The following is a 122,085-nucleotide window of genomic DNA, read 5'->3' on the forward strand; positions in this document are numbered from 1 at the left end:
AACTGGATTACAGAAGAAAATGTTCACTAATTTTGCTATTCGGTTCCTTGTAATCGGAGATCATAGATCACATCTTCGATCAAGCTATATGTATAATCGAGTCAGTTAATCAACATAGCTTAAAAGGAAAAGCTCTTAGAAATAAACTGGCAATATACTTTAAATTGTATGTATAGTTGTTTTGAGTGAGAGAACCATTAAACTTACAGTAAATAACATGGTCTTAAATGCTAACATTTTATTTACAACAAGGATTTGTTATGACTGCATCCAAGAGTGCTAAAGGAATTGGCGGATGTGATTGCAGAGCCATTGACCATTATCTTTGAAAACTCGTGGCGAACGGGGGAAGTCCCAGATGACTGGAAAAAGGCTAATGTAGTGCCAATCTTTAAAAAAGGGAAGGAGGAGGATCCTGGGAACTACAGGCCAGTCAGCCTCACCTCAGTCCCCGGAAAAATCATGGAGCAGGTCCTCAAGGAATCAATCCTGAAGCACTTACACGAGAGAAAAGTGATCAGGAACAGTCAGCATGGATTCACCAAGGGTAGGTCATGCCTGACTAATCTAATAGCCTTCTATGATGAGATTACTGATTCTGTGGATGAAGGGAAAGCAGTGGATGTATTGTTTCTTGACTTTAGCAAAGCTTTTGACACGGTCTCCCACAGTATTCTTGTCAGCAAGTTAAAGAAGTATGGGCTGGATGAATGCAGTATAAGGTGGGTAGAAAGCTGGCTAGATTGTCGGGCTCAACGGGTAGTGATCAATGGCTCCATGTCTAGTTGGCAGCCGGTGTCAAGTGGAGTGCCCCAGGGGTCGGTCCTGGGGCCGGTTTTGTTCAATATCTTCATAAATGATCTGGAGGATGGTGTGGATTGCACTCTCAGCAAATTTGCGGATGATACTAAACTGGGAGGAGTGGTAGATATGCTGGAGGGCAGGGATAGGATACAGAGGGACCTAGACAAATTGGAGGATTGGGCCAAAAGAAACCTGATGAGTTTCAATAAGGATAAGTGCAGGGTCCTGCACTTAGGACTGAAGAACCCAATGCACAGCTACAGACTAGGGACCGAATGGCTAGGCAGCAGTTCTGCGGAAAAGGACCTAGGGGTTACAGTGGACGAGAAGCTGGATATGAGTCAGCAGTGTGCCCTTGTTGCCAAGAAGGCCAATGGCATTTTGGGATGTATAAGTAGGGGCATAGCGAGCAGATCGAGGGACGTGATCGTTCCCCTCTATTCGACATTGGTGAGGCCTCATCTGGAGTACTGTGTCCAGTTTTGGGCCCCACACTACAAGAAGGACGTGGATAAATTGGAGAGAGTCCAGCGAAGGGCAACAAAAATGATTAGGGGTCTGGAACACATGACTTATGAGGAGAGGCTGAGGGACTGGGATTGTTTAGTCTGCAGAAGAGAAGAATGAGGGGGGATTTGATAGCTGCTTTCAACTACCTGAGAGGTGGTTCCAGAGAGGATGGTTCTAGACTATTCTCAGTGGTAGAAGAGGACAGGACAAGGAGTAATGGTCTCAAGTTGCAGTGGGGGAGGTTTAGGCTGGATATTAGGAAAAACTTTTTCACTAGGAGGGTGGTGAAACACTGGAATGCGTTACCTAGGGAGGTGGTAGAATCTCCTTCCTTGGAAGTTTTTAAGGTCAGGCTTGACAAAGCCCTGGCTGGGATGATTTGATTGGGGATTGGTCCTGCTTTGAGCAGGGGGTTGGACTCGATGACCTCCTGAGGTCCCTTCCAACCCTGATATTCTATGATTCCATGATTTAAAAAGCAATCCCCTAAAATGCCAATATTAGAATACACCGCCACAGTTAGTTCTTTAGCAATAATAGGGTTTTTTTCCCCCTCCAATAGTGCCTATGATACTTTCTGAAAAATTTCCATTCATTCTTTAGATAAGGCTTCCATGTTACATATAAAAATCATAATTATTACTGGTACATTAAATGCCTTGATATACAGTAATCAGAAAACAACAGTAGCACAATAAGATAGCACACATCCAAAACACAGAGACTAGTATCCTTTTTTACTTTTAGATTTTGTCCAAGTTCTGTTAACATACTATCGTCATTCGTCTGATGCAATTGTATGAATCACTCAGGGGTGGCCAACCTGTGGCTCTGGAGCCACATGCTGCTCTTCAGAAGTTAATATGTGGCTGATTGGCGGGGCAGCCGGTGGGTGGGAGACGCTGGGAGCCAGGGTGGGGGAAGCTGATGGGGGGCTGCTGAGGTATGACTGTGGCTCTTTGGCAATGTACATTGGTAAATTCTGGCTCCTTCTCAGGCTGGCCACCCCTGCACTAGATATACATCATTCTGCATCAAATGTCAACAACAGATTTTCATATTAAAATGTTGTGAATATGATTGCCAGGTCATATTCTGAAGTCATATTTTAGGTAAGGTATACATATAAACAAAAGAATTTATTGGGGAACTAACCACTGGAAAATTTATCAAGGGCTGTGGTAAATTCTCCATCACTGGCAATTTTTAAATCAAGGTCCGGTGTTGTGTTTTTTTTTTTCTTTCCTAAAAGAGATGCTCTAGTTCAAGCAGGAAGTACTTTGGAGAAGTCTTCCGTTATGCAGAAGGTCAGACTAGAACACCACCATACTCCCATCTGGCCTTGGGATCTGTGAATTGAGAATATTAAGGTTAGGTTTTTAATCCTAATGCTAAACTGTTGACTATATAATATCATATTTTGTTATTAGAGAATTTTCTCTTGGTGGTAGTCCGTTTGCCAGCAGTAACGGAAGTGCAACTGGATTACTGACTGGGTTTTACCAAAACACTAAGGAATCCTGAGGTTTGAATACCAAACAGTAATCTTAGTATGGTTCTATGAATTTTTGACTGCCAGACAGAAATGGTTGGTAATAACTTTAATATGTGGAACTTTGGGAACACAGTGCACACTAAAGACTTGTGCACATGGGTGGTTTAAACTAGAATGAGTGGCGTGAATCTGGTTTGAAAATGCTTGTGTATACATGACAATTCAATATAGCACAGACCCTGTGCTTGGACATAGCAGAACTTGATGAATGGTGCATTTGGTCTGTCTTCTGTGGGTTATTTGACTGTTTGTTCTCTAAGTACAGGCACTGATTAGAGTGATCTGGATTTCTCGGCAATCTGGACACAAGTGAACTATATGCTTTTGAATACAACTAAAAGTAAAAGTGTACATCTAGGAACAAAGAATGTCAGCCATACTTACAGGATGGGGGACTCTATCCTGGGAAGCAGTGACTCTGAAAAAGATTTGGGGATTGGGGTGTTTAATCAGCTGAACATGAGCTCCCAGTGTGGTGCTGAGTCCAAAAGAGCTAATGTGATCCTAGAATGCATAAACAGGGGAATCTCACGGAGGAGTAGAGATTATTTTATCTCTGTATTTTGCATTGGTGCAATTGCTGCTGGAATATTTGTGTTCATTTCTGGTGCCCACAATTCAAAAAGGATGTTGATAAATTGGAGAAGGTTCAGAGAAGAACCATGAAATTGAGTAAAGCATTAGAAAAACAGACCTTATAGTGATAAACTAAATAGACTCAAAGAGCTCAATCAAAAAGATTAAGGGGTGAGTTGATCACAGTCTATAAATACATACATGGGAAATAAGTATTTAATAATGGGCTCTTCAATCTAGCAGAGAAAGCCTGCTATCTGCTCTCTCTCTGTACCTCCATGAGCAGCAAGATTCATCAGAGGCTGAGCAGAAGGAGGCCAGTGAGGAGATCCCCCTGGAAAGCCAGGATCTCTTCAGGACTCAGGACCCTGTGGCCAGGCAGGTAGAAGACAAGCCCAATCCTTGCCCCACAGCAACCGAAGTTGGGATTGAGGCAGCACCTCCTATGGAGGGAACCTTGACATGTAAGTATCTGTCTCTATCTTTTATTAGTGTGCTATGCTGCCATGTTAGCTTCTGTTCTGGGTGCCCCATGTCTGCAACCATTTTAGGTGGATGTGAGCTAGGAGCCTTTCAGACTCCTAGGCCCCCCACTTTCCCTCCCTGCCTTGTCCCACACTGTCCATTTGGCACCACCACACAGGTTTCTAAAATGGCAGTTGCTCTGGCTGGGCAATTGGCCTCTGTCTCATGGTAAACCCCCCACATCTGACCATTTTTAGGCCTATGATATGTAAGGTATGTGCCCATTTATCCATTTTCCTTCCTCTGCCCTCTTCTGTCCCGCCCAGCAGATGCATGGCCTCTTCCCCGCCAACCCTGTTCGTCAGTTCAAAATGACAGCTGGAAACATGGCACAGCTGCAGCCTCTACTTCATCCCCTTAATTGGGATAACAATTTTAAAACCAATAGGACAAAGGTTTAGAGATATGGTGAGATATATTCAAGTCAATTCTGTCTAGCACTTATAGCAGACTTATCCCACCTTTCAAGACAAGTAGGGGTAAAAAATTTTTTTTTAAAAGATGGCCATATTTTATCAGCCAGATTATTAGCAATGTTAAGATTTTAGAGCAAAGGAATGAGGTTTGAGGCCCCAACATTGTATCACAACTTAATGCAGTTTAAACCCTTAAATCTGAATACTACTTGATGTCACGATGTGGTGTCACCACATTGCAACTCCATGACAACACCACTCATTGTTAACCCTACATTGCTGATGTATTGTATTGTCATAGAATCACAGGACTGGAAGGGACCTCGAGAGGTCATCTAGTCCAGTTGCCTAAACTCATGTCTGGATTAAGTATTATCTAGACCATCCCTGACAGATGTTTGTCTAACCTGCTTTTAAAAATCTCCAGGGATGGAGATTTCATAACCTCCCTAGGCAATTTATTCTAGTGCTTAACTATCCTCATTTAAGTTTTTCCTAATGTCCAACCTAACCCTCTCTTGCTGCAATTTAAGCCTATTGCTTCTTGTCCTATCCTCAGAGGTTAAGGAGAACAATTTTTCTCCCTCCTCCTTGTAACAACTTTTCATGTACTTGAAAATTGTCATGTCCCCTCTGTCTTCTCCAGACTAAACGAACCCAATTTTTTCAATCACTCATAGGTCATGTTTTCTAGACCTTTAATCATTTTTGTTGCTCTTCTCTGGACTTTCTCCAGTTTGTCCACATCTTTCATGAAATGTGGCATCCAGAACTGGACACAATACTCTAGTTGAAGGCTAATCAGCATGGAGTAGAGCAGAATTACTTCTTGTGTGTTGCTTACAACACTCCTGCTAATACATCCCAGAAGGATGTTTGCTATTTTTGCAATCGTGTTACACTGTTGACTCATATATAGCTTATGACCCCCAGATCCCTTCTGCAGTACTCCTTCCTAGGCAGTCATTTCCCATTTTGTATGTGTGCAACTGATTGTTCCTTCCCAAGTGGAGTGCTTTGCATTTCTCCTTATTGAATTTCATCCTATTTACTTCAGACCATTTCTCCAGTTCATTTTAAATTTTAATCCTATCCTCCAAAGGACTTGCAACCCCTCCCAACTTGGTGTCATGCACAAACTTTAAGTGCACACTCTATGCCATTATCTAAATCATTGATGAAGACATTGAACAGAAATGGACCCATATCTGATCCCTGCAGGACCCCATTTGATATGCCCTTCCAGCTTGACTGCGAACCACTGATAACTACTCTGGGAACAGTTTTTGAATGAGTAATGCACCCACCTTGTAGTAGCTCTATCTAGGCTGTATTTCCCTAGTTTGTTTATGAGATGGTCACGAGACAATATCAAAAGCCTTACTTAAGTCAAGATGTAACATATCTATCACTTCTCCCCTATCATGTATCTCAGCTGGGTACCTCCATGGCTGAGAGTTTTGCGGTAGAGGTTGGACCACCCACAATAATAGAAAAGAAACATCTTCATAAAAATGGAAGCACAAGAGGAAGGAAGAAAGATGGTAATGTGAGAACAGTCAAAGCGAAAATGCAAGAGGAGGGCATGGTGGCTGAGATATTAGGAAGAATAACTATTTTCTGCATAAAAAAGGATCAGAGAAGGAGGTTGAATGTTATCGCAAGACCATTCATTAAGATTTGAGTCAAGGAAATGATGAAATTGTCCCTATGACTAACTTCAGGACAGGAACATTTATTTATTTTGAACACACACTTGTTTCAGGGAAAAAAAAATCTGATAATCTATAGAAGTAGTGCAGGTCACATTAAGGACCTGAGCAACTATTTAAACAATATTCTTTTATTGGGTCATTACTTTAGTAAAACTACTGACAACAGTAGGGCTGGACTACTTTTGGTAAACAACTTTTGTTATTTATTATTTGTATTACCATGGTGCCTAGGAACCCTAGTAATGGACCAGGACTAGCCTATTGTGCTAGGCACTATACAAATAGGGAACAGAAGATGGTCCCTGCCCCGAGGAGCTTACAGTTCAAGACAAGAGATTACAGAAACAATGCAACATTACTGGTGATAGGCAGTGGCCAAAACATACCAGCAGCCTAATCATTGTCAAGATTTTGTAAGCAACATGGCAAAGAAGAGTTTGAGGAGGGATTAGAAGCTGCATAATGAAGTAGCTTTGCAGACATTTACTGGGAGCTTGTCCTAAGTGTGAGGGGCAGCATGGGAGAAAGCATGAAGGAGCTAGTTTGAAAACGTAACAAGCGGTTGGTGGAAGCTGGCATTATGGGCCGATCGGAGGGAGGGGTCCAACAGTTTGAGAGCGAATGAGAGAGGATAGGTTGAGTGGGGATAGGTTGTGGAGGTCCTTGAAAGTGAAACAGTTTGTTTGGAGGTGTCTGTGGAGGTATGCAAAGAGGGCATGCCTTTCCTTAGTACATTGGCTAGTTTTGAATTTAAGACAGTAGGAGTTGAGGGTTCTCAAACTAAAGCACTTATTCAGGTAACCGATAAAACAGAACTCTTTCTCCCCAAGCTCTTCCCTCCTTTCTTGGTCACCGTGGACAACACCACCATTCTGCCTGTGATTCAGGCCTGTAACTTTGGTGTCATCTTTGACTCAGACCTCTCTCGGTGCTCGCATCCAGGCTGCATCTAAATATTTTAGATTTTTTCTGCATAACATCTCTAAGACATGGCCTTTCCTATCCATTCACGCAGCTCAACCTGTCATCCACTCAGTCTGAGTCCCTCCATGGGCTCCCTCTCCTCTATCACACCAAACATAAGCTACTTATCTTCAGTTTTGAGGCCCTTCAAAACTAACTCCACTCTACCTATTTGCTCCCCTGCCACTGACTGGCCCACAATACCAGCCTCCATCACCCACTTGTTAAATTTCCAAACAAGTACCTTTGTGCTTCCTCCAATGTTACCCCTCACATTTGGAAGGAGCTCCCAGGAAATTTTTGCAAAATTAACTCATTTTCTATCTTCAAATCCTTCCTGAAAATGCTCGTTTTTTTGCCATGATACCTACAGAATACTTGACCACAATTAGGCTATTACTGTGCTAAGACCACTGCCTATCATGTTGACTAGTATTGTCTCACTGATGGGGGAATACAAGGAGACAACCTGTCTGTATCCAGCTGTCTCTTTATGCTTGGATTGTAAGCTCCTTAGGGCAGTGACTGTCTTTTTGTTTTGTTTGTCCAGAGTATAGCACAATGGGATCTTGGTCCATGACTAGGGCTCCTAGGTACTAGAGTAATACAAATAATTGATAATACTAATAAACCTTTAACCAACAGACCATTTCTCTCTTAAGGTACGTTCAGGGTGGCATTTGAGCTGGCCTTTGCTCCTAGCAGGCTAGAAGGAGTTAACCTACTCTGTAGCTTATATGGTATAGCTAGCTGCCTGGATCCAAGCTTGGGCAGCTAGCCCCATCCACCACCAGTGCTGTAACATCCATACTAAGGCCTGGCCTACACAGAGGGGGCAGGGGGAAAAAAAAAAAGTCGATCTAAGTTACCCAACTTCAGCTACATGAATAACGTAGCTTAAGTCGACATACTTAGATCGACTTACCATAGTGTCCTCACTGTGGTAAGTAGACTGCTGATGCTCCCCCGTCGACTACGCCTGCGCTTCTCGCTCTGGTGGAGTACCGGATTCGACAGGAGAGCGCTCGATTTATCGCGAGACTAGAAGTGATGCATCGACCCCTGCTGAATCTATTGCTGCCCGTCAATCCAGAGGGTAATGTAGATAAGCCCTAAGACTTTTAGCACTCTAGTTTGAGTTTAATTAGCACAAGTCTGTCTATCTGTGCTGGGAATCGCACCTCCCAGTTGCAATGTAGACACACCCAATCCCTATGCTTTCTTCCTCCTTTTAAACAGCAGAGGGAGCAAGTAAGTCTTCTATGTTTGTATAAGTTTATTGGAATATGGAATGTCATCTTTTATCCATGAAAGGGAAGATGAAAGCACTTTTCTATTTTTGTGACTTCTGTAGGATGAAACCAGTTAAATACAATCTGCACTTTTTTTTTTGCAATCACCATTGCCATCATAGTAAAATAATTCTTGGGGTACTAAACTCTTCATGTTTCTTTTGAAACAGACATTTTTGGTCAGAAAACATTAATTTTATTAGCAAGGGTAGAAGGAACAGTGATTGTAAGTATTGCCAGTCCACCCACACATCACAGCCCTAGCCCCTTTTAATAGGTTTCCTTTCCATTAGATGATTGTGATGTGCACAATGTACATTCCCAAGGTTATTTGAGTGTCCTGTCTCTGTGCATGCATTACACAGTCTTGTGCACCCAACCATTGTATATCTGACAGCAACCATGATAAATACTAATTTTAGCATTGTTGTTTTCCCTGCTGTTTCAAGTAAAAATAAAGCTGCCTTCCATAAAGGATTCAGGCTGAAATGAGTAACTGAGGCACTTTTGAGTCTAAGAGGAACTTAGAGTAGGAATGAAAAGACATAATTTCATAAATCCAAAGGGGAGAATGCATTATCAGAACTTTCTGATGAAAGGAGAATGATGGTTGTGTGCAAAATCGCACACATTAGAACATTAAAAATGAGACTAAGCTAAACTTTTTGAAAAAAGGAGGTTAGGAGGTAAGTTTTAGATGCTAAATCAGGGTCCAGGTGGTCTGCTGAGGATAGATAGGGACTCAGCCTATTTACACGTATTAAAATGTGAGCAATCATGTGGATTATAGTCAGGCAGGAGACAGGCTCTCGTATCTCCAAACTGACATTTTGTTAATTAATGTGTTAAATGTCATTATTGCTCGGATACCATCAAAATGCATCTATCACCAGTCATAGATTATTTCTCAATGAACTGAGCCTTGGAGCATAATTTTATACCTTAGGCAAGCACATAGGAATAATCAAATGTAGTCCATAAATGCTATAAACCCTTTATACCTTTTATTTTTATTGACACAAAGGATTTGGGAGGACAGTAACCACCCATCAGCTGGCAGTATCCTGGATCTCTCTGTCAGACTTTTGGAGAGGGCATCAGACAGACAAAGCACTTGTTACTCTGGTGGATTACCTCCTCCTGTCCAAGAGCTGTGCTGCTATTGGCCACTCAGTAGCAGCACCAGAAGGAACACTAAGAATTAATGCTGTTTTCGCTCCTGCACAGTTTGAGGTCCACATGACTATTGCTTTCCCCTTCTACACAGCTCCTATGCGGGGGCGGCGGATCTCTGTTCTCATGCAGTTTAGGTTCTGGGAAGGAATAGAAATCACTGCAATCATGTGAAGCTCCTACACTGCTCACACTGCACTGGAATAGTACTTCCCTCCTGGGAGTCTTAACTCTGCATAGTGGTTTTTTTTCTACATGCTAAGCCTCCCCTTCTCCATCCCGGTTCACTAATGCTCTTGCTTCTTTAGGATCCCTTCCTGTTCTTTGCTCACATATCCGCTTAGGAGCTTTGAGCACCTCTTCCTTCCTTGGCACAAACATTGCTCATAACACAGCAGATTCCTCCTGCTCACTATCTGTCCTTCCAACTTAAAGGAGTGTCAGCCCCAGTCTCATGATCCCTCAGCCAACCTCCCATAGTTTCCCACTGGCTAGGCATACACCAGGAAGAGTATCTCTACTACACTGTAAATGTGCACTGTTAATTTTCATATTGTGGAGTATTTTCAGAATTCTAGAAAAGTGTTGTTGTAGCTGTGATGGTCCCAGGATATTAGAAAGACAAGGTGAGCGAGGTAATATCTTTTATTGGACCAACTTCTGTGGGTGAAAGATGAACTTTCGAGCTTACACAGAGCTCTTCTTCAGGTCTGGGAAAGGTACTCAGAGTACCTGTGAAAGCTCCAAAACTGGTCTCTGAATGCAAATTCAGAAACATTTAAATTTTCTGTAGTTGTTACATTATTACAGCACTAATATTGGTTGGTGTAAAAAGAACCAGGGTGAAATCCTGGCCCCACTGAAGTAAATGGCAAAACTCTCATTGACTTGAGTGGGGCCAGGATTTCACTCCCAGTTTTAAAAGAGAGCAAATAGAACTGGACTAGTTTGTAAATATGTCAGACTACTTTTCAAACAAAAACAGGCTATAAACACAGAGGATAAAGAAAGTAAACAGGAATAGAGCAATGAAGCTGAACAGGGAATTACTGAATTATTTAATATATTTAATAAATAAAAAGGAATTGAATGGTGTGGACTTGACTACTAGAGAGTTTTTTTTCGCCACTACACTTAAACAATAACCAGACTGCAAATATAATCACCTAATAGTTGCTTTTCTCACTAAAGCTAGTTTTTCTAAATCTAGGACATCTCAATTGGTTTTACACCAAAATGGTCATATTGGAGTAGAGTAAGTCTCTACGCTGGGTTTCCAGAAGTGGCTTGGTTTCAGGGACATTGTCGTGAGGCAACGACTCACTGGTGCAGCACCTCCTGTTGGTCATCCTGGGAATTAGCTCTTCCAGCCAGGAGTGCCCTCTGCAGGCCCGTGTCTCACCTGCCCCCTGTGTCCCTCCCAGACCCTGGTGCCCTCCTCATCAGGGTTCCACCCCAGCAGTAACCCATAATCCAAGTCTCCCCACCCAGGGTGTCCCCAAACCCTCTAGCCCGACCTTGTCTCAGTGGCCACTGCCAGTCACCATCTAGCCTCCGCTCCCTGGGGCAGACTGTAGACTATGAACCACTCATCGGCAAGGGGGGGTTGGACCAGCTGCCCTCTGCCTATCTCTGGTCTGCCCCTCTGCAGCCCCAGTACCCTTTCATAGGCCTTTCACTAGGCCTTCAGCCTGGGGCTTTGCTAGGCTGGAGCTCCCTAGTTCCCTCTACCCTTCCCCAGCAGTACTCTACTTCAGGTACCCTGCTAGTACCTTTTGTGTGTCCTTAACTAGGCCTGCAGGTTTGCTCAGCTGGAGCTCCCCAGCACTTCTCCACCTTAAGTGCCCTTCTTAGCTTCCTAGGCAACCAGGTCCTTCTCTCTAGGAAACTAAAGAGAGAGTCTGTCCTTGCTTCTAGCCCACAGCCCTCTTATAAGGGCCAGCTGGACCCTGATTAAGCTGGCCACAGCTGTGGCTGCTTTCCCAATCAGCCTGCTTTTCCTATTCACAGCCTTCTCCCAGGCTGCTTTAATCCCTTCAGGGCAGGAGTGGGGTAGTCATCCTACTGCAGACAGGTTTTAGCTCCAAGGCAGAATTTTACAAAAATCTAATGTTTTGTCTCAGTTGCTATCTTGCATCTTTTTGGCTTCTAAATTTCAATGCAAGTCAGGCAGTGTGGGCAGTACATGTTCTGTCTCTTTGATGATTGTGACAGTGGCTGATATTTAGCACATGAATACATATCTGCCCACATGGAACTACAATTTCCAGCAGGGTGAGAGGCTATGTAAGAGCAGGACACAGAATATGGGGTCATTATGAGGTTGTAGGGTGCAGCACAGACTGTGATCTTCATGACCTTAAGTTTATGAGTATAATGGGAGGCAAGATGGAAGGAGAGACTCGAAAATCTGTGTTGCAACCGACAGAGCTCCCGTCTAGTCTTAGATATCAACTTGGAGCCTGGAGCAGGAGACTTCCTGAAGTCTATGAAGTCTTGACTGGGCCTGCACTTGGAAAAGAAAGGAAGAGAATTTGAAAACTCATAAAAACAGGAAGACACAGTATAAAGGTCAGAACTCAAGAATAAAAAAACTAATAGGGATTTAAGACCAGTAATAGAGCAGGAGTAGGACCTATAGGGAAGGTAGGGAGGAAAATATCTCCTAATGGAATTGGGACTAGGGGAAGGAGGGAGAGACTCCATTAAGGAGTTTTGAGAGATGGAAGAAGACTGAGGAAAATGTGTTGCACCTTGTGATTTGATTTTTGAAAATATGGTCTCCCTATATTGTTGATTCTTTTTTTCCCCCTCAATGGTTTGTGATGGAGCACGTAAGAGTTAAGAAAAGAAATTAATTCTTTATCAGAGATGGTCCTGTGCCACAAAATGCAGATTTAGAGCTAGTTCTGGCCCATCTCTACTATTATCTTTTTACATAATAATGGCTTTTAACACTAGGACAATAAGAGAGGATCCACTAGTGGAGAACAATGAGTTACAGCTTTAATTTGCTTACCAATTTTCATAAGTCATCTCACAGAATTACTTGTCTTAAGAGTAAAAGTATTTCAATATCTTGCAACAAGAGCATTATCATGTAAAATACAAACTTTTTGAGGAAATACTCTGCATAGGAAGGAAAGCGATACTAATTTAGGGCCAACTTCTGATCTCAGTTAGACTGGTTTAAAATTTGAGTAACTCCACTGAAGTCAGTGGAGGTATTTCAAATTACAGTGGTGTAACTGAGATCAGAAGTTGGCCCTTAAATAACAATATTTCCACCAACCTGGCCTTCCACAGGATCAACTTACAAAGCTCTACACAGTACTCTGATGTATTCACAGGGCCCAACCTTAGCAACCAGGTTGCCATGGAAACACAATGAAACTCTAGGAGGGGTGGGGGGAGTTTGCAGGAATTTTTCATTGAAGCAATTGAGTTTGAATTTGTGAAAGAGAAAATGCAAAAGGATATTTTTTGCTCTCATTTCCTTTTGGCATAGGGTAATATAAACATGATACTGTATTAGCTCTGCAACCACCAAATGCTCAGTATGGAAAATCTAAATGATGTGAACCCATACCATGTTTGTTTCCTGCAAAAAGAATTGAAATCGAGTACAGTCACCAGTTATTGCTTACAACACTGCTGCGGACTGTGATTCCTCTGAATATTTACATCAGCTATCTGATTCGCCTTTAAAATTTCATAGGGTCGTGTGTTTCTGCGTGAGAAAGAATATGCTATATCAGAGATATACCCTTAGAATAGATACATTGAAGTTGTTGTGGGGTTTTTACTTTATTAAAAAAGCTACTTCTCTTCCCAAGAAGATGAGATCATAACATTCTTTTTCTTGGCTATAGCCCATGCTACCTGAAGTTGTGATCTCATAAATTAAGTAGGACTGTACCTGGTTTGTACTTGGATAAGAGATAGCTGATCAACTCTAGGTAGGGTAGAAAATGGATTCAGTAGGTGGCATTTTTCCTTCTTGTTGTGAACCAATGTCCCCATAGGGTGCCAGAGGGCTCGGTAGCATTGGAAGTGCTGCCTTTTATTTGAGAAGTGAAACCGAGGCATTGACCAATCATTTGTGGTCATTAAAAGTCCCATGAGACATTTTCCAAGAGTAGCGTGTTAACCTTAATGTCCTTGTCGGATTACAATTTGAAAATAACATTCTGTCTACTTAAATACTCTGCAGTCATACCTGGCATTCTTCTGGCATTTCAGGAAACTATCAGCAAAAACTGCTCCCTACAAGAATGAAGCTATGGAAAAATAGGTAGTTTAACTAATGGTAAAAATATTTTGCAACAGTTTCTTATAAGAGCTCTAGCACTCCATTGTTTGGAGCAGGGACTTGAAATTTAGCAGGAATGGTACTGGGGTCAGAGAAGTATCTTTTACTGACCCAGGATAATAACTCAGATTTGGCTAAGTTGTAAGTCCCTGAAAATCACCTCTTTCACATGCTCAGTAGAGCCTCTGAGGGTATTTCTACACAGCATTTTAGAGTGAGCCTCCCAACCTGGGTCAACACACTTGGGCTAGTTGGGCTTATGCTAGTGCTCTAAAAATAGCTGTACAAGACAGTGCTTTGAAGTTGTGGTTTAGGCTGGAGCTCCGGCTCTGAAGCCTAGTTATCTGGATGTTGCAACTTCAAAGCACTGTTTGTACATCTATTTTTAGAGCACTAGTTAAGCCCCACTACCCCAAGTTGACCTGGTCTGAGAGGTTCACTCCCACCCTCAAAGGTTTGCTGATAATCTCTCTGAATATTCCACCTGCACTGAGCATGCCCGTGGCCTCTCTTACTTTCTATCTGCATTGAACATACTCCCAGGCCTCACTGATCCATCATTTGCACTGAACATGCCTCGTGGAGCTTTAGCTCCAGAATGAACAGGGAAACAACAGCAGCTACCACTCTTTTGGCCTAGGGGATCGAGTGCTGTGCTGGGCGGCAGAAGGAGACCAGCTCTTCCACTGTCTGATATTAATAATTCTGTGCACTTCACATCCCTTATTGAGCAAGACCTCATATCCTTCATTTATGAGAAAGTTAAGTATTATTCCCCAAGGTGTACAAAGTCACATTTGATTGAGATGGGAATAGAACACTCTTTCTAATATAGCAGATGGAAGTTTCATCTACAGCCACAGTGCCTTTCAGAATGAATGTGCCAAGTCTCTATGTACTTGGCTTCTCTTTGTAACCACTAGACCAGGTTCCCTTAGAGAACCCAGAATAGAAATCAAGAATCCTTTTTGATTCTCAGCATACTACTGCTGTGTAGCAAATACTGGTGAAATGTGTTTCACCTCCATCTCTAGTTCCATAGTTTCATATTATAGAATTTGTTTGATCAGTTTTCTTTTAAAAATACATAGGAAATTACTAGAAAAACGTTATTCATAAAAGAATGTTAAGTTGCAAAGTCAGGCACTCAGAAGTTATGAAATGTTAGAATTAAAGTTGTCCATGCAACATTAATTTGATTTCTCTTGTGGAGATGTATTATGATAGTCTCTAATTACATGATCACATCCTATTGGTTCTACAGGGACCCCTGTCTTTCAGTGCACAGGATGGACAGCAAATGAAGTAGAGAGCACTAAGAAGAGAACAGATGTTCCTTAGGGCACTGGACTGGGCCCCAGGAAAGGTAAGTTCTATTCCTGACTGTACCACAGACTTCCTATGTGAGGTGCAACTAAGGCCAGTCTTAATTCTGAAATTTTTTGACAAAAGTACCATTTTTTGACATTTCACTATGCAATATTTTTACTCGTTTTAATGTAGATTTTTGTTTGTAATAGTGTCTATATGCATAATGGTAGAATTATCTTTAATCAGGCGGAAGTGTTCAATAAATATTTCTGGTGTGTGTGTATGTGTAACAGATGATTTCATCATATCACATCACTGCAGTAAATTGACAGCTGACCTTCTCCAGTCGACTCCGCTTGTGCTTCTCGTTCTGGTGGAGTACTGGAGTCAATGGGAGAGTGCTCAGCGGTCGATTTATCGTGTCTATACTAGACTAGATGTGATAAATCGACCCCTGCTGGATCAATCGCTGCCTGCCGATCCAGCGGGTAATGTAGACAAGCCCTAACTAAACTTAGTACCAAAGTTTGATTAACTTTTGAAGTGCCTTGCGCTGTCACTTGGACTTTCAGGTTGTTCTTGAAATATTGGTATTACTGTTGTCAGGAGCTCATAAGTCCATTTGTTCTGGTGCTGTCATGTCCTAAGGCTTGGTTGTTTTGAACTGTTGTGGTTGTTGCCTAACTGAGACCTTCTCAGGCAAAGGGGCAAACTCAGTGCCCCTTATTTTTCTCCCTTCAGGAAGCTGGAGAAGGCATTGCCTATTCTTCCTCAGTACATGTCTATCTGGAATGACAATCTTGTAAGACACTGGGGCAACCTCATATGAAACCACTGCTGTTTGTGACCACTGATTTCCATGCGAGATGCACACTGCATTCTGATCATGAAGTGCCAGCTTCCGGGATTCTAAATCATGTTGTTTTTTTGTTTAGCTGTATCTGTCTCTAAAACTTCTGCACATCCCCAGTTCTTCTGATGTCAGTTTCTATCTTAACAGTTATTCTCATTCTCAGTTTTCTGTTAAACAAAATGTCTGTAGGTGACCAACCACGTTTCATTGGTGCTATCCTGTAATTTCACAATGCTAAGTATTGATCAGAGTTTGACTCTGCAGCCATTTTTAGTAGCACTTTGTTATTTTAATATCATTTTCCACCAATCCATTGAACTGGGGATAATGGGGTCTTATGGTTACATGTCTAAACAAAATCTTAACTGTAAACTGCTTAAAATCATGCTCACTAAACTGCATCCCATTGTCACACATTACTATGTCAGGAATATGTCTTGCAAAAACAGATATGATATGCTTGATCACCTATTTAGCCATAATATCTTCTAGTAAAACTATCCCAGGAAAGTAAGAATATTAGTCTAGAATGAGTACATATTTTTTTCCAAACAACATAAACAAATCTACACCTACTTTGCTCCACAGGGCCAATTTTTCCTATGTCACCAACATGGGCTCTTTTGCTTCACTTGGCCTGTATTTTTGGTATATGTGACAAGCTTTAATAATTTCCTCAATGGTGCTGTTCATTTGAGGCCAGTATAAAACATCACTTGTCCTTCTTGTAGATTTTCTATCTTAAGTGCCATCTATTTATGCTCTTTAACATATTTTGTCTTAACCTTTAGGGCTCACCATCTGATGTCTCTAAACAAAATCCCATCTAAGACTGAGAGCTCCCCCTTGAGTTGGTGGTAGGGGCTGAGAACATGCTGTTCCACCTACTCTGCGCTAATGACCTTACTCCCTTTCTGAATGGTCTCATCCTGAGCTGTTGCAATCACAGTCAACTTTTTTTCTGAGTGAATAGGTTTTTTAAATCAAATTCATACATTCACTGTCTAACTCTGAACATTGCTCCACTGCTCTTTTGTCAAATGCTTTACAGTGTGTGTCTGCAGCCACCAAATCTCTACCATGTTTGCATTCAATTTGCAAATCATAAATTTGTAACCGAAAGAATATCTATATTCTCAGAGAGATGTTTGTTAGGCCCCTTTTGGCAATGATAATAAGTGGTTTATGCAGTGGCCTATGGGCTGGATCTGGCCCACAGGATGATTCTGGCTGACTCCCATGCAAGGTGCCATTCTGTAGAAAAAAATGGTGTCCTCTATGCAGCATGATCATGATGCCTGGAGGACGCCATTTTGGACCACCTAAGACATGCAAGTGAATTGTTGCATGCCTTACTAAAATTGTCCTGGCATGCCACTGGGTTTATGGTCAGAGCACTGTCCACCCTCAGTAAATTTCATTCTGGACTGGGTGACTTGCATTGGTTGGCAAATTCTAATTGCCTTGTCAAGGTTTAATTCTGGGTCTCTCAGTAGCCTCTCTGAGGTTTTGAGGATTCCAATCAGAATCCAGTCTCTTATCATTAGGCTCTTATCAAAAGGGTTAGATTTTCATTGGTAAACGTTGATAAATGTTGATTTCACCATCCACACACAAACTGATGAAAAAATTATTTTTGTAGATAATAATTGAATTTTACAGATAGGCAAAGTAAGAAAAAAAATCTGCTTCAGGAGTTATTAGAGGGTGATTTAAGCCTGTTTTTTTTGAATATTTTGACATATGAGGTTGATCATTTGTTTTCAACTGTTACAAAGCTTTAATTTTTTGAATCCTAATGTCTAGTGTCATTAAATAATTATTATCTGACCCCAATTCCAAATGAAATTGGAATTCTGCCAGACTACTTATCATGCACTCAGGTAGCCCCTTCCCCCTATAAAAAATTCAAGATTGGTTCTTAATCCTTAAATCAGTAAGAAAGACTTCTATCGTTTCACATTTCTTTTTGTACCCTCAGATTAAAAAAAAACTCCATTTTTTTTTTTTTACATGTCGAGGAGTACTCCTCAAATTTTTGTAATACAGTTTCATGGTTAGCCTCCTCTGCCTGAGTTACATGAAAATTGTTAAATCTGCTATTGTCAGCAATAAGGCTACCTTCTGTCTTTGTGCTGGCACCTTTTATTTTCATTATTTGCAGTGTAGCGTTGTTTTAAATCTCTTCCAGTTATTTTTCATATTGCCAGAGAGTTTCAGCCCTGGAGCTTTTAGCTGCTCCTTTCTTCCACTGAAGTTTTTTTCTTTAATTTCTGTTCACCCCCAATAGCATGTGGTGTTTAGTAATCACATTGGGACTAAGGTGCTTGAAAGAGAATCTCTTTATTCTGTGATGCAGTTTCCCAACTGCCTCTGCATTGTAGAATGCGGGTTTCTGTATCGCACTCCCACAGACTTCCTGTCTGGGAAGCTAAACCACTTTAAGGTACAGTTCCCAACACCATGAGAGGTTGAGGAGAAAAGTAAGAGATTCGGTGATAGCAGGGGTAAGGGAGGTTAGAAGATGAGAGGGGATGGGGCCACCTGGGCAGAAACAGGGGATGGAGGAAAATAGTGGATAGGAATTCTTAGTCATTGAAAGGACAGAAGGAAGGGCATGTACTGGGGGAAAGGATAGAAGGGGAAAAGTGGAGGGGGAGGTCATGCTGGATCATATTAATTTTTTCTTTAAGAAATCAGCAGGATCCTTTGCAGAAAGGGAGGAGGGAATAAAATGTGGGTAGGACACGAAGGGAGAGTCAAACATGTGAAGAGTTGGTTGGGGTTGTAGGTGTGTGATTCTAAAAAGGAGAAGTAGAATATTTTGCCTAAGAAGATGGCAGAATTAAAGGGGGAATATGTGTAATTTAGTGGAGAAAGTTAGTCTTCCAGTTTGATTTTTGGGGTGAAATGAGCATATCAATATTTACTTGCAGAGTTCTTTTGATTCTATATATTGTCATCTTTCCATAAGACCCTCTCCTTCTGGGTGACTTTTGCACAAATATTCGCCCTTTGTGAAGAGTGTTTTTTGAATATTACAGGTTTCAGAGTAGCAGCCGTGTTAGTCTGTATTCGCAAAAAGAAAAGGAGTACTTGTGGCACCTTAGAGACTAACCAATTTATTTGAGCATAAGCTTTCGTGAGCTACAGCTCACTTCATCGGATGCGTTCAGTGAATGCATTTAAAAACATAAATTTGTTAGTCTCTAAGGTGCACAAGTACTCCTTTTCTTTTTGAATATTAATTATGTTCTCACCCCAAGTGGTCCCTATGTTTATTCAGTCAGAAATCTCAGGCATCCTGATTTTTATACACACATGAATTAAATTATTCATTGCTGTTTGTTTATCAGACAGAGATGACCTGTGCCTGCTGATGGGGGGGACGGAAGCGGGGGCAGAGGGAGGGCATCTGGCTTCAGCAGTGTTACTGAGCATGCTCAGTACAAGCCAAGTAGCAAATGGGGGGGGGGGGATGTGACAGCCCCCCAGGTTCCTCCCCATGTGTCGCCTCTGATATCAGGTATGATTCACATTAGAGGGTAGCTCACTGTCACAAGTGAGTTGGAGCAAATCTATGGAGAATTCTGGAAACTAGGACGGCAATTTAGAAATGAATTCAAAGACGAATAAGAAACCAATTAAAATGTCAGAGTGTGCAGACATACCAAGTGTCATGCATCTTGTGTGACACGCACTTATACATTTAAAGTCACCATTCAGTGGTGCTGTGAGTATGCGGAAGGGCCATGGCTGTAATTTATCCTGGTTGAAGCAAGGAGTCACTGTGGTGCCTGAAGAGCAGGCAGCCAGATGTATCTCTCTTGTCTGTTCCCCACTTTTTCGGCTGGTTCTCAACCAGGTGGAGCCTCGCCCGTGCCCCAGCAGGGGAGGTGAGGAGTTACAGGGGAGAAAGGAGGGACAAGGGTTATTGAGAGGAAGGAAGGTGGGGCAGGAGCTACTGCCACTGGTGGGAGGTAAGTGAGGAGCAGGAGCCATTATGTGGAACAGAGGTAAATGAGGAATAGCAGGGGAGACAGGAGAGGGATAGTAGCTAATAGAGAGGACCAGAGCTAAAGGGCCTAATGCCATCCCTTAGCAGCCACCTCTCAGGTTCCCTCCTGTCCAACATCTACACCCCCTCACTCTCCATAGGTTACCCCGAGCTTCCCCCAAGTTGCTTCTGCTTCCTGCCAAGTCCTTGCCTCCTCCTTTTGAGGGGTGCATGGAATAAGGTCCTGCCACCCACTGTCAGGGAGCCCTATAAATGGAAATGTACTCTCAATACAACGCCTTTCACTGGCACTAAAGCCACACAGTGTTTCCCAAACTGATGTTTGTGGGCATAGGTAAATTATCACATATGGAACACCATAAAATGTGGCAGGTTATGAAGATGAGGGTAACAGATTACTGCTTCCTGGAGAGAGAATAGTTTAAACCAGTTAAACCATTAAACAGTTATTAAGACTTGAGTCTCATTTACAATAAAACTCCATTACACTGCTCTGTAAAGTGGTCTTACTTTAATTGTAATTGTAATTTATGCCCACTTGAAGGCCTCTTTATAGCACTGCCAGGGCAGTATACAGTATTCTTAATGTAAATGAGAATCAGACCATCCTTCAGGAGTGACTTTAGATCACTATTCACCTGAACTGGATTAGAATCAATTGTGTGGTTGAAAGATTTATACAATTATCAGTCCCAGGAGCTAAGTGGGGACAGATTTTCAAAGTGCTCACTACTCATAATTGAGGCCAGATTTTCAAAAGGGCTCAGTTCCCATTCAACACTGAAATAAGGGCCAGACTTCCAAGTATTCAGCACTCAGCCGCTCTCAATGCAGCACCCAGGACCAGATTTTCAAAAGAGCTAGGCCTCCATTAGTTGCTTTGGTAGCATTTCTATACGTTCTAGGTCAGTTTCAGAAAAGGATCTTTGGTCACTGCATTAAAAGTCCATAAACTCTCCCTCTCTACCCCTTCCCCTGCCTCTCTCTTTCACTGGACTACAGATGACACTATTTTAAAATACCCAGTTTGCAAAAGGGTTAAATATTTAGCTACATTTTTTCAAAGGGCTAATAAGAACCAGAGAATCTCTGAAGGCAAACCTGTAAAAATTGGAATCTGCCAATGTACATTTGTAGCAATCAAAAAAATCAAACAAAATGTGCGCATTCATGTTGCTGTCCTAGATGTAAAAGAAACAGCTGAATGAATGTCTTGGGGTGAAATACACATTCAAGAAAACAGTTTTGCTCACACCCCCTTCCTAATAAAAATCCCTTACATTTAATTGTGAAATATCTTTACTGCAAAACAATTGTGCTAGTCATCTTTAGATCACTGTAAGCAGGCTTTTTTTCTCAGGTTGTTGTATGAAAGATCCCGCCTGTGTTTGAAATGGAATCTTCCACTATTTAGCAAGTCTTTGTTGAATGAGTCATCCAAGCTGTTTCTTATTGGCTGGGATGGTTAGCACCCAAGGGATTGCCTGGCAGAGGCTGCAAGGCCTTGCTTCATTCACAGAAATGTTGGTATGCTAGCCAGTCCTTTCATTCACATACACAGAATTTCATTCACATTTTGCAGGTTTTTTTTTATCTGCTTCTAATGAAGAGAGCCATTTGGAAATGACAGGGTTTTCTGTGTATTAGAGAACAGTAGAAATAATCTATGATGTGTATATTTGCTGTTGCTATGCTAGCAGGATGGAGAGAAAAATGAATGCTGTGTGGATACTGTAGCAGGTTTGCAGTGGGTGATGAAAGGCTATTCCGCAGATCACTAGAAATCTGTTTTTACACTGAATAGGACATTTCCATTATTCATCACTGCTGGGATAAGAGGTGCTGACTTAACTTAATGTGTCATAAATTATACTAATTAAATACCTGTATTTAAAGCTGTTTTAGTGTATTTGTACTTCATGCACTGCAGCCTTAGTCATGGGGGAAGGGAGGGAATCCCTCAAGATAATTCCTTCAAAGATATGCTGCAGCTATACTGATTCTTTTAAGAGAACTTGCACCGTTAAACTTCTTTTGTCTGAATTCCTTTTTTACAGTGCAGTATAATGTCCAAAATCCATAATTTGCAAAGCAGACCGACTGACTAAAAAAAGCCATATGGTTTATAATCTGCATTGTATTTTCATTATACTGTACATTTTGGATTTTTACAATAAAAGGGAAAAGAGATTCAAATTTTCAGTATTTATACCTATTTTCTTATTCCTCCTAGGTGTTTTTGACTGGCATTTATGCTTCACAGGAGCTAGTGCATTTTATATTCTTTACTGCAGGGCATCAGTATGCTGATATAAGGACTACTGAATATTTCTCTGGTATTTAATTTTTCAGAGTTAAGCCAAATATTCAGCTGTACTGAAGATCCATTTTACAGTTTTTGCTTTAGAGTGAAGATCAGTGGTGAACGAAGGCATATTTCGTAAGCCTGCTGCCGTACATCAGAATTTTTTTTTCTTCAGACACAGGTATTTCATGTAACTGCATTAAAAAACAGAAAAAGCTTGCTCTTGAATAATATAGGGCAGAAGGATTTGTTTCTGTACAAAAACTGTGATGTAACAGTTTTTGTGAGAAACGGCATTGGCACAAAGGCATTTGTTAAGGCTGTTAGGCTGCTTTTGTGAAAGAAAATGAGTATAGTCTTTAGTGTAGTATGTCCACCCAATTTTTTGAATGCTGTTGTATGTCAAGATTTTCTGAAAGCCTTCAAGATATATGAATCCTGTTTTGTTTGTGTATGTTGAAGCATTGTTATAATATCTGATCCCTAACTGTGACCTTTTTTTTTTTTTTTTAACAGATTGACGAATATGTGATATGGAAGAATGTTTTAACAGAAGAATAGAGTGGAGTGGTTTTCTTTTAAAGTTAGTCCAGATATTTAGAGGTATTTGTTTTTGGTAACAAAAAGGGGAAAAATTAAAGATTGGAAGGAAATATCTGTTTGAGAAGACAGGAAAAGGAAATTTGAGAATTGATTGGTGCTAGTGTGCTGTAAGTGGGTGGATTTTTTTTTTTTTTTTTTTTTGCTACAGGAAGTGATTTGCAGTGTTCACTGAGCCTTTTGTTGAAAAGGGTCCTTCTCATTTGTGTGAGTCATGCTTTTGCTGTGAGCGACTTGGCAGCTCTAAGCAGGACTGGGATCTCTGTCATAGAAAACTGTTACTTCACCCAACCTTAACGTGGAACCATACATTTATTTAAAAATTATTTTGCACTTCCTTATACTCTTCATTCTTTTTAAGCCAAAATTTACTCTCTGTCCTCATTATTATGAATCGCCTGCTATGTTAGCACAGGCATCTCCTGCATTGGCATCAGATTTGCCAGAACATATGCAGGAAACCAGATAGAAGGGCATGCTTCAGCGTACCAAGTATAACCGCTTCAGGAATGATTCCGTGACATCAGTTGATGATCTTATTCACAATTTGTCCATGAACAGCAAAGTCTCAGCAGTTGCTACGACCTCAACAGCACCTTCATACCTGGTCTCGCCTGAAGTTCTCCGCAAAGACCAAGAAGATGGACCCACCACCTTTTGTACCCTCATCCATAAGGTGTCCCACTTGAAACTCTCCAACACAGGCAGCCTTTTGGGTATCAAAAATCTCTCCTCTGCAGTGAAGGAGCTTGCTGTCTCCAAATTGCAGGGAAGCTCGAGTGCTTCTAGCTCAGCAGCAGGGGCTTCAGACAACACATGTAACCTTGTCTCTGCCACTCCGTGTTCTCAGCAGGACATGAGCAAGATGAGTACAGGAAAAAAAACACGGTCAGAGGAAATGCACCTGGGAGGTGAAGACTGGAATCAAAGTAGCAGCTTTGTCAATAAACCCTCCCGAGGGTGGCTGCACTCGAATGAGAAGATCCTGGGACCTGGTGTGACGTACATTGTGAAGGTTGGTCTGCTTTCCTTCCATTCTCTTTTTTTAATCAATGAAAATTTCTCTGCAGGTTTTGATGACAGACTAGTGAAGCTGAAAGGATCTCTATGTGTATGTTCTTTTTTCTGTGGAATGCATGGAATGTAAATGTAGAAAGGCAGGATTAGAAAGCAGTGTTAATTTGTTATATTAGAGAAGAGGAAACAGGCACGTTGGCTCTATCAGTTAGCATGTTTTACAGCTATGTAGAAGATTTTTTTTCTCAAGATAAAAAGCTGTTTTTCTTACATTTGGTATTTTTCTTAATTCAGATTTTTGATTTTATCTGCCATATTGTGTATGTCTCCGATACATAGATTTTCAATATGTCTGGTGCAATCTGTAATACAGGAGGAATGAGAAACACCTTTACGTGAGACCTGTTTATCATGCACCATATTTCAAACTAAAAATTACTTCAAAGAAAAGTGCATTTTTGAGTGAAGTTGTATTTGCAATCTCATGGTGAGAAAACCACAGATTACCGTTTTGTCTCATTCCAGAAATAGGAATATTGTTTATCTCAGTAGTGCAGACAAAATGCAGACTCGTTTTACGTAACTGGGATTTGGCTGTCTTAAACATTATTTCTCTTTTCAGTTCATTGATGCTTTATGTCGAGAGCAGTGAACCATAGATGTCCAGGCTAATACTGTTGTATTTTTGAAAGCATTTAAAATGTACAGTAAAAAGGATGGTACCTTTGGTAAGAAGGGGGTGCATGCAGTTTCTCTGTCGTGGAAGATTCCAGTTGATGTTTTCAAATATAGCATACAGTAGGTATAAAAATAATTATACTGTTCAAAATTCCCTCTTAAATCACAAAGTCTTACATATGTAACAGCTCTGATGCTTAAGAGTTAAATTACTATGTAACAGTGTTAAGCAGAAGGTAGATCTATTTTTATCTCAGTTTTTTCAGTGTGTAAAAAATTACAGCATAAAATTTAATCCACAGTGTTTTAAATGAGTTAAAGCAACACTAAATTTAGAGTAATGTGAGGTAAACAATATTAAAAACAGAGCACGTTTTTAACAATTGGAGTTTTGAGAAGTAGGTTTTTGATTGATGATAGATTTAACAAGAGATTTAACAGTTCAAAACCCTTTTTTAAAAGTACTGTCATTCTTTGTCAGTCTCAAACTTATCATGAGACATAAAGGAAAATGAATTAGTATCAGCTTTTTGAATGCACACTGCTTTTCTGTTACTATACAAGAAGTCTCTTGGTAAAATTGACACCTGGATGTTGAGTGTTAAAGTAGCGGGCCTCTGTTGTTCTCTTGTATTACAATATTCTGGTTAACAAAAGGTCATATACTGTCCTCACTTTTGCTCATGAAACTTATTCCATTTTTTTCTGCTTAAGACATCATCAGAAGCATGCAGTTACTGGCTTTTGGAATTCACTGTTACAAGTGCAATCAAAAGTAACAATTATGAAGCAGAACAAACACAGTACTTATTTTCTTGAGCTAATATGTTGATTGATTGACCACAAACATGCTAGAAGAACCTGAAAAGTTTGAGTTTGATTGAAAAGGGATGAAAAAAATGATTTTTTAAAATAAAAGTGAACTCTAAAAAAACTAATCAATATTTAATGTTGGAACTATGCAAAGATTTCTCTCTATGCAATGAGTATCACATGCTTTAACCAGTCTATTGGGATATTTAAAAAAAATAGCTTTAGCATTAAACAGCCTATATTTCAATTGGGTTTTACATGTAATCAGAATGTATAACATTATAATGTTTAGCATTTATTTTAAAAATAGGATGATGAGATCTTTAACTTTTTGCTGTCTGGAATACTCACTTATAGATACAAATGTATTGTAAATGTCAAAACGAAGTTTAAAAATGGTATAAATAACAAAGAGTAATGTATGAATGAAATTAAAACCCATCATAGTTAGTTAATAATTTGCCTGTTCATTAAGTCTCTCTGAATTTTTTCCTCAGCAACTGCAGTATTCACATAAATAAGAACAGAAGTGCAGTTCCCACATCATTAAACACTGTTAGTTCCCCAGGCTTTTGTGCATTCAAAACATCAAATCAATACATAGATAATGTACATTGAAGGGAAACAGTCTTTGGATACCTCATGGCTATATTGAATGTCTGGGGGACTTGTACAGTGTTTAATTAGTACCATATGCCTTGCTGAGCATTCCATATGTCATTTGTTAAATGAAACAAAAATTTGATTTGCTGTTAACCAGAAAAGCTTTTATCATTGTATGTGTGTATTGGCATAGGGCTAGTATTTTTCATTAACTCACATCAGAAATGTGGAAATTATTCACGGAGGAGGGCAAAATGTCACCAGTGGACAGTTTGATGTAAACCATGTTGGAACATCTCCAAGTAGACTGAGCAATATTCCTATGTTGACTTGAACTGTACATGTGTATTATATACAATATAAAATATATGCCCTTTCCTCAATTTCCTTTTTTTCAAGTCCACAATTATAAACAACATATAATTTGCAAAAGAAAAATGGGCAAATATTTTCCTCAGTTATGACAGTGGTCATTTTTTTGCCAGACTTTATTGCTATCTCAGTTTTTTAAGCTTGAGCACATTGTCCATTTTGAGATGGACGACGTAAATGCAATATTTAAAAGTGGGTAGGATATATATTGCACAGGAGCTGTGATACAATCTTCTATTGCGGTGGAATTTTTTTGGACCTAAAACTATAGGTGCTATCTATAATCTGTTTTTCCTGTGAATTTCATGTGGATTATGGATTTTTTTATGGTAAAATTTCATCACAAACACAGTGAAAAGGTTGTGTAACAAATTATAGTTGTTCAAACTATATTTGACTTTTTAGTTCATTTGCTTGACATCAGACATGTATGGAGACAGAATACTGAAGGGTGCTGGTATTCTACTTACACCATTGGTGAACAATTTGACAACTTGTGGATTAATGAAAACAATGAAAGAGAAAATGGCTTGTAGTAATAGATGTCCTTGAAGATCTCAATTGTTTCTGTTACAGAGCCTACATTTAATATAGAGTGATTATAAATGTTCGTGTTGCTAGAAAAATAAATCCATGCAATAAAACAGTGTAAAACTGCATAATCTAACAACTAACAGCAGTTAAGTGTTTCAATGAAACTCATTTGTTTCAAATTATAGAAGTCTACTGGTTATCTTAACTGTGATAATGGCATCGGTGTTTTGTTTATTTGTAGATTTAACTGACAACACAGTCAACAATCATGATAGGAAGTAAATAGACGTTAGCCTTTAATTAACCTGTGGTTCAGTCTTGTAATAAGTACCGATGAGATTAAAATAGTGGCCTTCAGCAGTTTTAAAGTAAAACAAAACAAAAAATGCTATTATATTGCAATATAATCTATTCTTATATTCAAAACATTTCATGCAGTGCACGCAAAAGTGCTTTACTAGGCATAAAAACAAGCCAGTTAATGTGGATAAACCATAGAAAAAGTAGTACGTAAACTAGGTCTTTAAAAAAAACAAATATACAATCAGTCTTTCAGATCAAGGGACAAGAATTCCAGATATAAAGAGCATGACCCCACAAACAAAAATTTGAATGATAAAACATTGTAAAGTACATTAAAATCATATTGCAAAAATACGTACGTGCAATACCTAATTGGCAAGGATATCTAATAAATTTGGTCATCACACTCACACTGCAGTCTTGAGTGGGAGAAAATTTTTAAATCTGATATGGAAACTGGTGGATACTTTTTTGTGTAGCAATTTGAGAGTGAAACCAAATTTAGGTCCCAATCCTACGCACACTGTTACACACATGCTTAACTTTACTTACAGGAGTGGGTCCCAGTGAAATCAACGTGACTACTCTCATACGTAAAATTAAAGCTATGTGTATGTGTTTAGAGGAGGGGTAATGCTTATACATCATCGTCCATTTAGATGTTATTGGAGCATCCATGTCAGACCACAGGCAGGTTATATGAGATTTTAACAGCATTCTGCAGGCAGTTGTTGAATTTAGGGAATTATTTCCGTCTTTTGGGACTAAATCATAGCTTTAAGCACAGCTCTGAAAAGGGATTGACATGTAAACTGCACCACCCATTGCATTTCCATAGGAGGCGTTGTACTTAAGGGCTACACTTCTGAGGCACAATTCCCTCTCTTCTTCCCCTATGCTATAGTGGGCAATAATTTGCTACTGGCCTACACCAGCAGCAGATTATAACAGCTTCTGTAGCCATTTAGTTGTTCTGGTGAGTCTTTGCCCATTAGGAAGCTCACGCAGCAAGGGAAGGGGTATTCTTACTCTCCCTTGCTGGGGCATATAATCAAAGTTACAATCTAGCCCTTAGTTTTATTTGTAGAGTAGTAAAATTAAAACATGACTTTTTGGTTTGCTTTTGTTTGTTGCAGCCTGCTATATTTGGCTGATGATAAATTTGTTTCCCTCCTTTATAATAGTATTGTTTGGGGTGTTTTTTTTTTGTCAGCTTTTCATTGCTCCTTACATCCATCATGATGCACCTGTACTAACTACAGAATAACTAGTACTAAGCATGTTAACTATAGATCCAGTTTTCAGTGGCGGCCTCTAAATTATTACAAGCCAGATTTCTTTATTTGTGTATTCAATAGGCATTTGTAAATGTAATTCAAGTAATTAGGCACACAATTCCCAAATATCCAATTTGCAAATCCAAATGTGGGGTTTGTGTGCATGTTTACAGGCCAAGTTTTAAATGTGTCCTTATGATAATAACAGGGATGAAAGTGAATTCCTTATATTTAAATTCCACTATTGCCACCCCCTAAGCTTTGAAAAATCGTGAATCAGGACTCAAAAAAAAAATCGTGAGTTTGACTTTAAAATCATGACATTAAAATATGTTTTGGGTGCTTTTTGTCTTCTGGTTTTTGAGTCTTTAGGGTTCATGTTTTCAAGTTTTTCTCAGCAACCATGAGAACTAGAAACTTACGTGAGAATCTCAGCTTTCACTTAAAGAAAAACTTTATCACATGACTCCAGGTGCTGGAGCTTTATGAAAAACATCAGAATGGTGGCAACTCAGTTTGTTTTCTGAATTCAAAAACTTGGGTAGGGGATAAGGCAGAATTAAAAAAGAACTACTTTGATCTCAGAGATTAATTTTTCTAATGTTCTACAACCCTTTTGTGGTCAGTCTGTAGCCTTCACTTTTGCTGGAATGGCAAGACTGTCTACAGTTAAGTAAACCCTGTGTTTCTTGCTCAGTCCAAATTCCCATTGAGTTTATTGGTTCTGATCTAGTGTCTATGGACCTGATATGAAGATTATTGAAGTCAATGGAAAGATGACCACTGAGTTTGGATCAGGCCCTATGGGCAGAAGTCATAGATGATAGCCCATAATGGTAGGGTTGTTTTTATTCCATCAATCAGATATTATTACACAGTAGGGACCTTTGCTAGCAGCCATTTAGGTCAAAAGCAAAGCACGCATAGACTTCATTAGTGCAGGATCAGGCCTCCGGTGAGAACTTTTGATTCACAAAATGCTGTAGAAGTTTCAGCATGTTTCTTCATATTTATGATTCTTTTTACAGGTGGTGTTAATATTTATTTGATTAGTGAAGTCTCAATTATATATGTTTAAAGAAAGGTCAGTAGAAAATCCTGCTGATTATTTACAATATAAACTACCCAAATTTACTAACTAGTTTAGGTGGCAAATCGGCACTCAGCTGCCCTTTTTCCCCCCCTTTGGAAATTAGACTTTTGATTACTTTCACTACATTCAGATAACATCACAATCACAAGAGTAATTCTGTGCAGGTTATTTAAATATCTGTTGCTAAAAATTAAAAGAGGCACAGCCCTCCACTTACATGAATGAACCAAGATCTTTACGGATATGGACCATGGGGCTTTCATGCAGAATCCCTTCCTTTCCTCAGTACCACTGAAGGACCCATGCCCTTGTCCCCTGGCAACATACCCCATTGAGGAGCCCACTTAGATTGTCAGACTACCTATACCTTATTCTCACTCCATTTTAAGGCATAGAGTGGAAGCTAATGCTGAAAATGTCAGTGTTAAATCCTTCTGACGTTTCCACTGGAAACGCTGCAGGTTTGCCAGAAGATGTTATCACACAGTGCAGATATCTTACCAACTCTTACGTGTTTTCAAAACTGACACAGCTGACCCTGTCCATGGAAAATCAACTGCATGATGCTACCAGGGAATGAATTTCAGAGGTCTGAAGGAGAGTAGGTTGGCACTGCTCCTACCTCCACCTATTCCAGCCCGATCTAGTGTAGATTCCGTTCATTCTGTGCGATTGAAGATCTGATCTGTCCCAGTATAACCACATGGCATGTGTCATTTTGCTATGGCTTAATATCTGACTAACTATTTGGAAAGTGTGCTTTAAAAGGGGCCTAAAGAAATTAGGCCCCCCAAATCCCACTGAAAGTCAATAGGAGTTAGGTGCCTAACAGCCTGCTTTAAGAATCCCAGCCAGCACTGAAATGAATATAGTGAAATCAGCGTAAAGATTTAAAGATCGCTACCTGGCAGCAAACAAGATACATTAAGATAAAGGGCAGACAAAGACAAGGAGCAGATCTAAAGATGATAATGTAAGAGATAAGAAAATCATTAAAAATCTCTTCCCCTTGACATCATCACATTTATATTTGCACAGAAGTTAGGGGTTTTTGTTTGTTTGTTTTTATTTTAAATCAAATCTAGGAAATACATTAAATTATACAAATCCAGGAAGTAAGAAAAACAAGAACAAAAAAGAAAATAAATCCTATCTGTTCTCTGAAGAAAAGGAGTACTTGTGGCACCTTAGAGACTAACCAATTTATTTGAGCATAAGCTTTCGTGAGCTACAGCTCACTTCATCGGATGCATCTGATGAAGTGAGCTGTAGCTCACGAAAGCTTATGCTCAAATAAATTGGTTAGTCTCTAAGGTGCCACAAGTCCTCCTTTTCTTTTTGCGAATACAGACTAACACGGCTGTTACTCTGAGACCTGTTCTCTGAAGGACTTCTAAATGCCAGACACTGTATAGTATGCATGCTGCATGTATCTTGATGCTAATCTGCTTTTATTACCCTTTTATTTGTTAGTACAGAATTATATTCCAAGAAATGCCTTTATTGTTTGTAAAGTTTAACATCTTCACTATCTCCAACACCGTATCACCACAATAAGGTAATTGTAAAAAGTAAAACTCTTTTTGTTGACTTGCACGGGAACCTTGTAAGCAGCACAGGTACTGTAGTCCAAGCATTTTGAATAGATCCTTTTCTCTTCACCGCCTCAGAAACCTCAATGATTCATACTGAGCGCAGATGCCATGTTTTATAGTAAAATAAGACACCCGCCATTTTAACTTAATACTATCTAAAATCTAAGCAGCAGTCAGGAGAAAAAGATCAAACAATTAAACTGCACGTCTGTGAGTCTCCTTCTAAAAAAAGTTATTAAATGAAGAATTGTGTTGCAAGCACTATACAATGTAGTTAAAACAGTGGCAGCCTGATGTTGTGTTGAGTAGCAGAACCCAGTCTTCTGAGACTTAATTCACAGTGCTCTATCCACTAGGCCTCCGTGCTCTCTAAGTTTTCTTATACTGCCAGAACAGAGAAGAGTGGTTTTATTGTAAATGAGAATCAGGTTCAAAGATATTCTCATGGCAGAGAAGGAAAAGCTAAATACTTCTAGTGTTTCACTGAAATCTGAATTAGATTTCGGCCCAGGATAGATAACTTCTCCTAAATGTTATTTATTTTAATTTATTTAATTCATGTTAAGATCAGTTTTATTTGCACATCTGTGTGTGTGTGTGTGTGTGCGCGTGTGCGCTTACGTGTACTGAAAGCACTTGATTGTTAGCATATCAGACTGACGTTGGTGTAAGAACTGGTGACTGGTTCTAACACATCGAAAAAGACAAAAAGGCAAGTTCACCCCAGCCAGGGTGGATTTGATTTAAATCATGATTTAAATCACTAGTCAGGAAGACTCAATTTAATCATGGATTTCTACATAAAAGTGCATTCCCGGTGGTTGTTATAACCTTAAGACACATTCTTCACAACTCAGAGATGGATGTAGGTTTCATTTTTAGAAGGTACACGCTATACATTTTTAAAGTGATGTATTTTGAAAATTTTTCAGATTAGTTTTACAGCTATATCAGAAAATGAATGATTGTTTGGTTATTTCATTTACGAAAGGTAATTGAAGCAGATATCTATGAAGTCATTGGGAGGTGAACTATCTCCAATTCAACAGGTTAATCATTAATATTTGGAGGATTTTCTTGCCATGCTGTATTAGGAGGAGAACATCACCAGACAGACATTTAAATTGTTTTATTTAACTAAAACAATGTTATGTATTTTGGATTTTTTTCTTCAACAGCAAACATAATATTTTAACAAAACAAGCATATGAATTTTTGAATGTAGTTAAACATTCAAGTTTTTTTAAATCAGGTTTGTTTTTGTTAGAATTGTTTTTAACTAAAATAGTTAAATAAAATATTAAAAAAATCAAAAATTAAATCGACTATGTCAGCCAGGTCAACATGAGAAATTTAAAATATTGGCTTCTGCCGCTAACTCAGTCGTCTTCACCTTCATTTTCCTGTTTGTTCATAATCTGGAACATTTAAGACATTTACATTTTTTTTTCCACAGTTTGCTATATCTTTTACTGCTACTTCTTGTAAGTATTCTGCTGGGTGTGCATTTCCTGTTGTACCAACTGTTTCTGTAAGGAAGACATTCCCTTCTTCTGTTGTCACACAAGCACATAAAACAGGATCATTGTGGACATTGCTCCACCCATCAAGACTCAGGTTAACAATTTCACCCTCTAGATCTTTTGCACACTGCTCAATTTCTCTTTCATACACTTTATCCAACAATTTGCCTGTGACATCTGCTCTGTTGGGTGGACTGTATCGTGGTCTTAATGACTGAACCATGTTAATGAAGTGTGGGTTCTCAATCATATGGAAAGGAGAGTTTGTTTCATAAACAAACCAGGCAATTTTTTCATCAATTACCTCTTTTTGTAATCTGCTGGTTCTTATCACAAATTTATCTGTGGTTGTTCCTGGATGATGGAGATGTTTTTTTCTTTTTGCTACAGGTGATATACTGTGGCTATGTGACATACATGATGTAGCAGATAACTCTGAAACTGTAGAAAATGATGGTGATCTTGAAGGTGGATAGTCTTCAGAATCCTGTATGTTGAGGATGGATTCTCCTAAACAAAATAAGTCAATGCAGTTATTTAATTATTATTACCATACTGCTCATTTAGTATTACTCACTGCATTCACTGACACTCAGTACTACTTTAAAGGTGAAATTGTAAAAGGAAGACCTGCCTCTTTCAGCTGTTTATTTTTTTATCAGAACTGCATCTAAAATGATAGTAACATAGCATAACAACTATATTTTTTGCTTAAACATGAGAATTCAAGAATAGTCCAGAAGGAAGACAGGCAGTCCTTAAGAAAAAAGTATGAAATAAAAAAGTTTACCAACCTGAAGATCCTGCATGTTCAGACATGTTCCTTTCACCATCTTCAACACAGCTTCCTCCTGAGAAGGAACACTTTTCATGATGTTATTTCATTCGGGCAACCAGGCCTTGCATTTCTTTGTTGCGCTGTTTGCATTTTGCGCACATGCCTGTCTTACCCACAGGCAGAGGAACTTCATTAAAATATTCCCAAACTGAGTCTCTTTTACGACCTGCTGCCATTATAGGTTTTGCCTTCTAGTGAGAGAATTGTATGGTAGATCACAAATCAATGAAGGCTACACTCAGAAAGACCTCCAGACTTCTGGAATATGCTGCTCAAACAGTTTCACTTTTGTTTCTACTGCCTGTCCCTCCCTTCTCACATTTATCTCCAGACCAGATCTATTCTGCCCCCAACAATCTACTTTTTGAAACTTTGCACTTTTAGAGAGAGGTAAGGGATTGACTCTGCGTACACAAATTTGCAGAGGGACAATAGAGTTGAGGTCCATTATTTCTCACATCTATATATTAATTTATTTAAAAACAAGTTTGCTGTTAACAAGCATGTGATCTCTGGAGAACTGTAAAACTAAGCATCTCTGATGGTATCTTCTAGACTGAGCACTGAGTCCCATTGGGTAGATAGAAAGATTAACCTAAATAATCTATACAGAAGCCTTTGGAGCCCCATAAGATTGGGTCCCTAATCCATGAACTATTGGCACTCATTTACAAGACTTTTCTTAAATATTTACATGAATATATTGTCTCATACTATAGAATTAGAATTTATAATCCCTATTCCATAATGAGATATCTTTGAGCTATAAAGTATCTTAATTAAAACTATCTTTAGATAGATTTTTTTCCTCAAAAAGCATTTTAAAAAAAATCCATTTTTAACTTTTTTTTTTAAAAACCATTGATTTTTATGCAACCATGACCCCAGCGTAAATTGGTTTAATGCCATTGAATTTAATAGGGTTTCAACAGCTTACACTAGAGCAGTTAATTTGGCCGAAGGTATACAGCCAAGTTGTTGTGATGTGGAACTAAAATTTTTGACAGCCCTACATGCGTAACACATTAAAAAGGTGTGCTCTCTAACAATTTTTGTTTTTGCCAAATGAAGAAAACTGACAAGAATTTTGCAAACCATCTGAAGTATGAGTACAGGCTGGATTTACATATCTACATTTGAGCTGCATCTATGCTGGCCCTTTCAGGATTCAAAATTAATGATGACCTTTGAAGCTACATTGAAAGTAAAAGTGGGAGAGATTGTAGCACAGATAGGACTCAGACACTTTTGCCACTGTATTGTCTGATGATGTTCAGAATAACAAGTTTATATTAGAGCAAATACCAACTTTTTGTTTTGTCTTTGTACATCGCCTAGCACAATAGGGTCCAGGTCCATGAATAGGGCTGCCCGGTACTACGGCAATACTAATACTAAATACATCTAGATATACTGTACACTATTTGTGGTTTAACATATGTCATTAGGATCTTCTATTGTTGCAAAATGTTTTGGTTGCAGAAGCTTTTGCATGTTCATATTAAAGGATTTCTGATGCGTGACAAGCTGCTAGAACTAATCTACACAGTGCTTTTAAGAAAATGTATCTTGTCAGAGATGGTTGGTGGGCAACAAAATACTCTGACAACTGTGGCAGAGTAGTTCATCTTATTTAAGTATGCATTAATGAAGAATAAACAATGCACTGCTGATACAGTATTGCATAGTGCATATATTTTCATTCACACTCATTGATAATCAGAGTGACGTGAAAATTGCATCAGTAACTTGGTACATTAAAGTTTTTTGCATGTGCAGTTTTCCACAGGTGATATTTGTGCAGAAAAACTTGGATGCATGATGCAAAATGCATTTGCTTACATAAAATAAAATAGGAAGATCTATAGCTGTCCAATACATGCATGTCAAACTCTACACTAAGTTTTTTCCATGCAAAAACGGGTGAAAAAAATGCACAAACAAAAGTTTGCACATGCAAAATTGTGAGTGCAGTTATATAGAAGCAGCTAGTGAAATTGTGACCCATTACTTTTTGTACTGCATGTGTATTTTTGAGCTATAGTGATAGTGATTTTAATTCATGGACACAAGCATAGGAAATACAAAAAGATTAGAATCTGGTTCTGAAGCGTTCATGCCAAATTTATTTTGAACATGTATTTATCCACACTAATGAAGATTAGAAATTTTTCAGAACTGGGAGCTGAAATTTGCTTCTCGGCAGTACTTCATCTCTAACATGCCAGAAATGAAACCTTAGTGTTGACTTAGAGGAATTGCCCTTTTGGGATGAGACAAAATGTACTCTCCATCCATTAACCGACTCCATGGCCTTGCTCTTTTAAGTGGTACTGAATTATCATTATATGTGTTGGTTTTGAGATGGTGTTAGAACTTTTCACTGGGGACAAATCTAAAACCACTAACTCATTATAAAGACCTGAGGTTGTAATTAGAGTTGCAGAGATATACCAGTTGGTAAAGGGTCTCTGCAGTTCTTGAGGTTTACTGGATAGCCCTTTTGTTCCCTGATGCCTCTGCTCGTGTGCTATGTAGTGACTTCCCTAACCAGTCTATTCTCCCCTGTCTGCATCTGCTGACACAAGAAATGAAGGACAGGATTTAAATTTCAGCAGTTAAGAGCACAGCCAGATGTGGAAGAAATGAGTAAACAGCCTGACAACATGGGGGAAAATGTATTCAAATGTATGGTGAAAATATTCTACATCACTGCACAACAATTCTTAGGGGAACTTTTCCCCCAGTAAATGAAAAGTTTCTACTGAATAAAATCCTGTATGCCTGATTATTCATGAACCATATTACCAGACATGAAAAGTATTATTTATTAAGCATACAAAACTGCCACTGGCATGTCCTGTTGACATTGAACTGTGTGCTGTACCCACAGTGCCCAGTTCTGTGAGGTGTGCTGTATTTCCTTTTAGGGGCTTTGCACTCTCTTCTCCCATTGAAGTCAGTGAGAGGTAGAGTCACTCAGTACCTTGCAAGAGGTGCTCACTTTCTCCGGTGCACACAATTTTATATGAATTATCACGTATAGCGGAAGGAGTGTACAGATTAGCTAAATTCCATGGAAAAAAAGAGCAATTTTGAGCATGGTTTTGCATCCCGGCCCATCCTGGCTAATAGCCACTGATGGACCTATCCTCCATGAACTTATCTAGTTCTTTTTTGAACCCTGTTATAGTCTTGGCGTTCACAACATCCCCTGGCAATGAGTTCCACAGGTTGACTGTGCACTGTGTGAAGAAATACTTCCTTTAGTTTGTTTTAAACCTGCTGCCTGTTAATTTCATTTGGTGATCCCTAGTTCTTGTGTTATGAGAAGGAGTAAATAACACTTCCTTATTTACTTTCTCGACACCAGTCATGATTTTATAGACCTCTATCATATCCCCCCTTAGTTGTCTCTTTTCCAAACTGAAAAGTCCCAATCTTATTAATCTGTCCTCTTATGGAAGTTGTTCCATACCCCTAATCATTTTGTTGCCCTTTTCTGTACCTTTTCCAAGTCCTATATACCTTTCTTGAGATTGGGCCACCAAATCTGCACACAGTATTCAAGATGTGGGCATACCATGGATTTATATAGAGGCAATATGGTATTTTCTGTTTTATCTATCCCTTTCCTAATGAGTCCCAACATTCAGTTAGCTTTTTTGACTGCCACTGCACGTTGAATAAATGTTTTCAGAGAAGATCTCTTTCTTGAGTGATAAAAGCTAATTTGGACCCCCATCATTTTATATGTATAGTTAGGATTATGTTTTCCAATGTGCATTACTTTGCATTTATCAGCATTGAATTTCATCCGCCATTTTGTTGCCCAGTCACCCAGTTTTGTGAGATCCCTTTGTAACTCTTTGCAGTCTGCTTTGGAATTAACTATCTTGGGTAGTTTTGTATAATCTGCAAATTTTGCCACCTTACTGTTTACCCCTTTTTCCAGATCATTTATGAATATGTTGAATAGGACTGGTCCCAGTACAGACCCCTGGGGGATACCACTATTGACCTCTCTCCATTCTGAAAACTGACCATTTATACCTACCCTTTGTTTCCTATCTTTTAACCAGTTACTGATCCACGAGAAGACCTTCCCTCTTTTCCCATGACAGTTTATTTGCTTATTTTGATCCTCTTTAGGGTTTTAGTAAATCTTGATTTCTTAATAAGTGGATATCTCACTTATTAGTACCAAGACATAGCTTTCTCTCAAATAGTAAGATAGTTATATATATTTATGTCTATTTTAGAAGGACAAAAAATAGTTCTGTTACTCACAAAATTATTCTTAATAAGCTTTTTTAGGATCCATGACATAATTTAAGATACATGACATCATTTGTTTGTGTGTGTGTGAAGTCCATATATTAATTGAAGGAACTTATAGTTTATTTATGATAACTTTTTGCATTGTCATAGGAGGCTGAATCTTTTTATCATTTAAGCAACTAAACCTACAGGGTTTGTATGTAAGATAGGACAAAATGGTTGTCATTCGTTGGTCAGAAGCTGTTTCAGTAGATTAGTCATAAGGTAGATTTAGCTCGACAAAACCATTGTCTAGTCATTCATATTATTATTGATATCATTCTTATTGAATATTTATATTCTAGTAGAGCCCGGAGATCCAAGTCAGGATCAGAGCCCTATGGTACCTGAACAAACGCATATGAAGACAAGGTTCCCATCCAAAAGAGTTCACAGGAAATTAATTGTAGAAGCTTTTAAGCTATTTAAAGCACAGCCTCAAATAATATACGGTGACTCACAGTCATGCAGTGAAAATTTTAAAACTGGCCCTGATTTTTTTTTAAAGAATTTGCACATTGAGTATTAAACAAATACTAAAGTTCCTGGTGCTGTTGTCTAGATCCACTGTTTTATAAAGTGAATTTAAAAAATATTTTGGACTGATTCAAAAAAAATTTGGAATCTCTCTTTTTTCTCTGCAGTCCATTATGAAAAGTTTCTACTGTGCTAATTAAATCTAGAGCTTATGAAGCATACCTCTTTTCCATAACAATTTTAACAATATAATTTTAGCAATGACCTCATTATCAGAAAACGAAGCAAATAGTTCAGAGAACAAAATGGAGAAAGTATCGAATTGTAGACTTCACAGAAAACCCAAATGAAATTAATGAGGTACCATTTAAAAAAAAAAAAAAGCATACATACACTATGGAACGTTTGCAGCAATTGATTTTTTAAAAAGTGATTTCTGGGAGGCATTGAACTCATCCACAGGACATGCATCTATGTCCCTGTAGCGGGGTCGTTACCCGCTGTGGCCCTGACAGGGCTGGGGCTGTGGTGAAAAGCCCAGGCTGATTAAGGGAGCAGCCGCAGCTGTGGCCAGCTCAATCAGGCCCAGCTGCCCCTATAAGAGGCTGTAAGCCAGGAGCCCCCCCTTCCCCCCCAGTCTCCCTCTGCCTGTAGAAGGAGAAGGGGCTGGCTGCAAGGTGCGGAGCAGGACACCTAGATTGGAGCAGGACTGGGGAAGGGCCAGAGGAGCTGGGAGCTCTGGCCTGGAAAGCCTCAAGCTGCAGGCTTGACTATAGGCCGAATAGGTGCAGGGTTGCAGAGGGGCAGCCCACGGGTAGGCGGAGGCAGCAGGTCCAAAACCCCCTTGCCTGTGATGAGTGGCGTACACACTGCAGTCTACCCCCGATACAAGGGGCTACGTGGAGAATGGCAGTAGCCAAGGCTGAGGCGAGGTGGGGTTAGAGGGTGAGGGTTCCCCTGGGTGGGGAGACCCAGAACCTGAGAATGTGGGAGTACTGCCAGGGGTGCAGCACCCCAGAGAAAGGGGCACTGGGTCCTGGGAGGGACATGGGGGCCAGCAGTAAGGCAGATCACCAGCCTGCAGAGGGAGCTCCGGTGGCTGGACGAGCTAATTCCCGATGACTACCAGCAGGAGGCACTGCAGGAATGAGTCTGAACCTTTACAGTCCCCTAAATCCATTTGCTATTACAGTTGTGCAGAACTACCCTGGCATTCAAATAGAATGTGGCAGTCAAACAATAGACTGTTATTCACCAATTAAGGATTAATAAAGCATGTGCCATATAGATTACATTCTTTCTAGCTGTAGTTAGCACAAGCTAGTAACTGTATTATGTACAACTTTAGTTAGTAATCAAAAACTAGTTCCCCTTTTCCAGACCTGCATCATCTGTTAGCTGACTGCATTTTTGTGATAGTTTTCTCCATTTAAGAGGCATGAAAAACTATTAACCATAATATTTAATGGTGGTTTAAACTAGTGTAGAAGTACTGCAATATTGCATTATTTGTTTAGAGCAATTTGTGACCATAAATTCACAGCTGAAGGGGTCAAGTCTTATTTGTTGTTGAACTCTAAAGACAACTTGTTTTCAGATTTTCTGTTCCATTTCTATTCAATCAATATTTACTTAGAGTTCTGTGTCTGGGCTAGAACATGCATTCTGTACAGTTCTTAATGAGAAAAAGAAAATGAGAAATTGACTCATTGTAAACTTTTGTGTATGATTACATATTGCTCTAAAATTTACCAAAACCTGCAAACGTATGGCAACACTAAATAGTACTTTTTTTGCCTTTTCAACTACAGTGTGTTCCATGCTGCTATTTTTATACTGTAAATATATATGTTGACACTTGTTTTACTATTAAACAAGGCCAAGATAAATGATTTTATCTCACCCAGAGTGAGGCTGTGAACATCTATTAATTAACACAATATTAGTGAGTGCATGGTTCAATGAAGTGCACAGGGAGGGAATGGGAATGCACAAGAAATCTCCCCCTATCCTGTGCAAGAGCCTGTCACAGTGCAGTCCCTATGCTTCCCCCAGTGTACTCTGTGGCACCCTATTCACGAATAGGGATACAGCAAAGCAGCTGGAGTATGCTGCATTGCCTGAAGGAATGTAGCAGCCAGCTCCCTCTCCCTGTACCCTCTGTAGTTGCAGGAGGAATTCTGCCTGGAGCTCCCCTGGACTAGGTGCCCCTCTGCATTGCCCCCCAGAGCACAATGTGAACATAATGCATGGCTGAACCCTTAGAAAATATGCTGAAGTCTTGATGTGAAGATAAAAAAAATGTCAAGTTAAAAAAAGTCGTAACTAATCAGCACTCTTCAAATTTATACATTCCTTTACATGAGGCAGAGTGCATCTTTGTGAAGAGGGGCCATTAGAAGTCAAGGAATCTGACTGCATGAATACTTTGTGTTACTATATAATGTACAATGTGATAATATATATATATAATTGGACTCAAAATAGGGGAGGCTTCAATAGCCATCTCACTTAGAACCTAAATAGAACATTTAAAGCCAAATATTTACATCTTAAAGCACCAGAAAAACTAAATTCTAAGTGCTGACCTAAAACAGTCTGGCTATTACTCACCTGCATTTACTTCCTACTCTCAAACCTCCACTCTTACTTCTACCTGCAGTACTTTCTAGTGTTGTTGCATCATTTAGCATACAGCACGTAATCAGTCTCAATAGGTCCAGTCACAATCTGGGACTAGGCCCATATTCCGCCCACTTTAAAACATCCCAGATACAAATTCCTCCTAATTGTTGTAGGACATTTGTTTCTGTTCCAAATGTAGCACCAGGTTGTGTGTGGGTTCACAAACGTGGGAGGTAAAGAAGAGTGCAGGGAGCTTTCTTCCCCTTACGCCTTGTGCGTGGGCTAGAGTGTGATGTAGAGTCACTGTTCCATGCTGCTAGTGGTACTAGCCATCATGGAGTCTAGTGGCAAGGGACAGGGTGAAGGTGAGGCCATGTCACCTACTTCTTCACCAGAGGAGGCGCTAGCCAGATGCAGGGGAATGAACACTATGCATTTAAAGTGTGACAAAGTGTTGTTGCATCATACGTTCCCTAAGAACCTCAGGAGGGAGACTGAATGAGTTAGCCAGAATTCTTCCTGGGGTTCCAGCTACAGCATAGCTCTTCCACATCTCATCCAACTCAGACATGCCTTTTAAGGCTCAATTTAGCTCTGAGGAGTGAGAGGACAAACCCTGACTTCCATGGGAGGTTGCCTAAGTAAGAACTTCACATTTTACCTGTTAAAGATTATTTCCCACAAAACCGATCAGAGATTCTCCTATTCTGCTTTATCTGGAGTGCCTGTAAAGCATGAGTTCTCATTCTAGGGGTCATGACCAATCTCTCTTTTTATACTGGCTGGATGGAAGTAGGGTCCCACAACTGTAGAGAAGGGAGTCCTAAAATGTTCTTTTCTTATAACATAGGGTCACAGGATGGAAAATGTGGGGAACCAGTGCTTTAAGGCATATTATGAGGAATCATCTGCCAAGAAAAATGTGTCTCAGATAAATTAAATGGTTTTGGATAATCATTTGGGCCTGATTTGTGCACCCCCCTCCCCCCCCCGTCACAGTGAGTAATGCTTTAATTCATGTGTCATCCCATTGATTTAAATGAGACTAATGCCAGAATAAGTTATTACTCAAGTAAGGATGCAGACTTGGCCACATAAGAACTTAAAGCAATTACACATTCATCCTTGAGACAATGGTGTACTCCCAAAGCTCTTTCAATCTGGAGTGAAAGAGGTATCTATTTTCATAAGCAGAGCAAAATACGCTGGAGGGAATAAAACAGGTCACCTCTTTGCTAATTATTTGAAATTGTAGAAATCCATTTCCAATATTATTGCCATCAAAACTTTCAAAGGATATATTGGCACTGTCACAATCCCTCAGACAGAGACAAATACCTACAAGATCTTTATCAAGCATTCTTAAAACTACAATACCCACTTGGGGAAGTGAGGAAACAGATTGACAGAGCAAGACTGGTACCCAGTAGTCACCTACTACAGGACAGGCCCAACAAGGAAAATAACAGAACACCACTGACCATCACATACAGCCCGCAGCTAAAACCTCTAGCACATCAGCAATCTACAACCTATCCTGGAAAACAAACCCCCCACTCTCACAGGCCTTGGGAGGCAGGCCAGTCCTCGCTTACAGACAGCCTCCCAACCTGAAGCAAATAGTCACCAGCAACTACACACCACACCACAGAAATACTAACCCAGGAACCAACCCCTGTAACAAACTTCGTTGCCTACTCTGTCCCCATATCTACTCTAGCGATACCATCAGCAGACCCAACCACATCAGCCACTCCATCAGGGACTCATTCACCTGCACATCTACTAATGTGATATGCCATCATGTGCCAGCAATGCTCCTCTGCCATGTACATTGGCCAAACCGGACAGTCTATGTAAAAGAATAAATGGAAACAAATTAGACATCAGGAATGGTAACATACAAAAGCCAGTAGGAAAAAACTTCAATCTTCCTGGACATTCCATAACAGATTTAAAAGTAGTTGTACTTGAACAAAAAACCTTCAGAAACAGACTTCAAAGAAAGAAAAGGAGTACTTGTGGCACCTTAGACTAACCAATTTATTTGAGCATAAGCTTTCGTGAGCTACAGCTCACTTCATTGGATGCATTCAGTGGAAAATACAGTGGGGAGTTTTATATACATAGAGAACATGAAACAATGGGTGTTACCATACACACTAACCAGAGAGATCACTTAAGGTGAGCTATTACCAGCAGGATAGTGGGGATGGGGGGGGGACCTTTTGTAGTGATAATCAAGGTGGGCCATTTCCAGCAGTTGACAAGAACGTCTGAGGAACAGTGGGGGTGGGGGGGATAAACATGGGCAAATAGTTTTACTTTGTGTAATGACCCATCCACTCCCAGTCTCTATTCAAGCCTAAGTTAATTGTATCCAGTTTGCAAATTAATTCCAATTCAGCAGTCTCTCGTTGGAGTCTGTTTTTACAGAAATCAGTGGTTTTCCCCCTAATTCTCCACAAGTTTAATTGCAATTGCTACAGAAGGGTTATGTTACTAAGACATCATTAGTTTTACAAATACATTGCAGAGTTTTACTAGAAAGATATGCTATGAAGTATCATGAATATTTGAAACTAAGCAATGATCTGCTTGTGAAGTAAATGACCAAATGTATTTTGTGATGCATTAGCTCTACTTTTTTTATGTATTCTTACTAATTGGCTAAATTCAGTCACTTGCAATGTATTTCCCAATTGCCATCAGTACAAATTAGTGAGATGTTCAACATAATAAATGTTAAGTTAAAACAACAATTTAAAAACATTAATTACCATAATAGTTTTGTGGCTTGAGTACAAAAAGGGTGGCAACCTGTTGACTATGCTTCCAGGGTGGTGGTCTAGGCAGGACGCACTTTAAGTGCAGTTGTACTATGAAAAGGGACTGTAAAAATGGCATTGCATGACAGTAAGCTTATTGTTTCTCAATGATGTCAAGGAGAAATATGCTCATTATATAAGATGTTTGTAACTGCCAACCCTGGAAACTCAACCTGGGACCTGAGAATTAGTCTGGATTCGCTTATTCTCATGTATCAACACCAGTTGTAAAATGCATACTGCCCAAATTAACAGGTTTCAGAGTAACAGCCGTGTTAGTCTGTATTCACAAAAAGAAAAGGAGTACTTGTGGCACCTTAGTGACTAACCAATTTATTTGTGCATAAGCTTTCATGAGCTACAGCTCACTTCATCGGAGCTGTAGCTCACGAAAGCTTATGCTCAAATAAATTGGTTAGTCTCTAAGGTGCCACAAGTACTCCTTTTCTTTTTGCCCAAATTAGGCTCTCAGTTACACCTGGTCAACCCTGTAGCCTTTAAATTATGCCCTGAGTTACACACTTAAGCCTTTTTTCAGATTATGCACTGCCCCCTTAGTGACATTTTCACAACCCCGTTGCCTTTTAACTATTCATGATGGTCCCTGCAGCTAGAATTTAGTGAACAATCTTGTTGATGCACAAAAAGGAAGTAAATCCTTTTCAGTCACTTAGTCATATTGTGTAGTGCTAATAAGAATAAAATGCAGCACATTATCAATTTAATAATGAAAGTCAAGTGATATCACTTTGACTACACACAAGGAACAGATGTGGTGAGTACATATGTGCCATTTTTACAGTATTTTCCAAAACAGAAATATGCTTTAAGCCTGAGCATCAAGAACTTGTGCTTCTAGTGGGCTTATTACAGAATCTGTTCCAATATATTTTAGACCTTTCTTCTTTCAAATATTAGATGTAGTTCAACCCAGAACCCAAGAACATTGAGGCTACTTCACATCACCACAGAGCTATCGTCAGTAGTTTCCACAACTATAGCAGCCTCTATATGTGTTAGGATCTGAAGGCACTGGGGTGCTTAAAGGCTGTATATGGCAGGTGCACGTATTATTTGCTAACACAACCATGCTATCTCTGACATAGTTTGTACATGGCGTTGTGTACTGTTGGTGCAATCTGTAATGTCATGAGCTATGGGACTTCACTGAGGACAATCCTCTTCTTAAGCAAATGTTGCTAGTCCATTTTAGCTCATTAGGAAGACCTGTATAGTAATGGTGAGCTAGGTATTGATGTCCCAGTAGTTCAGCTGCAGAGGTTGGGAGTTCTAACCCTGTTTCGGACTGATTGAAGGGGGTTGCTCAACATTTGTGAGACAGGTGTGCAATATATAGTCTGGCTGGACTCCCATCTGCTATTGGAAAATCTGGTAGCAGCTATGGGCAGGCAAGCTTTATCCATCTATGTATGGCCAGGAGGCTCTGGGTATTTTTCAGGTGCAGATGTTGCACCTGTCATCCATGTCTTTGTCACTGCCAGACTAGACTGTTGCAATCCACTCTACGTGGGGCTACATCTTTGTATATTTTTATTAACAATACTGGTATTTCTAATGCCAGATTCTGACTCAACAGTAATGTGCATATTTCTTGGAGTGGAGGATTTCTTCCAGAAATGTAGTGTGATTAAGCCTATGAAACACGGAATAATAATTTTTAACATTCACTTTGAGCAAAAACTGGCTGATAGTGCTTACACTCTTTTCTCTTCACTCCAAACACTTGATTACACTGAGCATTCATTCCATGGAATCGTTTTTTCCCCGTAAATACAGAAAACTCTACCCTGTCTAGCAATAAGTCTTGACTAAACATTTTTTAGTTAGTTAAAAAACATTGATGTAAAAAAGAGATACTTCAGGTGGCCTGAAAGAAGTTCTGAGACATATGGCCACTCTTTAAAATCTATCCAGAAATTACAGCTTGTTTAGAATTCAACAACTTGCTTGCTAATGGATACATCTTTCCAGCAACACGAGATGCCATGTTTTGGGATCTGTACTGGCTACCTTCTAGGTACTGGGTAGAATTTAAGGTGTTGATTTTGATTTACAAAGCCCTAAGTGGGTGGGGACCTATCTATTTGAAAGGCTGCTTCTTTCTCCAGGCCAAACTGCCACAGTTGCTTGACAGAGGGGCCAGCCGGCATCACATTGTTCACAAGAGTCCCATAGCTTTGGAACATGCTCTTTGCTAGTTCAGAATAATCTTACTCCAGTATGTGCTGCAAGACCCATGAGCTTTCCTGAGTTGTAAAGTATTGGGAAGACTCTGGTGGAAGCTTGTTAAGGTTATCCGTATGTTTTAGCTGCTAAGTGTTGGGTGAAGGGTGGAGGTTACAGGAGTAGTCTGTTTTTTATAACTGCATTTTTAAGTGTTTCATGGAGTGCCGGGAGCAAATGATAGGCTCTTCTTTTCAGTGAAAGAGTACAAATGAAAATGTTTTTTTTGTCTTTGGTCTTTGGTTTTTTTTTGTTAAGTTGACTATATCTTTTGGTGGATCTTTGTATGTGTATTTCAAGTGGATATTTCTCAGAGGTCAATATTAGTGTTGGAGTGCTTTGAGGATGACCACGTATGAGAGATACATACATCCTGCTGTTGGCTTTGGGGACTTTATCTGTACTTTCTGGTGGCAGTTAGTATTTACAGCCATCTTGTTGTTTGCAAACGTGATGTTTAAAGGTTGGCATCTTCTGATTTTTAAAAAAAAAAGTTGAGTTGCCATCTTAGCTTAGATACATAGGGAATACTGCAAGTCTTACCATTTTGCTTTTAGTAGCCCCCATGATTTTGTATTACCATGCTGGTTTTCTGTGATTCAGGAAACGTCCAGTCATCTTTCTCGATTTTTCCCTTTTAGGTAGTTTATAAATAGATAAGCATCAGTGTATTGTAGAATCATCAGGCATAATTTGTAGAAAATAGAAAAACAATTCCATTGAAGTAAGGTACGCTACTTTATCGTTTGTTCCTACAGTGCCGTGTGCTTGTTAATTTACACCTCAGAGTTTGGTTCTAAATAATTCCAGACACTCCTCAATATGCTGCACCAAAGATCTTTAGCTGATGTATATTAGCATAGCTTCACTGAGATCAGCTGATTACTTGAATGGGTTTTAGGTGTTTGGCCCCCAGGAAAATCAAGCCACCTACAGAGGTATCTAAATATATATTTAGCATCTTAACTTTATGCTCTAAAGCGTGAAAATGTTGTTGTAGGTGTCTGGGTTGCACATGCAAAATATGTGGATACAAACAGGTCATGGTAGAAACATGCAGTTGGGGTCTCAAATATATTTTGCATTTTTAATTTTAGGTGGTTAGGCCAGATCCTCAGTTCGTGTAAATCAGTGTAACTCCACTAAGTTCTGTAGAGCCTGCTCATTTAAAACAGCTGAGGATCTGACCTTTAAAGTTTGGCTTCATATTTGCTGACACCTTTTGCATCAAGATTTTAGAAACTTCAAAACCCAGAAGGTGAGATACAAGTGAAGTGAAAAAGGTAAAAAAAAAAAAATATATTGAAACAAATCTATCCCCCAAACTGTAGTTTCTTATACCACAACAACAGAATCAACCAGCTCACAGTAGTCACTCAATCTTTCATTTTACTCCAAGCTACAATGACGCCAATAACATTTTATAGAGAAATTAAAAGACAATCTATGCTGGCATATGAAAACAAACAATCTCTGTATACTTGTATGCTCCTTTATAAGACACTTTGTCAAGATTCCAGATAATGTTAATAGCAACATAATAGGGTTGTCAAGCGATTAAAAAAATTAATCGCAATTAATTACGCAATTAATTGCGCTGTTAAATAGAATACCATTTATTTAAATATTTTTGGATGTTTTCTGCATTCTCAAATATATTGATTTCAGTTACAACACAGAATACAAAGTGTACAGAGGCTCACTTTATATTTTTGATTATAAATATTTGCACTGTAAAAAACAAAATAGTATTTTTCAATTGATCTACAAGTACTGTAGTGCAATCTCTTTATCATGAATGTTGAACTTACAAATGTAGATTTTTTTGTTACATAACTGCACTCAAAAACAAAACAATCTAAAACTTTAGAGCCTACAGGTCCACTCAGTCCTACTTCTTGTTCAGCCAATCCTTAGACAAAAATGTTTGGTTACAATTTGCAGGAGAGAATGCTGCCCACTTTTTTTACAATGTCACCTGTAAGTGAGAACGGGCGTTCGCATGGCAGTATTGTAGCTGGCATCACAAGATATTTACGTGCCAGATGCGCTAAAGATTCATACGTCCTTTTGTGCTTAAACCACCATTCCAGAGGTCATGCATCCATACTGATGATGGGTTCTGTTAGATAACGATCGAAAGCAGAGTGGACTAACACATGTTCATTTTCATCATCTAAGTCAGATGCCACCAGCAGAAAGCTGATTTTCTTTTTTGGTGGTTCAGGTTCTGTAGCTTCTGCATTGGGGTGTTGCTCTTTTAAGACTTCTGAAAGCATGCTCCACACCTCATCCCTCTCAGATTTTGAAAGGCACTTCATATTTTTAAACACTGGGTCAAGTGCTGTAGCTATTTTTAGAAATCTCACACTGGTACCTTCTTTGTGTTTTGTCAAATCTGCTCTGAAAGTATTCTTAAAACAAACATGTGCTACGTCATCATCTGAGACTGCTATAAAATGAAATATATGGCAGAATGCGGGTAAAACAGAGCAGGAGGCCTTCAGTTCTCCCCCAAGGAGTTCAATCAAATTTAATTAACACCATTTTTTTTAACAAGCATCAGCATGGAAGCATGTCCTCTGGAACGGTGGTCAAAGCATAAAGGGGCATATGAATGTTTGCAATACCTTGCAACACCTACTACAAAACTGCCATGCGAACACCTGTTTTCACTTTCAGGTGACATTGTAAATAAGAAACAGGCAGAAATATCTTCCATAAATGTAAACAAACTTGTTTGTCTTAGCGATTGGCTGAACAAGAAGTAGGACTGAGTGGACTTGTAGGCATTAAAGTTTTACATTGTTTTGGTTTTGAGTGCAGTTATGTAACTGTGACAAAGCTCTGTCCTTGCTTCTGTGGGTCCCATGTTTCCTGGTGGATTTTGCTAGCCTTAGAGGCTCACTGTGACCCTCCATGTAACCCTTCTTTCTCTAGACAAGGGTCACAGTCTACTGAGCCATTTTCATCATAAGCCAGCAAGGGAGGTGAGGAAGTTATCCTTCCTTGCACAGTCTCTGTTGTCTCCCAGTCTCAGTGATTAATCAGGGGGCAAAGGTGGGGTGGCAAGCCCAGGCCCACCCTCTATTCCGGGCTCCAGCCCAGGGACCCTAATAGTATCAGCTATGGTAGCTGACCTTTTAGAAACATGACATGTACAATTCCCTGGGCTACTTCCCCCACAGCAGCCCTCACTTCCTCAAGCTCCACTTCACCCTTACCTCAGGGCCTCCTTCCTTGTGCCTGATATGGTGTGTACTACTCAGCCTCTCCAACAGCACAACTTCCTCCCACAGCTCCTGACATGCACACCCACCTGACTGACTGGGAGGCTTTTAACTAGTTTCAGCCAGCCCCTGGTTGGCTTCAGGTGTCCCAATCAACCTAGCATTCTTTCTGCCTTCTGGAAAGTTCTTAATTGGTCCCAGGTGTCTTCATTGACCTGGAGCAGCTTCCATTTCACTTAACCTGGTACCAGGGATTTGTTTAGCCTGGAGCTAATGTATCTATCTCCCACTACTTTTCTATAGCCATCTGGTCTTGCCCCATCACAGTAACAAAAAAAAAAATCTATATTTGTAAGTTACACTTCCATGATAGAGATTGCACTACAGTACTAGTATGAGGTGAATTGAAAAATACTATTTCTTTTGTTTATCATTTTTACAGTGCTAATATTTGTAATAAATATTTGAGCACTGTACACTTTGTATTCTGTGTTGTAATAGAAATCAATCTATTTGAAAATGTAGAAAAACATCCAAAAATACCAATTGAAATTTATTAAATATTCTATCGTTTAACAGTGCGATTAATCATGATTGGTTTTTTTATTGCGATTAATGTTTTTGAGTTAATGGCGTGAGTTCACTGCAATTAATCGACAGCCCTACAAAATAATCCTTTAATCAGACATTCATAACTTCAGTACAAAATTCTTGATTAGACTTTGGGACACCCAGCTATCCATTATTCCAAAGAATGCGGGCCTAATTCTCTACTTTGTTACACCAGTTTAACACCAGCATACCTCAATTGACTTTACTGGAATTACACTGGTGTAAAAACAGTGTACTAGAGCAAAGGAGCAGGCCTGTTATCTATAGATCTCTCTTTAGCTATGTATTTTTTTCAAAAAATCCGGTGGATAACTGTGCACTTAATGTCCATGTGCTGAGCAGGTGTTTGTTCATGCAAATAACTAATTATAGAAGTGGATTCTCCAGTCTGCTAAGGCCACTTTACTGCTTGTGCAAAGTAGCTTTAAACTGGCCAGAGATTTGCAGTGTATAATTCCCCCTGCATAGGGGGAATTTATAGCCACCTCCCACCCCTGCTTCCTTTGCATTCCTAGCGTAAGAGGGAGGAGGCGGCGTATTGGGCTGGGGCAAGGTGGAGCTGTGGTAGAACTGAGTTCTGTCATGCTCAGTCTTCCACTGGTGGGATACAGGTTGGATCTAATGGAGAATCAGAGCATCTATGTCTAACTGGTCACTTCCACATGGAAATACCTGATGTGGGTTTATAGTAATTTGGAGAGTTTTTCATGTACAGTTATATGCTTTGCTTTCAATCAGGACTGTAATACTTTTTTGCATTTGTCTGAAAGTGATTGGCTTAGCATGACCATTTCCTATAACAGTTTTGAATTTCACCCATTTTATTTTTTTCAGTTAGATTTTTTTTTTTAAAACATGACAGCAAGGCAGATTGTATTCAGACAGCCATGTGCTAGAATCTGCTTGAGTAAGATATTTCTAATTTTGCAGGATTATCTTTAGAACAATAGATAGACGGCTGTCCATATGTCTTTTCAGGGGTTTTCTGAGCTGAATTTACAATCAGCTGATTAAAGGATTAACATGTTGCTTTTCACATCATCTGGTTTATAAAGAACCCCATATCTGTGACCACAAAATAGTTAGGAGTTTGGGAAAGGGCAGATAATGTGTACATCCACTTATTGCAATGGCGTGTGCAGATCAGATGTGTGCACATGCAATACTCAATTGTCTTTCTCACTGACCATTTACTCTTTCAAATATCTGATTTGGGGTATAGTTACGTGAAGTTGTATGCCTGACTTTTTGATAATCTGGCCCATAATATATGGATTTGTTTATAACAAATTGATGATAAACATGACAATATCTTGGCATATTTTTCAATTTAACCCCTTTTTATATTGATTTTTTTATTTGTACTTCTTTGCATATCTTCAAGCCTAGTAAAGAATATGAATGTGAGTGAACTACTAAGCAGTACATTATGTACTGTGTATTATGATGAGATTAGGCATAAAAAGATATGTTGACTAAATTGTAAATGAAATGCAGTATTTATAGAACAACCCTGTGATCCAAAGAACCTAGTTATGAAAAGCTAGCTTACAAACGATAAATCAGATGTAAAACAAAGATTGCACAGGAATTTTTATTGATTGTTTCTTCTCCTAGAGCTCAGCAATGTGTATAATACATACTTTATAACTTTTCTTTCTTCCTGCAGTACTTGGGATGTATAGAGGTCTTACGCTCAATGAGATCTCTTGACTTCAATACAAGAACACAGATTACAAGGTAAGACTTTTTGCAAATAAATTCACATAGTTAACTCTTGTATTATCTCCAAACAGTCAAGCATATGACTGGAGAAGAGCAAATATGTAACTGAATGTTTAGACTCTTTGGTCCCATTCTTATATTTTGCATTTAAAGATGGGCATCTTACATTAGTGTAGCTCCAAAGGGACTGAAAGAGTCTTTTTCTGCCTGTTCTTCTGCCCTTTCAGGCCCCAATTCAGCAAAGCATTTAAGCATATGCTTAAGTACATTACCATTAAACAAATATTAATACTTCACTGAATAGGGACAGACTGCTGAATTGGGGCCTCAAGGCTTGAAATTCTAAAAAGCCTTAAGGAATTCTCTGTGTGTGTGTGTGTGTGTAATTTTTTTTAATTGTTCCTTGTGAAACTACAGAAAAGAAGGGTTAATATTTTTAAAAATTAAAAATCTATAGTACAGAAAATATAAAGAGAAAGAAATCAGTAGAATGGTAATAGAAACAAATACAAGCCTATTATTCTTTCCAGAGAATCCATAATAAATAGTACGTACGTACACATACACACATATATATATATACTGGGTTGACATTAGAATTTCTAAGCATAGCTTTTTTTAAATTCATCACTAAAAGATGATACTGCTTTTAAAACATTATCCATGAATAATTCTATTTATAAAGAGATTCTTTAGGGAGAAATACAGCAAATGTTTGTTTTTTATACATTCTAGTTTTAGGGCCTGATCCCATTCACTTTGAATCAGGCCCCCCAATGTGGCAAGATGCCGGTGTCTTCTAGCATTTGGATAATACAGCTTCCAAAAACCATAGCCAAATCAGGTGTCTCAGATCCATGGCAGTAAACCATTCTGTTTGTTTGAAAAGGAAAAATATAAAATGGGATTAGTGGAGAAGGCTGTTGCCTTTTGAATTCAGGGAGATGGGTTGTGAATGGTGTTCTGGAAAACACCTCCCAGTTTCTAGTGGTCTATCTCAATCAAAGAAGTCATGATATATCTGTTATGAAACTAATACCTCTCGTGCTTGGATGTTCTTGTAGACTCCATGGACCAGATTCAGAGCTCTTGCACATGAGTGTAATTTCAGTGACTTACAAGAGTTGCACCTGCACGCACCAACTTCAAGTTTGCCCCCATGAGTAAGACTACATTGCAGTTGGAAGCTCACTAAAAGTAGCACCATGGCTGTTGTGACTCGAGCTCTCAAGTCTACCCAACCCCCTGGGTCTGAGCTTAGGTGGCTAGCCAGAGTCTTCGCCAGAGCCACAACTTCGGCACTGCTATTTTTAGCATGCTAGCTTGAGCTGAACTAGCATGAGTCCATCTACCTGGACTGGGAGGCTTGCTCCCAGTCCAGCTGCAGTGTAGGCATACCTTCTGAGTCCTTTAACTGGGTGCTCAGATACTATGAGGATGAGTGGAACAGAGATAGATGACAGAACATTATATTTTCCTGTCAAACATTCTAGGCCTTAGAAGACATTTGAGAATATTTCTTATAAGCTGTCTTCATGGTCTCCGTCTGTGTTTCTACAGTATTCACAATAATGGCCTTTTTAAGCGACTTCATGCCAGACAGAATTTTAGTGCTGACACAGGTGGCACATTTGTACTTACCACTTGGAAAGTTAAGTGATACTGGCTTATAAAACAATTTGTAATAGTTACTTGCTTTGTTTTATATCTGAATATGAGCCACTTGTTGTTTGGTATACACTTCCCTTGGCTTAGCATTGCTTTTTTCTCCAGTAACTAGTTTAAAGATCCACTCTGTCAGTAAAACTCAACCACATTTGCCAATCAGAAAGCAGTATAATCTGTGGTCATTTTTACATGCAAAATGTCACTGCTCCAGTGTTCTCTGAGTGCATGGTTATTTTTGGCTTTAACTGTGAAACATACATTTGGAAAGTGACGTTTTTCTGATGAAGTTGTAGCATAGCTGATCACATACTGGGCACTTCCTTGGCTCATATTCTTTTGACCACATCTAAAATGTAAGAAAAGTCGCAGGCAGAAAACCTTATGTTGCTTGGGGTTTCTTTTCTTTTCTTTTCCTTTTTTTTTCTTTTTTTAAAATGATGCCACATAGACTCACTCCTCGGATTCATTCACAAGGTCTAATCCAAAGTCCACTGATGTCAGTGGGAGCTTTGGATGAGCTTTGAATCAGATGCTAGAACCTGAATCTGCATTTCACTAACATTAGAAATAATCACGGACATTAGAAGTGCCTATGGCTTGGGTTACGGTTAAAGAAACCACCACAAGCAGTCTCTGCCTCACTTTGTAATTTCGTATTTCACATACAAGCTTATGTTTGATTAAGAAGTCACATTCCCCCAACTCACTTTTGAGCTTTAACCTTCATGGTAAAATGTCACACATGCACCAACTGATTCCTGCTGACCTCACTTACAAATAACAAACAGAAGTCTCTAAGTCATATTTATTATAGGATTGTAGTAATTCTATAGTTTATTGATAATCTGTGCCAAATGCTCTGTATCATTGTCCTTGATTCTTGTATAAATGTTGGCAGACCCAGTAGCGCAGCAGGTATACAAGTGAGGCATTATCATTGCTTGCTTGTTAGCTGATTTCTCTGCAGCTCTTTCACCAATGAGAATCATTTTAAAATTTGAAAATCCTTGTGTAGTGGATCATCGGCAGCAGGGATTGAAGCTGGGACCTGTGGTGCCTTTACTACCTGAGCAAAAGAGCCCAGGTTCCATAAATTGCTCTAGGACTAGCCACTGGAAGGGGACAGAGTCACACTGTGTAAGCGTGGCTGCACCACTCCTCTTGGCTGGAGAAGATACCCTGAGCTTCAGATGTCTAAGCAGTTCAAATCCATGTTTGGATCTCTAGTTATAATGCAACCTTCCTGGCTGGCTGTAAGCATGGATTGCTCTTGCTTTAGTTGATGCCATTTTGCTGTGAGGTGTCCTTGCAAATCCTATAGACTTGAAAGAAGAAATGGCTCCACCTTTGGCCTGATATAACTTCTGACATCAGGTAATGTTTAGTAAGCACTCTAGAGGCCAGTTTGCGAATATGAGCCCAGTCAGAGTCTACCAGGATTCTGGAAACCTCTATTTCCCGTTGGCTATGCTGAAGGCTTGGTGTGCATGGACAGTAGCATAGTCACTCCCTTTCCAACATTACATCAACAGTTGCTCCCACAGCAGTACCATATCTGTCATTGCACACTCCTCTTCTCTGTGGGGCAGATTTTCAAAAGATTTCAGCTCTTACAATTGGGGCCAGATTTCTGAAGAGCTCAGCTCCCATTTAGGCATCACCGTAAGTGGCCACACATTCAAAAGAGATGAGCTTGTTTGAAAAATCTGACCCTGTAATTCCTTCCCCCTGACTTTTGCCAAGATCAATAATGAGTAAGGAGAGAAGAGATTCCCAAGGACCTGATCACAAGATTAAGGGGCCAAGGAGTAGCTTTATCCGAGGCACAATAACCAAGAGCTCAAAACATTTAAATTAAATATGTAACTCAGTTATTGCACATTTAAAATAACACAATGGGGTGGAATGGGGTGGGGGGGGAGATAAAGTTCCTGGACAAGCCATCAGGTTAAAAGATTGTGTAAATGTCATATTTGATGTATATTGTTCAGGTGTCTAGAATTTATCTTTGGGCCAGATTGTTTGTGACTCATTCTATTGGCAAACTTTTGCTCATCTGAATAGTCCTATTGAAGTCTATGGCTTGTTTGAATAAGTGCTCATTATGATGGTTGTAAAGACTCCACAGTCTTGCTTGTAATCGAAGGAAAACAAAGTTGTAATTCACTGGGAGGTTCTGTTGATCTCAAGGGCAAAATTTCTAAAGCAACTTTTAAAATTGTGTCCACGATGTGACACATCTAAGTTTTTGTATATGCAAAGTTATATATATTTGTGCATACCTGCTACATTGATGCATGCTTGCGGAGAGGAAGAAAGAGCTTTTTTAGCCAAATCGCAGAACTGAGAGTCAGACTCCTGGGTTCTATAGGTTCTGGCTTCTTGTCTCCTGGGACACACCACTTAATCTGTTTTGACCTCACAGGGTTGTGAGACTAAATAAATGTTTGTAAAGTGCACTGAAATCTTTGGATGGAAAGGACTGTAGAAGTGTGAACAATTAATACTGGCTGAGATTTTGAAAGCTGCCTAATGGATTTAGATGCCCAAGTCCCATTAGAAATTAAGGGGACTTAGGTGTCCAAACTCCCTAGAAAGTATTGAAAATCATCCCACCTATTATTATTTAATCAGGTATTTAGATACCCAAATCCAAGTGTATGCTTGGGCAAAACGAAACACATGAAAAACTGGCAACTTTTGAAGGCCCAAAATAAATATGATTTGCTTAGGGGTCTTCCTTCTCAAGGTCACTCGTGAAAAATATAAGGTATTTTCACTGTTTCACTTGGCGCTTTGTGTGTCTAACACTTAACTTGAATTGTTTATCATTCTTAAAAATTAAAATGTTAAATATTTTAATAGTTAATATACTTTCTACGTAAGTGAAATCAATGAACAAATGCTTCCATTTACCATGCTGTTAGTAGAAGGGTATCAACAGTTTTAGTGTTACCCAGAAAAACGTGGTGGTATATTATTCTGTGGCTATGGCTTATGGAGAAATGCAAAGGTAAGTATAAATTGTATGAGATTTTTCCTTGATCGTTGTGAAATTTGAAGTTGCCAGAGGCTTTTACTACAGAACAAATGTGGCAATTAGAGTGCTATTGTATTGTCACTTGTGAACCTATTCTTTTGTAATCTCCATGTGAATCTTTGAATTTTTAAATGGAAGTGCAAGCAAAAGTGTCAGTAGGTATAGATAATGGTAAAATAAAAGCCAACTGAATCCACAAACTGTATAATTAACTATGCATTGGCAATTCTTGGCACACACCTGAAGTAATGCTAACTTGCTTGGGCAAAGGGAAGAACAGAAGTGTTTCTTTCTCAACATAGAGGAGGAGCCAGACAACTGAACTAACTGCAGCTGGCAACTGGTCCTAAATTCACCATGACTCCTTCCACCATCGCCACTGAAAGGGACCACCTTTAAAGTTTTTTTTGGCCAGCCCATTTGTGTCCTCAAACTTTTTATTAAAAAATATTCAGGTAAAATATTATTGCAACACGTGCAATGTTTACAGTTCATCTAATACACAAGTGTCTACATCTGTGTGCTTACTGTTAAATTTGTTACATTATAATGAGCTTTAGCTACCATGTTGCATGCATGGACCGAATTATAATTATGTTGCATGTACAGTTTGTCATACTACAGGTATCTGGATTACAAGCCTGCATGTTCTGTGTTGTTGTTAGCTAATTGAGTGCAATTACTTTAGTGCATGCAGCGTCTGAAAGCCATCTCACCATACTGAGTGAAACATTATGTTGCATGTTCCGTTAATAAGTAGATCCCCATAGCGGAATAACTTATATTAGCGATGGGCCTGAATACAATCCAGATCCTAGTCCCCCATGAACTTTGTGGGGATAAGGTACTCAAACCTTGCTCACAGCCCAGATCTGGTGGTTGGACCCTCCCTTCAGAAGGGGCTGAACCAAAACCAAAAATACACACTTTTCCATCCATTCCCCCTACCCCGACTTTTGGAGAGGAGGTATTCAAAATCCAAATCCAAGGTACAGAACTAGGTTCAGGCCCACCACTAAATTATATTGATGACGTTTCAATTCATATAGTATTTCTTTACATATTTTGTATTCTTTACAGAAACATATTGCCAGCAAAGATCACCCAGAAGGAAGGAAGACATTGGGAGGGAAAAATGGCTCCACTATAGCTTATGAAGAAATTTAGGTAACATGTATTTATTTCAAACAATAAGTCTTATGTAGTCACTGAATTCCCCCCACCCCTCAGCTATTTGGAAAATATTACTTTTGCTTGGAAAGCACCAGTGTTCTATAATTTACCTGTGGTTAATGGACCATGGATTTTGCCATCTGGATGGTACTGTCGGGGTGTGTAATACATAGACTCAGATTGTAAGTAACCCCAGCACACCTGTGCATGGACAGAGGGATGATCAAGAAGCTGTGCAACGGGAGAAAAGCTACACAGGGGAGAACTCTGGGGAGCACAGGGACTGCTTTCTATTACTCCCCTTTTCAGGGCAGGGAGGAGACAGGGCTGTGCTCGTAACCTGTAACAGCAAGCTGTGGAAGGAGAGCATCTGCCCCATTTTTATGCAAGGAGGAGCTTTGGTTCTCCTCTTGGGGCAGCGGAGCTCCAGACAGACTGCCCCCTCCTCAGGTCTGTGACTCAAAAGTTACTGTCTAGCCCATGCTTTACATACTCTGAGAACGTTCAATGGATAGCAGATGAGTAGTAGTAGAAGTAGTAATTTATTGTTAATGAGTTTCATACCAGGAAATGTGCCCAGTAGGTGAATAACTGCTACTCGTATGCACCAGAATGTATCCAGAATAATACCTGGATAACTAATTTATAATACCTGACACTCATGCTTAACAGAATAACAAATACTGATGGGGGAATAATTTACATCTGCCCACTTAGCTCCCATAAAGTAGCATGCAAACGTGTTGGAACAAACAGGCTTTTTAATGTGCTTTACATTGTAAGCATCTTTAATTTTAATTTATTGGAAACATTTTCAATAATGTTGAATTAATTTGATCTATGGTAGTTCAACAATAATGAACAAAAGTGGACAATAATAACTTATTAAGCCTGGGTGGCCTTCCCTGTCTCCTTTTGCTAGCCTCTGTGAGTAAGAAAGAGCTACAGAGAGGACTGGGTTGGGGGAGAGTTGAAGACAAAATTGCCAGCTTCATGTCTTTGGCAACTCTCCTGTGGTTGTAGCAGCACCCTGCATTATCAGACAAGAGGTTGATGAACCTGAGCAGTTCTGTTGGCTTTTCTTAGCCGAGATAAATAAATTCAGTTCAAGAATAACTGTCTTTGTACTGAAGTATAAAATGCAAAATGTGTCCTGTCTGAGATATTGATTGAGTGTGTGTGTGTGTGTGTGTGTGTGTGTGTGTGTGTAAAGTTTGGAGTTTGTGGCAACTGTGGATTTAGCCAGAGGGAAGCAAAATAAGTGAGACTTCTCAGGGCTATAAGAGAACATCTGGGGACTCATTTCAGTAGTTAGTGTGAAGCAGAGGGGTTTTATTCCTGCTTTTAAAGGCAAATCTCAGTGCAAAGTTAACTGTGGAGTCATTACTTGACAATTAGGAGACTGTCAAATTTTTAACAGCAGATAGGCCATGGGACTGCAAACACACAGAGAAAACTGAGGTGCGGGGAAGCTGAGTGACTCTTTTTTACACCATGCATAATTAGTCTGTGGAACTCATTGCCACAGGATGTTGTTGAGGCCAAGAACTTATCAGGCAGTAAAGAAGGGATTGGACACTTATATGAATAATAAGGCTAGCCAGTTTTATAATCACTAATCCAAACCCAAGAGATTTTGGAAGAGTTGTAAAAGCTCATGCTTCAGGATTTAAGATAATCTCTAGCAATTAGTGGGAGAGTCACTTGGGGCAAAGATTATTCCATATCTGTCTAGCAAGGGCTCTGAAGTGACAGGTGTTGTCTGCTCTTAGAGACAGGGGACGAGACTAGAAGAACTTTAGGTCTGATCTAATATGGCAATTCCTATGTTCCTGTGGCTACTGTGAGCCGCTGGCTGAGCTAGGAATAGAGTTTGTCTTCTGTGTCTCAGTCCATTGTCCTGCCCACTGGTCTACTCTTCCAGAGGCCATGCTGGAATAGAGAATGATGGCCTGCAAAGGAGGTTCGAGAATTATGGCTTCTTAACTAAACTGATCTTGACTTAGGTTCTTCCTTTAGTTCAGGGGTGGCCAACCTGTGGCTGAAGAGCCACATGCAGCTCTTCAGAAGTTAATATGCGGCTCCTCATATAGGCACCGACTCCAGGGCTGGAGCTACAGGCGCCAACTTTCCAATGTGCCAGGGGGTGCTCGCTGCTCAACCCCAGCTCTGCCACAGGCCCTGCCCACACTCCACCCCTTCCCGCCCCCTCCCTGAGCTTGCCGTGCCCTTGCTCCTCCCCCCTCCCCCCCAGCCTCCTGCATGCCACAAAACAGCTGATTGGGAGGTGCTGGGAGTGGGGGTGGGGGCTGCTGACATATTACTGTGGCACTTTAGCAAGGTACATTGGTAAATTCTGGTTCCTTCTCAGGCTCAGGTTGGCTACCCCTGCTTTAGTTTGTTGGCATCACTGAACTTATCTTCCAAAAACAATCCCTAAATACAGGGTTTTGCACACACACTATTTATGTACACTAAAAGGTGGTTTTTAGAGGCTTGTTTTGAAAATGTACCCCATCTAATGGCAGAGCTTTCAGAGTCTGTGTGATGCTTAAACATAAAGGGTGTTTTCAGAAACATGCACACAACTGTGTGCACAAAAATGAAGTTGTCTAATTGGCATGTACAGTTGCCATAGCTGTGCACAGAATCCAATATATATAGGCTCCTAAGATGCCAGTTAGGTGCAAAACTGACCCTGTGTGTATGCAATTTTGTGGTTATAAATACAAATTAGGTGTGTAATTGCATGCACAATTCCGAAAATCAGAACAGTCAGACTTTTTAACTAGCTTATTAGAAGTAGGTTTTAACAGTATGTAATTCTCTATGCTGCTGGTGTATAAAACAGTAGGATGTTCTGGAGCTCATATTAGCCTAAAGACTTCGGTTTTATAAATCTGCATTTTATTCACATTTTGTGTGGAATTTAGTAAATATGTGACTAGATTCCCACAACGGCTTGTTAGGAGTGAAAGGTACTGGTTGTGCTAAGATCTTCTGCCTGGTGTATTGCTTAATAAATATGCATCTATGGAAGTTCAAAAATAAGTGAACACCACTAAACCAAATCAGTGGGTGGTAAAAAATCTTTGGCAGTGAAGGGATTAAAAAAGCATCTAAGAATTGTTGACGCAGGGTGCTCTGAAATAGCAATAAGGCTTGAGTGCACTGACTTTTGTCATTGATTTAGAAAACACTTTTCAAATGAATATAGAAAACTGAGTGCAAGAGTATTGTGCCAATGCCCTTGAATTACTATTGTATAGTTCAACATACATCTAACCATATGTTATGTTCTGTAGCTAATCATTTCCAAAGATGTATTTCTCATTAGAGTTTATTACACAGTCCTGATTGTGTATAGTTTATAAAATGTGTTAAGGATAGAATGGCCAGCTTGTTTTTGTTTTCCCCCTTACAGATCTGTCACACATAGAGAATCCCACATTGCAAGAAACAAACTGAGAAGCTGAAGGGAAGAAAGAAGAATGGTTTTATATCTTCCTGTATAAGTTTACCACCATTTGTCTGCCATATTCATCACCACCAACTTATTCTATAAATCCTCCCCTCTGCTCCATGCTTTCCGTGACCTGGAACAAGTTGGCTAGTTCACATTCCTCTTCTGTGAGTTCACTGTCATTTCACATCATTAGGTCCTTTCACCCCTTGTACAAGCAGCTCTGCTCCAGGATTACTCTTTACACCATTTATATCACGAAACCTGTCCACTATTCTTTCCTCATTCTCTTCCATACTCTCAGTTCTATGTTCATTAGCTACTTTTTCATCCCCACCTCTATCAGACCCCACCCATTTGCCTCTCTGCCTTTAAAGCACCACTAACTATCATATGTGAGCACCAGCCCTTAAGGCTTCTTAATCCTCCCTTAACCACTTCAAACACTACAAATTTACTGTGCCTGTTTTGTAAATGAACAAATATTCTGATTATTAAATATATTTCTGAAAGTTTACTTTTGGCCTCTGTGGGATTTATTCAGAATTAAGGTGTTAATATTTTAATATAGGCCATTTTTCTCCTTGGCAGGTGGTAGCTATATAACATGTTTGTTAAAAAGATTGGCAAAGATAGTGTTCAGAAATAAATAGGGGCAGACTGCACAATTTGTCCAGAAATGTGCAGTTCTTTTTCTAAGTAAATTCATTGAATCTTTGTTGCATACAGTAGTTTCTCTTTGTTTCCTTTTTTAGTCTGTGGAGCCCCACGTGTGGGATTCAGGCTGGCAAAGATACAGATGGAAGTGTGGGGTAACATGGATAGACAAGAGGAAAAACAGCAAGTTTTATGGCTGTGGCATGCAAGTCTTTTGTGTGCAAATTGGTCAGGGTTACTAGTCTCAAAATTGACCTACCAGGTTTTTTTTTTTAAATTCAATTGAAAAGTCAATGCAACTTTTCCATGTCTGTCTTTTTCTACAAAACAATAGCTTCAGTACTCTTTTCATAAAAAGTAATAAATTACATGAATTAAATTTTTAAAAATCCAAAACAAAACAAGCAAGGGTACATTCATGTGATTGTGAAAACAATGTTTATTAAAGAAACAGATTTCAGCTTCCCTTAGGGCTAGAAGTGCTCACAAAGTATGATGGTTTAAAGTTCTGAAAAACAGTACTATGGCCTTTTACATGGAACATGAAGCCAATATGAAAGGCATGCTTTTCTTTTTCACAATAATGTCAGATCATCATGGAGCACTGTAGGTAAGACTGGAGAAATTCAGTATTGCATATAGACAACATTTCACTCGGTACACTTGCCATCTAAAATCTATACTGAAAGCATAGAGTGTGTGTTGTGCTGAGAAAATGACTTCAGATATGACCATCTGCAAAGCAGAAAATATTTAGGGCCAGATTTGGGACTCAGTATGTGGTCCTTAATTGCAAGTCTGCACAGAAACAAATTTTGCAAGATATCAAGATAGTGCCGCACTATGTGGTACATACCTGAGATCAGTGCCTGGTTACCATAAGGGCATGGGGCGCAGAAAGATTTAAACATATTATTGAAAACCACTTTTCCACATCAAGCAAGAAATTACATTTATGTCAAATTTTTCAAAGTCTGTGCAATTGATTAGTCATGCAAATGTGCCATAAACCTCTATTTTCCTGTTCAGATGAGTGTTTGTATGCACAAGTCAGATAAGTGCATGCTCAAACTAGCAGCTGTATGCACAGTTAATCTGGTTTGATGTGTGCCTGTACAGGGAATGGTGGGTGCAAAATTGGAGAGGATGATTAATATGAGAATCAAAAGGTGAGTAAGGAACTGGTTAAAGGGGAAACTACAATGAGCCATGCTGAAAAGAGCACTGTCAGGGTGGAAGGAGGTTATTGGTGGAATTCCTCAGGGACTGGTCTTGGGACCAATCTTATTTAATATTTTAATTAATGCCCTTGGCGCAAAAAGTGGAAGTGTGCTAATAAAATTTGTGGATGACACAAAGTTGGGAGGTATTGCCAATATGGAGGAGGACCGGAATATCATACAAGGAATTTTGGCGTAATAAAAATGGGATGGAATTTAACAGTGCAAGATCATGAACTTAGGGACTAACAAGAATTTTTGCTGTAAACTGGGGACTTATCAGTTGGAAGTGACAGAAGAGAAGACCTGGGTGTATTGGTTGATCACAGTATGACCATGAGCCCCCAATGTGATGTAGCTGTGAAAAAAGTCTAATACAATCATGCATCAGGTGAGATGTTTCCAGTAGCTAGGAAGTGTTATTACCATTGCACAAGGCACCAGTGAGACCGCATCCAGATGAGGAATACTGTGTGCAATTCTGGTCTCCCATGTTTAAGAAAGACTAATTCAAACTGGAACAGATGCAGAGAAGGGCTACTAGGATGATCAAAGGAATGAATAATCTTTCTTATGAGAGGAGACCTAAGGAGTTTGACTTGTTTAGTGTAACAAAATGAAGGCTGAGCGGAGATATAATTTCTCTCTATAAATATATCAGAGGGACAAACACCAGGGAGGGAGAGGAGTTATTTAAGTTAATTGCAACACTGGCACAAAAACAAATGGCTATAAACTGGCCATCAGTGAGTTTAGGCTTCAAAGTAGATGAAGGTTTCTAACCATCAGAGGAGTGAAATTCTGGAATACCTTCCCAAGGGGAGAAGTGGGGGCAAAATACCTAATTTGTTTCAAGACTGAGCTTGATAAGTTTATGGAGTGGATGCTATAATGAAGTTGCAATGGCATATGGCCCATCTGTGACTGCTGTTAGCAAATATCTCCAATGGCTGGAAATGAGACACTAGATGAGTTACTACAGAGAATTATTTCCCAGGTGTCTGGCTGGTGGTTCTCACTCACAGACTCGGAGTCTAACTGATTTGCCATATTTGGGGTCAGGAAGGAATTTTTCTCCAGGTCAGACTGGCAGAGACCTTACGGCAGAGGAGCTTAATTTCTAATCTGCCGGGGGGTATTCCCCCCCAGTTCCAGCCAGGCCCTGCCCTCACTCCACCGCTTCCTCCAATGCCCCACCCCTGACCTGCTTCTTACTGCCCCCCCACCTCTTCCTAGGCCCAAAGTGGGGATGACCAGCCAGCTGTTTTCTTTCCATCTGTTTATCTAATCAAGGATCTAGATGAGCACCTCAGTACGGGAGCGCTTTCATGCCTACTGACCGAGTAAATGCTACACCTTTTTGCAGCAGCTCTAAGGATCGCTGGTGAGCAGCTGACCCCAGACTTCTCTGGGCTATCCTGTCTTGCACAGGCAAAATTGCTTGGAGAACTTCTTCTCCAGCTCCACTATATTCACCAGCATGCTTCAAAGATAAGCTAGTATGACATTCAAAGCTCCTAATATCACCACTAAAACCATTGTTCATTTTAGAGCTGAGGTTGCTCTCATGTATTTACTGAAAAACAAGGAACTTGCTAGTTAAAGCAATACTACAGTCCAGACTAGTTTCAACGTGTCTTATCAGCTCAATATCATAACACCTAAATGCACTCTCGTCCTCCTGAGATCCACAGCACACTCAGACACACAACCTGAACTCCAAGCTCAGCAAGGTTAAGGTGTTTTATGAACAAATGTACCTGCAGTTGGAAGTCTGCACTGCCTAAGCTGATATGCATTCTGGCTCCCCATCTGTCCTGCATCCCCCTTTCCAGATCCACTTCCCAGCTAAAGTGTGCAGTGCTTCGATTGGCTGGCTATTCCAACAGGAGGCTGGTGATACGACCAGCCAATCCTTCAAGCTAGGTTTCTTCCTCTCATTCCAGTACATTCGCTTCCCCAACCTCAGACCTGATAAGGGTAGCCAGCAGGAGTCCCAATCTGATGGATTGACTGAGTTCCCTCAGTGTAGGGCTCCTCTCTGGACATTCAGTTGCCTGTTGGCAGAGAGGCCAGGCAACCAAAGAAGTACCTACCCCAGCTCAGCATCCAAGATGGAGATGTCTCCAATGCAAAGATGCAATCTACGCTTGTCAGGAAAATTTGCCTGCAAACTCTCCCTGCCCCTCCATGCCTTCTGTTGCTGATAGTTGCTGGGAGATTGTAGGAGCAGGCAGGGAGAGGTGCAGGAAAATTTACCTGATAAGCGCAGGTTGTATCTCTGCAGTCAGAGTGGGTGAGTAGCTGAAGAACTGCCCAGACCAGCTCTGAAGCACACTGGGAGGGGATAGGGAGTAAGTCTGGGGAGCTAGCCATGGGCTGGGGAGAAGGACTCCCAGCCGCTGCCCAGTTCTCCTCACTGTTTTTGCAGGACCCAGGGCTTGCTGGGAGCCTGTCTGAGGAGCCAGAGGTGCTCATGGCTGGGCAGCATGGCTAAGGTGGCAGCACTGGATCATAGACATATGTGTTGGCTTTTCCTAGGGTTAATGAAAACAGTTCTTACGAGCAAGGGGAATATTTGCCAGCTGGCCTGATTGTTAACTGCTGTATCTGGGAGTGTTAGTAACAATTTTATGGAAAACACATTGCAAAAAATTCATTGGGCTTCTGAACTGGGGTAGATTTGGAGACTAAATTCAATCACTGGACAGTGAAATGGAGGGATTTAGTCTTGCTTTAAGGGCCTGATCCAAAATCTGTTGAAGTTAATGGGAGTCTTTCCACTGACTTCAGGTGCGTTGGTTTGGGCCCTAGGTCAGAAGTGCCACACAATCTGAACCAGGGCCATGTGCAAGAGGGGCAAGCAGGGGCACGACTCCCAAGTCAACAAAACCAAGGCACAGAACTCCTCCATGGCAGGGAGAGTGAGCTCCTCCTGCCCCAGGTCGCGTGGGAGATCTGGCTTCCATGGGGCCATGGGGGAGGAGGGGGAGAGCCAGCTCCTCCAGCCACCAGGGGAGAGCGAGCGCCACAGGCCCCAGGGCTATGGGGGTGGAGGGGAGCCAGCACCTCAGGCCACGGGGGGCACAGAAAGTGCCCCTCCAAAAGTGGCCAAATTTTTATTTCTGTACACGCCCCAATCTTCACTATGGAGTCACTACTGATTCCTCCATAATAAATCAATAACTTCATTCGTTAGGCCATTGTCTGTGTGTGCACTTGCACATACGTGTGCACCCCCTCCCATATGCACACTGATCACATACATTCACATAGACTATGGGTTGAAACAATAACACGGATACTGTGTCAGGGTAGAATTAAAGTAATATTCTGGTTTTTAATGATGCTTTAGGTTGGCTTTGAGATTTTGGTCATTTCTGGCTGTGTGGGCTTTTGAGTTTGCGGTGGGTTCCCTCCAATTTTGTTATTTTTAAAAATATTTGGTTGTATAAAAGTCATTTGTCCACTTGGAAGCATACACAGACTATTCTGTTCAAGGCTAGATCCATTACAGCATTGATATTAACATGACTAAGAAGGACTGTGCATGCACGTTTATGGATTTTCAAGAATTAACAATTTGGTTGTTGCATTTGACCTATTGTTTAAAACCTAAAGGGCTTAAAGACATTCACCTGTCGCTGCATGTTCAGCAAAATTTCATTTTGAAATGCAATCCTATTCTTCATTCAAATTCCTCCTGAGTGTATGTTTCTTTCACTTAGCCTGTCAGCATTAATTTACTAATGACACAAGTGTGATTAGAAAACAAAAACATAATGTTTGTGGTATAAAGATATTTGTAGTGGTGAGGTCAGGCCACAAGTTATGTGGGTCATAATGAACAAATACCAGTAAAATCCTTACACCACAACACACTGTCATATATTTTCTTTACAACACACATTTTACATCAAAATGATTGCAGAAATATTTTAGAGAGTTCTGATACTATGTGAAACCAGGCTGGCTTGGCTCTGCACAAGCTTCAGAGGGGGAGGAAAATAATCATCGATGTCTTCTAAATTTAGAAAAAAAAACCAAAATAAATACATATGTTAAAAATGGTCTCAAATGGTGTTTAATAATTAAGAGCAGCATTGTTTTAAGACCTGATATCTCACTAGGATAAAAATAAAAGAGAATTGTGCAGCACATACCAGCTCTCCAATGGCGTAAAGAACCAATTTTTATCCTTAATGGTTCTCAAGTTATTGCACCTTGAACCAAACTGAACTGAGTGTTGTACCTCAGAGCAGAGTAGTCTAAATTTGGAGAAAATTCCACATTTGGGCAGGAAGGTAGAAGGGAAATGTTTTTGGCTGGTTGTATTTTTTTAAAAAATGGAGTCTGTTTTAAAGCTGATCAGAGATGATATCTTCACTGGTGAGAAAAGAACTAATTGACTCTCTAGTTATCAGGTCTTCACTTGTGACTGAATGCCATAAAGAACTAAGTTGTCAAATACTCCCCTTCAGTGCAATTTGAACATATAATGAAGAAACCAGCACATCCATTTGCTCTAAAGCTTATTTTCTGTCTCCACAGGGAAGCAATCAGCCGTGTTTGTGAAGCAGTACCTGGAGCCAAAGCAGCCTTCAAAAAAAGAAAGGTATTTTTCTTTCTTTCTTGTCAGAGACCCATATTTCCTTAGGTCAGCATAGTGGAAACCAGACACAGTGGGCAGGTGTGTTTTAAGCCAGCCTGAGAAGTGCATGTGCAGAATCTTCCAAAGTCTTGTCTGTGTGCAGCCACTGTTGATTGCACCTGCTGCCCTTCCAGTCAGCATCGTTCACAGGAGTTCAAAGTAAGGGAGTGTAAAGATACTCCTTCCTCCCCTACCTGGGATATCCACATCATGGCGAGTAGCATAGCTGGGTAGGGAAGTGGCTGGGGAGTGGGTGAAGTCTTGGCTCTGCCCCCACGTTACTGGCCACAGTAAAGGGGGAAGTACACTATGCGAGGTTTCCAGCTACACAAACTGTTGCCCTCCTGGAGCAAGGAGGGAACCAGCCAGCCACCATATTGTGACCCTGAGTGCCAGTACGATCCCGGCTCTACCTCTGGAGCAGCACAACTATGAACTGCCCCAACTCAGGGCTTGTGGTAAAGCCACAGTTTAGCTCTTAGGAAGTCTAGTTTGCAGTGACATGAGCTTGTATCTAAAATGGATAGCTGTTGTACTACCAACAGAAATAGAATGTATGAGGGAGGGTTCAGAACAAGAACCCACACACCCTCTTTGCTGAATATAGCTTTTTCTTGTAGCTGAGAGCCATGTAATATATATTTAGCTCTCATGGTCACAAGGGGGTACTGTATTTAACTCCCAGTGAGACATATGCAAACACTCAAACAACAAATACCACAATGACAGTGCTATCTGCTTCAGAACAGATTTGTTTTTTCAAAGAATTTCTTCCATATTCAGCCTTTTTAATGGGGGCTTTTAATCAGGAAGTAAAAGAAAGGCAAATGTCTTTTTTTCTTGAAAAACAAAATGACACAAAATAACACTGGGAAAATGGATGAAAGGAAGTTCCTAATGCCCAAAGAGCCATCTTGCTGAATCAGTGTGTCTAAGAACAGTGTCTCTTGTTTAAATATTAGAATCTGAATACTCAGGTACATCAGTCTTGAAAAATTGGACAGAGATTTGGTTGTGGGAAGCAAAATATATCAACGAGTGTAAATTGTCCCAGAGTAATTGAGAATTTAGGGTAGGTTGTCCATTTAGAAAATACAATCCATGAGGAAAGTATTTGTTACTTTACTGACTGCGCTTCTCATCGGCACTCCAGCTCATCCCTCCTGGTATTGCCGATGTCCGGTGATGTTCTATTTAGATGTCCCTCCACCACCTGATGGCGTCCAACACCATTAGTTGCCGCCTCAGCCGAGCGTAGCGTTGACTGATTCCGCATTTTCTCAGCACTCACTCATACTACTTTTAAAATAAACCAACCCTTTGGGAAGGGAAATGGTGCTGGTAAATCTTAACAACAGCAACAAAAAACACATGAACTTTTGCAGGTCTGTGCTCCACCCTGTCTTCATGGTGACTCTAATATTTTTGTCAGTTTCCGCTCATGTATCTTAATTTACATGGCTAGGGCAAATTCTCGTCTCTAGTCTGTAATATGGATTTATTACATATTAATAAAAAAATTCTCCTATGTGAAGTACACTGGTTTAGTGTATGCAGTTATATCTCCTTCTATCTCTAATGAGAATAAGACTCTGCTTCTTACATATAGATAACAAAGTTATTCCTTCATCTCAAGTAGTAAGAATATGTGCTTTTGGTGTTGCAAGTCCAGGGTTTGATCCCCACTGACTATTGTACAGTAATAACGTTTTGTAACCTATGGTTTGTTGCTATATTCCACACTTTAGCTTTAACCATTTTGTTAATCGTGTTATGAGGAATGACCTACAGAGAAAAGTAGCTGCCCAAATGAAGTGATCACTAGAGTAGAGCAAAAGTTGTCATTCTTGAATAGCAGCCCTTAAGATGTCAGCTGAGCCTGCACGAAGTGTGTCATGTACCCCTTGTACAGGGGAGGTTGGAGGGCTGCTATTAGCAAGTCGGGCTCCTGTACTGGATATAGACTGGCTACAGAGCTCCCTTCTCAGAGGTACACCAGATATGAACCTTCCATAAAGATCCTTTAATGAACTGCCAGGAGTGGCTGAGGTTAGCTTAAATGGGATTTGTTACACACAGTGTCCCCATGTGGCTGAACAGTATAATACAGTGGCAAAGAGTCCTGTGGCACCTTATAGACTAACAGACGTATTGGACCATAAGCTTTTGTATTGGAGCATAAGTGGGTGAATACCCACTTCGTCAGATGCATGCATGCGTAACAGTGAGTTGTTATTGCAAATCAACTAAAATGCATTCCATTACTTCACAGCCACCAAGCAAAGTTCTCTCTAGCATCTTGGGAAAGAGCAATCTTCAGTTTGCAGGAATGAACATTACTCTGAATATATCCACCACCAGCTTAAATCTAATGACTCCTGATTCAAAGCAGGTTTGTGTATAAAAATCCCTAATAAGTCCATGGATGAAGAGCATACCATGTAACGTTTGCTACTTGATAAAATGCTCCTGTGCTTAAAGTATTGTTTCTTTATCAAATAAAAAAGAAACGAAAATATGAAGTGCAATAGATTAATTAGTTTGTTTACACATTTAACATAGATTGGTGAAAATAGTGTTCTCACAGTAATTCTGTCATTACCTCTCAAAAGGTTCACTTTACAATGTGAAATGGCCTTTTCTGGCAGAAAAAGGTCCAGTTCCAAACTCTGGCTGTGTTTGGTTCTGACCCATCTACAGAGATGAATGCCTATTCCCAGTCGTTTTTCTTTCTTTTTCTATATATTGTTTAGAGGGCATTCTATTCATAAGGTGATGTTAAAAATCCTGCTTTGGGGGTTTTGCACTTCAGTGAAATGTCTGCCTTTCAGAAGAAGGAAGCCTGTGTCAACCAACCACTTTATTCTTCTCCTTTGCGCTGAAGGTATATACTGACTTTGGGGAATCACTGCAGTGGGTTGTGAATGATGTATAAGATGAGAAAAAATCTTGCTCGCTATGCATATAGAGAAAGCTGAGTGTGTTGCATAATCCCTGCTGTGCTGTTTGCTGTGAGCTACGTACCTAGATGTGCCTAGATACAGCGAGGGGAAAAAACTTGCTGTGCCACAAGATAAAAAACAAACTAGAAACACACACACCTGAAAGGTTTCTTACTTATTTGTCTTTTCCCCACCCTCTTCTATATAAGATGCTGTCGTCTTCTACAGTACTAGCTCAAGCACTGTAATAGCAGCACTATGGCATGCTGTAGTGTTTTGGACCATTATTAAAGAATCTGACAGTACTTTTTATAAGGGCATTTGTCCCCAGCTTTCACTACTGGCACAGGGAGCCTTCCCTTAGTATGACCCATCTGCAAAACATACAAAAAACTGAAGGCATTTTAAAAATAAGAAGTCATTTTAAATAAAGGGCCAGAGCCTCAGCTCTGTGTAAAGCAGCAGAGATTGGGGGATGTCAATGGAGCTATGCTGATTCACATCAGCCCCAAACATTCTGGCTTCTCTCCACAATATAGTCTCGTTACCTGGAACTAGAAGAGATGGCTGATATCATATGTATCTATATTCATTACACTGGCTCTGATGACGGAGGGCTGCGAAACGAAGGGGTCTTTGACAAACCAGCACTCCGGTGGAGGTCTCCTTCATTTCTGGTTTATACTAGGAGTGTTGGATTACCCCAGAGTGCATTCCTGGAACGGATAAAAATGTGGTCTGCTTTCTGTGGCATACCTTTCAGAATACTAAAAACAAGGCTGGCCAAATGGCTTTGTGATTAGTTCTTTATGGTGCTATCCAAGAAAGACAGGCTTGATTCTTGTTCCTCATCTCTTGTTCCTGGATCAGCTTTGGACTGGAAACAATGGAAAAACAGCATTCTTAGTTTGGAGTAGGAAGGTAAGGGACCAATTGAGTTGCTCCATTGAGTTGACTATGTTAGTTAAGAGTGACACTGAGACATGGAGTGAATTACTGTTCAGTCCTCCTGGTACAAAGTCCACCATGATGCAGGTCTTTGAGTGGTAGTGGGGAGAGAAACCCTCCTTTGGGGATAAAGAGGAATCCAATCCTCCTCTGAGAATAAAAAAAATTAAAGATCTATTTAAAGGTTACAGTTGGGTGAGCAGCAGGGGCTAAAAGTATTATGAAAGCAGCATGCGTGCCATGGAGGAAACACTTAATCTTATTCTCTAGTGACCCTTTTTAACTCAGTGAAGGAACTCCAAGAGACACTCACATTCAGCCTCAAGAAGGCAGGTACAGGTCTTTCAGTTGCAAGGGAAAAAGAGGAAAGGAAAGTGAGTTGGCTCAGGGAATGCTTCTCTCTATGACTCCAACTCCCTTTCCACTGCTCTGGCAGTTAACTCCTTTGAGCTAGAGAGTCTGTCTGGTGTCCACACTGTTCAAATCCACAGGAGGTTATGGAAGCCCCTAACATTTGCCCTCTATAGCCATGCAGGCTATGGCAGCTATGTATTTTGGGTGAAGTGTACCTTTTTGCTATATTCATCACCATAGGTGACAAAAACTCACTTCAACAGATTAAAGTTTCTCCAAACTATCTTTAGGAAATTATATTTTCAGATAAGATACTGTACGGCAGGGCTATATAATTTACTTGAATGCTGGGCACATTTTTATGTTCATTCATTGCTATTCTAAAATGTCATTGTCCTTCAACTTAAGGAAAACCTGAATTAGGGATATCCAATATTCTTGAGCTTGTGTACAGCAGCAGCATATTCTCTGTGACTAACTCCTCATAGACGAAAGGCAAGAATTAATTCTGATCTTGTTTTAGGTTTTTACTTCACTCTCACAAAAAGAAAAGAAAAGAAAAGAAAACCAAAGGGGATAATCTGCAAAAGAGAATCATCTGACTCATACTTTTGTTTTTTTTTCTGATCCAAACAGATTATAGCAAATCATCATATGCAGTCTATTTCCTTTGCCTCTGGAGGTGATCCGGTAAGCATTTCTTTAGTCATTTTCTTCCATACGTATTGCTATAGGAGGACCTTATACAAGGATTTATCTCATGTCTTACTCAAAGGAAAATATAAGCATGATAGCTTCTGTTTCTTATTTCATAAGCTCTTCTTGACTGTTGCCATCAAGCTCTTTTTGAGGGAAACCACTGACAGGCAGTTACAAATCCTCCTCTGTGAATGAGTGTCAGGAAAAGTGTCAAAGGGCCTGGAGCATTTCATATAAATCTTATAAGTCTTGTAAGTAGGGCCCCGTGGTTTTCAAAGGAAGCGCAGTATTTTCATATGGATATCCTTTCACTTTTCATCTTGATTGTTATCCATTTTGCCCTTCCTGCAGAAAAGGACTGTGGATGAGGCTGTATTTCTAGCATGGTAGCCCCAGGTAATTTTTCTTTCCTTTCTTTTTCCTCAACTCTATCTTATGAAAACGGAGAGCCAAATACTGCCCTCAGATATGTCCATTCCACTCATATGTTTGAGGAGAGGATGTGGCTTTTACGAGAAGCCCAGTTCTGCATTTTTACACTTGCCATGTTTAGTTTTGCTCTCAGGTGCCTCTGTGCAACTCACATTCAATTCATGCATATCAGAGGGCAGATCTGGGCTTTTTACTTATCTACATATTTGTTTCAGCTGTCCTCCCAATTTCATACTAAATACACTTCAGAATATGTCCTATACATGAAGAATTGAAAGAATCTCAAAATAGTAAAAGTCCCTCCTGAGTCTTGAAAGCCTTTACTCTAGGTTGATCAACCCAGTCCCTGTTGCCAGGGATAGGTCCACTTTACATGGCACATATAGCCCTCTCTACGAACTAGCTCTCCCACCTCAACTGCAAGATGAGTTAACTGCACCAGCTCTTCAGGGCAAAATATCCTTGACATGTTTGCAATCTTACTGTTACCCATATGCTAAATGGGTCAAATTCATCCATGATGTAACTCTGCTAAACTCAATGGGGATACAGCAGGGATGAATTTGGGCCATTGTAAAATAGTAATTCTGGGAGTAAAAAATTGATCAACAGCACCTCTGAAATACCACAGATTGCAACAGATGCTGGAAATGAACAATTCCTGCAGCGGGCAGAGGAGGGAGTACAGTTGCCTGCCTCCATAAGAAAGTTCTTTGCCACTCCATCTGCCATCCCACATGCTAAGTCCTAGAAACACCACCACCCATTGGCCGAGTGATTTACCGGGTGACAGCATTACCACCAGCAGCAGTAAGAGATTTGAATTGAAATAAATAAGGTCTATCAAATGTTTTAGTGAGATGAAAGTCATGCCACTGAGTCACTGAGAAATCAAATCTTACCAAGTACAGGAGCCAACAAGAGCTGGTGAAACTGTAAAGCAGCATTCACACAACAAGACCACTGCATGATGAGCTCATCCTGGGGGGTGGAGAGGAGGGTAGGTGTGAGCATCCTTTGACATTCAGCAGGTTTGTCACAGTAGACACCTCATTGGGAGAACTTTAAATAAAAGAAAGAGCTTGCTCATGTGGTTCCTGTCTCTCAGAGCTAAACTTAATTACTGCTTGATACACCAAACATACCAAACCAGCCTAGCATATATCCCAACATAAATGTACTCATTGTTTTCTTTCCTCTTCAGGGATGAAATCCATCACCACTCGCACCAAAGTCATTCCCCATACATCAGGTCACTGGGAGTATTAGATATGCATGAACAGAGAGACAGGGCTATTCTGTTCTGTTGTATACACCTTCTTTTACTACCTTCATCACCGTGGTATCTGAGTGCACTCCAGTAGTGCATTAAGTAATGTGAGTGTCTCACAGTTTAGGGCAATTGCACTGGTATTCCCCCATGGTGGCCCCTTGAGGGCACTCACTCTAAACTCTCAGCTCCTCAGCCATCACCTCTCTTGGGAAGAGACCCACATCTCTCTCCCTCCTGACAGTGATTATTGCTGGCTGCACAGTTCCCTGCCTACACTGTGATATTTCTAAGCAAGCACATTTATTCTTAAGGTGGAAGCATTACAGAGAAAACTTTAAAATAACAAAAGAACCTACACACATTCTAATAAGTTTGCCAGAGAACACCCCTCCCAACTCCTCATGGCTCTGTTAAGAGTCAGTGCTTCAAACCCCACAATGGAGCTTTTCTGTAGTCACAAATTCATAACAGCCTTAGCTCAGAACTACCACCTCCACAAGCAGGTTACTCTTTCCTGTATGCAGCTTGGGCCTTTGATCTTGAGACTCCAAGAACAGGTAATCTGCAGATAATGGCCCCTCTCCTCAGGGTGGAACTTCAAAAGGCTGGGTTTTTGTATAACTGGAGGTGGGGAATTTGCATTCATCTCCCCTTAGAGATTCCTCAGGTAAATCACTTGACAATGTTTGTCCCCAAAAGCCCATTCTTACACATTGTTCAGCAGAGTTCTTTGAAGTTCATAACACTTCCCAAGGTTCACATCATATCTCCCCCCTAGAGAGGTTACATACAATCCCGGCCCACGGTAATACATAACATTTGCATTTAATACAGTGGACTCAAAAGACGCTTAAACTTAATCCATTAAGGTTTTTTTCAAGGATATTGTAGGAAATTGCCATATCTGTCACCGTGACTAACATCTGCCACAAGTGGTTTGTTCTTGCTCTCATCCTCTCCCCAGGAGAAGAACTGTGTATGCAATATAATGTTTTGTTTTGGTAGCCGAAGTTGAAGAAGTGTGACTTGCATTTGGAGCAGAAGGTATTGAAGTCTGTGAGATCTTTACTTCTGTGGGATTTTGTTCCACAGTCTCAGACTGGCCCTCGAGAAGGCTCTGTCTCCCATACAGACAACCTTCACTCTTGTGGTGGGAAGTTCCATTGTTCCTGAGGACTGGAGTTGTCAACTATGGTCTTCATGCCAGAGCTTCAGGCATGGGTGGCGGGTGAACATGCTGTTGGGGGAGGCTAGCCTCCAGCCCCTCCCCCTCCCTTTTTGCTCCCTGTCCCCCACCGGAGCCAGGAGCACCCCCTCTGTGGTTGACAACCCCTCGTGCTCTCCCAGCCCCAGCGTGCTGGGTGGACAGGCGGTGCAGACGGAGAGTCCACAGACCAGGCGCACCAGGTGGCCAGACGGCGTGGTCAGAGTGCCCTCAACCCCGGAGTGTCCCCGGCCCCAGCTCCAGCACTGGGCAGGTGGGCGGCAAGGCCGGAGCAGCCCCGGCACACCCGGCATGTGAGCAGCAGAGCCAGAGCGCCCCTAGCCCCAGTGCCCCCAGCTCCGGGCCTTGTGCACACCGGCCCCAGCCTCTCAGTCACAGAAGAGTGGGAAGGGAACTGGAAGCAGGCAGGAGAGAGCTTCAGGGTGGAGCGTGGGTGGGGCCACACAAGGCTGTTTGGGGAGGCACAACCTTCCCCTGCCTACGTTACTTCCTGCCCATGGCTTCAGGCAATCTTTTAGATATGCTGGGCCCAAGCCATTGAGTATCTTGGACAAGACCCTGATTCTTCTGTCAATTTGGGCCTCATCCAAAGCCAATGTAATTGATGTCAATGTAAGTTTTTTAATTGATTTCAAAGGGCTTTGGAAGAGGTCCTTGCACTAGTGTAAATTAAGGGTAATGGTTTGGAAGTCAGTGGAGTCACACTAGTGTGAAACCAGAGTGAGATCAGAACCAATGCTGTAAATGTTTTCGCAATAAAACAACAGTTGCTTTTGCACATGCTTGTCAGGTGTCTGAGTGGCAGGTGTTCAAACAGGATATTAATACGGTGCTCAACAGGGCATAGTTAGGCCCTGTCCATGTTAAAATTGAACAGATGCCAGCATTAGCTATGCTTAAGGGCAAGATGGAAGAGCTTTTTAAAAAGGAATTTGCTTACCTGGCCAGCATTCCCTAGCCTTATTTATCAGTTAAAGGTAGTCACAAAACATAAAAATGTAGGCTGGAAGACATGTGAAATAAAAATTTGTTTTTCCTTATTCCCGTTTTATTTGCATACTTGTGTTAGGTTTACCTGAAAGTTAGTCTGTAGCATGGTTTTATATCATGGGTAAACTCTTATATAAGAAAGGACTGCAAAAACTGTCCACACTGGTCAGGAAAACCATGCTGGAAGCCTGCTACAGACTAGCATGCTTAAACATGGATATTGATGGCATCGTGTTAACTATATTGTGAACATGGTCTTCGGCGTGATTCCATACAGACGATGTACTCAGTCATATTGCTGTGTGTAAAATGGTGGGTTAGCTATCTGTCCGACCCTCACCACCAGGCTATCACTTCATGGGAAATACTTATGTGATATGCTCTGCTTTTTTGTTACAGCGTAAGAGCAAATTCATATATTCATTTATTATGAATCTATGAATTTGCTTTTGCACTGTAACAAAAGAGCAGAGCATATCATATATATATATATATATGTCTCCATCTTTTACAGGATACAACAGATTATGTTGCATATGTAGCTAAGGACCCTGTTAATCGCAGAGGTAAGGTTTTTTTTATATTTGGTGCCTTCCATTTAAAAATATAAATTCATGTTTTCATTTTATTGGATTTTTCCAGAAAAAGTAAATGCAACACAATAAAAAGTTGACATTAGGGATGATCACTGGAACAATCAGCACAGCAATAATCAGCAGCCACACATGTTACTCCAGCAGATTTTTTGCCATGATTAATATATTTCAAATCATTTGGATGCTCCTCATGCCTGGACTGGACCTTCCTAGCCTCTTTGCTGAATGTTGTGAGGAAAGAGATCATAACCCTCTTTGTCTCTGATCTTGTATTCAAGCTGTTATCTAGTTCTCCTTCTACTTTCCCTGAGATCAGACATTGGTTTCTCTCTAAGGCACCTGTTAGTGAGTGCCTCCAACAAACAGGATTTATGATCCAGTTATGATTCTCATACATAAAAGCAAATTATAGAAAGAGAGCGAAGAAATCATAATCTAGAAGGACAGGTACAAAAGGCTCCCATCTGCTTGTATTACAGAAAGCTTTGTGAGGCCTTAAGTTTAAGTTACAAAATATTATATAATATATTAATAATACATAGATTCTCAGGTAGTTTAAGGCCAGAAGGACCATTAGATCATCTAATCTGTCTTCCTGCATATCACAGGTGACTAAACTTCACTCAGTTACCCCTGTGTAAGTCCAGTAACTTGTGCTTGGCTATAGAATATCTTTCAGAAAAGCATCCAGCCTAGATTTGAAGACATCAGGGGATGGAGAATCCTCTACTTTCCGAGTTCCCGGGGTAGTTTGGTCCCGTTGTTAATCACCCTCATTATTTAAAATATATGCTTAATTTCTAATTTGAATTTCTCTCGCTTCAGTTTCCCGTCATTGGTCCTTGTTCTGCCTTTCTCCACTAGATTAAAGAGCCCTTTACAGCTGGGCATTTTCTCCCCACGAAGGTACTTATGCACTGTAATCAAGTCACCTCTCAATCTTCTTTTTCATAAACTAAACACACTGAACTCTGTAAGTCTCTCACTTTCAGGTATTTTCTCCAGCTCTCAAATCATTTTGTGGCTCTTTTCTACACTCTCTGCAATTTTTCAATAATCTTTTTAAAATGTAGACATTAGAACTTGACACTGAATTCCAGTATTGGCTTCACCAATACCATGTACAGGTGTAAAACCACCTCCTCGCTACTCCTTTTATTATACATCTGTAAAGGTGCGGTCTCACCTCAAGAGTGCCCCCTTGTGTCAGGGGGCAATATAGCAGGAGTTTTCATATCCAGCATCCCCTTCGGGCAATCTGTTTTTGCACACCACCCAGCTCTCTGGCTGAGAAGCAGCTAGTCCAAACCCATTCTAGGGTAACAAAATATCCAAGCGGAGTCCAAAGTATCCAACTATCTTCTGGGTCCTGTGCTCCAGTGGTTTCACTGCCTTTCCCCAGCTCTGGTGTCAAGTCCTGTCCTAAGTCTTCCTGAGGCCTCTAGCTTCCAACAGCCTCTGTCAGGTGGAGTGAACGTGCCTAACTGGCCTTTAATCCTTTCTTGCCCATGATGGGGTTCACGCCCTCACAATATCCAATTGACACACCTTTGCTTTAGGAGCTCATGTTCAGGTGTTTGCCCACTGTGACCCTTAAATCCTTTTTTGAATCACGTCTTCCCAGGTTACAATCCCCCATTCTGTAGATATGACTTGCATTCCTTGATTCTAGATGTATAGCTTTGCATTTGGCTGTACTGAAAGACAAGTTGTTTGAATTGGACCCAGTTTAACAAGTGATCTGGAGGGCTCCGTATGACTGTTCTGTTCTCCTTATTTTCCACTCCCCCAGTCTTTGTGTCACCCACAAAATTTATCAGCAGTGATTTTATATGTACTTCTACATCACTGATGAAAATGTTGTTTTTTGTTATTTAAAGTAGCACCCACAGCATGCTCCACATTATACACACATATAAGAAGACTTATTCTTTCCCTACAAAGATTAAATGGTACTTTTCCTCTCACAGCCTAATGCTCTCACTCTTGCAGCATAGCGGTTGTCTGTCTTCCAGTCACCCAGTCTATAACAAACCCTAAAGAAATATCTCTGTGTGAGCCAAACTTCTCGTTCCTTTTATAAGAAACCTAAGGGTGTGATCCAGGAAGCAACTTAGATGCTTAAACTCCAGAATTAGGTGCCTATGTCTCCATGCCCGTGATTCATGAAACTCCTGCTTGGCTGCCACCTAACCCTGTGGGTGCCTCAACTCACTCGTCACCTAACTTTCTGCTGTAAAAGTTCCCTAGGCACCCAAGTATTAGACCCTGGGCATATGCACTGCTGCCTCCCTTTAGGTGCCCAGGTGCCTATACTGCATAAGCCCCAAAGTGATTCATGAATCAGGGGAAGACAGGCATTCAGCTGCCTAAGTCCCATGCAAAGCCTGACCTAGATTGCCCACCTCCAGGTGAGTGCTCAATCAGTGGGCTACACGTTGTCAGTAAAGTGGGCTGCCCCCTTTTCCAGCCATTTTGTATGGAGCAAGGCAGGCACCTAACTCATTACCACAACACCTCTTTATCACTGACTCCAGGTGGCTGGTACCTGTTTGTGGATCCCTAGTGGAGATAGGCACCTACCTTTGAGAGAGGGGTGGGGCTTAGCACACATCCCTGTTGTCAGCATCACCCATTGACTAGCATAGGTGGCTTCCTACCTAGCATACTGGTTTTTGTGGTTCCCATTCTTAGGCTCCTATCTCTCCCTATTCATTGTATAGGGAGCCCAGGGGCCTAACTTGGCTTTGTGGATCACAGTGTTATTCCTGTGATTTTCTAGATACCTAAAAATTAAGCACTGCGATGCTGAGAGTTGCAACACCTAAGTCCCTTTGTGGATCTTGCCTCTACTTCTCACCTGCCCAGCAACCATCCGTGTATCCAAGGAGACAGTTTATCCATTACGTTATTTTTAAAATGACTTAAGTTTCTTTTCAGCTCCCAAATTGTTTAGCAGCAGGCAACATATTCTCTTTAAATACCCACTTCCACTATTGCATGCATACATACTATAGTCCTTTGTTCAGCTTCGCTTCTTTCAGTCCACACCTTTGGAGATGTCTGCACAATGATGCTGAATGCCTAACACAGCTGGTCATACAGTTTATTCATGTATGGCAAATTCACTTCATAAGCCAGTGGCCTCAGTCTCAGTGTTTATGCAGGTGAAGTGTGCTGGGCTGGGGGAAAAAATCCATCTGCAACCCAGGGCCAGGAACATTTGCCCTGCATGACATCACACAGCTCTGTGGGCAGGAATAGCAGCCACTGTATCTGCGTAATTGCAGATCTCATGATGTCCTACCCTGGTCTATGCACAAATTCTTCCTGCATGCCAGCCTGTGTGGGGCCACTGTGTAGATGCTCTTCAACTGCTGTGTGACTGTTACTAACATAATTGTACAACCACACACAAATGTCAGCATCATTCCTAATTTGTATTACATTAGTCCCTAGAGGCTCCAATCCCCTTGTGGTAGGCACTGGACACGCAATTGTCTACATTGCAATGAGGAAGTGTGATTGCAGCGTGTGTAGACATACTCAAGCCACCTTTGATCCAGCTATATTTCAGGCACCGATTCGTATTGCTTAGTGGAAAGGGAGTGGGTTTCTCAGCCCCAGCAGGTGTAGAGGTGGTATAACCAGCCTCCCTCCACACAGTTCCAGAGTATCAGCCTGGAAGAGGGCATAGAGGGGATCAGTGTCGAGCTTCTGTATTGGCTGTATGCCACCCAGGGATTTCCCAGATAGCCAGTTATGCCAACACACCACATCTTTATATCACTGGAGCCATAGCAGGGCCAAAGATCTGGTTGGTATCCTGCATCTGAATACCTCCCTCACGCCTCATTTTGGGGAAGTTCAGAACCAGTTGGAAACTTTATCGCACAGGCACACGTCAAGATAAGTAGATTAGAAAATCAACTAAGATGGTGATAAAATTATGGAAAACAGATTAAAGAGAAATAAAGGTAAATTTAATTTGGAATGATCTGAAAATGTTCTCTAGTGTCTATCTCCTTATTTTAATAGAAAGCTCAGAATTCTCCTGTAACTTGCTGCACACAGGTACAGTCAGGTGATAATGAATGACATTCATTAAGGTTTCTCTTCTTGAAGGAGCTTTTCAAATTATGGGCCCTGATTCTGGTCTCACTTACACCAGTTTTACACCGTTGTACGATAATTCCATTGGATTGGAGTGGAATCACTCCTGATTTCAGATGGTGTGAGTGTGAGGCGTATCAAGCCAATGTCTTAAGTTAGCTGTAGCTAATTGCTATTTTTGTTCATTCAGATTTTAATAAAATCTATACATCATGAAAAGAACAACTGTTCTTGGCCTGGAGGTCCTTGTGCCATTCATTACTGCATCACAATGAAGACTGTATAAATAATGGTGTGTAAATGTCGGCATCTTTCCTTCTTTCCTCTAGCGTGCCATATACTGGAATGCTGTGACGACCTGGCCCAGGATATTATCAGCACCATAGGGCAAGCTTTTGAACTACGATTTAAGCAATATTTACGGTGTCCCTCTAAGATACCTGCTCTCCATGATAGGTGAGTAACATTGCAGTAGAATCTTTTCTAGTTCTGCAGTTTCCTTCACCAGCTGGTAAAGTGAGGGGTGAATCTATGGCTGTGCTGTGGATGAAACTGTCTTAGAAGAACTGGATTTTAAACACACTTTAAAACAGGTTCTGATAAATGAGTGAAACATGGTTTGCCTGATCAATGTGGATTGGCCACAATCATTTTAAAATCACGTTTAAACATGGCCTCTAGGCTAAACTGTTTTAAAATTATAACGTCCTGCCCATACTAGTCAAACGCTTGTTAGAGATAGAGACAGGCGGCCAGATTCAGAGGTGATGTATGCTATAGGAGGTATATGGCACATCGCTGAGTGAGACTAAGGGACACTAAATTGGTATAATTTACATAGTGAGTGACCAGAACAAGTTGTAAATTACACCAGCTAAGAGTCATCTATTTGGCCCCACGTCAAAGCACTATTTTAAGCACGGGTTTTAAATGGTTATGCCCTGGCCCATATCCACACTGAAGGTCTTTAAGCCCTATTAGCCTAAATCTGTTTAAAATTTGTTTTTAAATCCAGCTTTATACCCAGTGTTGATGGAGCCTTGAAGTAATGCAAGTGGAGGAACTTCCCAGGGAGGTTGGAATCTATCCTGCAGGGTTTCTTTGTAATGTTATGAATGTTCATGACAGATTTTGGTCTGCTCATTTTAGAGATTTTTCTTTTTGCTGTAAGTCATAAAGATCATCATAACCCTTATTTAAAGTCAAAGAAACAGGCTTTCTAAAAACACATAAATAGAGGTTAGGCTGCCCCTCCCATGAAAAAAGTGCACATTGAAGGGCAGAGTGGGAGGAAACCCTATGTGAGATTGTTCTAAAAGGGGAACTGGGTTTACCCCCTACCAAATTAGCCTATGGTTCTGCCTTCATACTGATTTTCACATCTCTTTCCCCCACCTCAGTCTCTGTCTACAGTAACATTTTTAGAAACTTTCCCACCAATGTTAGCACCATATCAGCTCCCTTGGTGTGAGCAACATTTTGGTTGGATGTATTCCTGAAGGTTTCATCACATGACATAATCTTTAATGAAAGATTAATCTTTAATTCCGGGAGACTCCAGGACAATCTTGGAGTTTTGGCAACCCTACGCATAGTGAGTGTGGGATGCTACCATTCTGATTTGGAAGAATTTTACCTTCCCTTTGCACTGATGTAAATGATAGCTTGATGTGCAGTGAAACAGAGAATCAGGCCTATTGAATTCACCAAAGTCATTCCTGATTCACACCAGGGTTATTTAGATCAGAATTAGGCCCCAAGACATTATGAAGGATCCTTTTTTTTTTATCATCAGTTAGTAAATCAATCACACAAATAATACTACAAATAACATGGTAAATGTAACTAGGAAAGGTAAAGAAGTTTTTAATGGATGTCATTAATAGGGATATATATATAAGGCCTGATCCAAATCTCGCTGAAGTCAATGAGAAGGCTCCCATCAACTTCAGTGGGCTTTGGATCAGCCTCATTACAGGGATGGGGTGCTGCTTGGTTCATCCTATTTTACTTTGTAAACGTCACTTAATTGTCAAAGCGCTGGGTAGTATATGGACCATGTAGCTAGTACTACAGAGCTTCGAGTGCTGCTAGATGAATAATGTAATCCCTTTCTACAGGATGCAGAGTTTTGATGAACCTTGGATGGAGGAAAATGGAGAGCCAGCAGAACATCCCTATTACAACAGCATTCCTAATAAAATGCCTCCCACTGGTGGCTTTATTGATGCTAGATTCAAAACTAGGATCCCAAATGCCGCAGATACTGCTCAGGTCAGTGAAATGTTACCTGCTTAGCTTTCTTATTCAATCAAAAATTTGAAAGCAGCATTTTATTTCCAGATTGATGCACTGACAATATTAAATACCTTGTAGCTTTTCATATATAACTGAATTGTTCTGTGGCAACTTATTTATTATTGCTTCATATTCATTCATGTACTTAAATAAGAAATGAAACATGACTCTGTATTGTTTATTATTAAATTCTGGCTTGTCCTGCAATGGTTGTGCTGGGGGAGAAGAGGCTAAAGATGACCTCTTACCCATCACACCTGCTCAGTAGACAGGTAAAATCATAGGCTTCCAGATCACAGAATGCTAGGTGGGAGTGGTTACTGGCCAACATTCACTGTTCTCAGTAGGACATGGCTAAGTAACTAGGGAGAAATGATAAGGTCCCCACTCCCTGTTAACACACAGAAGGAAAGATAGTGTACACTGTTTCCTTTTGGACCAGCCCTATGGAGCTTTCTGAAAGCCCTGTTGTACTATAGAGTCATTTTCCCTCTTTCTCTGGCCCCATTCACATTTAATTATTCAATTATATAATTTCAGTGGAACAACTTCACTAAGAGCTCCTCATCAGGATATTCCCTGCTCAATGGTTAGAGGAACTCACCTAAGAAGTGGCAAATCCCTGTTCAAATCCCTTCTCTTCATCAGGCAGAGGTGACTTGAACCAGGGGTCTCCCACATCCCATGTAAGTACCCTAACCACTGGGCTAATGGTTATAAGGGAAGTCCTTCTCCTCCACGTCCCTTCTCCTGTTGTTTTGTGTGGAGTTGGTGGCCTCTGAGCACACCTAGTGGATTGGGCCCTTCCTGTTAGTTAGGTGGAGTAGTGCCTATCTTCCCCTGGTTCGTGTATCACTAGCAGAGCTAGGTGGCTCGCTGCAGCCTGGGTTTAGGCACCTATCTCTGTGAGGGGGCGAGGCTTAATACCCATCCATTTTATCAGCATCTCCTATTAGCTAGATTAGGTGGCTTTGTGTGTTGCATTCTAAGCTGCCTATCTCTCCCCATTCATTGAATAGGAGCCGAGGTGCCTAACTCAGCTTTGTGGGTTGTAGTGTTGTTCCTGTGATTTTTCTAGGCACCTAACAGTTAGGTGTTGTGATGCTCAGTGTCACAGTTCCTACGTCGCTTTGTGGATCTGGGCCTGGCAGCCTGCAGAGTTATTCTCTTGGCTGACTTATGCAACTGGATCAGGTGGGTCCTGTTAGCTCTAACCCAGGACATAAAAAAGGTTGAACCTCTGTATGAGGCGCAGGCAGCAGCAGCAAATCCAGAAATAGCCGAGCTCAAGTACATGTCCTGATAGAAAGTTTATTTAAAGAGGTACCATTGCCTTATAAAGCACATTCCACCCTCCCCCACCCCGTTATTATTACATGGAACACCTGAGAATGCTATAACTGAACATGCCTAGGGAGGGGACTTTTTTACACATTCTTCCATTTGCTTGCTTTGCGCAACTTATTTTTCATATAGACAAACTTCGCTATTTCTCCTGTATAGTCACTATCCCCTGCTGTATGTATGACTCTTTCCCGCCACAGTAGGGGAGAGAAACATTTTTTGAAACAGGATACTTTGATTCTAACCGAATCAATTGGCAGAGGGAACTCATGGGCAGGGGTAGCACCTGAAACTACTTTTAGCTAGTTTTTTAATTGACTAATATTTCAACCTGGTGGTGCCCCCTTAAGTTAACAGTAAAGGAAACCCCAGGAAAGGGTAATTTGGATGCCATCCAGTTGTTTGTGTGCTGGGTTAAGAACAGGGCACTTCAACAGGGCTGCTTCAACTACCTGAAGGGGGGGTTCCAAAGAGGATGGATCTAGACTTCTTTTCGGTGGTACCAGATGACAGAACAAGGAGTAATGGTCTCAAGTTGCAGTGGGAGAGGTTTAGGTTGGATGTTAGGAAAAACTTTTTCACTAGGAGGATGGTGAAGCACTGGAATGGGTTACCTAGGGAGGTGGTGGAATCTCCTTCCTTTGAGGTTTTTAAGGTCAGGCTTGGCAAAGCCCTGGCTGGGATGATTTAGTTGGGGATTGGTCCTGCTTTGAGCAGGGGGTTGGACTAGATGACCTCCTGAGGTCCCTTCCAACCCTGATATTCTATGATTCTTACAGGCCAATCCTACTGTTCTCATTCAGGCAAAAATACAAGGATTGGGCTCAAAGTGTGCGCTCCTTCAAGCTGATTCATGAAGGCAGGTCCCTGCACCTATATGGAGTCCCATTGACTTCAGTGGGGCTGAGCAACTATAAGAGGCTGCCCATATTGACCCTACTGAAATCAGTGTGGCTCTGCCGGTCTGAATGGAACAGCACTCAACATCTGAGCCAAAGATCATAATGTTGGTGGCACATCTGTATTTAATTCCCAGAGATGCCTTGTCTGATGAGAACCCCCTCCCACCATATAGTCAGTAGTTTCCAGAGAGTGAATCTTTCTGTTAATCCTTTTGAAGACGCTTACTCATTCTTGTATTCCAGCATCTGTTTCCTGCAGAGCATCCTCAATAGGTTGTCAGGGTTTGCCAATAAAGAAGGCTGCACTGGATGAGAATATTTTATAGACACACCTAATGTTGTCATTGAGGATTACAAGGGTTAATAAAAACAGGAAGGAGTGAGATTTTCATGAAGGTCACTCACACTATCATGAGCTCTAGCTCACAAAAGCTTATGCTCAAATAAATTTGTTAGTCTCTAAGGTACCACAAGTCCTCCTGTTCTTTTTACAGTCAAGACAGAATACTCAATCATAGTGTCATGCATAAGGAATGAAAAGAAGACTAGGTTTAAGTAGAACAGAACCAAAAAAAGCCTCAGAGATGCACACTGCATCACAGTGTTTTAAAGGAAGGAGTAGTTGAAGAATTGTTGTTTGTATGTCCACTGTAGTCTGCAACAGCAGCAGGAAGAGAACAAACATACTACCAGAGTCGACACTTTGGAGACAAATTCAGCGAAGACTGGCAGCCTGCTCCTGTTAAACAAGGTGAGTTAAACTTTAAAGTAATTATACTTCTCAAAGGGTATGTCTGCACTGCTGTTGCGTTGTATTTTTTGTTTGTTTGTTTTTTTGAGAGTCTCACAGCCTGGGTCAACTGACTCAGGATTATGGGGCTTGCACTACAGGGCTAAAAATGGCAGTGTAGACGTTCCTGCCAGGGCTGGAGCCTGGGCTCTGAAATCTGGCAAGTGGGGAGGATTTCAGAGCCAGGACTCCATCCCGAGCAGGAACTGTCGATACTGCTGTCTTTAATCCCACAGTGCAAGCCTGTGAGCCCAAGTCAGTTGACTCAGGCTCTGAAATTCACTGACGTGTTTTGTTTTATTTTTTAGTGTAGACATTATGTAGGCCCCAATCATAGAGTTTGATTTGATTGGGTGGATTGGGGCCATAAGGTGAAAGTCTGATACATGGAAATCTTGCAGCAAGACACTATAGTTAATTGATAGTTTCTCTCCTCCCTTAAAGTGAATTTTAGCATCAGTGTTTGTGACAGGTATTGGATAAACAGCTCTGGGAACTGAAATCCAATGTATATCCTGAAAAACAAACACACACACACACACACACACACGTGTGTGTGTGTTTCAGAATATACATTGGATTTCAGTTCCCAGAGCTGTTTATTTAATCAGTGATTTTGGATGACTTAATCTTTGGCTGCCCAACTTGACACACCTTTAAGGGGCCTCATTTTCAGGAGGTGGGGGCTCAGCACTTTCTGAAAATCTGACCTTTTGAAGGTGTCTCCAGTCATGTCCTACAAACCAAATCAGGCAACCAGAATCAGTAGTTACTTCTGACAATGCAGGTGTGTGTGTGTGTGTGTGTGTGTGTTATACCCAGGCTACACTCTGGACTGATGAATAGCTGTGACACCCGTGCTTTCTAACCTTTACACTACTTTGCTGTTGTCTCCACTCCTGGACTGCTCACAAACAGCCAGCCTCCACCCTAAACCCCGCTTTGCATCCAGCATTTATAATGGTGTTAGATATATAAAAAAGTGTTTTTAATTTATAAAGGGGGTCGCACTCAGAGGCTAGCTATGTGAAAGGGGTCACCAGTAAAAAAGCTTGAGAACCACTGCTCTAGCATGTAAGTCACTCCCAGCTATGTCTGTGTGCACTTGCAACCTGCTGGTCACACTCAGGCTTTCACTAACCTGATTTACGCTGGAAGGTGACCGCAGCACACCTCCGGTCCCAGACTTTTCCCCAGAACTGTACATCTTCTACTGCTCACTCCTCTCCTGGACAATACAAGCTAATATAAAGTCTGCCATTTTATTAATAGAAATGATATACACGTATCCTGTTATCTCAAATGGAGTTTCCCAAACACTTCAATTCAAACACGCTGGTCTATATAAAACAATAAAACAAGTTTATTAACTACAAAGATATAGGATTTTAAGTGAATTCAAGTAATGAGGCATAAAATGGTTACAAGAGAAATAAAGATAAAATGCCTAACTTAACAAACTATGTTATATTCAAAGCAAAGTTTCTGTCACCACATGCTCTCAGTAGTCTTGCTGGCCAAATTTCTAGACCAGGGCTCCCATCTTCTGTGTAATGGCTGCTTCCTTTGTTCCTTCACAGTCAATCAATGGACAGAGAGTAAGAGAGGAGGAGAAGGGGTGTCATTTTTATAGTCAGCCCCCTCTTAGAAATGTTTCCAGCTGAGATTCAGGAGACAAAAAGTCTAAGGGTATTATATCTCCTGCTGGTTTTCCCACCCGTTGGAACTCCCTTTGTTTTCCGCTTAAATGCAGATTAAGCAGAGCACACATTCTTTTATTTTAGACAGACCTGTTTGCCATTTTCTGTTTGGGCAGGGCTGTGGTTTGGAACATGTGGTGTTAACACTGTACAGTGGAATTTTATAACTTTATGTACAATGTTGTTCAGGACAATTATTGGCCAGTAAATTATGAGTTTTTAAATTATACCTTACAAGGCATATTTTGTACAAAGATTATTACAATAATGGTCAAAGGGTGAATACAGGGGTACAGACCATCACAGTGTCTGTGCATGCACGTATGTGCATGTATGAACTGAGTTGAGCAAATTATTTGTAACAAATAATTGATTTCTAAAATTTTCCTGTTTTGCTTTTTGTGAACGTCATGAGCAAATCATAATATTCTGAAATATATTCATTATTCAGAATTTTTATGCACGTCTTCATGAAATTTTCCCCTCATTTGACTAGTTTGCAGTATTGTTTCAGATATTTGATATTTAAATTTCAAAACTGATGCTGTGTTGGTTGGTTTTCTGATTGCATGACATGGGTAACTAACCAATGCTGTCCCAGTTTTGAATATTCCAATCAAATACAGCCAGTAGTCAGGCTTAAAATTCACTTTCCTCCTGTATTTGTGCTAGTAAACAATAGGCAGAAAGTGAAGACAAAAGGACCATGAACGCAGTCAAATCAAAATCGGTTTTGAATTTGAATGACTATTCGAGAACGATTTTTCCAATGTGCCAAGCTCTAAAAGACAGGCATGTTGTTTGTTGTTTTTCTTTTCATCTCTCTTTCCAGAGACTGTTGAATCTGCACTTTGGTTAGTGACACCTCCTATGTTTGTTCTAAACAATGCTGCTTTATCCTTCCAAATGCGATGTTAAAGAGAGGGAGGGGAAATAAGTCTTTTGAATTTTCCAGGGTCCTTGGACATTTACAGCGTGCCAGAAGGGAAGCCTCAGGTAACCCCAACAGGAGAGGTGCCAGCTTATGTGAACACCCAACATATAAACATGGAAGCTCTACTTGCACTTCAGGCAGATGCTGAAAGTGCATTCAGTGGAACAAAAGAGTGTACCAAAGACAGCAGTCCAAGAAAAGATCTGTTTGATATGAGTGAGTTCCCTTTTAACTCTCACCTCTAATAACAGATCTTACATAATTAGTCTTTTATTTTGGACCAATAGAATTGCCATTTATTCATTCCTAAAACGGGTTGAATTAATGAACATGATCCATATCTTTCTGAGTTTGAAATGATGGGTTCTTATAGTTTTGAAGCTAAACCAAGGTAAAAGGTGTTAACCTGCATCTACCCTAGGAAGAAGGCTGGGCTCTAACCTAGATCACACTGATCTAACCTAGACCTCTTTTCCTAATTTAGGATGTAGACTCATGGTCTTACCATAGTATGTAATTAAACATCAGGGATCTTTGTTAAATTAATACTCTGTTTTGAAAAGAGAGCAGATATCTGTGTAATATAAGTGACTATGCAGATTATGCAGTTCATTTAAAATGAATTCCTCCTAACTAACTGGGCAGACAATAAGAGAGATCTGGTCCTGTCCAGAACATACAAATACCAGCTACCTACAAATATATGACCATTAGCAATTACTCCAAAAATGTCAAAATTGTCTCTGATTTTAATATATTTGTTTACAAACAATGTTCTCTAAGTTCTTAATATATTATATAAACTAGTAATACACCATATTGTGTTTGTTCTTCTTAAGGATAAATGGAAGTGGCTATTACAAGAAAATAAATCAGGGTTAAAAAGACTGGAATTGTATTTTTTTGTAATGCAGTTTACCTGTGACTGATCTTGCACTTGTTTCTGTACCTGTAACCAGAACCTTTTGAAGATGCTCTCAAGAACCAGGCCACTGGGCCTGCGCTGAATAAGGCTACCTCGGTCGAGTGTACTAGTCCTCCGTTACCCAGAGCAGCTAACTGCACTATAATGGATGAACTGCATACAGAGCCTTGGTATCAAGGAGAGATGAGTAGGAAAGAAGCAGAACAGCTGTTAAAGAAATGTGGAGACTTCCTGGTCAGGAAAAGCACCACAAATCCAGGCTCCTATGTGCTGACTGGTATGCACAATAGACAAGCCAAACATCTTCTTTTAGTGGATCCGGAAGGAACTGTAAGTATTGACTCCTGGATGACCGTAAAAAAGTGTCCGACTTCTATATATTTTCTGTAAGCCAGAAAATGAACCCTATTTATAACACTTATTTGTTATTACAGGCATTTGTAAGGTTCCCATCACCTAACCTTAAATCTCAACTCACGACGCTTAGCTGAAGAACTGCTGCAGCATTTCTACATGGATAGGTAGCTCTGACACCACTTCCTCTAGTCTAGTCCTCAGTGCAGTACAGAGGCGGTCAAAGGTATTAAGTTACTTTTGTGGCCCGCAGATCCCTTGGCTGTCTGGGGAGCAGTCTGGTCCCTTGCATTAGTTAGAACAGCCTTTGCACTGCTCTTATTTCCACCCAGCTGCCTGAGGCCCCAGTCAGTTGTTCGGATAAAAGTGATCTCCAGAGCACAGGGGCGTGACTTCCTTCTCTGGGACTAGGTTCTGACTCAGGCTTGGGAGAGAAATGGCATACTCTGTCTCTCTGCTACCTGAGGATTCCCTTAGCTGGTTAAATTGGCTTTCTAGCAGCAGAGCAATATAAAGTAGCCAGAGCTGGGTATGAAAACTGGTCCTTGGTATTTTTGTAGCTGCCCATCACTGAAAAAGTAAGCAGATGACACAAAAATAGGGGGAGTGGAAAATAATGAAGAGGACAGGTCATTGATTCAGAGATCTGGATCACTTGGTAAACTGGATGCAAGGAAATAATATGTTTTAATACAGCTAAACTTAAATATATATCTATATCTATATATATCTAGGAACAAAGAATGAAGGCCATACCTACAAAATGGGGGACTATATTCTGGGAAGCAGTGACTCTGAAAAAGATTTTGGGGTTGTGGTGGATAATCAACTGAACATGAACTCCTAACATAATGATGGGGCAAAAGATCTAATGCTATCATTGGATGCATAAACCAGGGAATCTCAAAAAGGAGTAGAAAGGTTATATTTGGCACTGGTGCAACTGCTGCTGGAATACTGTGTCCAGTTCTGCTGTCCACAATTCAAGAAGGATGTTGGTAAATTAGAGAGGGTTCAGCGAACAGATTCAAGAATGATTAAAGGATTAGAAAACATGCCTTACAGTGATAGACTTAAGGAGCAAAATCTATTTAGCTTAACAAAAAGACGGTTAAGGGGTGACATGGGTGCAGGCTATAACTCTCTTCATGGGGAGCAAATATTTAATAATGAGTTCCTCAGTCCAGCAGAGAAAGATATAACATGATCCAGTGTCTGGAAGTTGAAGCTAGACAAATTCACTGGGAAGTAAGGTGCACATTTTTAACAGGTGAGAGTTATTAACCAATGGAACAATTTACCAAAGGTCATGGTGGATTCTCCATCACTGACAATTTTTAAATCAAGATTGGATGTTTTTCTAAAAAATCTGCTCTAGGAATTATTTTGGGGAAGTTCTCTGTGTTCCACAGGAGGTCAGATAGATTATCACAATGGTCCTTTCTGGCTTTGGAATCTATGCATCTGTGAGTTTGTGAAGGGGCTCCACCTGATATGAGAGGGTGGAAAGCAACATATTTCAGTTCCCTGTTCTGAGTGGCTTACCAGTCTGGCACTTAATACAATACTTTCTATTCCTGTGTAAAATGCTAGTTTAAATAATAAGAATCAGAGCAACAGGTTCCTGACAAAATAGTGTATATGGTATACATACAGAAGGACCAATCCTATTGAGCCTTACTTCTACTGACTTCAACAGAGAAACTTGCATAAGGCCAGCAGGGTTTGATTCACAAAAGCTTTGACTAGAGAAGGCTGCTGTACATGCTGTCATTGTATTTGCCACAGGAGGGCAGTCAAAGAATATTATTAAGATGTTTTCCATTATAACTGGATTACTCCTGAGGTTACATGTGCTTGTGTCAGCCTCGACAAGCCAGCAGAAATGAGTGCTGAATCTCTGAGATATGAACCTCTTTGACTCACTGACTGAAAGTTTACCAGTGTTTTGTGACTCCTGCAGAAGGGCCTTTTGGTTTATCATACAAATAGCTACCTTTTGAGTGGGATGCCATGAGGATTAAGTAGTAGGGTCCTATCATACCTTTAATGCACAAGCCTGCAATATGGCTGGTGCAGAGATGCAGTGTCCTGGTTGGAGTTCTGGTAGTCAGGGAGCATGGGGCCATTGCTACACAGGGGTGCACCATATATTCCCTTCTGTGCATGACCAGGATATTGGCCTCACATCCCTCCACTCCTTCCTCTTAAGGCAGCATGAACCTGCTCCCCTCCCTGCATGAAGATCTCCTTGCATCACCTCTCTCCACTTGAGTCCATTTGTAATACATCTCTGAGTCACAATGGCTATGCTGCTTCCTCCTTGCTCTGGGGCTGGGGGAGTAGTAATTTGCTGGTGGTCTATACGAATACTTAGCAAATTACAGCACTCACTCCCAGTCCCACCCCTGTGCTCAGTGCCAGCCAGCAAGAAGTGATGGAAGATCCAAGGATCCCTTCCCAACATACCTCCTGCAGGTGAGGAGTAGTTGAGATGTCTTATCTGGTATCTGCTACCCATTTGGGTTCAAGATCCATGTAACCTATGCAGGGATGGAAGGAGGTTCCGATTTCTGTAATAGGGTGGCCTGCCTCTTTAAGGGCCAGGAGGGCTTGGGTCAGCCAGCTCTGTTCAGTTAGCCCCACTCTGTTACACTTATGCTGGGTGTGAGGTTTAAAAGGAGGAAAGCCAGTGGCTGCTTGCTGGCTGGGGAGGAGATTCCCTGAGCCAGAGATGGGTCTTTCCAAACTTGACTCCCCAAGTGGGAGGCCCTGGAATTGTTGCTTGACAGAAAGTGAGAGGCAGCTGCAGAGTTGCAGGTGGTAAGAGAGTGGCAGTGAGCAGGAGGTTCCTGCAGCAGAACCTTGACCATGGGGGAGGGCTTGAGCCTGGAAGCCAGAGGCAGAGGGCTGAAGAAAGTTGAGGACCAGGGGAGTAGTAGAGGGGTTTGCCTGCTGACCTCCCAAGCTGGAGAATAGAGCGTGCTGAGAGAGTGCTGGATCCTCTCCTGGGGAAGAAAGGACTGCAGATAGGAAGACTGGAAGGTTCCTTCTGGAAAGAGCAGAGACACACTCTAGCTAGAAGGGGCTGAAGTGGCTACTTCAGGGGTGAAAGTAACTTAAAGGACTTACTGGTACGCCTGAGTAGGGGGCGAGGCCTCAACCAGAAGGGGCGAGGCCTTTAAATCCCCGGGTCCTTTAAATCGAGATTTAAAGGGCCCGGGGCTGCAGCTGTGGTAGCGGCAGCTGGGAGCCCCAGGCCCTTTAAATCACTGCCAGAGCTACCAGCTGCGGAGGCAGCTGGGAGCCCCGGGGCTCCCGACCACTGTTGCTACCCCGGGGCTCCGACGGCGATTTAAAGGACCCGGGGCTCTGGCCGCTGCTACCACAGCAGAGCTCCAGGCCCTTTAAATCGCTGACGGAGCCTCGGGGGGTCCTGGCTGCCAGGGGCTCCAGCAGTGGGGCTCGGGACACCTTACTTTGGGATTAATCTCATTTAAATCAGTGAGACTTCTCATGTGGTAATAGACAACTTGGGGTCTACTCAGAATGCAGCTGGTCAGAAAAATGTTTTTTTTTGGTTGACAAACACAAAAATATTTCATTAGTATTGCCTACATTTTCAGCAGACATGTTTAACTTTTTGATGAAAAACCAAACCCCAAATATTTTTCAGATTTTTGGCAACAACAAATGAAAAAATTTGGGCCAAAAATTGCCTATCTCCAGGAGGTTTGGATTTTGTTTGAAATGTTTTGGTTTCAATTTTTCAACAAAAAATTGAAAATGTTTGCAGAGAGCAGACACTATCTCCAAACTGTTTAATTTGATCAGAAGGTCAATGTTGTAAGTTGTGATGGAAAATCTTCAACAAGGCCTATTCAGTGTGAGTAAATGTGACCAATAAGAGAGCAGACAAAACAGAAGTTTGGAGAGAAGTGAGGGAGCAGGAGACAAAACAACTAATTTGTAGATGACAAAACCTCCATTGACTCTAATGGGAGGCGGATCAGACCCTTAAAAATGTATGTGTGTGTGTGTGTATGCGCGAGTGTGCGTGTAAACAGATATAAAAGGAAAATATTTTGTCTTATTTTCAGTTAACTTTCATTTAATGGTAAAGGAAAGATTGGTCTGTATTCAGCCTTTACTTTTCCATGCTCTTCTTTTAAGGTTCGTACAAAGGATCGTGTATTTGACAGCATAAGCCATCTCATCAACCATCATCTTGAGAACAATTTGCCAATAGTGTCTGCTGGAAGTGAACTCTGCCTCCAGCAGCCAGCTGAGAGGAAACAGTGACCCATGGTGACATGTTCAGCATTTGTAAGCTATAACCACTGCAGTGGACACTGCAAACCTGGAAACATGTACATTAAAAAATACACACATCTATCTATCTATCTATCTATCTATCTATCTATCTATCTATCTATCTATCACCAATATGTTTTCTTGAGCTTTAAAAAGCACCATCCCACACAGTACCATTTGAAATTTCTTACTGCTATATGCAGACATGAAGTCTGATTAAAAACACAGACAGATTTCTTAAAATATAATTTCAATAAAATTATTCTGATTCTTTAATGTGAATATTGACACTGTATATACATACATTATATATAAATACAGTAATATATTTATATTTTTCAAGTCAGTCTGTTGAAGGTATGGAACTAATGTTCTGTGCCATGTGTTTTTAACTGAAAAAGATGCCCATTGTGATTGTTCAGATAAAAATAGAATTCAACAGTCTCATTTCCTTGAGAATACAATATTAGAAGTCTTATTTGTAGTTTTATCTAATAAGCACAATTATGGTTAGAACACAGGCGGATTACATTGGTTAAATACCAGTCGAGGGGATTAAATTCAGCAGCTAGTATTCTAACATAGGAAATTTAGCTTGAAACAATTTTTAAAAGCATTATTCAGTGTCACTGAGTTCAAAAGCATTTTCTCTTTCTGATGTCCAGTTTGAATTCTTATGTGATGCTACTCAAGATATTTGTAACTTGCTTTGACAATGATTTGATGTGATCTCTGTGTACAAGGTGTATGCATTTGATTTTTCTAACCATAATATTATTGAACTAATATTCTGCAGCTTTGATTTATTAAATTCAACACTAAGATTATTTACAAATAGTTCACTTCTTGTGCTAAAGAATTAATTGTTTTTGACTGCCAGTCACCAATGAGATGTCTACATTGACTAAAAGGGTTCAAACTGGTTGCTTTTTTAAATATATTTGGTGCAAGATGCTTCGGTCAAAGACACGGTTGAAAAAAAAAATTTCTCATAGAACAATGACAAAAATGAATACCTAGAATGTTAGTCCATTTAAATGATCTAACTTGGATTCACTTAGTTTTTGTGTGTCTCTCCCTAAGGTACAGCTTCAAGTTAACCTTTAGCAAGTGATTGTTTTTAAAGATGTATTGGTTGTCTCTAATGAGCAGTGTGGAAAAAACTGATATACATTAAGTTGCTTTTTTAGCAGGTATTTCATTAACATTTGGTATTGGGACGTGTACATTGAAAAGTGCATTCTGTCCAACACACACACACTTCATTAATTTGTCTTTCTTTTGGAATGGACTTTGTCTTTCAGTTATACATATCTAACTGAGGGCCAAATTCAGCTCTCTGTTTAATGGATGCAACTCCCATAGACTTCAGTGAAGGTTGCACCGCTGTAACTGAGAGCAAAATTTAAACTTCAGTATTTCTAAGTCAGAAATTCAAACCAAGTTTCAGGATTTGATTAATAAAGGCCCTGATTAAGGAAGGTACTTACACGTATGTCTACCCTCAAGTATATTAGTTCAGTTGAAGTCAATAGGACCTGTCAGGTCCTTAAAGTTAGACATGTGCCTAAGTATTTTGCTGAAATGGGGCCAAGTTGACTTCAGGATTTGCTTTAGAATCCATTCCTAGGATGGCAGTTTTAAAACTCCCAAATAATGTCCTCCTTGAGCCATGGACTACGCAAAGGACATTACTTTGCAAGTTTGTTTAGGATTAATCTCTAATTTCGAAAAGGAATCCCACAGCTGGTTTAGAGCTCACTACCTGAAAAGAGCTATCAGAGGAAGAACTGACTTTCAAAGGTTTTTGAGAATTTAAAATTACATTTTCACCTCTAATCTCCCCATCTCAGCATGTTTCACTTCCCAATGCATTCCCACAACTAGCCCCTATTTCCCTGTCTACCAGAGATGAAAGTAAGCCCGTACGGTCCAGTATGACATACTGGCAAGAGCCAGTATGCCGTGCCGGACTGGACCGGCTTCACCAGGCTGGCGCTTTAAAGGGCCCAGGGCTCCCCGCAGTGGCTGGAGCCCTGGGCCCTTTAGAGCACCGCTTGAACTCTGCTGCTGGAGCCCCGGGGTAGCAGCAGCAGGGCTCCAGTGGTGATTTAAAGGGTCCGGAGCTCTGCTGCGGTAGTGGTGGCCGGAGCCCGGGGCCCTTTAAGTCGCCCCTGAACCCTGGGGCTCCCAGCTGCTTCTGCAGCTGGGAGCTCCGGGGGTGATTTAAAGGCCTGGGGGCTTCCAGCCGCAGCTGGAGCCCTGGGGCCTTTAAATCTTGATTTAAAGGGCCTGGGTATTTAAAGGCCCTGCCTCTTCTGGTTGAGGCCATGCCTCTTCCAGTTGATGCCACGCCCCCCTGCTCAGGAATCCGGAGTACCGGTAAGTCCTTTTAGTTACTTTCACCCATGCTGTCTACCTGAAACTTCCCAGCCTATGTTGATCCCTTCCTGGAACTCTTTCAGCCATTCAAGACTCACCCTAGCTGGCGTCTCACACTAAGTTACTCATCTGGCTTCTCTCTTGGATCCCCACTAATCACTTCCTGACACATCTTTACATGTAGGCCGCAGAGGCTGATTATCACAAGCACTTCCCTGTGCAGCTGTTGTTGCAGCTTCTCCCCATCAGACCACACCCAAATTTTCTTTCCCCACCTCTTCCCTATCTGTGGGAGGAATCAGTTCTTCTTTATGCCTCCTAGTAGGCAGGGAATTATGGCAGCATCCTTTCCTTCTCCTCCTTGCTGTGATGATATAGCTGTTTGCTTCAGTTCCCATCTCCTCTGCACAAAACAGTAGGTTTGGGTGGGAGCAGAGAGCACAGGAAAGGAGTCAGATGCATCAGAACACTCCCCACTGGCATGAATGGAGATCTTCAGCTTAGGTCTGCCCTATTCCATGCAGGAACACGGAATGCTGAAATATGGAGGTACTTAAGTAGCACGCTATCTGGTAGCTGTGACCATGATTTTAGGAAAGAAAAGTCTTGTTTTGCTTTTTCTGTGATTATACTGTGCAAAGTGACTCTGTAAAATTTGCATCTTGTGGTTAGGGCTAAATTAAGGCAATCCAAGCCCCCACGCACACACCCTTCAATGGGTTCCCCCTTTGGGGTAGCAGCAAGTGTCAGAGTGAAGACGTATGGAACAAGCACACCTCTGAGAGTTATTGTTTCAGGCTCTGTATAGACTCAGACAGGCACTGGTTATCTTTGGGTCACAATTCAAGCTTTTCTTAGCGTTCATGAGGGCTATTTTTAAAATCAAATGAAAGCTGAGATTCTGACTTCATTGTGTCACTCTAGGAGCTGGGACATGAGACATGGCCCTAATAGTACCTATGCTTTAATCTGGCACAGCCTGTGGTTCTATTTTTATCATCTTTCAATAATTCCATATCACATTTATGAAGTTTATTAGTAAAACAGTGTTGTCTCTAATTTGTGGCCCTGAAATCTCTACCTGAGATTGAAAGTCAAACTGGATTCTTTCTGGTCTGCGCATCACCGTGTGTAGGAAAGATTCAACAGTGAGAATGGTTGAAACTTTCTCGATGAAAATTCTCCTGTCAGAAAATGTGGTTTTGTCTAAAATTCTGCATAAAAATGTAGATTTAGACAAAGTTTTTTTGAATTTACGATTGGAGGAATCAAAGGGAAAAAAATTCACTTTGAGTTGACGTGTCAGAATGAAATGTTGGTTTGAAACTAAAAATGCCATTTCAAATGTTGATTTGTTTCATTTATATTAAAGTGTGGAAATTCTCTGTTTCAACATTTCCAATTCAAATCTTTTCAAAAATTTTTGTTCCATGACACTTTTTGCTATTTTGACTTTCCGTTTGATGCAGAATGGAAACTTATTGTGAAATGTCAAAATTTCCTGAGGGATTTAGTTAGAATTTAGCTAGCAATTCTGTTTGGCTTATTCTGCTATAACAGAATGTAACTAACTATATAAACTAAAGTTGTTTGTACACAATTTGAAAGGAAAAACATGGACCCCAATCCTGCAAACTTTTAGGGCAGGTCTACAATACCACTTAAGTCAGCGGTTCCCAAACTGCAGGTCGGGACCCCAAAGTAGGTTGCGATTCCCTTTGAATGGGATCGCCAGGGCTGGCTTAGACTTGCTGAAGCCCAAGCCCCACTGCCCAGGGCTGAAGCCAAAGCCCCAGGACTTCAGTCCTGGGCAGCAGGGTTCAGGTTGCAGCCCCCCCCACCAGGGCGGTGGGGCTTATTTGGGCTCAGGCTTTGGTCCTGGGGTCGTGAGTAATTTCTGTTGTCAGAAGGGTGCAATGAAGATTGAGAATCCCTGGCTTAAGTTGATATAATTTACATCGCTCAGGGGTGTGAAAAAGCCCCCTCACCCCCAAGCGATGCAAGTTTTGCACTGTCCACACCAGCACTATGTCAGCGGGAGATGCTCTCCTGCCGACATAGCTTCTTGCCGAGGTGCTGTAATTATGCTGACGGGAGAGCGCTCTACTGTCAGCATAGTGCATCTTCACCAGACACACTACAGCATCAGTGCAGCCGCACTGATGTAGCACTGTAGTGTAGACTTGCCCTTAGTTATCTCAGTAGCACACAGGAGATAATGCATGGAGACTACTTGCATAAACGAAGACTAATCATCTGAGTAAATGTTTGAAGTTCAGACTTCTAGTTTATTTAGCTTTTTTAAAAACAGTCTTTTCCCTCAAAACAACTGAATAGCAATCCATTTTTACATGTTTGTTTATTATTACTACAGCTGGGACACTAAAAGATTTTTACACATTTATTTCACTTTATTTAAAATGCACCGGTGTCTCAACACTTCCTTCTTTAGGTCTTAACGACTTTGCGTGAAACCACAACACTTTGCCCTTGGTACTTTGCATCAGTGTAAGATGATTGCAAAAGTTGTAAGGCTAAGGAGAATCAGGTCCCACCCACTTCCAGCCATCTCACAGGAGACTTTTAGCGTGCTACAAACAGGGAGAAGAGTGGCTTCTGTGGTACTTAAAGCATACATGATTGCAGAGCTAGGCACCTGCTTAGGTGATTTTGAAAATCCCATTAGGTGTCTATCTGCATCCTTAGCTGCCTAAATACCTTTGGAAATTTGGCCCACAGAATAAAGTGACAGGAGATGGTGCATGAATGAAAGCATTTTAAACATATTAAAATAAACTTGTAAAAGAATCTTTTGCGTTGTCCCAGTTGTAGTCTTCATAAACTGGCAATCAATCAGCTGTATGTAACAGACCCTTTTCCTAACTTACCGTTTTTTAGATCAAATGGGTACAGTGAAAACATGAGAGATTTGCAGGAATATTGTAACCATGTAATTGTAATTGCACACGAACACAACCTTTACTTTATGTTCTGAAATTGTAAATAGGCCCTCTGAAAGCTTTAACACATGCTTTGGAAATCAGCCTTCAGATAGGTGGCAAGGAGACACAGAATGATGGGGCGCTTTTACTGAATTCTCAAGAATATGTTTCATGGGCTACATCTTCCACTATAATTAAGCTACTTTGAGCAGCTCTAGTGGCATGAAGAAGCTGGAAACTTGGCAAATCTGCCCAGCTCACAATTTCCCTAGGTGAGGTAGTACTGGGGTAGGGAGAATGACTAGAGAAGAGGGGGGCGGTGGTGCCTGAGCTATGGTGATTCCCAGCTGCTGGAATGGATCCTTGTGTGATCCATCACCTGCTCTTGTTGCTGCTCATTGGATTTGGTCCTGTATGTGAAAATAATAGAATAAGGATATAAATAGATGAATGCAGGGCCCAGTCCTGCTCTCATTAAAATCAGCGAGCAGTTTGCTCATGACTTCTGTGGAGGGAGGCACGATTAAACCCTTCATGATGGGGAGAGTTCAATCCCGTGAAGTGTTTCCAACCCCAAATGTTCAAAAATTATGAGTCAGGCCCAAAAAATCAGGATATGGGCTTAAAATTATGAGATTTTTAAAAAATCAGAATTGTGGGTTCTTTTTATTTTCTTTCTGGTGTCTCAGGCTTTGGGTTTCATGTTTTCAAGCTCCCCCTCCCCTCTAAAAAGGCTACTTTTTAGAATGAAAGATGAGATTAACACCTCATCCCATGATTCAAGGAGCTGGGATTTTACAAAAACAAAAACAAACAAACAAAAGAGAGCCAAATTTGTGAGACACATGGTAAAACCATGAGTATTGCAACACTGGAGTGTCCCCAGTTTCTTCCTAAGGGGTAGTTGAGGATGCTCAGAACTATGTAGGAAGCTACTGGTTCCTTGCAGTAGCAGGCCTATTGTCTAGACGCATTCCAAATTATGTGTGAGGACAGCTAGAATCTGCCCATCAGTTTGGTTTTCATTTATGTTACAATTGTGTGAACCATGTGCAATAGACATTCCTTAGGGCCACGTTACTAACTCTTATGTAAACCAAATGTTTCACATTAATTTTACTGTAGGTGTGCAAGAGTCGTTATTTGGTTGAAATCAATGCAAAATTTTCAGTGAAGTTGCCCTTATTAGTTCTGGCAGCTGAATTTCAGCCTTGTTTCCAAAGTTTGAATCAGACATTTTGGTTGCTGCAGAAATTTCAATCAGGTAGATGGCACAAAGAAAAAAATACCATTAGCTCCTGACTTCAATGGGTGTTCTGCCCAAAAAAGGACTCCTGTGCTCATCTTCAATAATGCAAGCATGGGAGAGCTAGGCTGGCCATATCTGGGTGGAGAGCACAGAAGGAGACCCAGCTTCCACGACATTCTGTCTCCTTGCCTGGGGAAGACCCTCCGCAGAGCTGAGACTTTGTAGGTCAGGTGATGGTGTGTGGCACAGGAGAGGGCGGAGACCGTCAGAATTCCACAGCAAGCTGTCCTGCAGACCACACAGATACCACCAATGGGAGTTAATGCTGTCCCAAGCAGCACCAACTTCTATGGCATCTGTCCTAGGGTTTGTGTTAAGGAGCTGCATGGGAAACAGCCAATGGTGCCATTTTTCCTGGGATGGCTGAGCCAAAGCCCATTGAAATCAATGGAATCAGCCTGTAGGTTTGGAGGCCCATGACTTTTGCCTCTTCTACAGCCCCCAGACCTTTCCCCTCTGAGAAGAGTATTAGAAGGAAACTCCATAAGTGTCCCATCAGGGGGTTGCGTGGCCCTCTCATATAGGTTTTCTATGGGAGATTGCAATTTAGGACTGAACAAGGACTATAAGGTATGAATAGAAAATAAAGCAGTGCACGAAGAAGATGTAGGTATGTACTAGAAATCTGGCAGGTATCACCTGCCAGTTTTATATGTTCTGTGTCTGGGGTTTATTATTTATTCCCCTCATGGAATGGTAGTCTCCTATTTCTTAGCATGATAGTCTCCAGGTTCCCTGCTATGCAGTTAGGAGAGGAGAATTAATAAATATTTATACCCTTGTACAATTATTGCTGGCAGACAAAATGCCAGATGCTAGCTTCAATTTATTCGTAATGGAATTTATACATATTTATATATTTGTAAGTAATAAATGCCCCATTTTAAAGCTGGCACATTTTTGCAGCGTCCAGGCAATTTGCAGCTTTATATCAGGACTTTGCAACTTGTGACTGTTTAATAACATTTAGTTACAAATCCATGTTCCAAACTTTTGTCCAGGGCATCAAGGCAGAGATCCTCAAAGGTATTTAGTTGTCCAACTAGTTACACACTTAAATACCTTTAAGGATCTGGACTCCACTGTCTACTTGATGCAGCTAATAGAACCAAATATGTACAGTAAGTGTAAATATATATAAACAATGCTGTACACTAAGGTGGAATTTTCAGACATGTGCAGCCTTCACCCAACTCTGCTGTCACTAAAGTCAAACTCCCATTGATTTTACTGGGAGCAGAGTTAGGCCAATGCTCAATGCTTTTGAAAATCCCACACCAGGAATACGAAATAAAAGAGCTCACCTCAAACACTTACCAACAATATTGAGTTTTTACTTCACATATTTTTCCAGTTAGAGTTTTGTGAAGGTTACTTACCTGGCTGCTGATCAAAGTAGGGGGAACTGTTCACTAAATCATAAATTTGACTCTCACATTTGTGATACCTCAAAATTAAGAAATACAGTGGCTAAATTTGAAATGTGTTCATGCCTAACATGAAGATCTATTCTACAACTTTCTCCCCCAGTTCCTCCTTTATCTTCAGTGAGGTTATAAAAAAAAACAACACCCAGAAAATATTCATTATAAACCAATGAAAGTACATTATAAACTAACAAAAAATAATGAATATAGTTGGTATGGGAAATAGATTTTTTTCCCGTGTGACTAGATTTGTGTAGTAATGGCTTCTGTTCCAAGTGAAGTTCTCTAGTCCAAACATAACTTAAATCCTGGCACAAGCTGAGTTTTTTTGGAAGATGAATATGTTCCTTTCAGTCATGAATTTTTTTAAAAAAAACTTACTGCAGTAATTTTTTTTTCAAAAGTACATTCAAAATTTATTACTTTTTAGAAACATTTTTGATTGAGAATTGTACAAACTGGTCTCTCTGTAAAGATGAGTGGTGTGTGAAAATAATGTGGTTGTTTATTGTCCCTGGAACTTTTGTGAGTTCAAAATGAAATCTATTATGAAATGTTCTACTATGTCCCAAGATTTTTGCTAGTCCACTGCTAGCGTCCACTTTGCTTTTAGAGCTGAATCGACTCTTAGGAAATCCTTCAGCCACGGAATTTAGTCACTTAGCCCATTTTTGATTTTCCAGCTTGTGCAGGAAGTAATGAACTCACCACTACTTTTATCAGATCTAAGGACTTGTCTACATGGCACAACAAAGCACTCTAGAGAGGAACAGCGAATAGTGGAGTGCTGTAACATGTGGCGCTCTAACTGCCCGATGTAGACTCTTCTGGCATGAACTAAAAGGTAGCTGATTAACTAGGTACCTTTCAGTTTGTGCCAGCACGGCCTATATGGGGTAGTAAGAGCACAGACGATTAGACCACTCTACAAATCACACCCCTCTGGAGAACTTGGCCACGGCATACAGACAAACTCTAAATGTAGGCAGTGGGCCTGATTCTTATCCCCCTTATCCAGGTTTTCCACTTACTAGTTTAACTCATTTTTTACTTCATTGAAGTCATTCCTGATTTAGAGCAGAAACAGTGAGATCAGAATCAGGCCCAGTGTGAACCATGGCCAAATTCTACAGGGCTTACTTCACTGAGGAGGCTGACTGATGTCAATGAACTGCTCATGTCAGCAGAGTAGGTGGAGTTTGACCCCAATTATTTTAGATTACAACATGCTAGGGAAATAAAATGACAGTAGGGCCAAATAATGTGTTATGAGTTGGCCTCAGTTACACTGGAGTAGTTCCATTTGCTCCAACAGAGTTATTGTTGATCTACAAGAATCCATGTGAGAACTGAAGCAAACCCCATTAATAAGATTTTGCCAAATACCATTTTCATAACACAAATAATTGCTGCTATATGTCCTGATTCTGGGCCAGATAATATCCTGGTCTGTGTGCCGAGATTTTCCCCTCTCGTCTGCAAAAGGATGGAGTTGGTGGGTTAGCCAACTCTACAGTAACATCCTATTCCTTCCTTGGACACGATGGACAGCACTCTGAGGGTTGGCATTCATGCAGGAGGAAGGGCACTGACTGGGTGTGCTTGTGGGGTGGGGAGTGGGCAGCCCCATGTTGGATCAGTGGGAGGCTGGGCTGATGCACATCAACCCAGCCTCCCTCTTATCCCACAGATTACTTGAGAAAGGCAGTACCTTGTATTAGCTTCCTTGTAGAATTTCCCTCTTTAAGGGGAGGTCAGAAGTAGCTGTGGCCAGGGATGCTCCTTGCTGCCATAGCCACCAGGGAGTGTGGATGGGGAACTGGAGCTTTACAAACAGTGGAGGCAGTACTACTGTAGATGCTAGGGGAATCCTTAGGTTTGTGGGCAGGCCCCACAGCTCAGCTCATTCTGTGACTGGGCAAACGGTACTGGCAAAACTCAGAGAAAACTCTCCTTGAGTTCTCTTCCAATTTAACCTGCTTCCATGGGGTTTACCACTGGAAAGGACTGTCCAGGCTCCTGAGAGAGGCTGAACCTACATCTCCTGCTGAAGTCAATGGATGAAATTGTGCTCTGATTACATCAGTGTAAATCCCATGTAGTCCATTAAATTAAGTGGCGCTACGCCAGGTTTGCACTGGTGGAATTCAGCTCAAAGAATATGGCTGAGTGAGAGTTGATCAACCCCTCTCAGGGTTTCATAGCTTTGTGGATTTTATGATAGCAGATGGAGTTGCGTGAACATTATTTGTTTTCATTTTTATTATTATGGCAGGTGAAAATAATGAACTTTCAGGCAATGCTTCACTTCTAATTACAATTGGTTACTGGGAAATGTGCCTTTATTATGAAATAGCATAATTCTGCTTGTGTAGCAAACCCTTAGAGCATTTAACTTAATTACTAAGGATCTGAGCTTGTTCCCACTGAAATCAGAGGCCAAACTCCCTTTGACTGCAACAGAGTCAGAGCCTGTCATATTTGGTTGACATTGTATTTGTGTAGATACAGTGCTTTCAGGCATGACTTTTATAATTTAACTAAGTTTTTTACACAAACACACACGCTTGTTCCATTTCTTTGAAAGGTGACTGCTACATCATAACTTTGGTTCAAAGGTTTGAGATTTCAAAAAAAGTTTTCTAAAAAGTTTATGGTACTTAATGATTTTAAAATACTGTAATGCTGTAAGACTGTTGGCAATAAAAACTCTTGTGAAAGCTCTTTTCCTTAGGTGGTTTCTTTTGTAGTCTGGAACAAAAATAAAGGCTCTGAAATAATGAGTGTGAAGCGTGTGTTTCTTTTGTGGCTTTTCCTCTATGTACAACAAATCAGCTAGACTGAGGGTCTGATTCTGATCCCACATAAGTGCAACTTTTGGCCCAGTGCAGAACCAGTTATTTGGGCTGCATTCTAAGATATTCTTTGGTGTTTGTGGTGAAAGAATCAAGGATGGATACCCTCCACAGCACCTGTAGTCCCATCATCACTGTCAATCCCCTAGTTTCCCTGCCCCTCAATCCCCACTGTGTTTGCACTGCCAGGTGGGCTTTCTAAATCCAGGCTCCCCTTTCTACAGTAGAGCCATGCTGGTTCTGCAGTGGGCAGTGCTCTGAATTCCCATGAAGAACAGAGCTAGATTTATCCATTTGTGTATAACTGCCTCATATATTGTAATATTGGCTATTGCATAGGCATGCACAAGCTGAGTAGCTAGCTTTAAAATGAGCACAGTGCTGAGCTGCAGGAAGTGAATTCGAATGATGAGTTTCCTCTCCATTGGAATCCACTGCCAGAATGAGGGGGAGAGATCAGGGTTGGGTGGAAGTTTGCCATGTCAACCCAGAACCATGAGGCCCCAAACAGTTGAATGGCTTGTAGATTGGGCTAACTCACATAGTTTCTTAGAATGGAATGGGGCTTTTAAGCTCAGGCTTATGGACATGTATGTGGGCTTTGGCTACGACAGTAGAACCTCAGAGTTATGAATACTTGAGTTACAAATTGACCAGTCAACCACACACCTCATTTGGAACCTGAAGTACACAATCAGGCAGTAGCAGAGCCAAAAAAAAAAAGAAGCAAATACAGTATAGTTCTGTGTTTAAATGGAAACTACTAAAAAAAAAAATAAAGGGAAAGCAGCATTTTTCTTCTGCATGGTAAAGTTTCAAAGCTGTATTAAGTCAATGTTCAGTTGTAAACTTTTGAAAGAACAACCGTAATGTTTTGTTCAGAGTTACAAACATTTCAGACTTACTAACAACCTCCATTCCCGAGGTGTTTGTAACTGAGGTTCTACTGCACGTATTTTCATTCTTATTTCAGATCTAAGTATGGAGACACACACATACCGTTCTTAACTTGAGGCATGGGGTGAGTTTCACTGCCCTGCGCTTTAAGCAAGGGGGAGCATGTCTGGCTGGCCATGAGAAGAGGGCAATGCTTTCTGGCTTCTGGGGAGGAAGGGAGATGTAAAACTGCTGGAAAAGCCGTCCGTGTGCTGGATGACTCACCACCTAGGAATGAGGGGTTTAAAAAGGTCAGCCTGGGCCTGGACTCCCCTCATCACTCTGAACAGGCGAGATAGCACCCATCCTCCCTCCCTATTTAGATCAGAAATATGCCAGGTAATTAGCTATATCTGCTGTGGGCATTACGCTAGCTGCCCTGTTAAGGTGGGCTGGGAAGGAATTTTTCCCTTACCAACGTATTGGCCAGGTGCAGTGGGGATTTTTTGCCTTCCTCGCAGCAGGTTCAGGTGGGCTCTGTTCATGCACAGCATGACGGGCGGTAGGCCGTATGTCACAACTCTTTATTTAAGTGTATAGCGGATGTTCAGTGCAGGTACTCCATAATTTAAGGCACAAAAAAACGGATAAATGGCTTGGAAAAGGAATTAAGAAGAGGTGCTTGGTAACTGAGCAAGCCGGGGGCAGTTGGGGACTCCTCTGATTGGTACAGCCGGGAGCCAACCCCCCCATCATTAGCGTCCACCTTAACTGGGTGTGTGTGTGTGTGTGTGTGTGTGTGTGTTTGGTCGGAAAGGTACCAGCAAGGGAATTGCTGGAGGGACCTGGATGAAAAGGGGAGGGGGGGAGCTGGTGGAAGCCCCCCGCCCCGGAATTGGCGGTTCCCGGCAGTGGATCTGCTGGAGGGACATGAACGGAAAAGTGTGTGTGTGTGTGGGGGACGGTGCTTGAAAAAAGCACTCCCTACCCCCCAGTGAATTGTGGGGGTTTTCACCTGCACTGCACATTTTATCTGCTGGGTTAGTCCCAGACATCTACTAATAAAGTAGCGGCCTGATTAAACCCATATCTAATGTCTCCTGTCATTCTTTCGGCCTAGCCAGACAACAGCCACACTGCTTTCCCTCATACTAATGGGAGTTGAGTTGCTCAAGCCCTTCCTGTTTACAATAGCTGAGAATGAAGTTTTTGGGCTAGGGGAAGACTGGTCATTTAAACAAATCAAACATTTAGAAGAACAGGTAACAGAAGGACTTTAGCAAACATTTTTAATGACACTCCTGTCAAGAGAGCTGTCCAAGACTGGAGAGTATAACCACACATCACTCCAAGATGTAAAGAGATAAACCATGAAACTACAATATAGCCACAGTTCAGTTTATAACAAATACACATACAAATCCTACAGCTTTGATTCACTTCATAGCCACAGTTCAGTTTCCTATGTCAGTACACTTGTTTTCTTGCCACTCTTTGCCAAGATTTTCTTTCAAGTGGCTTATAAATTGTAACTCACTGCATTGGGAAGTCTCTGTTTTATGCAAGTCATTTCATATTTATTGGTATCTTCACAGTTGCTGCAAAATCAGCCTCTTTCTTTTTACAGCTGTCAGAAGACTACTGACATTTTTACATGTAGACTTTTACCTTGCACTTGACAATGAAAAGGCAAAATGGTATATGTCGAAAGGCTTTTGCTACATACATTACAGGGTTTATGCACTGTACATATTTGGACATATTCTTTAAACACAGCTGCTTTAATTAAGATAAGAGAAAGAAAACTAAGCACCAGTTTTTGTAAGTTGTGAATTAAGAAGAGTTATGATTTTTTGAGGATTACAATACCTTACTTAGTGATTTCCCTGCCATTGCAGGGGCTTCAGGCAGTGGTGTGCCCCTTTTTTCCCTACGGCACAGAATAGTCTAGTCTCCTGTGGGCTGTAATACTTTGGTCTAATTTTGGTTGTTGGATTTAATGTGTGGGTGCTAGGTGGGGTGGGAGACTGTGATATACAGGCACTTGAGACTAGATGATCTGGTGGTCCCTTCTGGTCTTAAACTCTATGACTCTAATGCTTGGTTTGATTCATTTAGGCTGGTCTTTTCAAATGGGTCCAAGGGAGTTAGGTGCTCAACTGCTATTGAAAGTCAATGAGAGCTAATTTGAGCACCTGATTCACATAGGTCCTTTTGAAAAAATCCCAGCCTTAAAGCACAACTCCTTTATACTTGTGTGTAAATCAGGCATGCTGCACTGACTTCAAGCAAGCTATGCTGCTTTAGACCAGCTGAGGCTCTGGCCCCATGTATTTATGAGCTGTTAATCACAATGGACCAGACTACCTCCTCTTGGGCTAGCACATTTGGAAGGGGATTGTAGGGCAGGAAAAGTCCACAAAGTCCTCACAGGGGATAGATTTGGGGTGCCAACATGGGTGCAGAGGTTCCCCAGGTCCCCAGTGGACTCATGGGGAGCCATTCCACATCCAGAGGAACAAACTGTAATATCCCTTCTCTTGTGCAGCATGACTCCAAATGAACAGTTCTGCATCAGCTGGATCTGTCCCTAGAAGATGTTAATACAGCTCCACGCTGTACTAGCTCCTGGGTGGGACTCCAGAGGTTGTACAAGGATTTTGTCATGGTCCATTGTCTTTTTAAAGAAAGCCTGTTCTAACTGTGGAAGAATGCCACTTTGTAGAGACTTTCACAGGTTTGACATACTGTTTGCAATATATTTAAAAATGTAAGTAAAAATACATGCATTGGAAAAGTACCTACACTTGATATATGTGTGAATTGTTAGATCATATTTTAACTACCTTGAATAACAAACATATATACTTACTTTCAGTGGTTATTCACTACAGTTTGCATAAAATAAACTGAAAAAATTTGGCCACGGCCCTAGCGATCATACTGTTACTATGTAAACATGAGCAATCTGTGATTACTGGTTGCAAGAAAAAGTACTGAGTATACATAGCATCTTTATCTGCTCAGTTCAGGATTACTACTTCATACATTTTCAAACATACAATTTGAAACTTCTACATACTTGTATAATCTGTATTATTGCATTATATACTGTAATACTATGCATAGCATAATACAAACTTTTGCCATACAATTACTATTTAATAAAGAAATGTACAAATATACAGTTATTTATACCACATACATGTAAGGCTATTAACATAACAGCAAAATATGTATAGAGAAATATAATGCACTTTGTATAATGTAAGTAACCTTTCTCCCAATTAACAATAAACAGGATAGTGGGATATGTATAATAGCTGACGTTTCTTATAGGTGATGTAGATGTACTGTAAGATCAGACTTTACCAAATACACCGATGTCATACATGTCATCATGACACAAGGATTTTGTGCAGACTGTTGGGTAGTAGAAAAAGCTTTCCTGAGTCAGATCTTTTACAGAATTAAAACCCAAAGCAAAACAAGTCATGTGATAAATAGACACTCAGTTAACTAAGTGGTTAGTATCTTCCCCTATGATTTAAGTTATGATTTAAGTGCATGAAAATGGAAAGCTTGTAATTGAATCCTAAAAAGCCATAGATGAGTCCTTGACTTGCAGAGTCCTTCATTTGCACAAGTTTCCATTCTGAAATGATGATTTATCTTTTTCATTTATACTTGAGGGAACACTAATCTGTGGGAAATCATCCTTTGGTTTCTGTGCATTGCTGCTACTCGACTTACTTCGGCTTTGATCTGGAGTGGGCTGAATAGGCAAAGATCTAGCCACATTGGTCTTCACTAGACAGCCACAAACAAGGCGAAAGAAAGCCCGACGCATTTCCTTGCTGGCTAAAGTGTAGATGATGGGATTCATCGCAGAATTGAGGACAGCCAAAGCAATGAACCAGTCAGCCTTGTATAAAATGGCACATTCTTTTACTCTGCAGGCTACATCTATAAGCAACAGAATAAATAATGGAGACCAACAAGCAATGAAAACACCAACTACAATAACAACTGTCCTAAGTAGTGCCATAGATCTCTCTGAGTTACTATGATTAGTGACGTTACGGCTACTGGATTTTACCAGTATGTAAATACGTGCATAAAGGATAACAATTGCCACCAAAATGGCTATGAAGATACTGATGCAAAATACAACATATTTCTTGGAATAAAGAGGCAAAATTGTTGAGCAGTCTGGTAAATTGCTGATACAGTTCCAGCCAAGGATTGGTAAGGCACCGAGGGAAACCGAGATAAGCCAACATGTTCCAATAAGAAGGAAGACCCTGTACTTTTTATTTGCATCATAAGGCCTCATTTTGATCATAGTTAAATGTCTCTCAATGGCTATCGCTAATAAGCTTAAAGTGGAAGCTCCTAGGGCAACAAACATACTTCCTTCCCTAATAAACCAGATTGTGTAGGACAGGCTCAGAGTTCTTTTTCCAGACATAAGAATGTTTACTTTGTAAACAATTCCAGCCAACAGATCACAGAGAGCTAGATTGCCAATAAAAAAGTACATACGGTTGTGAAATTTGTTATTTTTCCATATGGCAATCAACACCATCAAGTTTTCCAGGACTATGAAACTACATATGATCAGAAATGAAACAGTTGTTAACCCTATGCGATCAGTCGCCTTTTCTCTTAGAATAAGTTTTCCTGTATAATTATAATGTAGCACAATTACAGAGTCAGATTCTTCATTTCCTGGAGTGGTGAACGTAGCAACAAGTGGCATAGTAACTGTCGCCATAATTTGTTTGTTTTGTTTTTTAAAATCATGAAAGTTTAATTCCAATATCTTTCCACAAGAGGGAACTCAAGTCACATTCCCCAAAGCAGTTCTCTGAGTTGTTTGAGGATGCCCCAGGCTTCAGAAGTTGTTGCATGTCAACATCCAGCAGTGGCAGTGAAACCAAGAACCTGGGGGAGAAAAAAAGTAAGTAGAGTCAATATCACTGTCTTTATATAAAGCAAATCCTATGTATATGCCTTGTAATAATATATACCGAATTTGTGGGGAACATTAAATATATACCAAGGATTGATGTTACAGTGGGTTTGATCATTTGGAATCTGAAAGCCAACCACCTACTAACTAAAACTTTAGTCATATAATTTGATTATAATTCTACTGGTGAAAAAAGAGGGAAATGGCGGGTATTGACTCCCTGTGTTGTCGGATCCAAAATATCTATTGCTGAGTAAACAAAGTACTTTACGCGGAACTGAGGAGTAGGGAGGAAGGTTTAGCACAAACACCCAGCCAATCTCAGGGAGTTTAGTAACTACCTAATTTTGACTCTAAGCAGGAATAATTGTAAGTAGTTTTACTTGAAATCCTCCAAAGCCAACACAGTTTTTAAGGTAACAAATCAGATCCTCAGCTCCTGTTATGCTCCCTGGGCCACTGAAGACGTACAAAGTGACTTTGCACCATCTCTAGTGTTGATGAGCATGGGAGAATCCAGAGGTGATGATGAGGCAGTTTGGGATAGGGTGGAGATATTCTGGGGCAGGTCAGGAGTGTGACAGGGTCTAGGCAGCGGTGCTTGAATGCTATGTGCTCTGCTGATGTCAAACCAGTGGAACATCCCTGTGACTGTTAAAAGTGGCTGTGGGAGCTGTTTTGGTCCCAGGCAGCCCTAGGATTAGAAAAGGTATAAAGGTGGATTTTAGCCACTTGTGCTCAACTTGTCTGGTACCCAGGCCCCAGCTGCTACTGTAATAGATGTGTTATAAATGTCTAAAATAGTTTCTCTCTCTTAACATGGCAAAATTATACTATTTATAGTTAAGCTGGTGTCTGAAAACCCACTAGCTCAAAGACAATTCTACTAATTGGTTGCATTAGGTAATTTTTCAGTATCATTACTTTATATACAAATTAAGTCCAACCTTTATTTGTGCCATCTAATGAAAAGAAATCAGTAGTTCATAGCATGTAACTTCAGAACTACATTAGTTTCTCGATTTAATTATACGTGAAAGATTAATCAGACAATATTTTACTAATACTTTTAAAAACAGCTTTGATTTTTCTTTTTCTGTCATGGCTTTGAATCATCACTAGTTTTTTCCATGAACTTTGATATAATATAAATTCACAATAGAGGACCCGAGGCTCATATTTTTTTATTATGGCATGCAAATACTGCAAAAGGACTACATGACTATGCAAAAATAATATGTGATGATGTAAGTATGGTGGTGCTTCAGCCTTACGATTTTGCAGGAATTGTTAGAACTTAGATACTGCATGGTCAGACTGGTACCAGCATTTAGTTATTAGGTACTATAAAAAATACATACATTGTTCAATAAACACTGCTATAACTTGGGCCTGATCCTTTTCCCACTGAAGATGGGAGGCAAAACTCCCATTGATGTCACTGGAATAGGATTGGACCATTAGGTTGCCAACAGTTTTTCTGAAGCCCTATAAATCTGAACCTTTTAAACAAAACAACTTTATTCTTAGCAGAGGCTGACTATCATAAATAATTTACAATCTGCACACTGTATTGCACTGAAACTTTTTGGGTGTTTCTCCTTCACTATAAAAGTCATTTCACATTGTCCACATTCACTGTAAATGCCATCCCACGGCATAATACATTTTTATGTGTGACCACAGAAGAAATCAGCTAGCCATAGTTAGATAGTTAGATCAAGCAAAGATGTTCATCACTGGGCACACAACAAAATGATTAGTTGATGTATAAATATAAGATATAATGGAAACCTACTTACAGTATCACAGGCAACAAAATAAATATTTCAGTAGTAACTATTTTGTGAGTAGAGCCATCATTTTGTTATGTAGAAGAACAAATATGTTGCTTTCTGTCCCCTATGTGACCAATGAAATATTAAACTTTATCAACCAGAACCTCAGCTGGTGTAAATCAGCACAGCTCTATTAAAGCCAATGTTAGCTTCACCAATTTACACCACCTGAGGACATGGACTATATATTTAATCAACAGAAAAGACACAGGATATCTTCCATTGTTCTTAACTACCTATTGTTAAAATTATGATCATATGCAGTATCACAATCAATGTAAATCTTTGCTTGCTTTGGACAGTGTATTGGACAATCAACAATAGAGTTTCCTGCTGAACGATGGATTTTATCAACATGATCTAAAGTAAGCAGTATTACCAGTTAGGACTTACAGAAAATGAATCTCACTGATGAACCTGTTCAATGTTTATATGAATAATAATGCAATAAATAATTTAAGAAAATGCTTGAAAATTAAAATTTAATCTGGAAGCAACATTTAAAAGTAATGTTTTGGACCATATTATGCTATTGATTTTTAAGCAGAACTTCCTGTTTTTCTGCTTAAAAATCAATGGCATTATATGGCCTGCTAATTTTTTTTAATAGTTAGTTGAATATTACTATAAGAAGACATTGTCAGACAGAACATTTTACAGGACACTTCTTTGTCAACATAGCACTACAGATATAGACATTCTACAAAATGTCTTAATGTCAGTTACATACAAATGACTGGTCACTGCTTACTAATCCTTCTATTTCTCCTGTTGTCCATAGAGTGTTCCAAGTAAAATAGGGTAGATGAGACCAACTTCTAATGTAACAAAGAAACAGGACTTTCCCACCCTCACTTCCTCTAAATAAAACAAAAGCCGTTCAGGTCTTCTTCATACATCATAAATTAAAGAAACAAAAAAATCACAAAGCCCTAATATATTTCCAGGTCTCCTTTAAATTGCCCTAGCAGAAAATTGTTTCCAGCTAAACAATAACAGCAGGAAAGCTGTGAAACTTCTCTCTCTCCCATCATAGAATCATAGAATATCAGGGTTGGAAGGGACCTCAGGAGGTCATCTAGTCCAACCCCCTGCTCAAAGCAGGACCAATCCCCAATTTTTGCCCCAGATCCCTAAATGGCACCCTCAAGGATTGAACTCACAACCCTGGGTTTAGCAGGCCAATGCTCAAACCACTGAGCTATTTAATGGCCTATCATATTCACAACAATGTGATATCCACTCACCTTGAAAAACTGTATCTGAAGGTTCATGTGAAAGTCTCACTGAGAACACTTAAATATCAAACCTTCATCTACATGTCTGATTCAGCTGTTCTCAGTACAGACCTCAAGGCAGGGGGCAAAGATGGATGTATACCACCTTTACACCTCACTTTCTCCCCCAAACGCCAGTGCTGCTGGGGGCTAGTTTGTCCCTATATACAAAGTGTAGCAGCCTCCTTTGCTGCTCTAACTCACACCAGCAGAAATGGCTCCCCAGCACCCACTAAATTGGCCTGGGATCCCAAAGCAAATCAGCGCTGCCCATATACTCTCTATGTTGAGAACAGAGGAAGTAGCATAGAGTCAGTAATGTGGCTGTGGTAGCTGGGGATTTTCCCAAGCCAGGGAAATACCTAACTGCCCAATTAATACACTTTGTGGTCTCAGTGTGCTGCTGGAGTGGTTCATAGGACTGTATGGAAGCCAAAGATCTGCTCCAGCACTGTTGGTTCCAGTGTTGCACCACTGAAATCAATGGAGCAGGAGCTGGTCCATTACACATAAGTAATGTATAGGTCTATCTTGCAAAGTGCTAAGCAACACCTGTAAGACTCCCATTGGGAACGGAGGGCTCTCAGCACCACAAAATAGACACTCAGCAACTTGCAGAAGACTGAAGAAATAGTCATCTAGGAGTTATATTATTTGGAACAACAACAGAACGACTTTGCTTTCAGTTACACCCACCCTGAAGGCAAAGAGGTTTTATGGGTATAAGGGAGAAAAGAGTTTGGCTTATTGTTTCTGTGTTCTCACTCTTACTTTTGTCTATACAAGGACATATATTACACAGTCACATTGGTAACTGAATTATATCTCTATCCAGTACACCACTGGAACTGACCTTTTCCTACATTCCAAGCAGCAACAAAAAACCCTCTTGAATAAAGGGACTGGAGAGACACTCCACACATTCCAGGTCTCCATCCTTCTCCATATGTAGCCATTTGCTTTACCCACAAATGACAATTTTAAGAAAGGAGAAGGAAAAGAAAAGAATATGTGTACGACGCCAAAGTTTCTTCTGTTTTATTTATTTTTAAAGCTTTTCCAGATGATGAGTAAATGTGTGTAGTTTGTCAGGCACACCCTGGGGGCATTAAATTTAAGAATACGAAAAGCTTTCTGGGAACATAGGTGAATTTTAATCTACATTCCCAGTTTGAAATTGAATGGCTCTAGCTGCAAATGGGATTTAGATAACAAACATCAGCTGCAGAACAATATTTCTTGGAAAGCACAAACAAATGAGAAATTTAAAAGTTTTTTTAAATAAATGTGCTGGCAGTTTTATGACTTCGGCCAAAACCTTTAATAAAGAGTTATTTTTCTTGGCTTCTAGTTTTTAGACAACAGCATTTTGCATTAGTAATTCTTCCAAGTAGCAAGGGTGCAACTCTCATATAGGAGCTCTGGGTGTTTTGAAACTTGGCTTTAAGCATATTGGCAGAAGCTATCTTTACTCTTTTCTCCTCCTCACTCCCTCTAGCTGCCCTCCCTCCTTGGAAAGCATCCACTGTTGAGTTTCCAGATTCTAAAAGGTTGCAGTGACCCCGACTTTCACTCACTTTGGGTCAAAGATCTTTCTTTTCTAAACAAAGAACTAACGGTATGCAGGGAGTCACTTTTCTAAACAGGAAGTAATTTTCTAATCGGGAACAACTCTCATGACTTTACCTGTTTAACCACTCTCCCGAAAATTCAATCAGTGTGACAGTGAGCCTTCACTTTATATATCAAACTAATTTCCTTTCAAGGATCTTTCCAAATAAAGTGGCAACAGATAAATCTAAAAAAGCAGCAAGTGGCACCAACATATACTTTTCCAGGTTATCTAGTACAGTATAAGGCAACCTTAGAAATTAAGTATAGTACATAGGACAAAGAATTGATTATAAAAGCTGACATGGGAGTTGTATAACTTTAAAAAAGCCTCAAAGACTGACCACCACATGAGAGTATTGAGGAATAAAATATGACAGGTACTAAAATTTGCAAGAACAAAATTAAATAACTTTTAATGAAATGACCAGAGAAATGCAGCGTTCCCGCAGCACATAACTTTGCCCAAGCCAATGTAACAACCAGCTGTAGGTGGAGATCTACATTTGTAATTGACTCCAATATTACAAGCTCTTGGGCTGTAATGATATTTTCAGTTTCAGCACTTACTCACCAACCTTGATACTGTACTAGCGCCTTCAGGACTGTTCACTGAAACTGCCCTATCTCGCAGCCCTCCTAAATCGTGTTCTTAGCACAATGGAGGTAAGGCTGGCTGGGGCTTGACTACTTCTTCAAGTGAAATTCGTGATAATTAATCAACATGGAAATAGGACAAATAATATGACGTCTTATAACTGGGACTAGCAAAAGTGACGGACTCGTTGTACCACAATTCCAGCCCTCTGACTTTAGTTGAAACGTTTAAATGCAAATTGGTCTAAAAATCATGACTAAACAAATACGTCTGCATCTGCCCAAACTAGCCGATCTCTCTCTCTCTCTCTCTCTCTCTCTCTCACACACACACACAAAATCCTTTCCTCGCAAAGCATATCGCAGCCATCAGACTAGTGCAAGTGACCTGCGCCCATAAATAGCAACGCTACCTCAGTGTCCTTCGGACACAGTACACCCACCATGGCGTAAAGGTCAGCCCCTGGCATTCAGGTTCAGGATAAAGTACTTGGTACACCTCTACACCGCTAATTCCAGCTAGCTCAGAAGAATGAGACTCCAGTGAAGAAGAGGTGGCATGCAATGTGTAGTTGTTGGCACCCACCTCTGTAATGGTCTATAATGTCTAGTTTCAGAGTAGCAGCCGTGTTAGTCTGTATTCGCAAAAAGAAAAGGAGGACTTGTGGCACCTTAGAGACTAACCAATTTATTTGAGCATACGCTTTCGCGAGCTACAGCTCACTTCATCCGCTGTAGCTCACGAAAGCTTATGTTCAAATAAATTGGTTAGTCTCTAAGGTGCCACAAGTCCTCCTTTTCTTTTTATAATGTCTAGGTAGGTGTTTATTTCTGTAAGCACCACTTTATACATAAGTGCCTCCTCAGAGTCCTGTTTCCTGCTTCTAGCCGTCAAAATAGCAAGCTCCGCTTTAAACCCCCGCTCTGGATCCCCTGCCCTTTCTCTGACTAGAATCTACCCCGCGTCGCGTCAGCCTCCAGCTGGAGCAGCAGACGTGAACGTTCGGATTCCGGAACGCGAGGGACCAGGTGACTCGCGAGCGGCAGCGAGGAAGGTGGGTCCCGCGGTCGGGAGCTGGACCGCTCGCCAGAGCTCACTCTTGTGCATTCGTTACAAGCCGACACAGGCTAGAAACCAGCCAGCTCGCACCCCGCCGCCTGCAGGGTTTGCAAGGAGAAGTGAGACCAGTTAGAAAAGCGCCAGGCGAGCCGCGAGCTTCCAGCAAAAGCCAATCGGAGACTCCAAAACTTTCCCAAACTCTGCAGCCGGCTCTCCGCAAGGGGAGGACTGAATGGACTCACAAAGCCGGGTGCGGAGATGTGCGGGGCTGAATTCCAGGCAGGAATCAAGCATGACATCCCTCCCCCCCCCCTTTTAAAAAACACCCCTCCCCGAACCAGCACCAAATAATTCAACCAGCCAACAGATACCTCACTACCGACCTATAGCCGGGCAATTAAAGACGATCGTGACTCTGATTGTGAGTCCTGTTGTTATTATTATAGACACCTCTTGACTAACAGCCCCTGCAGCGGGCAGTTGAGCCTAGCCAGGTTTCTAAGAGAGTTTCCTGTAGTTTAAAGGTGTGGAGATCCGCGGTTTAGCTTTGTTTGTACTCACGTTCTACACCCGAGCTATTGCCTGCACGCTCCCAGATCGCCTCTGCCGCTCGGGGGCATTCGGGTACCCAGCATCCTGGAGAAGATGGGGTGTCTCCGTGGGTGTCCTCCTAGTCCTCTGGGTGGGGATGACGGGTCTAGCGCGGCAGTAACTACACTGATCTCAGGCAAATGCCCCCGAAGCCGCTTCTTTCCGGCTTCCTGCTTTCTCCACTCTCCGACTCTGTTCCGGGCCAAGCAGGGACCAGCCAGCAAACGCGTCAAGTCCAGCTGAACTTCCCCCCAGCCGCCCCATGTGACTCTCCCCTGCAGCGAGTCAGAGGTTTGCGGTGTCTCGGGGATGCTCAGCAAACTTCTCGGGCTGCCTGGGAGGAGCCGCTGCACACTGCCCCGCTTCACAGCGCCTCCCCTCCGTGTCGCCCTCCTCCCATTCCCAGCTCTCTGGTCCTTCCACTCCCCTTTGTCCCTCTCAGCCACTGTCCATCCCCCTCCTCTCTGCTCCTTCTACGTCCTGTGGCCCACTCCTATCTGGGCCTTCCACCTCTTGCCATTATTCTATTCCCCATCCTCCCTCCATCCCTGCCTCTCCTCTTTTCCACTCCACCTTGTCCCTCCTCTTTCTCTTTCTGCCAGCCCTTCATTCCCTGAGCCTAGCCTTGTCCCTTGACTCTTTCTTCCTGGGCGGGTCTTTTTATTCTCATTTCCCATTTCCTCCCACCCTTTCCCTCCACTCCTTTCTCCCTCTCAGTTTTCCTCCCCTGCCCTTCCTCTCCTCTTTCCTTCACCTTTCCCCTCCCCCGTTTCCTTCCAAGTCCCATTTCAAGACCTTTTCTCAGGTTTGTCTCAATTTTGTGCTCTTGTGGTGAGGACTGAGGCTGGCTGGCTGCTGTCCCTACGGTCTTACTGCTGTCACTACCAGTCTCTGATACAGATGCCTGCCAGGGAAAGGTAGTGACAGGAATGGGAAAAAACAGGTGTAAAGGAGGGTGGCAGAGGAGAGCCTTGAAGCAGTGAACTGCATTGGAATCAAACAGTTTGGAGCAAAAAAATGCTAATATTGTCCAAAAATATTGGATAGTCCTTGCGATATTGGAGCTTTTGGCATTCTTGAGTCAGAGCCATACTCTCCTTTGCTCAGCCTGTCTACGTCACTATGTTATTTGTATTCAAGCAGCACCTACTGGAGCCAATAGGAACAAAACGAACATAATATGAGGAATTGCTCTTCTCTAAGGAGGCTCGCAGCAAGGATACTACACTGTCCGCCTCTAACTTCCTCTAGAATAGGTTCTTACACGAGTCCACACTGACAATGGCAGGGATACTGACTGAGAAAAGGGAGTTCTGGGATCACAGAAATGAAGGACTGGAAGGGACCTTAGTAGGTTATCTAGTCCAGTCCCCTGCAATGAGGCAGGATTAAGAATTATCTAGACCATCCCTGACAGGTGTTTGTCTAACCTGCTCTTAAAAATCTCCAATGATGGAGACTCCACAACCTCTCTAGGTAATTTGTTCTAATGCTTAACTACCCTTACAGCTAAGAAGTTTTTCCTAATGTCCAACTGAAATCTCCTGTAATTTAGGACCATTACTTTTTGTCCTATCCTCAGGGGTTAAGGAGAACAATTCATAGCCACATAACTTCTAGATGGCTCTATTACAATATGTGGAAGCAGCTGCTTTTGAAAATATGCAAACATCTGGTCAAGAGGTCCTGAGTACTTTAGTGTATCAGGAGTTCCAAAAAGTACAAACATGCTTGTAAGGAGTCTGTGGATGCATCAAAACTGTTCTCCCAAAGACAGCATTGTTAGGTGGAGGTGCTGAACTTGTAAGAATGAGTAATGCAACAAACCACTTCCATCAATCAATTTCCCTGCAACAGATCCATTGCTAAGTGCAGACAGTCCTGTAAGGTTGCCAACTCGTCTCAGCTTCAGTAACTCAGTATTTTTCTTGGGAGTCTCCTCCCTGGAGTTGAGCAAAGCCACGCTGGGATTTGTGCCACATGCTCAGCCATGCAGTACTTAGGTCTGTCGTGTTGTCTGAAGTTTTGTTACTGAGAAAGTAGAAAAGCAAATCCTGGAAAACAGAATAATTTTCAAGCATTGAGAAAGCTAGAAGCACAAACAGGGGTGGAGTGGCAGAACAAATGGCCTTTTCAAAGTCTGATTTTTATTTTCTAAATTCGTAAAAAAATATGACAAATATAACTTTCCTCTAACACTAGGCATAATAACCTTTTGGGGTAATGGGACTATACAGCTGTACTTATATTTGGGCTCATTTTTTCACATTACACAAAATTGAAACAATATTTGTTCCTCACATGATGGCCTATTACTTAGTCATTGTTTCTTAAGGCCTTACCCTGCCTCCAAACAGAACATTAGAAACTTAGGCTCTGATCCAGCACCTGACTTCATGTGGGCAACACCTTATACTTTTTGTGGAGCCTCACTGATTTCATAGAGCTCTGTGGAGGTGCAGGGGTCCACATCATAGTGTCACTTAGTAGACTGGGGCTTTCATTGCTGCAGTGAAAATCCTACCTATCCTTCCTCTCTGTCAACCAATCCTTTGGTCATTTTTATGGGGCCAATGGTAGTTCATTCTTATTTTAATCTTTTTGCCACTCCCACACTGACAGCCAGTCAGTGACTGACCACTCAATAGCCACTCAATATCCCTTCATCTATGCACTCAAGGCTGGATCCAAAGCTCTCATTGACTTCAGTGGACTTTGGATCAGGCCCTCAGTCTCTCAGTCTTGAGTGATAAGGTCAGGAGATGTGGAAATCACCATTTAAGGCTATTATAAACTTCAGAGCAACCTAAATCCACATTTCTTTCCACCATCAGCATCACACCTATATCTTCCACAGACACCACAACAAACTTCCTTTCAGTTCTAATGTAAAACTACTCACAATGCTCTTATCCAATTCCTCTAAATTTCCCTGAGGTAACTAGGACTTTGGATTTGTGAATGTAGTAATAATACATGCCCACTTCCGCAGGCAATTTGTCTTTCTCAGTAAAATATCTTAATCTCATGGTGGCCACAGTTAAGGTTGTACATTGGACTGTGATTTAGAGGAACTGGATACGTCACTGTATATTGGAAATTAAAAGAAATGTTTGCATAAGAACACTTTCCCCTAAGTCTCTTGATTCATAGAAGAGTGGGGCATTGGTTAAACTTCTGTCTTTCAGCTTTTTGGGGCAACATTCAATTTGGTTATGACAAGTTATAGCACTACCTTTTAAATTGCATTATTTCAACTTTCAATCCCTAGCCAATGTCTGAGAGATTGTAAAGGTGAGTTACTGGCTGAAAATTGAAGCCTCTGTAACATTTATCTTTTAAGTTAGAAGAACCCAAATAAATGAAAGGAAAAGGGCAACATTTTAATAAGTGAGCATTTAAAAATCTTTCCTCTGCAAAAGCTAAAATGGGAATGAATATTAAGTTGTCTCGTGGAGAGTTATTGTGCCAAATTTGGAGACGGGGTCAATTCATTAAAGTATAATCAGAAGGACTTTAGTTCTGATTGAAGTGGAAATCTAAATGCAAATGTAATTCTGAAGTTACAGTTGATGTCTCTATAATATATCACACAGGTGGAGGAGATAGCCAAGTTTATCACACATCTTAGTCTGCATTCTGCCCACTAATTCCATCTCTCTAGCACTTAATCTAACATTCCAAACTCCTCAAGCATGTCATACA

The 122,085-nt window shown here is 40.8% G+C and overlaps 2 protein-coding genes across 5 annotated transcripts; one reads left to right on the forward strand and one right to left on the reverse strand.

Moving 5' to 3' along the window:
• The first annotated feature begins 11,589 nt into the window (after nt 1-11,589).
• Nucleotides 11,590-96,710, forward strand: SHC3 (SHC adaptor protein 3). Of its 3 annotated transcripts, XM_043547411.1 has the most exons (15): nt 11,590-12,100; nt 15,106-15,207; nt 22,419-22,509; nt 22,845-23,943; nt 51,580-51,650; nt 67,408-67,471; nt 69,780-69,899; nt 72,388-72,441; nt 76,885-76,936; nt 81,409-81,535; nt 83,200-83,353; nt 86,278-86,374; nt 89,069-89,263; nt 90,007-90,302; nt 94,500-96,710. In XM_043547411.1, the coding sequence occupies exons 4-15, from the start codon at nt 23,404-23,406 to the stop codon at nt 94,626-94,628; spliced, it is 1,899 nt and encodes a 632-aa protein (XP_043403346.1). In that variant the 5' UTR covers nt 11,590-12,100; nt 15,106-15,207; nt 22,419-22,509; nt 22,845-23,403; the 3' UTR covers nt 94,629-96,710. The 3 variants fall into 3 exon arrangements, with proteins under 3 accessions (XP_043403346.1, XP_043403345.1, XP_043403344.1); XM_043547409.1 differs by lacking the exons at nt 11,590-12,100; nt 15,106-15,207 and adding an exon at nt 21,535-21,862 and having other exon boundaries at nt 22,376-22,509; XM_043547410.1 differs by lacking the exons at nt 11,590-12,100; nt 15,106-15,207 and adding an exon at nt 21,499-21,550 and having other exon boundaries at nt 22,376-23,943.
• Nucleotides 96,711-107,703: 10,993 nt separating this feature from the next.
• S1PR3 (sphingosine-1-phosphate receptor 3) lies at nt 107,704-119,014 on the reverse strand. 2 transcript variants are annotated; one of them, XM_027821714.3, is made up of 2 exons: nt 118,351-119,014; nt 107,704-111,378 (listed from the first exon to the last, which is right to left on the reverse strand). In XM_027821714.3, the coding sequence occupies exon 2, from the start codon at nt 111,206-111,208 to the stop codon at nt 110,066-110,068; it is 1,143 nt and encodes a 380-aa protein (XP_027677515.1). In that variant the 5' UTR covers nt 111,209-111,378; nt 118,351-119,014; the 3' UTR covers nt 107,704-110,065. The 2 variants fall into 2 exon arrangements, with proteins under 2 accessions (XP_027677515.1, XP_043403347.1); XM_043547412.1 differs by lacking the exon at nt 118,351-119,014 and adding an exon at nt 116,711-117,299.
• Nucleotides 119,015-122,085: the final 3,071 nt, after the last annotated feature.

The sequence above is a fragment of the Chelonia mydas genome, chromosome 5 (assembly GCF_015237465.2).
Source record: "Chelonia mydas isolate rCheMyd1 chromosome 5, rCheMyd1.pri.v2, whole genome shotgun sequence".
Classification (NCBI taxonomy): domain Eukaryota; kingdom Metazoa; phylum Chordata; order Testudines; family Cheloniidae; genus Chelonia; species Chelonia mydas.

Excerpts from the sequence above, each read along its gene's own strand:
- SHC3 (XM_043547411.1), top strand. The coding sequence starts at position 23,404 with ATGCTTCAGCGTACCAAGTATAACCGCTTCAGGAATGATTCCGTGACA. Across the intron at positions 51,651-67,407 it reads ACAAGAACACAGATTACAAG|GGAAGCAATCAGCCGTGTTT; the intron begins GTAAGACTTTTT and ends CTGTCTCCACAG. Across the intron at positions 76,937-81,408 it reads GGACCCTGTTAATCGCAGAG|CGTGCCATATACTGGAATGC; the intron begins GTAAGGTTTTTT and ends TCTTTCCTCTAG.
- S1PR3 (XM_027821714.3), bottom strand. The coding sequence starts at position 111,208 with ATGGCGACAGTTACTATGCCACTTGTTGCTACGTTCACCACTCCAGGA.